The sequence below is a fragment of the Chlorocebus sabaeus genome, chromosome 10 (genome assembly GCF_047675955.1).
Source record: "Chlorocebus sabaeus isolate Y175 chromosome 10, mChlSab1.0.hap1, whole genome shotgun sequence".
In the NCBI taxonomy this organism is placed as follows: Eukaryota; Metazoa; Chordata; class Mammalia; order Primates; family Cercopithecidae; genus Chlorocebus; species Chlorocebus sabaeus.
Window position 1 is genome coordinate 104,041,644 of NC_132913.1, and position 142,491 is coordinate 104,184,134.

Genomic DNA, 142,491 nt, shown 5'->3' on the forward strand with positions numbered 1-142,491 from the left:
CACATGGGGAACCTTCTGCTCTTAGGGATGATCACACTATGTCAGGCGCATGGCAGACTTCCAGAGAATGTTAGTTTCCGCTTTCCTTTGCAAGCAAATACTATAAACAGGATAATGGGAAACACATTTTAACAACGAGAGGCAGAGACAGAGAGAGAGAAATGTTTTCTGGGACTTTAGGGCAACTTAGGCAACCACTGTTCCTAATTACCAGCCCTGTCTTGTTATTAGTGTTTGTGCTTCTCTCCTGCACTAACCTACGAGCACCCCCAGGGTGGAGTCATGGCTATTTATCTTTGCTTTCCCAGCAAGCAAAGATCAAGTATCATATATGTAGTGGGCGATCAAAAATGTTTGCCGAATCACTGTCATAATTGGCTTTTTAGGAAAAGTAATGGAAGCATGACATGAAAAAGGAAATGCAAAGTAACATGAATATGTACTTGGTGGAATATAAATATAAAATAGTAACATCCTAGAGAGCTTTCTGTTTGTCAGGGACTGGGACAACTATTTATGGTTGATGTGTTCAGTCCTGGCCCCAAATCCTACAAGGTGTGTACTATTATTATCCCCATTATATGAACGAAGAAATTGGGGCACAGGGAGGTTAAGAAGCTTGTTGGAGGTTATATAATAGTGAGCAGTAGACTGGATTGGAATCCAGGTGGCTTGGCTGCAGAGCCTGGTCTTCTAACCAGTATTCTGTACTCCCCTCCTTCTTGCGATTAAGCACTAAATTAGCCTCGGGCAGTTGTGAGGGTTAAATGAATGTAAACCACAGTGCCCATCACATAATAGATACCCAGTAACCATTAGCTCCTTACCAAAAAAGTCCCACCTACCCACATAGCTCAGGCCACCAGAGATCTGGCAAGCTTGTAAGGCCAGAGGGATTAATTCTGCACAAGTGTTTGCAATAGTAACAGGGATTCCTTTAAAAAGCAGTTTTGCTGACTAATTGATTAACTGAACTCCCCTTGCACCTTCTACTTCCGTCTCTGCGTCTGTAATCCACACCATCTGGCAGTACGGTTCTTTGTGTGGATATCTGTCTCCCCAACAGGACAGAAGAGATCCGATCATGTCTCATTAATTTTTCCATTTCCTGCCGTGCCTAGGACAGTGCTTGGCACAAAATAAGCGTTCCATAAATAGTTGTGGAATTTTTGAGCTAAATTAAAACTTCACAGTGGAAAAACAGAAATGAAATAGTCCGTGAAAAGGCAGAAAGTAATCTGTAGCATCACAGTGCCAATGATTTATAAGATCTGATGCCTCCTCCTTTTCATCAGGCAAATAATGTATGTCCATGGTAGGAAAATGAGAAAATACAGATAAGCAAAGAAGAAAATGTCGAAATTGCCAATGATTCCATTGTTAATACCTTAGTTTATTTCTTTCTAGTTCTCTTTAATGATAGGCAAACTCTGACAGGCTCAGGGTTCAAAGAACGATTCCCTTATAGGCAAATGCTTTTTCTTTTTAGAATAACTTTATGGAGGTGGACTTACATACCATTATGTTCACCCTTAAGGAGTATCCAGTTTGATGACTTTTATTATTTACTTATGTATTTATTTTTGAGATAGCGTCTCACTCTGTCGCCCAGGCTGGAGTGCAGTGATACAATCATAGCTCACTGCAGCATCAGGCTCCTGGACTCAAGTGATCCTTCCATCTCAGCCTCCTGAGTAGCTGGGACTATAGGCTCATACCTCCATGCCTGGATGATTTAAAAAATTTTTTTGGTAGACAGCATCTCACTATGTTGCCAAGGCTGGTCTCAAACTCCTGGCCTCAAGTGACTCCAAAGTGCTGGGATTGGCTGGGCGCCATGGCTCACACCTGTAATTCCAGGGCTTTGGGAAGCCAAGGCGGGCGGATCATGAGGTCAGGAGTTTGAGACCATCCTGGCCAACATGACAAAACCCTGTCTCTACTAAAAATACAAGAATTAGCTGGGGGTAGTGGCACGTGCCTCCAGTCCCAGCTACTCAGGAGGCTGAGGAAGGACAATGGCTTGCCCTGGGAGGTAGAGCTTGCAGTGAGCCGAGATCATACCACTGCACTCTAGCCTGAGCAACAGAATGAGACTCCATTTCAAACAAACAAACAAAAAACAAAGTGCTAGGATTACAGATGTGAGCCCCGTGCCTGGCTGACTTTTCAATAATAAATTGATACATTTGTGCAACCATCAACACGATTTGATTTTCAAATATTTCCATGCCTCCTAATGGGAAAATTTTAAAATTTAAGCATTTTAGATAAGCTTAATAGAAGAGCGCCCTGTAAGCTGAAACCGTCTTTCCGCAGATACATATCTGACTGTCCTAGCAAGGTGGAGCACTGTGTGCCAAGACTGGGAGCCAGGAAACCTGGGCGGCTGCGTGTTCTGAACTTCTCCGTGTCCGTAGAATGTGGCTTTACTTCTCTTCGTACATCTTCCTGGGTCCCCATTAGGGAGGCAGAACTTCCCATGTCCTGACTTATCAGGTCATTTTAATTTTTGCATTACATATTCTTTTCTGTCTACTCTTTTTTTTTTTTTTTTTCCTTTCTCCACTTTCCTCTCCCATCCCCCATGGCTGAGACAGGTTGCAGCAGCTCATCTATTGGGCATCTTTGGGCATCTGCGGGCATGCTGTCACTGAGACACCAGCTCCATTTTCTTCCACTCTGATCTTCCTCGATTCTGGTCTCTACCCTGCAATCAGAAGGAGCCTGGTCCAAACCTAATCAGAGCCTGTCACTCCCCTGCTCAAAGCCCTCCCATGGCTTCCCACCCCACCAGGCATAAAATGCAGACTCGTTGGCATGACCTTCAAGATACCTGCCCAGTTCTCCAACCTCAGCTGCTAGCACTCTCTTCTCTGTTCACTTTCCCTGTCACGCTGGTCTACTTGCAGGTCCTAGAACACGCCACACTTGTTTTCACCCACGGCCTTTGCACTTGCTGCTCTCCCTCATTTCCTTACTTTCTCATTTCACTGGTCTCTGCTCAAATGTCAGCTCCTTGGTGGAGGCCTTCCTTGGCTACTGATGGAGTGCAGGACATGCTACCCTTGCAGGAAATGCGGGGTAGCTACAAATGCTACATCTTGTACACCTACACCCCCATGCTACAAATGCAGAACCTTGGAGGTCACTCTCTGACCTTCTACCCGCCCCCCCCCCCACTTTTTTTTTTTTTCTGAGATGGAGTCTCACTCTGTCACCCAGGCTGGAGTGCAGTGGTGTGATCTCGGCTCACTGCAACCTCCACCTCCTCCCAGGTTCAAGTGATTATCCTGCCTCAGCCTTCCGAGTAGCTGGGACTACAGGCGCCCACGACCACGCCTGGCTAATTTTTGTATTTTCAGTAGAGATGGGGTTTCATCATGTTGGCCAGGCTGGTCTTGAACTCCTGACCTCATGATCTGCCCGCCTTGGCCTCACAAAGTACTGGGATTATAGGCACGAGCCACCGTGACCAGCTTCTCCCACCTTTCTGCGTGAGAACTGGCCATTAAATAATTCCCTGACGTACCTCCCCTGAAAGTAGGTCATAAGACCCTCATGTGATAGGTGTCCTGCCCTATACCCAGAGAAAAGGAATGAAGACAGAGAGATGCCAAGAAGAATCTGAACAAACAGGCCTTGCTAAGTCTCCCCGACTTTCTCATCATTAGACCGCACCATCTTTGTCCAATCATAATTTACACAACTGTTCATTCTTCATCAAACGTAAGCATAAAAATACAGAGTTTTTTATGTCTTTGGGTCTTCACTTCTGAAGACTCCTGTGTCACATAAATTTATATTAAATTGGTACAGTTTTCCCCTTGTTAATTGTTCTTCTGTTATAGGGGAGTCAGCCATGAACCTTGCAGAGGGTGAGGAAAAGCTCTTACTTTTCCTCCTCACACTACTCTGTCTTAGCATGGCCTAGTCCTCCTCCACCATCACTCCCTACCCATTTGCCTTGCTTGCTATGTTCCTTTTTGTAGCAGGATCTGCAGTTATATCATAAGCTCAACATTTGTTGAGTGAATGAATAATTGGTTAATACACAATTCGCTTTGACTTATGAAGATACACGCATTAAAATTGTGACCCAGCTGGGTGAGGTGGCTCACGCCTATAATCCTAGTACTTTGGGAGGCCGATGTGGGTGGATCACCTGAGGTCAAGAGTTCGAGACCAGCCTGGCTAACATGGTGAGCCCTCGTCTCTACCAAAAATACAAAAATTAGCTGGGCATGGTGGTGGGTGCCTGTAATCCCATCCCAGGTACTCAGGAGGTAGAGGCAGGAGAATTGCTTGAACCCTGGAGGCAGAGGTTGCAGTGAGCCAAGATCATGCTATTGCACTCCAGCCTGGGCAACAGAGCAAAAAAACTCCATCTTAAAAGGAAAAAAAAAAAAGCATTACCTGAAGGATCTGAATATGTGACAGTGCTATACTTAGAATGTTTGTGTCAATGTTCATGTCCCTTCCAACACTCATGTTGAAACTTCATCCCCAACACAACAGTATTAAGTGGTGAGGCCTTCTGGAGATGGTTAGGCCCTGAGGGCTCTGACATTTGTATCTTGTAAAAGGGCTTGATGGGGCAAGTTTGTCCCTTTCACCATGTGAGGACCTTGCGTTTGTCCCCTTGGAAGATGCAGCAACAAGGTACCACCTTGGAAGCACAAACTTGGCCCTCACCAGGCACTGAATCTGCCAGCGCCTTGATCTTGGACTTCCCAGCTTCCAGAACTGCAGGAAATATATTTCTATTCTGTAAAAGTTATCCATCCTCAGATATTTTGTTAAAGTAGCACAAATGGACTAAGACAGATATAGGGTGTAAGAAGGCGGCTTGCACTGGGGAGGTGGTTTCTGGGGTCTGCCTGGCTGGCTTCAGATCCACCACATAATAGCTATTTCCATCTAAAATAAGGTGCTATTTACAGTGCCTACTTCATTCACCATCATCACCATCATCACTCTGTCAAAATAGGGGCCTAGAATCTCAACGATGCCTCACGACAAGTAGCTTTGGCAGCATGTAAGGAATAACATGGCGGTGGTGTTGGTATTCCTATAGTATAGGGCAGTGGTTCTGAAAGTATGTTTCCTAGGTCAGCTCCAGCAGAAGCTGAGGCTCCATCAAGCAGAAACTCTGGGTGGGCCCAGCAATCTGGTTTTGTTCGTTTGTCTGTCTGTTTGTTTTTAGACAGAGTTTCACTAACACCCAGGCTGGAGTGCAATGGTGTGATCTTGGCTCACCGCAACCTCTACCTCCTGGGTTCAAGCGATTCTCCTGTCTCAGCCTCTCAAATAGCTGGAATAACAGGCACGTGCCATCATGCCTGGCTAATTTTGTATTTTGAGTAGAGACGGGGTTTCACCTTGTTGGCCAGGCTAGTCACGAACTCCTGACCTCAAGTGATCCATCTGCCTCGACCTCCCAAAGTGCTGGGATTACAGGCATGAGTCATGGCGCCCGGCCACCAGCAATCTGTTTTAACAAGCTGTTTTGGCTGATTCTGATGCACACTCATGTTTGAGAACCACTTGGATAAGGTAGAAAAATGGTACCTACAGGTCAAGTCAGACTCACAGACATTTTTGCTTGCCCTGCATGATGGCTGGACAGTTTGAAATTACGTGTCCACGTTTACAATTTTGGAGATTTCACATAAAATCACAGATTTTCAGCTTGTCTGGAATGGAATAGTAGCTGCCCCTTGAGACACAGCAAGGATTCTCCAGTTTGCCATATCCCTGCTACGGCCTGTTGTTACACCTAGCAAGGTTTACTTGTTCCCTTTACCTGTCTGCCCCCTGCACCTGTTACAGAAGTCTTTATCATCAAGGTTAATGCCATTCCGTAGAAGCCCTTCTTTGCACAGATGAGGAAGCAGAATCCCCACTAGGGAGGTGGCTTGGTTGCCCGTCATGGCCAATTCCAGACAGAACTCAAAGCCAAGTGACTCCCAGATCTGCTTTCTTGAGGGAACTGAGGCCAAGATGGGCCAAGGCATTAGAGCCTCTCAGGGACCCGGTCCTGCCAACCCTGCCCAGGACTTCAGTGTGAAGCCACTGAGATACTTTCATGGATAAGACTCTGGAGGATGCAGAAAATGTCCCTTTTGTCTTGGAGTTTGGGTGTGAGGAGAGGGCCGGTGAGCTGGTGGAGCGGTCTGTTCATTTTCTCAGCTCTCAACCTGACAGAAGGGCAGAGGAGGTGCTGTGTACCGAGGGTCCTGGCTGTCTGCAAGGCCCCGCCCAGACATTGGGCTTTCTCCTGCAAAGCAAGCATCCCCCAGACACTGCCCAGACACTGCCAGGGCAGAAGCTGCAAAGTATGAAGCCAAGGGGTCCCCTGGCTACAGTGATGGTGGCCACAGCCAGGTTGGCTTAATCCTGAGCAAGCCATTTCTGATTTTGTGAGGTTCCAGAGAGTTCCCTCAGTGAGGAGAAGGAGGGCCTTGCGGGGTGAGATGGCCCTCCAGGAAAAACTCTTCCGCAGACTGAGCCAGTGGTATTGCTGGGCTGAGCACCTGCCTACCCGAGACATCACTTTCAGCCTTTCCCAGCCTTTCCTTCACCTGCACCCAGGCTGCTTCTCTTCCCCAGCTGGCTCCTGAAGAACATTCCTTGCCTCCTGTTTCGGGGACTCCTCTCCAGGTAGTCTTTCAGTTCTTTCTCTCCTCTTCATCCTCCCTCCAGCTTAATCCCTCTCTCCCCTCAGGAACGTCTTTCCCTCACAATTGACCCCAGGCCTCTGATTTTGCTTTGTACCTAACCCAGAGCATGCTCTGATGATAAAACCGCATCCCTTGGCCGCCGGCTGTTTTCCTGCCAGCCCCAGCCACCACCAGCATCTGTGGCAGCTTCCGGGCTCCCACCTTGTCTGGCACCCAAAGCACCTTTCTGGCACCCTACAGTGGGAGGGTTGGGGAGGAGAAGCTGGGCTTCCAGGGAGAGAAAGGCCGAGCAGTTCTGATTCTCAGAGGCAGGGAGGGTGAAGGAAGGGGTGAATACAGTGCGAGGAAGGGGAGGAGAGGAAGGGGAGGGGAGGAGGAGGAGGTGGAGGAGGGGGAAGTGGTGTTTGCTTGAAGGTCAGAGGGGAACTGGAGTGTTGAAAAGCATGAAGGGCAGAATTATGGGGAATGGTGATTTAACCTAAAGCAGTGGTTTCAAATTTCTTGGACTATGACACCCGGTAAGAAACACATTTTACATCACAACTATACTATGTGTGTGCACACATGTGTACACACATACACCATACATCCTGAAAAATCAAGTTTCACATGAAGATACTTACGCTTACTACATGTGATACACTAATATTTCTATTATATTCTTTTTTCCATATGCTTATCTTTTGTACATAATTATAATAAGTAGTCATTAAACACGAATATGATTATACCTATTAAAGTGATTTCATAATCCACTAATGATTCATAAACCACAGATTGAAAAACGGTAAATATAGGCAGTGAGAGTGAATTTATTATTGGCTTCTAAATCTATGAAGGGTGATTAATAAATAATGATATTTATAAATAATGAAAGCAAACAGACATAGTTCTCAGCAGTTTTACATGCATGATTTTATTCGGTCTTATAAATCTATTAGGTACTATTATTATTCCCATTTTACAAATGAAGGAACACACACGCCGGAGAGTTCATATAACTTTGCTCAAGACGGTAAGTGGCAGAACCAGGATTCAACCCTCCCAGCCTGATGCAACAGCCACGGTCCAATATTTGGACATTCCTGCTGTTAAAGAAAGACATTATTCAATGATATTTGCTAAATCAGAGTAAGGAAGACTTTACTCAGGACTATCCCTATACGTTTAGGGACCACTGCAATAAGGTCTCACAGCAGGGACGAGAGACCAGGCTCACCTGGGCAAGTGGGAATTTGTAGCTAAGGAGCAGGGTGGGGGTCAGTGGATGGAAAATTACTGAGAGTAAACATTAGGGGTAAGGGGGATTCTGGCCAAACAGAGCTAACAGCATTCTTGCTGAAGACAGGCCAGGGTGATCAGACAGCACCTGGGGGATGGTGGAGGATGAGGAACCTGATCAGCTAGAAACAGTGTCCAGATCACAAGGATCGGGGACCTTCTTGCTAAACTGATTTAGCAGGGCTGTTTGCTAAAACTGGATTTTACAAGGAAGAATCTCCGAGGAGATTCAGAAGTTGAACTGAAGTTTGTCCCAGCAAAGAATCTTTGTCACTGCACAAGGTGACCTGTACACGTTCATCGAGTCATTCATTCAGAGCTTTGAGCTTGGTGCTCCAGAGTGACAAATGACTGACTGTAGCTCCTGCCACTTGGAGAGCTGTCAGCAGTAAGAGGGAAGCAGATTTGGAACACAGAAGTGCTGACATCACAGAACGCGAGGAATCACAGAGCAGGCGCAGAGATCATCAAAGCCACCCCTCACTTCACAGATGGGAAACTGAGGCCCCAGGACCCGCAGAGCTAGAGGCCGAGCCTGGCGTGAACCCAAGAGCTCTAGACAACCAAATCTGTTCTCTTCCCTCCAAGGCCCTCCCTGCAGGGTTGTGAGAAGCCGAGAGAGTAAAGAGATATTTGTAGTTGCCATCTGGAGATTCTTGTGGGCAACATCATGAGTTCCTGGAAAGAGAGGTGAGCAAATGCCCAGTTCTGCCCTGCTGTTCCCCAGCACCTGGCCCCATGCCAGGCACTCGCTACCTTCTTTGAGCATCACTTATGCTGTCCATTTTCTCTTGGTCGTGTGCACCCTCCTCATTGCTCTGTTAGACTCTTCTTGAATTTACCATTTACATCTTATATTTTAGTTAATTCTCATTGCATTTGATATCTTCCCAACAGAGTAGATTCATAAGTACCTTGAGAATGTGGAATGTGTCTGCCTTCTATACTACCATCTACTCAATTGCCAAGGACCATGCCTATCTCATAAGCAGATGCTGAATAAATAAATGAATGAATGAATGGGCATTGGGGAACCATATCCTGAACTTCCCAACTGAAGCACTTCTCCTGGATTCTTAGTGGGGAGCTTTGTGCACAGAAGTTGCTCCACACATGCATTCATGTCTGTGTCCTTGGCAGCAAGCAGTAACTACTTATCCACGGATCAGGGTAGGGAGAGTAAGAACCTCAGGGATAACACCACTGAACCTGCAGCTTCATTTCAGCCTGCAGAGAAAATACAACTGCGGCTATTGGGCCAGGCAGGTCCAGCCTTCCTGGGTCATTTAAAATGACTGCATGCTTGCTCTTCAGTCCTTTCCTTGCACCTGCATTTCTGAGGTGCCTTTGCCCTCTGGCTTCTAGGTAGCCGTGGCTGATTGGAGGAACTGGTAGATCACTGGAAGGCCACCAGAAGGAGGGGAGAAGCTGGCCATTCCTCCTCCTCTGGTCCCTCCACTTCCTGCCTTGTTGGGCAGCAGCTGTGTCTCCTTTGTGGCTCCAGCTCCCTTGGGGGCAGCCCCCACCATTATTCTAGTGCCTGCTAGAATGTACAGTGGCTAAATTTTTAAAATAAAATACAGGCCACCAGTTAAATGTGAATTGCAGATAAACTGGATACTTTTTTTTTTTTTTGGAGATGGAGTCTCACTCTGTCGCCCAGGCTGGAGTGCAGTAGAGTGATCTTGGCTCACTGCAACCTCTGCTTCCCAGGTTCAAGCGATTCTCCTGTCTCAGCCTCCCTAGTAGCTGGGACAACAGGAGTGTGCCATCACACGTGGCTAATTTTTTTGTATTTTTAGTAGAGACAGTGTTTCACGATGTTGGCCAGGCTAGTCTCGAACTCCTGACCTCAGGCGATCCACCCGTCTCTGCCTCCCAAAGTGTTGGGATTACAGGCGGGAGCCACCACGCCCGGCCCAACCAGATACATTTTTATACTACATTTTTGATTATGATAAAGTACACATAACATAAATCTTACTATTTTAACCTTTTTAAATTATACAATTCTGTGGCATTTAATGCATTCTATACTGGCTTTTAAAATACTAGCAATTATTTGTTATTTATTTGAAATTCAGATTTAACCGGTGTCCTGTATTTTATACGGTGACTGTTGCTCCTGGGCTCTGAAAAAGCACCTCTTCTTGTCACCCCTCCAGTCCAAGGAAGTTTTTCTAGTACCTCTGTAACCAATTCCCTCCATTAAAGTCTCTGAATAAGACTTAGTGAGCAAACTGCCTCCCTCCTGCTTCCCTGGCTGGACCCTGACTGTACAGACAATAAGAAGTACCCACCCTCCAATCACCAAGAGCCCAGATATCACAATAAGGTCCTGGAGTAAGCTCCCATGTGCTTCCATCCCGCCCAGCCTGCTCCATCATCAACCCCCTTCCTCAGCAGCTCTCAATCCTCCCCTCCTCCAGAAAGCAAGCCAGGTGTTTCTGTAATTCTCAGGTGCACCCCCACCCCCTGCCTGGGGCGATTGGTTCCATGTGTTTGTCTGCGGGGCCACCCGGCCCCCTCCTGGCCCCCCTACCCGCCTTCCGCCCACCTGCCTTCCTTCCTCACAGCTCGGCTCTCGCCTCGCTGAGCCCTTCCTGTCGCACGTCTGACACGTCCCCTGCGTCTGCAGGCTCTCCTGCTCCCTCCCTGCCCCCTTTCAGACAAGACAAAGGAAAGAAAAGGGTGGCTCTTGTTGCATTCACTACTTTTATTAATGAATGCAAGAACAAAAACAGCTGGCCCTGCAAACGTCCTGCTGAACTGGGGTGCTGTAAAAGGAGATGGAATCCTAGCATTTTGGTTTTGAAAGGGACTTGAGGGGCTAATTAATCTCATTCTTGTACAATATGGGGTGCTTCTCCCAAAATCACAAAAACCAGAAACAAGGCGCGAGAGTCATGAACCCATGGAGGTGAACAGTTCAGCCGCTGGAATATAGACAAGAGGTTCCCAAAAGTACTTTACATCCTGAGAGCCTGAGTGTGTCGTGAGATGGACTGGCACAGCGCTACCCCGGGTGCATGTGGCTTGTGCTGCTGGGGTACTGTGTTGCTGCACCACAATGTGATAAGGATAGAGACAGAGAACACTCAGAAACTTCGGGAATAATTTGACATTGCTGCACCTTCCAATGCCTAATTGTTTTGCTAGTCATTCACTTTATGATTGTATTTTACAAAAGTGTCAGTCTGTGATGAACTAGGGTGCAAAAACGGGTTCTTTGCCAGAGGTGATTTGAAAGGCACTCTTTCAGAGCAGCACTCAGGAGTTGAGTCCAGTTTTGGAAAGAGGATAAATGTCTGGAGGCAAGTGACTTAACCTCTATGGATCTGAGTTTCTCCTCTGTAATATGGGGACAATCTTGACTCCTACCTCATGGGACTGTTGCAAGAATTCTACAAGTTCATGACATAAGCACCGTGGGGCACCAGACACACAGTAGGGGGTGTGTGTGATTATTTGTAGATGCTTCTTGACTTGAGTCGACCAAACCAAGATCACTGTCCACTGATACTCTTTCTGGGAATCTCTGAGGACACAGCTTCTATTCCCACTCTTTGTTGGCTGTTATAATAATTACTGACCTTAAAGTTTGCTTCTTTCCATGGTGACATTTCCATCTTCTTCTCTGTCTTGACTCACGGGACCTACAAGGTGAAACCTGGAATGTCTGCATTGGACCCGAGCACTGGGTCCACCCTGGGGCCAGGTTGGAGTTGATAAGGGAAGCCAAGGGCAGTTATGGGGTTCTGAAGAGAAGGTATTAAGCCATGAGAGGGAAGGGCCACAAAACCAGTCACAAAATAGGCACTAAAATGGGGACTCCACAAGGGCAGCAGAAGGCAGACCATGAGAGAGAAATGTGGGACACTGGGGTGTCATTATGTTACTGGTAAAGGAGTCCCAGTCCAGACCTCAAGAGAGGGTTCTTGGATTTCATGCAAGAAAGAATTCAGGGTGAGTTCACAGAGTAAAATGAAAGCAAGTTTATTCTAGAGAGGTAAAGAAACAAAGGAATGGCTACTCCATAGGCAGAGTAGCCCCAAGGGCTGCTGGTTGGCTATTTTTTTTTTTTGAGACGGAGTCTTGCTCTGTCGCCCAGGCTGGAGTGCAGTGGCCGGATCTCAGCTCACTGCAAGCTCCGCCTCCCGGGTTTACGCCATTCTCCTGCCTCAGCCTCCCGAGTAGCTGGGACTACAGGCGCCCGCCATCTCACCCGGCTAGTTTTTTTTGTATTTTTTAGTAGAGACGGGGTTTCACCGTGTTAGCCAGGATGGTCTCGATCTCCTGACCTCGTGATCCGCCCGTCTCGGCCTCCCAAAGTGCTGGGATTACAGGCTTGAGCCACCGCGCCCGGCCTGGTTGGCTATTTTTATGATTATTTATTGATCATATGCTAAACAAAGGGTGGATTGTTCATGAGTTTTCTGGGAAAACAGGGCAATTCCTGAAACTGAGGATTCCTCCCCTTTTTAGACCAAATAGAGTAACTTCCACATATAATGAGCAGTGAGGACAACCAGAGGTCACTTTCCTTGCCATCTTGGATTCGGTGGGTTACGGCTGGCTTCTTTACTGCATCCTGTTTTATCAGCGGGGTCTTTATGACCTGTATCTTGACAGGAGTCCTGTCAACCTCCTGTCTCATCCTGTGACTAAGAATGCCTAACCTCCTGGGAATGCAGCTCAGTAGGTCTCAACCTTATTTTACCCAGCCCCTACTCAAGATGGAGTCACTCTGGTTCGAACGCCTCTGACAACTGCAGCAAGCTGTTGGCTAAGTCATAGCATCTTTTAAAAAAAAAAAAATTTATGTTTGTTTATTTTTTTGATGGAATATTGCTCTGTCACCCAGGCTAGAGTGCAGTGGTGCAATCTTGGCTCACTGCAACCTCCACCTCCCGGGTTCAAACGATTCTCCTGCCGCACCCTCCCGAGTAGCTGGGATTATAGGCATGTGCCACCAAGCCATGCTAAGTTTTGTATTTTTAGTAGAGATGGGGTTTCGCCATGTTGGCCAGGCTGGTTTCAAACTCCTGACCTTAGGTCATCTGCCTGCCTTGGCCTCCCAAAGTGCTAGTATTACAGGCTTCAGCCACCACACCTGGGCTACCACATCCTTTAAAGTGTAGGACATGCTCCTTCCTGATATGCATCTGGAAAGCTGAAGATATTCTCTGATGTCTGATAACCACTACTCATACCTTAACACATCTCCCTCACTCTAGGAGAGAATGTTGTTGCAGACCCTGTCATGTGGTGGACAGGAGACACCACCACACTTTGTCAGCAGGTAGGCAGCTGTGGTCCTGGTTGCACTGGTGTGCTCTGCCTGTGTCTCCCTTTCCTTCGTATACCTCTACTGTTAATAAAAAAGTCTACGCAGAGGACTCAGTACCAATCCTATACACACGTCTAGCTCATCAGCATGCTGGGTGTGCTTTGTACTATGTTTTTCTTTTCTTTTCTTTTTTGAATTTTGAATTACTCGCCAATACTTTCAATTTGAGAGAATTCATGGAAAAGTCAGGAGAACGGATTTTGCTTTGAAATGAGCCCCTTTAGCTACCTTGGACCTTCATTCCTGCCAGGCCACAATCAGCTGGAGCTGAGCAGAAGCTGACCCCTTCAGATGTATATGGGCTCTTCCCTTGGCACAGTCCCCACCATTCCCGATGGTCAAGAAGCATCTATGTACGAATCATCACAGCTCTCTGCTTATCTAACTGATTAATACACGCTTTCTGATACATATAGACATCTGAGTTTGCAAACCCTTGTCTAAACTTTGGACTCTTAAGAAGTCCCTACGGCTAGGCACAGTGGCTCACACCTGTAAGCATTGTGAGACCACAGTCCTGATTGGAGGTTTAGGTGCCGTGGTTACCTTGCCCACAGCTCTGGATCCCCTGCCCCTTTGATTCTTTGGAAAAGGGAGATTTGCACAGATCAGATGAGAAGACCATGGGCAGTATGGGGTGGAGAGAATGATGGTGTGTCAGGCATTTATTCAGCACATTGTGTTGTACCAGGCCCTGGTGAGGTTCTGGACACACGGTGGGGAGTGCAGCAGACTCATTCCTTATGTGCAGGGAACTTACCATTCAGTACAGAAGACACACATTCATCAGAAATTCGCACAAATCAACGTGAAGCTGTAACTATGAGAAGTGTAACAGATCCATGGAGTTGGTAGGGAGAGTTTGATGCAGGGAGGACAGGTCTTCCATGAGAAGATAGCTGAAGGAGGAGTTGAACAGTAAAAGGGGAGGGACTGGAAGAGCTTATGATGGGGGAACTGGCTGTGGAATGAGGCTTGCCAGGGGCAGAGATCCTGTGCAAGACCTTGAAGGCAGGTCTAAGGTGTGGGAGCTTTATCTTAAGAGCCATGGGAAGTCACTGAGGGTTTTGAGCAGGGGTATGAGTTGATCACATTTATATTGGGAAAAGAATCTTCTCTGGCGACTATCTGGAAAGCAGATTGGGGCAAAGTTTTGCTTTCTCAGTAAGAAGGCAGTGAGCAGAAACCTCTTAAGAGTGTTTGCTAGTCATTTCTGCTGCTCCCCTACCCCTGTAAGCTACACCAGAGCATAGGGAATTGTCCGTTTGGTTCACTGATGTATCCCAAGCAACTAAAATTGTGTCTGGCATGTAGCAATTGCTTCCAAAATTCCCAAGAGCTTCAGGGCAGGTTTACATCAATCTCACATCCTTGATTGACAGACTAAGGCATCAGTCATCTTGATTCATTTGACCAACTTGTACTGGGAGCTAGCATGTGCTCAAGAGCAGGATACAAAGGATCCCATTGCCTTAAAGTGACGAGACAACAATCAAGGAAGTGGCAAATGCAGGATAACAATAAGGGCTCAACTGTCCACAGTGCATGATAATGAGTTCATCAAAAATGGATTTGTTGGACGTTCCTTGATCAAGGTCAGGAGAATCTCACTCAGTATCTGTATTAGTTCGTTTTCACGCTGCTGATAAAGACATACCCGAGACTGGGAAGAAAAAGAGGGTTAATTGGACTTACAGTTCCACATGGCTGGGGAAGTCCTCAGAATCACAGCGGGAGACAAAAGCTACTTCTAACATGGCGGCAGCAAGAGAAAATGACGAAGACGCAAAAGCGGAAACCCCTGATAAAGCCATCAGATCTCGTGAGACTTACTCACTATCACGAGAATAGCACGGGCAAGAGCAGGCCCCCATGATTCAATCACCTCCCCCTGGGTACCTCCCACAACACGTGGGAATTCTAGGAGATTCAATTGAAGTTGAGATTTGAATGGAGACACAGGCAAACCATATCAGTATCTGCTTTTGGTAAGCTGCATGACCTTGGGCAAGTAGCTTTAACTTCCCAGAGCATCACTTTCCTCACCTGAAAAGTGGAGATAATAAGAGCTGCTTTGTAGGGGTTTTGTGAAGATTAAATGAAGTAATTAAATGAGATCACTTTTGGAAATCACTTTGCTAAGAGGCTGGCACATAGTGGACTACCCAGCCATGCCACTATTCCCTTCCTCCTCCTCCGTTCTCCTTCTCCTTCCTATTCCTCCTCCACTTCCTCTCTTGTTGTTGTTGTTGTTGTTGTTATTATTATTATTATTATTATTATTATTGTTAGCTAGCCAGGTTGCCTGTATTTCTCCAGAAAACCATTCCCCATGGTAAAAAAAATCCACCCTTGGCCAGGCACAGTGGCTCACGCCTGTAATCCCAGCACTTTCAGAGGCTGAGGCGGGCGGATCACAAGGTCAGGAGACCCAGACCATCCTGGCTAACATGGTGAAATCCCGTCTCTGCTAAAAATACAAAAACATTAGCTGGGCGTGGTGCTGTGCTCCTGTAGTCCCAGCTATTCGAGGTTGGAGAATGGCCTGAACCCAGCAGGTGGAGCTTGCAGTGAGCCGAGATCAGGCCACTGCATTCCAGCCTGAGTGACAGAGAGAGACTCTGTCTAAAAAAAAAAAAAAAAAGAAAAGAAAAGAAAAAAGAAAGAAGGAAAAGAAAAGAAAAAAGAAAAAAAAATCCACCCTTGCTTCTACTCTCTCAGTGGTATATAGAGTTGCCCACATGAGAAGCAGCTCAATTACGATTGTTGACTGCACGGCCTCATCACTTTTGGTTTTGAGCTCACAGTTGAAACCATGTTTGTCATCTCTGTCCTCCATGGATTAATATGTGCAGCCTCTCTCTCCTAATCAGATGTCACTGTGGCCTCTCGTGGTATCCCCTGAGTAGTCACTCTTTCCAGAGAATGGCCACCCCTCCAGCCTTATGGCTACCCTCCTATGGGCCACTTCAAAGGGAGTTTTGCCCACTCCTCATAGCCTATATTTTAAGTCAAATCATTTGAAATAAGCCCTCCAAACTGTGTGGAAAATCTCTCTAGGCATTTTTATGTGAAGTGGAAACAGAAAATCTTACTTTTATAGAAAGATTCCTCTGGGATCTCACTATCTAGTAGAGAAGACTGGGGCAGCCCTGAGGTTTGTGTTACAGGAAAGGCTTAGGAGGGAAAGGCGTCCGCCAGCCTCCTGGGAAGGTCACCTAAATCCCTGCTTAGCATTCAGCATAGGCTGAGGGCACACCTTCAGGAGACAGGAGCAAACAGACTCCAGCTCCTCTTCCATATTCTTCCAAAGCACTTTTGGTGAGTACCAGGACCAACTGCTGTTGAAATGCACACCTGCTCACCTCGCAATGTGGCCCAGAAGGAACCAGAACCCAATAGGATAGGGGCAGAGTTATAAACAACTCCACTGGCTACATCACACTGTGCTTATCGCTGCAAATATTGACTCTGGAGGATCAAACAAGTGGCCAAAAAAACAATAATATTTTCCCCAGAGAGAAGGTCTTGTTCCAGACAGCCAGGATCAAGTCGGATGGGCAGGCAGTGGCAGATGGCACAATGCAAGGTGAAGGTCTCCATGCAAGGGTGCTGCTGTCACGTGGTGGGTCCTCTTGGAACTGCTATGCTCAGGGAAGGAGAGACCAGACTCAGGGTGCCATCAGATGGTCTTAAAGAACACAGGGCATCCCATATCGTGGATCAGAGTTTTCAAAGTCAAGAGATTGCTCCAAGAGGCAAATGTCCACGGCAAAGACTCGACTCCAGGTTTGGCAAACATTGACCTGAATCTCTTCTTTGGGTCAGACATTCTGCCAGAAACCTCCAAGAATGATTCTACATAATCCTTACAAAAGCCTCATGAACTAGGTGTTCTTACCCCATTTTGCAGATGCAGAAACTGAGGCTCCTAAAGGTGTGATGACTTGCAAAATAGGTCACATTGTAGGTTATCTGGCAGAGCCGGGACAAGGACTCCCCAGTAAGTGCCTCTAAAGTGTGCTGTGCTTGCTCTGGTTGTTTTGAGCTCTGAGTTCTTTTGTGTTACAACTCAAATGCCCCTTACACAGGGAAAGTCCAGAGAGCAGGATTCTGGACAAAGAGCAGGAACTGAGGTCATTGATTGGCTAAGCCTTGGGGTTGTTTACTATTTTGTAAAGATGTGGATAGAAATAATTATTGATTCTGCATTCTGGCTCTTGGGCAGAAGGCACAGTTTTGCAAGTATCGGCAAGATGCCCAATGTTGCACCCTAGCCATGCAGTGTGTGTGTGTGTGTGTGTGGGTGTGTGGGTGTGTAGGTGGGTGTGGGTGTGTGTCTATTGCAATTGTGGTAGAGGTTTCATTGTGACCCTCTAAAACCACCTTTCTGCCCAACCCCCAGACAATGATACCTTAGAGCAAGAGCAAGGTTGTCCAACCTGCGGCCCAGGAGGACTCTGAATGCAGTCCAACATAAATTCGTAAACTTTCTTAAAACGTTATGATATTTGTTTGCAATTTTTTTTTTTTATAGCTCACCAGCTATCATTAGTGTTAGTGTATTTTATGTGTGGCTGAAGACAATTCTTCTTCTTCCAATGTGGCCCAGGGAAGCCAAAAGATTGGGCACCCCTGCCTTAGAGTCCCTTGGCCACTGATTATTATTATATTATAGCAGAGTCACCTCAGATCTGCTCTACAGAAGGAAAGGGCTGGGTCATAGAAGGAGGCCTTCAGCGGATCAGGTGTTCAGGGGATTAGGAGGTGATGGGAGGATGAAGATAATACCAATGGAGGAAAAAGAGCCATAGAACACACAGAGAGAGAGAGAGAGAGGGAAAGAAAGAGAGACAGACCAACCCCAAGATAAGCTACAATGTGACAGGGAGAAACAGCAATGTAAGAGATAGAAATAGTTGCACTGTGACAAGTTGCTGAGAGGAGAGAAACGCTTTACAGAAAGTGAGCAAGAGAAGTTTCACTGGAGGCGGCAGTGGGAACGATTTCAAGTGGGAAGTCAGTGCACATGGAGAGCTGTGGATGAGAGGGGGTGACGGATGGCCGTAGAGAGGACTCGGAGAGACTGTGGGTGCTGGGCACTGTGGGGCACTGCAGAGACATGCTGCTGCTGCTCCCCATGGCCCCGAGGCCCTGCCAACCACCAGCAGCCTCCAGAAAAACCATTTCCAGCGGGCACCTGTTGTCCACGGCTGAAACCCAAGGGGAATGTGGAGTTCAGATGTGGGAGACAGAAAAAGGATCCCAGAAACACCTTCACGACCGAGGAGACAGAGCTCTGATTTCTAACACCACCTCCAGGAAGTCCTCCCAGCCCACAATTTAGGCTGCAAGACTGCAGAATTCCCCATGATTCATCTAGAGGCTCATCGTCCCTTTGCGTTGCCTTCATAGCTCTGTAGAATTATAATGAGGGTTATAATTCTCTATAGGCCTTTTTTATTTGTGTTTTTCCCGTGGGTGTGTATTGTTTCTTTTAATAGTCTGTACATTTCTCTACTATTTCTATCTCCTTAGCAGTATCTGGTGCAGGGCTTCTGTTCTTTTGGGTATGTATAACACTCCACTTCTTCCCCTTTAGCAATTTATTCTTTTACAAAATTCCCAGTTTATTACATCTTATGCCATTCTCCTGGCCATGTCCTTTGTTAAAAATCCCCTTCCTACTTGATAGCTCTTTATACTGTCCATTGCCCTCCATGAGGTATTTATTATCTCATGAAGGCAGAGCAGAAGTTATTATTCCTATTTTATAGATGAATGGACTGAGTCTTAGAGACATGTCTATCACTTAACTTGGCCAAAAGATTAAAATATTTTCTACATTGTGTAGCAACATACAGCATACAAGCTGATTTTAGGTGGGATTAGAAGGAAGATCTCTTATTTAAGTTATGTATTTTGTCTTTATGTGTAATAGGAAAACAATATATTAAAGCTGTGTTTTGGGGCATATTATTCCTTGCAGTGTTTTTATTTCAATAAAATAAGTGTGACCTTATGTGGTGGTTCACGCCTGTAATCCCAACACTTTGGGAGTCCCCGGTGGGCAGATCACTTGAGGTCAGAAGTTGGAGACCAGCCTGGTTAACATGGTGAAACCCCGTCTCTACTAAAAATACAAAAAATTAGCAAGGTGTGGTGGTGGGCGCCTGTAATCCCATCTACTCAGTAGGTTGAGGCAGGAGAATCGCTTGAATCTGGGAGGCAGAGGTTGCAGAGAGCCGAGATTGTGCCACTGCACTCCAGCCTGGGTGACAGTGCGAGACGCAGTCTCAGGAAAAAAAAAAAAAAAATTAGCCAGGCTTGGTGGCATGCACCTGTAATCTCATTTACTCGGGAGGCTGAGACAAGAGAATCGCTTGAACACTGGGGGCAGAGGTTGCAGTGAGCCGAGATCACGCCCCTGCACTCCAGCTTGGGTGACAGAGCAAGACTTTGTCTCTAAATAAATAAATGAGTGATTTAAACATAATTATTAGAGAAATAATAATCGAAGTGGTTCAAAGATAACGCACCGAGTAGGAAGAAGTTCTTGAATGGCTGATGTTTGGGAAATACTGCTTGGTGTCAGCCCTGAACACAGTGGTGCTGGATTGTGTTTTCCTGCCTGGCCACAGTCAGGATGAAAAGGCAGGAATGCCAAATAGAATGGCTGTTGCTTTGGGAGTTACAGGATCATCCAATGGCCCTGAGGGGTGAGCTTCTTTTCCTCAGGCTGCGATTCTTCCACCTATGCAAAAGAGAATCACCAAGGCTGCTCACTTGGAGGCATAGCAGGAGAATGAGAATACAGTAACCTCTCTACCATAGGCAAAGCCAGGCAGGGGGGTTGTGGGGAGATGGGTGAGATGGGTGAGAGGACGGATGGGGGCACAGGAATCAGAGAATACCAGTCTCTGCCCTCACTGAGCTTTCAGTGTCATCAGGGAGAGGGAGGTAGGGCACAAAAAGAAACACAAAGCAACCTAAACTCAGATCTTAGGACAGCTTTGAGGGGGGGCTCCACGCCTGGTGTTAGGAGCGAGAAACAGGCTAGATGAAGTTTGCCTCACCTTCAGGAAGGTGCTCTGCAAGGCCTGAATCAGGAATCATTTTAGAAGAGAGTCTTCCTCCTACAAAGAATGTTTCTAATCCCCACACTGCCCTATAAAGAGTCTCCAAATTGAGGGTTCTGCTTTTCCCCTAGGGAGGGATTCCTGGCTACCTCCACCCCTCAATGGCTGTTTCCAAATTGGATTATTTCATCATTTCCTCCTATTCCTTCCCCTATTCTCCCTCTGTCTTGGTAGAGTGGTAACAGCCTCACCACCTGGCTTCTGATTAGAAACGAGAGGCAGCGGTTTAATCACAGAGCAACAGAGAAACAAAGCCTGTCTGTGAAATTGCAGCGTGTAGTCTATACATTCTTCTCCCAGGCGGGAAAGAGTTGGGGAGGCAGAAGGATGCAGTTCAAACTCATTTCTCACCACCATCCAGCAGCAATTTCATCAGAAATCAAATGTGCCTACAGCAGCTTCTTGCTTTCCATGACATGACTCTCTGCTGAGGCAAGAGATTTCCTGGAAAGGGGAGTTAGGACAATGAGTGTCTGCTGCATTGAGGGAAGGGAATGAGGAGACTGGGAAGGGGAGAGGGCTGTGTGCACAGCTGGGCACACAGGGTCTATAGCCTGCATTGCAGTATGTCTCTGCGGGGTGTGTGTGTGTGTGTGTGTGTGTGTGTGTGTGTGTGTGTGTGGTGTGTGTGTAGTGTGTCTATGGGGCAGGCTGGTGTCTGTGGGGCGTAAAGACAAGCTGATCAGTGAGCCTGTAATTTCCCATTGCCAGGCCCTTGGAAATGCTGGCTGGGTGGCTTCCCATCCTTTATTTGTTTAGCTTTGCCTGCTACTCAGTGGCCTCAGGAGGGTGAGGGTGGGGGTAATGGGGAGATGAGATAATTGTGGGGGCCTGGACCAGTTTGCTCAGACAGTATTGTGTGGCTGAGACCATTGAGCTAGTGAAAGAGAGAGAGAAACCACCAAGTACAATAATACCAAAAGTAAACATGAAGGCCGGGCACAGTGGCTCATGCCTGTAATCCCAACACTTTGAGAGGCCGAGGTGGGTGGATCACCTGAGGTCAGGAGTTCGAGACCAGCCTGGCCAACATGGTCAAATCCTGTCTCTACTAAAAATACAAAAATTAGCCGGGCATGGTGGTGTGTGCCTGTAATCCCAGCTACTAGGGGGTCTGAGGTAGGAGGATTGCTTGAACCTGGGAGGCGGAGGTTGCAGTGAGTCCAGATTGTGCCACTGCACTCCAGCCTGGGCAACAGAGCGAGACTCCATTTCAAAAAAAAAATTATATTAAATTAAAAAAAAAAGTAAAAAGGTAGACATGAGGACTCCAAAACAAGGATCTGTTAGCGTTGAGAGGAGCTGAAGGTGGCAAATGTGCCATCTTTCTCCAAGTCGCTGGCTAGGGAATGGGGTGAGCAGGGATTTGCTTGGAGGGGAAGGGGGAGCCAGCAGACAGATTTAGGATTAAGAAGTCTGCTGCGTTTCAGGAGCTCCCCCATTGGAATAAGATGGGCTGTTTTTTGCCAGGCCTGAAAGGTTTATTTAACGATTCCAGATAGAATATCGCCAAACAGATGTAGTTTTGTTCCTCGAAAGAAAAGCTGCAGCAGGAAGCAGGGGGCGGGCCGTCCAGTGGAGGCCGCAGCGCCGCTCACATTGTCCACAGATGCTGCACTCTGCTTGAAGCCTTTCCCAGGCCCGTTCTCGCGGCATCTGCTTTGCTTCCTTCTGCCGCCTGTCTCTCTTCCTTTCTCCAAGAAGTCTCAGGGTGCACGTCTGAATCTTGTCCTGACTGAACAGAGAGGGCCTGCCAGGGCCTGGCCGGGGCTGGGTTGAGATTCTCCTCTGGGGACGCTGGGGACTGGGAACACCTCACCCTGGGATCCTGGGAGGGAGTGGGGACCCTCATAAAAAACTTGACATTTGTGGAGCTGGCCTTTCTCACAGGCATTCTAGGGCTTTCTTGGCGTTACGCGGATGGCTGCTCTAATGGAGGTCAGTTGGATGCAGGCTGGGAAGTGATCCTTCAGGCCCTATGTTATCTCTTGGGCATGGAAGCCTTTGAAAATCTGCTCTCTAAAACTGAGGAAGCCCTTGAGCAGGGGTGGACCAGTTACAGCCTGTAAGCTAATTCTGGCCGCCATCTGTTCTTGTAAATAAAATTTTATTGGAACACAGCCTGCTCATTTGTTTAAATATTGCCCTTGGCTGCTTTTGGGATATAATGGCAGAGCTGAGTCCTTGCGACCCCATGAAGCCTGCAAAGCTTAAAATATTTACCACAGTGCCCTTTACAGCAAAAGTTTGCCAACTTCTCATCTAGAAAATTCTGGCTGAGGGATGCTTTGCTCAACACCCCTTTCTGTCAGATGCAGAAGGCCCCCGTCCTGAACCATCAAGGATTTCCACAACTCCTTGACCCCAATGCAACCTTCCAAAAGGGGAGGGAAAAAACTTCTATTTGTTTGTAATGTGTTTAATGGGAAGCGCCTCTACCCAAGGCTTGGAGCTCTGTCTATAGTGCTCTTTGTAAAACTGTGAGCCCCAGAAGCTGTGCAGGACTCCTGGCCTGGTAGAGGGTTGACTCATTTATCCAAATTGGCCTGCCTCTGGAGAGCAGCAGTTGGTCCTTGCTTCCCAGGGAATGACCAGCAGTCAGAGGAGACAAGGGTGAGTGGAGCTGCCCCTCAACTCCTTGGAACAAGGCCTGGCTTCTATGCAGATGTCCCGTCAGTGAGGAAGTGTGGATGCTGTGCCAATTACGCTGTCCAAAGATGGCCTCCACAATATCTCTGTCCCACTCGTTATTTCTCCACCCCCTTGAACATGGGCTGACCTTCCATGTGTCTAGTAGGATGTAGGGGAAGTGATGCTGTGGGACTTCTCAATGCCAAAAAGACTTGCGACTTCTGGGGCCAAGCATGGTGGCTCACGCCTGTAATCCCAGCAACTTGGGAGACCGAGGAGGGTGGATCACCTGAGGTCAGGTGTTCAAGGCCAGCCTGGTCAATGTGGTGAAACCCTGTCTCTACTAAAAATACAAAAATTAGCTGGGCATGATGGCACACACCTGTAATCCCAGCTACTCGGGAGGCTGAGGCAGGAGAATCGCTTGAATCTGGGAGGTAGAGGTTGCAGTGAGCTGAGATTGTGCCACTGCACTCCAGCCTGGGTGAGACTCCATCTCAAAAAAAAAAAAAAAGACTTGCAACTTCCATCTGGTCTCTCGGAGCACTCACTCTTGGGATACTCCCTCTCAAAACCCAGACCCAACCACCATGCTCTGAGCCGCCTGAGCCACAGGAGAAGCCAGATGCAGGTGCTGTTGTTGACCAGCCAGCTCAGCTCGCAACCAGCAGCCGGCACCCACTGCCCCCAGGGGAGTGCGCAGCCCTCTTGGGTGTCAGCTGAGCTGGGCTTTCAGATAATGACTCCAGTCCCAGACACCGTCTGCTATAACCACATGAAAGAGCCCACATGAGAACAGCCCAGCTGAATCCAGTCAACCCACAGAACCACAAGAAGTAAGATAAATGACTGTTTCAAGACTTGAACTTTGGGATGGTTTGTTATACGGGAAAGGTCATGAGAACAAGGCAATGGCAGTGTGAGCTGTGAGCGGAATAGGGGATGAGGCTGGCCATCTGGTTAGTCTCAGGTAGGGTTCCATTGCTTTGGTCTGGAAAACTTCTTCTAGTAGTAGAATATTTGGAGTTTTCCCTTCTGTGCCTTGGTATCTCCTTTTTAAGGAGAATCATCACAAACTCCCTACCTACAAAATATAAATCAAGAAGGGATTTTTTTTTTGAGCCTACAACATGCCAGGTGCTGAGCTCACAGTATCTTCACAACTACCCTTTGAGGTAGACATTATTGTTCGCATTAAAGATAAGGAAACAGAGGCTCGGAAAAGTCAGATGACTGGCTTGAACTCATCCAACAAGCAAGTGGCAATGTCAGGATGCAAACTCAGATCTATTGTTGCATGTTTGAATATTAATTGAAACTGATCATTTCTATTGTTACTGGAAAAACATCCTACAAAATAAATGTGATAAATAATACTTACATAGTACTTAAATATTTTAGACGTTGTTTTTAAGTCTTAAGTGCTTAAAATATTGTTATTTATATGCTCACAACAACCCTATGAGGTAGGGATTATCAGTGTCTCCATTTTATAGATGAGGAAACTGATACACAGAGAGGTTAAGAACCTTGGCTGGATGGGCCAGGTGGGGTGGCTCACGCCTGTAATCCCAGCACTTTGGGAGGCCAAGGTGGGCAGATCACCTTAGGTCAGGAGTTCAAGACCAGCCTGGCCAACATGGTGAAACCCCGTCTCTACTAGAAACACAAAAATCAGTCAGGCGTGGTGGCACACACTTGTAGTCCCAGCTACTTGGGAGGCTGAGGCAGGAGAATCACTTGAACCCAGGCGGTGAAGGTTGCAGTGAGCCGAGATCACACCACTGTACTCCAGCCTGGGTGACAGAGCAGGACTCCATCTCAAAAAAAAAAAAAAAAAAAAAAAAGAAACTTGCCGGAGTTTACACAGCTAGTAAATGGTTGCATTAGTCAGGATAGACTAGCCTATACTACAATAACAACCTTCTCAAATCTTAATGGCTTAAAACAACAGAGGTTTAATTCACACTCATTAGCTATTCAAGGCAGGAGGCTCTAATCTCTAATCCATACAGTCACTCAGGATCCAGGCTGGTGGAGACCCTGCCATATTGCAGCCTCACCATTTTAAACATGAAGAAGACAGAAACTGAGGAGTCATGTAGGTTTTGTTCCGTTGCCTCAGACTAGGACTGACACGTCACTTCATCTCACTCACAGCTCACTGCCCACAGCTAGTCACTTGTGACTGTGCGAGCTAAGCTTCCGTGTGTGAAGGAAGGAAAAGAGAATGGGATAAAGGTGAACATCAGCAGGCTCCACCGCAGTAGTGTGAACCAAGACTTGAGCTAGGTCATGTGGCTTCAAAATCCTCGCTCTTAATCACACCAAACTGCCTCTGTGAATCATCATTTCCTTCATCCAGTGCCTAAGAACATGCAGTCCAATGCCCTCATCCTTCCGAAGAACTTGAGTAAACTCAGAGAAATTGAGTTGAGTGCCACAGCATGCCCAAGGCCACACACCCTGAGGTTGGCAGTAGGTCCTGAGTTAGAGTTGTCATTTCTTGGCTCCCTTGGAAGTAGTGGAAAGGTAAGGTTTTGACATACTAGTTGGATGACCATGGGCAGGTCACTTAAATTGTCTAAGCATCATTTGACACTTGTAAGAATTAAATGAAATAGCACCTGTAAAATGTCTGCATGGACTTAGCACTGCTAGTTTTGTTCCTTTCTTCCTGTTGTCACTGCACTTCCCTGCCTGTTACCCAGGCCATGCAGACCAGCCAGGCCTTCGACTTAAGAGTGCGGATAAGATTCCAAACCCTGTGGCTGGTTTCCATGCTTTCTTCCAGGCTTCTGAGGACCCCTGTGCTCTGGTTTCTTCTATTTCTTTTCTGTTACTTTTCTGTTACTCTTGAGCACACTTGCTGGAAGCAATATGCATCCAGTTCTCCCTCTCTTTCCTCATTACACTTTGGGAAACAACTCCAATCCCTTCCAACCAGGTAGTCCCTTTGAATTTCTCCTTCCTCTGCAAACATCTTCCCATCTTTACAGAGGGAGGGATGTAGTGCTTTCCTGACCTCACCCTAAGGAACTCTAAACATCATATCCTACTCCTGCAACATGCCAAAAGACATGGGCGCCTCTCATTTGCCTAACGCAATCAAAATGGCAGGACTGTCTCTGGCTGAGGGTTGTATACCAGGCAGTGGGTTAAGGATTTCACCTTGTTTTATTTACTCTTATTTAAAATTTTTGTTATTTTTTAAAATTAGAGGCCGGGCGTGGTGGCTCACTCCTGTAATCCCAGCACTTTAGGAGGCCAAGGCGGGTGGATTACAAGGTCAGGAGATTGAGACTATCCTGGCTAACACAGTGAAACCCCGTCTCTACTAAAGAATACAAAAAATTAGCTGGGTGTAGTGGTGAGCGCCTATAGTCCCAGCTACTCGGGAGGCTGAGGCAGGAGAATGGCGTGAACGCAGGAGGCAGAGGTTGCAGTGAGCCGAGATCATGTCACTGCACTCCAGCCTGGGCGACAGAGCGAGACTCCATCTCAAATAAATAAATAAATAAATAAAATAAAAATAAATAAATAAATAAATAAAATAAAATAAAATTAGAGACAGGGTCTCATTCTGTTACCCAAGATGGAGTGCAGTGCTGCAATCCTAGCTCACTGTAACCTTGAATCCCCCGGCTCAAGCATCCTCCTACCTCGGCCTCCCGGGTGGCTAGGACTACAGGCACCCTCCACAATCCCTGGACAATTTTTTAATTTTAATTTTGTGTAGAGATGGGGTCTCGCTGTGTTGCCCAGGCTGATTTTGAACTCCTGGCCTCAAGCAATTCTGCCTTGGCCTCCAGGATTGTTGAGATTATTGGGATGAGCCACTGTGCCAAGCCTAATTTACTCTGTTTTGTTGTTGTTGTTGTTGTTTCGAGACGGAGTTTTGCTCTTATTTCCCAGGCTGGAGTGTAGTGGCACAATCTTGGCTCACTGCAACCTCTGCCTCCAGGGTTCACGTGATTCTCCTGCCTCAGCCTCCCCAGTAGCTGGGATTACAGGCCTGTACCACCACGCCTGGCTAATTTTGTATTTTTAGTAGAGATGGGGTCTTACCATGTTGGTCAGGCCAGTCTTGAACTCATGACCTCAAGTGATCCACCTATCTCAACCTCCCAAACTGCTGGGATTACAGGCATGAACCACAGTGCCCAGCCTAATTTACTCTTTGCAACAAGTCTCTGAAACAGGTACTATTATCACCCCTTATTACAGATGAGGAAACTGGGGCTGAGAGAGGTTAAATAACTGGCCCCAAATTACATAGCCAGTAAGCAGAGGAGGTGGACATGAATCTAGGCAGCTTGGTCCCAAGGCCCTTTTTCTGCTTAACTCCTACCTGCCTCCAGGGCCTACATTCTATTCTGTTTCTTTTCTTTTGTGTCCTTTCCATTTGGTCACTGTGGAGTCATCCAACCTGATCAGCAACTTCTAGATGGCAGGGCTATACAAAGCCTAACCTATCATCTGGGAGGAGGCACTTGGTTAAGATTTTCTGACGACAAAGATGATGACAGTGATCGATTGAGTGGTTGACCTGCCACCTGATGCTTGTTCAGAAAATCACCACAAAGCACATTTTCCATTCTTCATCTTTTCCGTAATGATGTTCCCCAGATTTCCATTAGGGAGTTTCTTTCCAAGGATCTGGGTCAGAAAAGCCAGAGGTCCTCACCCCTGTTCATTTTGTTTCAGGGTTCACCAAGGAGGAGGCTATGCTGGTCTTTGGCAAATCCCACGGGAATGTATAAAAACTAGAGGACATTTCCTCTGCTCAAGCAATGCTCTTATGCTTTTGTGCTTCTTCCCTTCCTCTTGAAACAACAACTAAAACTCAAACTCAAAACTCCCCCATGAACAAAAAAGTATATGAGCCATCCATGGTGGCATGTGCCTGCAATCCTAGGTACTTGGGAGGCTGAGGCAGGGGGATCACTTGAGCCTAGGAGGTTGAGGCTACAAAGCGCTATGACTGTGCCTGTGAATAACCACTGCACTCCAGCCAGAGTGACATATAATAACCCCATCTTTAAAAACAAGTATGATGGCTGGGCATGGTGGCTCACACCTGTAATCGTACCTAGATATGGAATTTCTGGGTCATAGGGTACACATGTGATCAGCTTTAGCAGACAGAGCCAAAAAGTTTTGCCAAGTAAATGTATGAACATACACTCCTATCAGCAGTACCTGGGGTTCTACTTGCTTCCTATCCTTGCCAACAATTGGCACTTTCCATCTTTTTTTTTTTTTTTTTTTTTTTTAGACGGAGTCTCGCTCTGTCCCCCAGGCTGGAGTGCAGTGGTGCAATCTCGGCTCACTGCAAGCTCCACCTCCCAGGTTCACGCCATTCTCCTGCCTCAGCCTCCCGAGTAACTGGGACTACAGGTGCCCACCACCACGCCTGGCTAATTTTTTGTATTTTTAGTAGAGACGGGGTTTCACTGAGTTAGCCAGGATGGTCTCGATCTCCTGACTTTGGGATCCACCTGCCTCGGCCTCCCAAAGTGCTGGGATTACAGATGTGAGCACTTTCCATCTTTTCTCAATTTACCAGTTCTGGTTGAACACCTTCTTTATTCACAGTGGGCTATTCACAGTGGGGTTTATATATGTATGATAAAATAGGAGGAATTTTTAAAATACAATTTCAACTTTTATTTTAGATTCACGGGGTGCATGTGCAGGTTTATTATATGTGTTGTGGTGTAATGCTCAGGTTTGAGGTATGAATGATTCCAACACCCAGGTAGTGAACCTAGTAGCCAACAGTTAGTTTTTCAACCCTTTTCCCCCTCTGTCCCTCTCCATCTAGTAGCCCCCATTGTCTGTTGTTGCCGTCTTTATGTCTATGAGTACCCAGTGTTTAACTCCCACTTGTAAGTGAGAACATGTGGTATTTTCTGTTCCTGTGTTAATTCGCTTGGGATAATGGCTTCCAGCTGCATCCATGTTGCTGCAAAGGACATGATTTCATCCTTTTTTTTTTAATGGCTGCATAGTATTCCATGGTGCATATATACCACATTTTCTTTATTCAGTCCACCACTGATGGGCACTTAGGTTGACTCTATGTCTTTGCTATGGTGAATAGTGCTGCAGTGACCATATGAGTACATGTGTCTTTTTGGTAAGATAATTTATTTTCTTTTAGCTATATACCCAGTAATGTGATTGCTGGGTCAAATAGTAGTTCTGAGTACCTTGAGAAATCTCCAAACTGCTTTCTACAGTAGCTGACCTAATTTACATTCCCACCAACAGTGTATAAGTGTTCCCTTTCCTCTGCAGCCTTGCCAACATCTGTTGTTTTGTTGACTTTTTAATAATAGCTATTCTGACTGGTGTGAAATGGTAGCTCATTGTGGTTTTGATTTGCATTTCTCTGATGATTAGTGTTGTTAAGCATGTTTTCATATGTTTATTGGCCACTTGTATGTCTTCTTTTGAGAAGTGGCTGATCATGTTCTTTGCCCACTTTTTAATGAGGTTATTTGCTTTTTTGCTTGTTGAATTGTTTCTGGACATTAAACCTTTATCAGATGCATATTTTGGAAATATTTTCTCCCATTCTGTAGGTTGTCTGTTTACTCTGCTGATAGCTTATTTTGCTTTGCACAAGCTTTTCAGTTTAATTAGGTCCCACTTGTCAATTTTTGTTTTTGTTGCTGTTGCTTTTGAGGAGTCATAAATTCTTTCCCAAGGCTGACGTCCAGAATGGTGTTTCCTAGGCTTTCTTCTAGAATTGTTATAGTTCGAGGTCTTACACTTAAATATTTAATCCATCTTGAGTTCAATTTTGTATATGGTGAGAGGTAAGGGTCCAGTTTCATTCTTCTGCATATTGCTAGCTAGCTATCCCAGCACTATTTATTGAATAGGTACTTTTCCCACTGCTTATTTTTCTCAACTTTGTAACATTATGTCTGGGTTTTCTATTCTGTTCTGCTGGTCTATGTGTCTGTTTTTGTATTAGTGTCATGCTGTTTTGGCTCCTGTAGCCTTATAGTATAGTTTGAAGTCAGGTAATGTGATGCCTCTGACTCTATTCTTTTTGCTTTAGGATTGCTTTGTCTGTTTGCACTCTTTTATGGTTCACATGAAAAATACAACAATTAGCCGGCCATGGTGGCGGACACTTGTAATCCTAGCTACTCTGGAGGCTGAGGCAGGAGAAGTGCTTGAGCCTGGGAGGTGGAGGTTACAGTGAGCCGAGATCGCACCATTGCACTCCAGCCTGGGCAACAGAGCGAGACTCTGTCTCAAAAAACAAAACAAAACAAAACAAAAAACCCTGCTTATTGTAAGTTTTCATTTATGTGAAAACTCATCCACACCAGTAGAAGTCAGGACACTGTTTATCCTTGCAGGGCATAGGGATAATAACCAGCAGGGGCATGAAAGGGTTTCCACATGCTGTTGATGTTCTTTTCTTTATTATGAATTTATTTAGACAGCATCTCACTCTGTCATCCAGGCTGGAGTGCAGTGGCATAATTACAGCTCACTGCAGCCTTGACCTCCTGGGCTCAAATGACTTTCCCACCTCAGCCTCCTAAGTAGCTGCAACTACAGGCATGCACCACCAAGCCCAGCTTATTTATTTATTTATTTATTTTTTTGTAGAGACAGGGTTTCACCATGTTGCCTAGGCTGGTCTTGAACTCCTGGGCTCAAGTGATCTGCCTGCATCAGCCACCCAAAATGTTGAGATTACAGGCGTGAGCCACTGCGCCTGCCCAATGTTCTTTTTGATCTGGGAGCTGGTTATATGGTGCCGTCAATTTGTGGATATTTATCTAGTTTATCTACTTTTTTTTTGCATGTGTATTTCAAAACATTTTTTAAAAACATTCCTCTCCTGATGACTTGGACAAAATCTCGGCTTGGGTCGACTTAACTTGAATGCTTCTTTTAGATTGTCTCATCTTTCTTAACTTGGGGAGAGTTTACCAGCCTCAGAAGTTTCAGCAGACAACAGTATCCAGCTCAAATCAAATAACATTGTTTTGTTTTCATTGTGTTTATTTTTATGGTTACCATCTATAGATGACCATCAATACTGCATTTCCATTTATGGTAGTGATACAAAGTTTCTTTTAAAAACAATCGTAAGAAAAAAAAAAAGAGTGTATTGCCTTACTTTTAAAAAATTATGTAAATAATGGTACAGGTGGTACCTAGTTACAGTAAACCATGTAAGGGTGGGGTTTATAAAACATGGTTGAGATGGAAAAAGGCAGGGATTAAGGGGAAGGGAGAAAACCAGTCTTAGCCTGTCCCCATCTCTCAGCCAGTCCTCACTGCTGGGCACAGACAGGCTCTGAAGCCTGAGGACATAACTTTGCAGAGGACTCATGAGAAATCTAAAGTGAAGAATGCTCCAGGACCAATGGGATGGGCAAAGCAAGAGACACGGAGCAGAGAACCTGGATTCACTCAACAAATATTCTTTGAGCATCTCTGTGCAGGCACTGTTCTAGCCTTGGGCCCACAGTAATAAGCAAAATGGTTAAGTTGTAGGCCAGCCAGTAACCAGCTCTGGGTCCTGGGCTGAGTCCCGCTACTTCTTTCGGCTTCAATGGATTGAGGATGCTCTGTGATTCAAGCCTCTGTAGCAGCTGGCCTGGCTCAGGAGAGGTTAAGAAAAGCCTTAAAAAGATGGGATTATTTTGTTATGTGTTTGTGTGTATTTAGGGTGGGGAAGGGTAAAATTGGCCACTAATCTGGGAACTAGGAGAAAAGAATTGGGTGTGGCCTTCAGGCTCATTAGAAAGTGAAATCTCATTGAGTACTTTGCATTTGTCAAGTCAGCATCACTTTGCCTGCTCATCTCCACTGCTCTTGGCTAAAAGATCAAGAACTTTAAAGGAGGTGGAAAGAGAATGAATCTCAAAAGGTCAGTGAGCAGCTGCATGTGAATGAATGAATGAATGAATGAATGAATGAATGAATGAATGCCAGCCACTCTTAGCCTCTTAATAGACTCATCACAGCCTTTCATCCCCAGCTCCTGGGCATTGCAATTAAGACAGAAAGAGAATGAGGGGCCCTGCCAGGAATATTTTGAGAGATTGTACTTTTCATTCACTCAACAAATATTTATTGAGTGCCTATCTGGTGCCAGGCAGTATTTAGAACTGTGGGCTGTCCAATTTGCTAGCTACCTGGCCACACACAGCTATCAATCATTTGAACTTTGGCTATTTCAAACTGAAATGTGCTGTATAGCATACACATCGGAACTTGAGGATTTAGTATAAGAAAAGGAATGTTAACTCTCATTAATTTTAGTGTTGATTACACACTGAAATGATAGTATTTTGGATATACCGCCAAATTAAGAATATTATTAAATATCACCTATTTCTTTTTACTATATTTTAATATGGCTACTAGAAATTTACAATTGCACATGTGCTCAAGTTTGCGGTTTGCAGTAGATTTCTATTGGACAGTGCTGTTCTAGACCCTGTCCCTACTCTGCAGGGACAGGGACAGCTCAGTGGGTGGGGCCAACAGAAACATCTTACAAAGCAGGCAGGAGATACCAGGGAGAATGAAGCTGGCATGATCACGATCCTTCCTGTGTCTTTTTCATTTTTATTTTTTTTCAGATTGGTACTGTACATAGTGCTTTTTACTTTTTTACTTTTTTTTTTTTTTTCTCAGATCGGCACTCTACATAGTGCTAATGATTTCCAGAAGTCCAGCTCTGTCCATGTCTTCCTCTGCTCAAACATGGATGCTGTATCCTTACTGCCTAGCATATTAAGCCAAACCTCCATACAGTCAACTGGATTTTCCTGCCTTCCTGCTGCTCTCTGCAAGCATCCTGCACTCTGGCTGAAGTGGACTGACTTTCTGATCCCCAGCCTCATTTTCCCATTTCTCTCTCTGTGTGCGTGTGCGTGTGCGTGTGCGTGTGCGTGTTTTGAAAATGATTCTCACTCTGTCGCCCAGGCTGGAGTGCAGTGGTGCGATACTGGCTCACTGCAACTTCCAGCTCTCAAGTTCAAGTGATTCTCCTGCCTCAGCCTCCCAAGTTGCTGGGACTACAGGCGTGCATCACCATGCCCAGCTAATTTTTGTATTTTTAGTTGAGATGGGGTTTCACCATGTTGGCCACGGTTGGCTAGCTGGTCTTGAACTCCTGATCTCAAGTGATCCACCCGCCTCGGCCTCCCAAAGTGCTGGAATTACAGGTGTGAGCCACCGTGCCCGGCCCCATTTCTGTGTTTTTGCTTCAGGTGTTCCCTCTGCCTGTGCCCTTGCTAACGGTCCATTTCCTCTGGTAGAATTACAAGCTTCAATTTCAGTTCCCACTCACCCAAGAAACTCCCCTTTCCTCAACCACCACATCACCTCTCTACCAAAATATTTCTTTTATTCAAAGCCTCTGATAAACATTTATTTATTTATTTATTTTATCTTACCAAAGTCTTTCCCCATAACTCTTCCCAGCTTAGTGTCTTAAGACCAGGAACTTGCCTTCCTGGAGGCATCTAGGTCACCTTCAGAGTCAGGTGGCCACTGGGTTAACTAGCTGTTGAATTGAATCAAACAGGCCCTGAGCCTTAAAGTTAGAAAGAGCCAGAGTGGAGGGGTCTGGTTGGGGAAGAGGGGCGCTGAGGTATAGGGAGATTAAACCTGCGGTGGAGGCAGCTTAATGGTCCATCTCTCACCCAGGGAATCTCTCTGACAGGGGTCTTTGTTAGGGTCACAACCCAGGAGATGGTTGATGATTATGGCTGAGTCCAGCCTGGAATGATGGGGGTTGGGGGCGGCTTGGGTAGATGACTCAGTAAATCAAACAGAACAATGAAAGGAGGTCATCCTTGTCCATCTGCATTATTGAAGACAGCCATAAATGGCCTTACCCCAGAGCGGGTCTCTCACACCTGGAGAGCTGATTGACCTCTCCAAGACCCCTGCAAATGGGTGTTCTGGGATCTGTCCTGCAACAAGTGCCTCGAGATTTGTAGGTGGGGGCCCAGGGTGCTAAGGGATTATTTCAGCAGGCGGAGAAGGGAGGGGGTCTGGGGCAGAGGAAGGGGGCAGGTTTTGCGGGGCATTGCACTTAGGGTTCTCATAGGTTGTAGTCACGAGCTCCCAGGTTTGGAAAACTGCAATAGTCACTAAGACCATTTGGGGCTGTTTGGGTCTAGCCTGGTCTAGACGGGTCTGAAACTCCGCAGGAACCACCCAACAAGAAGTCATTGTTCCAAGCCACGTGTCAGTGGCGGGTGATACCAAGGGATGGAAGGAGTTGGTGTGAGCCGACTGAAAATCTACTGGAAGGTCAAAACGGTGCCGTATGCCCTTTGTGTTCACCAGCGGTTAGCCCAGTGCCGGCTACATGGGAAGTGCGCAAACGAAGTCCTCGCGAACTGAACTGAGAGCAGACAAAAGCACGCGCTCTTCTCCACCGCCACGCCGGTCCTACCCAAACCCGCGAGTTATCCGTATTCTCCTCCAGGAGTCAGAGTCAGGGCCAGAAGAGTGTGGAGGGACGTTGCCCGGGAAGAGTAGGCGACCCCCAGAGCCCGCAGCCAACGCTGGGGTGGGCGAGCGGGCGTGCGCGCACCCACTTGCCGGCGCGAGGGAGTGTCGGGGGGAAGGGAGTGGTCTCCAAAAGGGGGAGGGGAGAAGGCAGGGGGCGGGGAGAAGCCGGCCCTTTAGGACCCGGCTGCGGCGGCGAGGGAGGAGGAAGAAAAGGAGGAGGCGGCTCCCGCGCTCGCAGGGCCGTGCCACCTGCCCGCCCGCTCGCTCGCCGCGCCGCACTGCCGACCGCCAGCATGCTGCCGAGAGTGGGCTGCCCTGCGCTGCCGCTGCCGCCGCCGCCGCTGCTGCCGCTGCTCCTGCTTCTGCTGGGCGCGAGTGGCGGCGGCGGCGGGGCGCACGCGGAGGTGCTGTTCCGCTGCCCTCCCTGCACACCCGAGCGCCTGGCCGCCTGCGGGCCCCCGCCGGTCGCGCCGCCCGCCGCGGTGGCCGCGGTGGCCGGAGGAGCCCGCATGCCATGCGCCGAGCTCGTCCGGGAGCCGGGCTGCGGCTGCTGCTCGGTGTGCGCCCGGCTGGAGGGCGAGGCATGCGGCGTCTACACTCCGCGCTGCGGCCAGGGGCTGCGCTGCTATCCCCACCCGGGCTCCGAGCTGCCCCTGCAGGCGCTGGTTATGGGCGAGGGCACTTGTGAGAAGCGCCGGGACGCCGAGTATGGCGCCAGCCCGGAGCAGGTTGCAGGTAACGCGGGCTGGAACAAGTAGTTGGGAGAAACTTGGAGGGCAGCGGGGAAGCCCGACGGGCGGCTGGACCTCACGGACTGTTTTAAGGGCGGCAGAGCGGAGACCTTGGACCAGATCAAGGGGGACTGTTGCGAGCGGGACCCGGAAGTCAGGCCCAGGGAGGGGAACTGGAGTTAGAGCAAGTGGAAGAGCCGTGGCGACTCATTTGGTGGGGATGAATGGGGAGAGGCAAGGCATCCCTGTTGCCATAGTCTTACCCGCGTGGAACGGACCCAGACTTCTATTCTGGAGGAGGGATTTGCTGAGAAGGGGGACGGTGGTCAGATCCATGGGAGTAGGAACTCGAATCTTATTTGGGGCACTACTTGAGGACCCAAGGGTCCTGGTGGGATCGCTGCTGGGAGGCCGAGGCTGCGGGGTGCCAATGACGCCAGGAACCTTGGAAGAGGAGGTAAGCTAGGAGGAGGCACCGGCGTCCCAAGGGACCCTTCCTTCAACTGGGGTTGTGAGTTAGAAAGAAAGGACTTGGTACTTTGTAGGATGGGTCGCTTAGGAGAAAAATGAAAACGAACACTACTGTTTCTCCCTAGGGAACGAGCAGGGCTCTTGCTACCACGTTGAATGGAAAAATAAAAGGGAGGCATTTGGTAGGCGAGGGGTCTCCTAGCAGCTGAATCAATGTAACTTAAGCCGGATCGCCAGCTGCATTCCCGGGACGGGGGCAGCCAGGCTGTGCAGTTTCGCATCTGGGCCCCAGATCGAAAGGCAAGAGAGATGCGTTGCCACCCCCCACCCCCGCCCGTATCCTAAATTGAGGGACCCCTTCCTGTAGGATAGAATGGGGATCGGATATTCTTTGTTCGGGGGCCCTCATCCCTCCCAAAAAGTTATTTGAGGGACACAACCAGTCTTTAAGGAGGTCACTTTTTTTTTTTTTTTTAATTACGAAAGCCTCCTGCCCCAGTGGTCGGGAGGAAGCTGTAATTATTTTCTTTCCTCTTGGAGACAGAGGTGAAAAGTGTCCGCTGCCTGCTGCTGTTGCTGAAAAAGCAAGTGAGGCTAAGTTTATCAAACTTAAAAAGAAAAATTGAAAACAAGAATCTTGCTTTTTAGCTTCTGAGGTCTTCGTAAGCCCCCCACCCCATGCACCAGCCCGCCTCCCTTCTCCTGGTCTGCTATTGTTTTTTCCCCTGTTTTCCTTGAGAATGGAATTAGGGGTCAGAGTTGAAATCTTTCTTCTGTTTCTTTAGCACATTTTGATCTGGAGTACAGATCAAGTTAGGGCTTCCTCTGAGTGGAGCCTCTCAGTCCCTTTCTTCTTCCCCGGCTCGCTTCCTTCCCTAGCCTGCCTGCAAGTTAACCCTTCCCTCCTGCTTCTCTTAGAAAGTAACAATGAAAGGAAAAAGCCCCCACGAAATCCTTTCACTGCGGGATGCCTGTCCCCTAGTCCTGCGTTCCTCCTCATCACCCCTTGCGGTCCACCGGGGAGGTGCTGTGCAGTTTCTGAGCTGAACTCTGACAAACTAAACATCTTCCTCAGCAGGGTGAACTTTTTGAAAGGCCTCTAAGTTCATAGGATGGTTCGGCTGCTGACGGTTTTAATAAAGTGTGTGATGCCTTTCCTTCTTTAACGTTTTACTTTTTTTTTTTTCTTCTACTCTTCGTTCGTTTCACTCTAAGCCTGAAAACCAATTCTACTTCCCAAATCCCTGAAGCCGGTTAGGGTCTTTAGCCAGGAACAGATGCGGCAGATTTTCTCCCATTCAGTTTTCCCAGGAGCCTGAAGGGGGGGGGGGGGGAGTTGTCAGGGGAGGCCAGGGACAATGGGGTGAGTTCATGGGAAGAATGTCACTCTGGATTTTCTGCCTGGTTATGGGACTCCCTTCCGCCAGCTTGCCCCAGCTGCCTTCTCCTCCCCAGTGCCCAGACGCCTTCCGCATTTTTGTGCACCAGCCTGGGAAGAGGGGATGTTAAGCAGGGGTGGAAGGTGGGGGGCGGGGCTGGAAGCTGAGTGGGTGCACTCAAAAGAAGTGACCAATGTCAGGGGTGCCTGAGAAAGAGTAGGGCTGGGGGAGGGGAGCACTTCGGGAAGGAGCCTGAGGGTGCAGGAGGAAAAGGGGTCAAGGTTGGAGGCTTTTGTGCGGGAGAGGGTCTTAGGCTGGGGCAGAGACTTGGGGTCACTGGATGGAGAGTGCTGGGTCCGAGTTGGGTGGGGCCTGGCCCAGACGGAGATCTTAGCACTGAATCCTCTGCCTCCCATTCCATCTCCCGTCCCCTCTTCTCTCCCCTCCGAAGAATGAGCACCCCCCTCCAGCCTGCATTCCTCTTTGAGCAGGTTGCTTTTGAGAATTTTAAACATACCCTCTTATTTCGAGGCAGCGAACCTCAGCAGTTCCGGCTTTGCTGTTAGCTCTTTTGTCTTTGTTCCCGGGACTCAGGGGCTGTGTTGCTGCTGGCTTCCTGGGGATGGCAAGGATGCAGGGGTGGGGGTGGGCACATCAGTGGGTGGAAGGAGTGGGTGGTGGTGATCCTGTGTCCCACGGGGATGGTGGGCTGGGGCTTGTTGGTTCAAAGAAACTGAGAAGTCAGACTTGGGGGAAGGGGTGGGTAGGCCTAGAAGAAAAACCGAAAGGAGACCCTGAGATCTGCTTGAAGTTGGGACTCTAAAAGCATGTGTTTGTGTTTGGTGGTGGAGAGGACAGAAGTGCCTAGAAATGTCAGGGTCGAGGAGGGAACAGGGTTGGGCCAGGCCAGGCCCTTTCAGAATTAAGGCTGGGCTAGACTGATTCCCTCAGTATCTCCCCAGCCTCCTTCCCTACCGTGTACAATGCAGGGGATTATACTGAGGGGCGGGGCCGCCCGAGTGGCCGTCTGGCCCGCTGCACATATAAAGGTGCTATAGAAATGTGTAGTCATTCAAAGTCCCAGGGCGGGCAGGCAGGCAGGCAGGCAGGCAGGCAGGCGGGCGGGCGGGTGGGCCTGGGGAGGCTCTGCATCTGCAGTTGCCTGGGAAGAATAAAGGGGGGAAGAGGCGAGCACTGATTTACAGTGGTTCAGTGCAGCTTCAAAAAAAAGGGGGAAAAAGCAACGGGACTTCTGGCTCAGAGTACTGCTTTGCATCTCGTCTTGCATAAATTTGCATACTGAGTTCAAAGTCGTAAAATAGACTAGGGAAATGAGTGGGATCTACTGTCACTGATTGTTAACACCACTACCTTCCACCTCCCTTCCCCCTATCTGGACAGAACTCCCAGCACTAGTTCTGCTAAGCAGTGCTGCCTGAGTCACCAGTCACCACTGTTCATGAAAGAAGGAGATGGGGAAGCGCCTGTCTAGGAGACCAAGCAGGGTGTGGCAGTGTGCACCCTGGCCTTGGAGGCAGGGCCTCTCTGAAGGGTGTGGCCCGACAGATTCTGGACCAGTGAGGCAAGTGGCGTTCTTTCTGACGCCTGGGGCTGCCATTGCCCATGGTGGACTGCAGTTGGAGGAAGCTGCAGAATCCGGGTCTTTGTTTGAAATTTCCCTACTCGCCTTCCATATACGCCCAAAACATTTACTGCGATAGGTCCCTTTGTGTGGTCATAATGACCCACTTCTTTAGACGAGATATTTGAGGAAGGTTTGAGAACAGAAAAATTCTATGTAACAATGTTAAGGAATCTGAGAAAAATGGGGCACAGGAATCTCTGGGTTAGAATAGGTAGTAGAGGCTGGAAGCAGAGAAAAACCCATCTGTTGTATTCCTGAGGGTCTGTCTACACAATGGCTCTTGGCCAAGTGGACTATTGAGTTTCCTGTCAGGCAGAGGGAAGAGGGAGGCTTAGATAGTACTCACTGTTGGCCTACTTCAGTACTGAGCTTTAAGACTTTCAGGCAAATCATTCCTTCAGGCTCAGGGCTGGAAATTAGTTCTATAAAAATGCCATGGGGCCAGGCGTGGTGACTCACGCCTGTAATCCCAGCATTTTGGGAGGCCGAGGCAGGTGGATCACTAGGTCAGGAGTTCGGAGACCAGCCTGGCCAATATAGTGAAACCCCTTCTCTACTACAAATAGAAAAATTACCTGGGCATGGTGGAGCATGCCTGTAGTCCCAGCTGCTTGGGAGGCTGAGGCAGGAGAATTGCTTGAACCCAGGAGGTGGAGGTTGCAGTGAGCTGGGATTGCACCACTGCTCTCCAGCCTGAGCGACAGAGCAAAAAAACTCCGTCTCAAAAAAAAAAAAAACCCACGGGTTGGCCAGGCGCGGTGGCTCATGCCTGTAATTCCAGCACTTAGGGAGGCTGAGGTGGGCAGATCACCTGAGGTCAGGAGTTCAAGACCAGCCTGGTCAATATGGTGAAACCCTGTCTCTACTAAAAATGCAACAATTAGCTGGGCATGGTGGCACGTGCCTGTAGTCCCAGCTGCTCGGGACTCTGAGGTAGGAGAATCGCTTGAACCCGGGAGATGGCGCTTGTGGTGAGCTGAGATGGCACCACTCCACTCCAGCCTGGGCAACAAGAGTGAAACTCTGTCTCAAAAAAAAAAAAAAAAAAAAAAAAATGCCATGGGTTACCAGAAAGGAGGAGCATATCCATTCACTCATTATCTGACCTTTGAGAGCTGACTTGGAGAGAACTGTTCTGCAGTTATCAGGTGGCTTCCAGTTGGTTCTCGGCTGGGCTGTTCATTCCCATAGAAAATGAGAGGTACAACTGTTCAATTTCTTTCTTTTTTTTTTTTTTTTTGAGATGAGGAGTCTCGCTCTGTTGCCCAGACTGGAGTGCAGTGGCACGATCTCGACTCACTGCAGCCTCCACCTCCTAGGTTCAAGCGATTCTCCTGCCTCAGCCTCCCGAGTAGCTGGGAATTCACGTGTGCACCACCACACACAGCTAACATTTTTGTATTTTTAGTAGAGGCAGGGTTTCACCATGTTGGCCAGGTTGGTCTCAAACTCCTGAACCTCAAGCGATCTGCCCGCCTTGGCCTCCCAAAGTGCTGGGATTACAGGCATGAGCCACCGCACCTGGCCACAACTGTTCGATTTCGATATGAGGAAGTTCTGAAAATTCTGCACCAAAGGGAATGGAGAACAGGTAAATACCTACGATGCCTAGCAGGACAGGACAGGGGGCTGCTGAAAGGAATGAAGGAGGAGCAGAAACAGAAAGGGGCTGTGAGGCCACGTCCACGTCTGTTTTTGTTGTTGGTCCTTCCCATGTACTAAAACACTGTACCCAAAAGGAAAAAGCTTAGTTTTTGTTGTTGTTGTTGTTGTTGTTGTTGTTGCAAAGAGTCTGTATATCTGGGAATTGTTATTTTCTTTTGTATTTTTCTTTTTATTTATTTATTTTGAGATGGAGTTTTGCTTTGTCACCCAGGCTGGAGTGCAATGGCGCCATCTCGGCTTATTGCAACCTCTGCCTCCAGAGAGTTCAAGCAATTCTCCTGCCTCAGCCTCCCAAGTAGCTGGGATTATAGACACCTGCCACCATGCCTGGCTAATTTTTGTATTTTTAGTAGAGATGGGGTTTCACCATGTTGGCCAAGCTGGTCTCGAACTCCGGACCTCAGGTTTTCCTCCCACGTTGGCCTCCCAAAGTGCTGTGAGTATAGGTGTGAGCCACTGCACCTGGTCTATTTTAATTTTTTAAGGAACTTTGTATCCGGGGAGTACATTTTGTCTCAGCCTTTCTCTCTATGTTCCCGACTCCCTCTTCCCTCTCCTGCCTTGTCCATGCTGTCCTCTTGGTCCCTGCAGACCATTCTTTCCTCTCCCACACTTCTCCCTTCCATGCTTTTCCCACTCCAGCTCAGCTGCAACACCTGCTTGCTAGGTAGGTGGGCGGGGCTCAAAAATGGTGTGGAAAATATAGTGGTCTCAACCTCAGAGATCCATCCAATCAGAGGGATATTATGTAGGTGACTAGAGACTATAATGCTTGAAAAAACTGGAATCTTTAAATGAGGAGGGTGGTTGACTGGCCTTTGAGGGAAAGGACTTCTATAGGCCAGGGAATGGGGATTCTCTCCTATAAGGGTTAGCACTAGCGCGGCTTCTGCTGAAACCAAGGCATGGAAGAGGGAGATGCTGCCTTGAATTCGTGAGGGAAGTTGGTGACCTGGTTGGCAGATATTCTAGACCCCTCTGCTTCTCCTGTCCCTGGCCAGCATTTCACTGAGATGGCAGGCAGCTGCCAGGAGATTGGTGGTGCTCGCATTTGTCCTCACCCTATTATGAACTGGCTTCTGTGCCTACTTTGTCTCCTCTCTTCCACCTCCCTGCGAGGGAGGCCGTTCTACCTCCTTTTCACAGGTGTGGACACTGGGTGACTCAGCGATACCAAAGTGCTGAGAGGCTAACCTGGGTACCTTCGCATTGCACCCCTCTACCTCCATGGCTGGGCAAGGAGTTGTGCTGTTGGCGGAGAAAAGCTTTTGGCCGTATTGGCCAGCAGTTTTGTTCCTGGACAGCTGCCATTTGCAGGTGATGTATGGGGTACAAGAAATTTCTGCCAGATTTCAATGATGTAGATTCCCTTGACTCCATGGAGAGTCACAAGTCCTGGAGCTTGGGGACCTCACAGTTGTAAGTAGCCAGCGTACAGAGGTCAGTCAAGAGGGACAAAAAAGTCACAGGGTGGGCCTCTTGAGAGAAGAGCTGCTGGGTAGCAGATGATGGCGCGGGCAGCCTGGCCTTTGCTGTCAAATTGACCTGGGTTCCATTGCAGACCCGTCTCTTAATACTTCAGTAGTTAGTAAGGCTCTTCCTCCAATGCCAGTTCCCTGTTGGTAAAATAACAGTGATTTTACCTCTTTCCCAGGGTGCGTGTTAGGACGGCTGTGATAATGGCAAGTACCTGACACATAGTAGGTTCTTGTACATGTTAGCTGCCTTAACAGTCTTAGCAAGTGATGTCTCCTTGACAGTTAGCTAGCCTTTAAAATGAAAGCCTAACTGGAAAGGTCAGGCAGGCCTCTCCTTTCTGGATGTTCAAATCCCAGGTGGTCTACCATGTACTAATCACCCAAGGTAAGAGATTTCTTCTTGCTAAGCCTCAGTTTTCTTATTTGTAAATCAGAAATTGATAATACTTCATTGGGTCAGCTACGCAGATGTGCGTAAAGCTATAAACTACGTATAAAACCTAAGCTCTTGCATTTTGGTGATGAGTCACTTGATTTCCATCTCTTCACCTAGGAATGGAAATATCCATACCTCTCCAACCTACTTTCACGGGGCTGTAGCGAGGCCGCTTGTGGAAAGGGCAATGAAACTGTGCTTTAAATGCAATATAAATGCAGTTGATAAATACAATATAAATGCAGTGCATAAATGGTTGGAGGCCATCAGGCTTGCTTTTTTTGTTGTTTTGAGATGGAGTCCTGCTCTGTCACCCAGGCTGGAGTGCAGTGGCACCATCTCGGCTCACTGCAAGCTCTGCCTCCCGGGTTCATGCCATTCTCCTGCCTCAGCCTCCCCAGCAGCTGGGATTACAGGCACCCGCCACCACGCCTGGCTACTTTTTTTTGTATTTTTAGTAGAGACGGGGTTTCACTGTGTTAGCCGGGATGGTCTCGATCTCCCAACCTCGTGATCCGCCCGCCTCGGCCTCCCAAAGTGCTGGGGTTACAGGCATGAGCCACCGCACCTGGCTAGGCTTGCATTTTTAATTGATTAGTTGGGCAGTGCTCTTTGGATCCCATGTCCTAAAGTCTAGGACTGACTGTTTCTGGTATGGGAGCTTCTCTCTGCAGTGTCTAGAATGGGGGTTGGAGGGACTATGGGGAACAGAGGTGGCCCCAGAGCTTGGACACCTGGGTTCTCATGCTGGCCTTGCTGTTCATAAGCAGGTAACCCAGGGCTGAGTTCCTCCTTCACCTGGCTAGCCAACCTGGAAGACCTAGGCTTCTGGCTATCAGTGTCCAGAGAGCTCTGGAGAATCCCTGAGACTAAATCTCCTGGTGGGGGAAGGTCCTCTCTGTATAGATGGCTGGCCCTCCAGGGGAAGTCTGCAAGGATCCAGACTTCAGAATAATAGGGTTAAGTATTAGCGAATCCAAGTGGTCCTAGCACATTTAGCACATATGGCATGCTCAAGGGTGTGCAATTGTGCAGTCATCAAAGCCAGTGAGGACCCCCGATGCCACCCATTTCCTGCACCAGGAAAATGGACCTTTCACATCTCCGAACCTGGGATGCCAGAATGCACTGAACTTGATCCTGGCAAAGAAACTGGAAGCTCTTTCCAAAAAAGTGATGTTTTCTTGCTACATTGTCTCCAGAGTTTACTCCTGAGTTGGGGAGCAGCATCTCATTTTGCAAGGGGCTGATGGATTCTCCATAGAAACGCTGGATTGGGGGAGTGTCTTCTGAGTACCGGGGTTCTACCTAATGTCTGATTCCATCTGTGGTACCAAAAAGCCCTCTGAATGGCAGCCTGTCTGTGCACAATGATGCCGAAGACTTTCTTTTCCAGCATCTAACGAGGCAAGGCCCCAGGAAAGCAGAGAAGGCAGATGCTTCAGTCTCGGAGGGTCAGAATACACTTATGGTGAAATCAGGGCTGGGGACAAGGCACAGTACTGCCTCTGGCAATCTGGGATGGATGATCATGTTAGACCAGGGGTGTCCAACCTTTTGGCTTTCCTGGGCCACTTGGAAGAAGACTTATCTTGGGCCACACATAAAATACACTAACACTAACCATAGCTGATGAGCTAAAAAAAATTGCAAAAAAAAATCTCATAATGTTTTAAGAAAGTTTATGAAATTGTGTTGGGCCACATTCAAAGCTCTCCTGGGCTGCAGGTTGGACAAACTTGTCTTAGATTCTTGGAGGGCTTCCATGGTGGAGGCAGGAAAGGAAAAGCCCCTTTTACAGATGGGATAGTAGGTCCAGAGAAATGTGTTGGTTTTCAGTTCCAGAGTAATTTCATCTGCTCCCACCCTCCACACTCACAAAGAGCAGGCTGGATGGGATGTCGATTTTTTTTTCTTCTCCTGAAGAATGGACCATCTCCCTATGCGTCTCCTCCTCCTTTGCTGCTAACCCTTGACTCTTCCCTCCTCCTTCTCTGGCCACTCCTGTTCCTTAACAAAGCCAGGGAAGATCTGGGCTGGCTCAGCCCCTGGGTGTCAGTCAAGACTCAGAGGGAGACTTTGCTCAAAAAGCCAGCTCTCCCGGAAAGAAATACAGAGCGACTGTAGTCAGGAATTTTTCTCTTTCCTTTTTTCTGTGGGTGGGGGGAGGGACACTTGGCAGTCCTTGGGGCCCTTCTGGCTGCCAGCCCCACATCTCTTCCTGGCTGGTGGGAGGCAGGGCAGGAGGGAAGATTCGGGAGAAGGGGGCAGGGGCTGGCAAACCACCAGCTGCTGGGCAGTGGAATTCGCCCATAGGCCCTGGTGGAGTTGGCCTCTAGTGAAGCCTGGGGAGGTTTCTAATTAGTGGAGGACTGTGAAGGTGTGGCAGCCTGTGTTCATTCAAGGAACTGAGCTGTCTGACCCAGGAAGTCAAAGGGAAGACGGGGACTGAGCCCCGGAAGTCCTTGGTAGGTTAGAGGTAGGGAGGAAGTTGTGCCTACTCAGTGTGTTCCATTCTATTAGAAGTTGAGAAGAGGGGGGTGTTTCAGCTGGAGGGATTCAGGTTGGTCTCTGGGGGTGGAGAGAGTCAGTCATTGGCACTAAACAAAGGGTGCCACCTCAAAGAATAAGTGATATAACAATGATAAACAAAATGGCTTTTTTTTCTAGACATTGTGTGCTTCTACCAGAAAGCTCATTTTGGGTTTTTTTGTTTGTTTGTTTTATATTGTTCTCCCCTCCCACTTCCTGCCTCAGCTCTGTTTTAGCCTCAATTCTCTCCACTTAACAAATGAAGAAATCAAGGCTACATTCAGGTTCAACTGCCAAGGCAAGCACAGACCAGATTGTAGTCTGGGTCTCTAGATTCTTCTTCCAGCTCTCCATTTCACCAGACTCACACATGCAGAAAAGCAGTGAATTATATACTGCTTTCTGGAAAAGCTCCTTTTCCCTGGGAAGTAGTAATTAAGGCATATCTTTTCAAAAATGTTCCTTTATGCCACTCTCTAGGAAGTTTCTTTAAGGTCTATTGTCTTTACTTCTGGATGGAGGTGCCAAGTTGCCTCTGGGTGGTGAACTTGTTTTCTAAAATGTCCAAGGCCAAGAAAAAAATGAAAATGGCAATTCCCTTGTGCCCTGTGCCCTGCCCCTGTGACTTCCTGATAATGCTGAGCAGTTGCTGTAGCAACAGTGGCAGGAGGTGTGTCAGGCAGGATAAAGGGGGTGGGGTAGGACGGGTTTACTGGATCAAAGAGGCTTTTGCGGTTGGGCAGGGCTGCTGACTGATAGCCTACTTCTGGGGAAAGATGGGGTCCCATAGAGATGGGGAGGGGAAGAAATTAAGCCCTGGGGCTAAAAGGTCTTGCCTGAGAGTCTTTCCTTAGGTGATGCCAAGTGACCAGGTGCCATCTGGTTGGTTAACAACCTGGGCTTGGTTTTGGCCACTGGCTACATGACTTTGTGCAGTTGGCCTCCAATTCTCTAGCTCATTTATCAAGTGTGAGGGGGATAAGAAATTATCAGCCTCATGTGCCTGCTTGATAATAACGGTAAACATGCAAGCCACGTAGCACAGAAACTCGGATAATCAAATGAGGTAGTGCAGGTTCTGATTCTTGAAACACAGAACAGGAGAATGGCAGAAACCTGTTTTTGGATGTTTTCTGATTGGTCATTTCAAGAATCCTGTTAGCAGGTGTGACTTACCTGGACAGCTGCCACTTTGCTTTGGAAAGCCTTCAGTGAGTCCAGAGAGGAGTCAGTATTTGAGTTTTCCAGGGGGCAGTCATGACCATTGTGCCTGTGGTTCTACCAACAGCTTAATGACCAACCATGTCCCATTTATACCCCAGAAGTTAGGACTCCCACTTGAGGCTCTGCTGGTTGTCTCTGGGTTGATTCACTGCCTCTTAAACCATGAGAGCATAGCCAAGGAAGGTGATTGATATGATATACTATCAGACAAAATTAGTGAACTTTAGTTGAAGACAGAGAAAAGCATGGTGACCTATTTAAAGACACTTATTTATATTCAAGACACTTCTTGTGCTGGTTTGAGAGTGGCCAGCAATCCTGAACATCTTTACAGGTTTTAAATTTCTTTTTGCATCCTGTGGGTTCAATTTGTCAGGCCTGGAATATCTGAGAGCAGAGTTATGGGGATGGAGAAGAGGACAGTGGAAGGGGAGGGTGATGGGAAAGGTTGGTAGGATTCAGCCTTTGTTACACTATGGAAGTGGGGCTGTGGGACTGCATCATCGAAACTGAGTTGTTTGAATGTGGGTCTTGGGAGAAGCATGTGTCCTTCCCATCCCATCTCATGGTTCTGCTTGCTCACTGCCTTTCTTGACTCTTAACCACTCTTGCTGATATGGGCCCTAGATGGTGAGGCAAAGACCAGAAGAATGAGAAAAAGACTTAATGTAACAGGGTACTCCTGGGCAAGTGCTAGATGCTCTTTGATAGTGTATTAGCCTGTTTTCATGTTGCTGGTAAAGACATATCCAAGACTGGGAAATTTACAAAAGAAAGAGGTTTAATAGACTCACAGTTCCATGTGGCTGGGGAGGCTTCACAATCATGGTGGAAGGTGAAAGGCACGTCTCACATGGTGGCAGACAAGAGAGCTTGTGCAGGGAAACTTCCCTTTATAAAACCATCAGCTCTCATGAGACTTGTTCACTATCACGAGAACAGCATGGGAAAGACCTACCCCCATGATTCAATTACCTCCCACTGGGTCCCTCCCACAACATGTAGGAATTGTGGGAGCTACAATTCATGATGAGATTTGGGTGGGGACACAGCCAAACCATATCAGATGGTCACCTTTTCTAATGTGTAAACATTAAGTATATGCTGTGTGTCAGCTGGGAGAACATATGATAAAGCAGTTGTCATACCACCTGTAACACATGCTTCTTCATGCTGGAGGGGGACAAGAAAAGCATTTTAGAAAGGTGAATAAAAAAGAAATCAAGTCAGTAGAGATGTATATACATCCTATGCAAATAAACAGGTAGCTCTTTTAGTCTTTTGACCAAGGCTCTTGGGAAGAGCTTGATGTTAAACAATGAAGTCCCTTCATGGTGAATAAAGTTACGAAAGTAAGAGAATCAAGTTGGACAGGCTTCTCCTTCTTCAGTCTTGGAAGAAAAAAGCACAGTGTCTTCCTTCCAAAAATGTAAATTGAGGACACGGAATGTGTTCTCTCCTGTCCTCTATTCACTAAGTATGGAAGGCTGTATGGAAGCTAAGATCAAGTTTATGTCTTCAGGAAGCTTCCATCCTTAGAAGGACTAAGAGAATGCACAGACCTACAGCTTTTTGGCAATGAACTCAGGCTAGAGTACTGTGAAGAAAGTTGGGTCAAATTACCAGAAGACTTTACCCAGAAGTGCGTTTCTTTTTAAAATTTTTAAAAAATTTTTATTTGTTTTATTTTACTTATTTATTTTTTTTGAGATGGAGTCTCCCTCTCATGCCCAGGCTGGAGTGCAGTGGTGCGATCTCGGCTTACTGCAAGCTCCGCCTCCCGGGTTCTCATCGTTCTCCTGCCTCAGTCTCCCAATTAGCGGGGACTACAGGCGCCTGCCACCATGCCCGGCTAATTTTTGTATTTTTTAGTAGAGACAGGGTTTCACCGTGTTAGCCAGGGTGAGACTCGTTAGCTTTGGCTTCCCAAAGTGCTGGGATTACAGGCGTGAGCCACTGTGCCAGGCCCTTATTTATTTGTTTTTTTGAGACAAGGTCTGACTCTGTCACCTGGGCTGGAATGCAGTTGCACGATCCCAGCTCACTGCAACCTCCACCTCCCAGGCTCAAGCCCGTCCTCCCACCTACAGCAGTGCTTTTCATCAATGCAATCTAGTGGCTTTTGGACACTTGGAAGCCATATTGTTCATCCTTCTTCCTTCTCAAAAGGTTTCTCCTAAGTTATACCAGAGGGAGTCTGTGCAATTTCTTCCCATCTGCAATTTATCACTTGTTTTGTTCTTTCTTATGAAATTCTTGGAAGGCTTCTAACTTGGATCTCTCCTGTTTTAGTTTAAGGCTGTTTTCTCTCTGATCCTTGGGGAGACAGAACAGCTCTTTCCCTTCCCTTGGGTTTTCCTGGTCCTTGGACACCTCCACCACTCAGCACCCTCTGGCAGCACTGGGATGGGCTTGTCCCTTGGCTTTCAGTTGTCAGGCCTGAGTCATCTTGATTACTTCATCTCCCCCTTCTTAATTCTGTGACCCTCTTCTGCTATCTTTGGGTCTTCTTTCTGACTCATTTCCAAGTTCTTCATGGCATAGAGAACTGGCCAGGAGCCCAGGGCTAGGTTCTGACTGGTACACAAGTGACCCTGGTAACATCATTGCCCTGGCCAATGAGAGTGGTGGTGATGTCCACCATGTCACTATTGTTTGGTCCTCTTCCAGTAGGGCTTCAGGAACACTTGAGGTTACTGACAGCTCTGCTTGATGAGGAAGGTGAGGGGTGGTTGGTGTGAGAGGTGACTTTATTTTTTTGAGACGGAGTCTCACTCTCACCCAAGCTGGAGTCAGTGGTGCGATCTCGGCTCACTGCAACCTTCGCCTCCTGGGTTCAAGCGATTCTCCTGCCTCGGCCTCCCGAGTAGCTGGGATTACAGGCGTGCGCCACCATGCCCGTCTAATTTTTGTATTTTTAGTAGAGACAGGGTTTCACCATATTGGCCAGGCTGGTCTTGAACTCCTGACCTCATGATCCACCTGCCTTAGCCTCCCAAAGTGCTGGGATTACAGGCATGAGCCACTGTGCCCGGCCCTGAGAGGTGACTTTTTTAAAAGAAGATTTAAAAAATGCAGAAAAGTACAAAGAACAATGTAATAACACAAGTCTACCACCCAGAACTGTGAGTGGTTGATATTTAGCCCACTAGCATGCAGTACTTAGTGTTTATCTTTCTTAGCTAAGTAGATTTGCATATGTATGATAGATGACTAATATGCCTATGTTTCCATATATTGCATCATATGCATATATGTGATAGAAGACCAATATTGTCCAATATTGTGAAAAAAATTGAAAATGTACATGGAGGTTTTCTTTTCCCTCTTAACATTAGATGTCTGAGATCTAATGTTGACATCCATAGGTCAGAGATATTCTTTTTAACTGCCATATATTGTTCCTTTGTATTACCCTACTGATTTTATTTATCCCTTCAGCCGTTGAAAGACTTTTGGATCTGGTTGCTAATAGTGTTTTTACAACTACAAATAATGCTGTAATGACCATTTTTGTACATGTGTCCCTGTGCACATGTAGAGAGAAGTAGAATTGCTGGGTCAGGCACATTCTTCCCATTCCCATAGTCCCTGGTTCAAGTTTGAATCAAAGCACAGTCTACTCACTTGGGCCTCAGCAACTAGGTCACCTTGCCAGGTTCCTGGATGGCTTTAGTTGAACCCGAGGAGAGATGTCTGGGACCCGTGGAAAGGCGTGAAAGCTGATAGTGCTGTTTGCCATCTTGATACCAATTTCTCTGGCTCTTCAAGGACAGCGTGGCTCCCAGGGCCCCAGAGGACCTTGGCTGAATTTGAGCGTGTTTTTGTTTTCTCTAACTGTCTGCCTCAGCCCTGACCCTCCCCAGGTCTTTGCAATTCCAGGAATGACCCTGATGTTTATAAAGGAGCCCTTTGGAGAGTGCACACGCAGGGAAGCTCTGGAGAGGCTGTGCTGTTTCTGCTCACTCGGGGGGAGCCCGAGATGAGATGGCAGCATGAGAGCATGCTCTAGAAACCTCCATGACACCTGGCCAGGAGAGGCCCCTCTGCAGGTATCCAAGCAAGCATATGTGTATGTTTACAAACCCATGAGTGGATGAGCTCACAAGGCTGTGTCTCTGCAAAGCGTGTACCTGAGACCACCTCTCTTGAAAAGAGGAGGCATTGTTCTCTCCTCACCAAGAAGTTCTTCAGGAAACCCAGACAGAACAGAGAGAATCACAAAGGCATGGGGGCCTGGCAATGCCAGAGCTTGAGAGGAGAGGTATCACTCAACATACAGATTCCTTAGTCCTTGCCTCTGACTTTCTGGGGCTGGGGTCCAGGGCTCTTATTTTTAGCAAGGTCGTCAGATGATTTCTGATGAAGAGCTGTGTTTGGGAACCTCTGACCTGGTCTAATTCCCTGAATTTACACACGAGTACGCTGACACCTGCCCAAGTTCAACACCCTGCTTAGCATCACTCAGAATCCTAGGGGTGGTGGCCAGGTCAGGATCGAACCTCAGTCCTTCCTCCCGCACTAGGATTGCTTGGCCAAGACTTCAGACCCAAAAACTAGTGCCCCAAAGGAAATCCAAAAAGAGTTTGCAGAGCGGTTTGATGTGGAGGGATTCATCAGCCCGGTGGGGCCTCTCTGCCCTCCCTTGGTGCTGCATCATCTCCTGTAGGTGTTCTGTCACCGTGGAAGGGCAGTGGCCAGTGCCTCTTTGGCTTGCCACTCAACACAGAGGTCACTGAGCTCTTCAGCACTCAGCTGGGCGATTGGCCTGTGGTAGCTCCAAGTGGAGGGAGATGATTCTCGGAAGAGAAAGGCCAGTTCTTGCACTCATTTAGTCTTCTAACCTAGGGGACTTGTGGATCTGAAACATCTGAAAAGGCTGTTTGCAGTCATTTACGACCACAAAGGAAACTCGGAGAGGAGGGACCACCTGTTGTTGGAAAACCATGCTCAGGAGTGACTGGTCTGTTGCTGAAGGATGGAAGGATGTCAGGTGTTGCATGGCTGGCTCCCTTGCAGGAAGGAAGGGCTCAGGGGGTGAGAAGGAATAGGAAGGGAGTTTACAGTGAATGAAACTGGGTATCCTCAGGAGATAGAAGGATCAATCAGGAGGATGTCATTAACCAAGCTGGAATGTGTCCTGGGTGCCAGCTTATACCATGACAGACATCTGTGCACACTATTCAGAATTCCAGTGTGAGAGGCCACTGCTCCCTCTGACCTTTAAAAAAAAGTCAGGGGAAGACACATGAACAGTGTTACTCACCCACAAAGTCTCAGGACCTCAGGTTAAACTTTAGCTAAAAAGGTAACAAGTAGAACCCCCATTTTACTCTTCCTTTTTCCTAACTTCTGCCTCCCTCTCTACCTCTAGCATGGCCTGAATTACTAATCCCAGCCGGCTGGTGGGCTGTGCTGTTGAACATAGTGGCCACATGATAGGTGGAGTTTGGTGACCACCATTAGCCATCCAAAGAGGACTGGCTTTGAATTCTCTCCAACAAAAGCTGTTTCCTGTATGTGGTGGTGTGTTTCAACATGCTCAGCTGTCTCAACTGAGCATGCTTGGTGATTATGAGCCACTGCCTGGCCTCCTTCCCTTTGTCCTTCCCCCTAAATTCTGTAAACAAAATTAAAGTAATTTAGGCAAATTCATTCTTGCTTAAGGACTTCCATCAAATGGCAGAGAGCTTTGATATTTAGCAATATATAGAATTTATGCAATCAAAACCAAGCTTTAGAAGAAATATGCAAATAGATCATATGGCAGAACTCTCTCATAACTCATTTTTTCCATGCATTTGGCCATTCTGCAGATCAGACATCACCTAACCTTCTGCTCACATGGCCGATATACCTTTTATTTACCCATTCAAGAAATTGATTGTCCACACATTTCTTTTTTTTTTTTTTTTTTTTTCTTGAGACAGGGTCTTGCTTTGTCGCTCAGGCTGGAGTGCAGTAGTGCAATCTTGGCTCACTGCAAGAAGTAAACTCCGCCTCCTGGGTTCAAGTGATTCTTGTGCCTCAGCCTCTCAAGTAGCTGGGACCTCAGGCATGTGCCACCACGCCCAGCTAATTTTTGTATTTTTGGCAGAGACAGGTTTTTGCTGTGTTGGCCAGGCTGGTCTTGAACTCCTGGTCTCAAATGACCTGCCCACCTCAGCCTCCCAAAGTGCTGGGATTATAGGCATGAGCCACCGTGCCCGGCCACCACACATTTTTTTCTAAAGCTTGGTTTTGCCCAAAATGAGAGTTTGAGGGGTAAAAATATCATGTCCTGTTTAATAGCAGCCATCATTTTAGCAGAATTGTTAATATCATTTTCAGACTTGAGAAATTAGAGCTCAGAGAGGTTAAAGGTTCTGACTCGTGAGTGAATCTCAAGGGGCAGTGCTGGCATTCAGGGTTCTTGACTGCTGGTGTTCACTGCTCATTCCAGTTTGTTAATGAATCATCCACTGTTATGGATCTTAGTGGAGTCGTCTAGAGAGCAGGGGGAGGAGGATGGTGGTTAGTATTTAATTCTATTGCCCAACATATGTCAAGGCTAAGTGCCTTTTGGGAGAAATTAACGAAGACGGAGCCATATGAGTTTTCTGCCCAGCTAGGGTGGAACCAGGAAGCTGCAGCCAGCCTTCATTCCCTTGGCCCATTACTCAGAATTAACTCTTGAAAGGCTTGGAATGCTATATTACCTGTTGCAAGAGGTGAACACCCCTGGAGGAATGATAGGTTCAGGGTTGGCTTAGATCATCTCTGTGGTACTCCTCTTCCCCAACCCTGCTCTTAGATTTCAAGATAATCATGAGATAGGAGGAGAAAGTTATTCTTCAGAATAAAGAAAAGAAGAAAGAAGGGAGACACATTGAACTGTTAGGAAGATGTGATTGTTCTAGGTAGGGAAAAGCTCTCATTTCCTCACCAGGTCTGGATAAGGACCGAGGCCACATACTCTGAGCAGGAAGGACCAGGGAGGTGCTTTTAGATTCTTGGGGCTTAGTTTCCTAAGCAAGCTTTTTCAGGCCTCTCTTAGATCAGGAATCACCAATTTCCAAATACAGCACTGAGGTCAGAACGTTGTGCTAGGAGAAAATGAGATTTTATGGGAGTCAGTTTCTATCGAACACGAGTTTGATGAGTAAGATCACTGATGCAACAAACAGGATTACATTGGAAAAATGGGCTATGCCAAAATTAAGTCTGAAAACCTGGGTATGAATGCATGGAAGTGAACAATAAAGGCTCTTTCTCTTGGGCTGTCAGCTTCCAGCTGTTCTCCTTGGCTAAATTAGTAAGGGTGGGCCAAAAGACAATGTAGGGACCCCATGATAATTGTGAAGCACTGCTGATATGGCAGAGAGGTTGTTGTGTTTGCTCCTGTGAATTCAGATGGTAGTCCATCTGGGCTCAGGTTTGCCATCTGTAAAATGGGACAACGGTCCATTTCTATTCATCCCATCTGCCTTCCTCATCTCCAGCTCTCCTCTAGGGGTCTTAGGTAGAAAGGTGTGGCAGTCTACCCAAGGCAGGGGTGGCAGTTCTCCCCTGCCCTTCAAGCCCCCAACTAATGGCTCTGGGGTTGTCTATCATCTCCCTGACTTCTCTTTGGAAAAGCTTAACCTACTGTATGTGGAATCCCTTGCTTCTGTGTTGATCCGTTTCCCCAGATGCTATGTAGGGGAGAAGAGCTAATGCTTACTAATCTACAGGGAAAGTCTCTTCAGGGGCCTTGTAGGTTTCTATCAACCATTCCTAAGCCCATGAACCTTTTCCATTGATGTCATTTGGGTTGCTAAGAACCATTTCTTATAGTGACCTTTGCACCATAGCCCATGGAGTTGCATACATAAGTGGTTGCTTAATAAATATTATTCTGAACTTAACTCTCTTAGGCAGAAAAAAAAATACAACTTGGTGTTTTTGTTCTGAGGGCAAATTCCATCTCTAGCTGGAGTTCAACATCTGGAATGTTTTCCTGTGGATTGTTCCTGCAGCCTATAAGAGGATATATGGGAAGAACTTGGTAACGTGTGATGATGCCCTTGTCTGACTGGGGCGGGGGGCACTATGTGGGTACTTCCCTGGTAGGCAGGAAATGGAAGTGGCTAAGAGCTAACCCCATGTGTACCTAACTGTGCCAGGCCCTCATGTAGATGTAGGCAGCATCTCTTTGGATCCTCCCAGTGGCCCATAGGAGGTGCATCCTGTTTGTCCTCTTTTTACAGATGAACAATGGAAGCACAGAGAGCTTAAGGAACTCGTCTGGTGCTGCACAGCTCAGTAGTAAAAACTTGAATTCCAACTCAGGCAGTTAGATTTTGGAGTTTGAATCTCTTTGGCTGGGAACAGTAACAAGGAATGAAGGCTTTTCTCAGCCTACAGTGCTTTCTGATCTCTGCCCAGTCAAGTCTTTCATTTCCCTTCCCTGGACTTCTACTTCAAGATGTGGAGTTCAGATCTGGCCACTGAATTTGAGTCCAGAAGCCTGTTTCGGAGAAAGAAACAGATGCTGACGCATGGTCTTGTTAAACCATCAAAGACCTTGCATAAGCAAACCAGGCCTGTGGATTTCTTCATCTTATTGGCATGTTCATTGGCACTGCTGAGATCAATAAAGAAATGGAATGAAACATACCCTTGAATCCAGGTGGCCTCTGTGAGGGTGGACAAACTTGACCTTCACCTCAGAGAGGTTGGGACATCTCAGGACAGGAAATCAACTTTGTCCTCCTGGGGGAACACTGCCAAGTTGACCCCCTGCCTCCTGGGACCTGGAGCCAGGTTTGCATATGACATCTGTGGGTTATTTTTCATTTTAGAGACAGGGTCTTACTCTGTCACCCACGCTGGAGTGCAGTGGCATGATCATGGCTCACTGCAGCCTCTAACTCCTGGGCTTAAGTGATTTCCCACCTCAGCCTCTCAGGTAGCTGGGACCACAGGTGTGCACCACCATGCCTGGCTATTTTTTATTTTTAGCAGAGACAAGGTGATATAGTTAGGCTTTGTGTCCCTACCCAGATGTCATCTTGAATTGTAATCCCCGTAATCCCCACGTGTCAAAGGAGAGATCAGGTGGAGGTAACTGAATCATGGGGGGCGGGTCCCCCATGTTGTTCTCGTGATAGTGAGTGAGTTCTCATGAGATCTGATGGTTTTATAAGGGGCTCTTCCCCCATTCGCTTGGCACTTCTTCCTGCCACCTTGTGAAGAAGGTGCCTTGCTTCTCCTTTGCCTTCTACCATGATTGTAAGTTTCCTGAGGCCTCCCCAGCCATGCTGAACTGTGAGTCAATTAAAGATCTTTCCTTGGCCGGGCGCGGTGGCTCAAGCCTGTAATCCCAGCACTTTGGGAGGCCGAGACGGGTGGATCACGAGGTCAGGAGATCGAGACCATCCTGGCTAACACGGTGAAACCCCGTCTCTACTAAAAAATACAAAAAACTAGCCGGGTGACGTGGCAGGCGCCTGTAGTCCCAGCTACTCGGGAGGCTGAGGCAGGAGAATGGCGTAAACCTGGGAGGTGGAGCTTGCAGTGAGCTGAGATCCGGCCACTGCACTCCAGCCTGGGTGACAGAGCAAGACTCCGTCTCAAAAAAAAAAAAAAAAAAAAAAAGATCTTTCCTTTATAAATTACCCAGTCTCGGGCAGTTCCTTATAGCAGTGTGAAAATGGACTAATACGGTCAGGCGTGGTGGCTCATCCCGGTAATCTCAGCACTTTGGGAGACCGAGGTGGGCCTCCTGTGGCAAGGAGTTCAAGACCAGCCTGGCCAACATGGTGAAATCCCGTCTCTAGTAAAAATACAGAAATTAGCCAGGCATGGTGATGCATGCCTGTAGGTCCAGCTACTTGAGAAGCTGAGGCAGGAGAATTGCTCAAACCCAGAAGGCAGAGGTTGCAGTGAGCCGAGATCATGCCACTGCACTCCAGCCTGGGCGACAGAGCAAGACTCTGTCTCAAAAAACAAAAAACCAACAACAAACCATATTTTATAACTTGTTTAATAAGTGCAAATATATTCATATTATATATTAAGACTTTTTAATCTAAAAGTAATTTTTTTTCTGATGTTAATAGAAATAAAAATATGTCCTAGACACTGTGCCTCCAGAGCCTAATGGACAAGTTGGCCCTGCCTGGCGCCTTCAGGCCCAAATGCACATTTATCTGTGTGTGCCCCTCTCCTTTTTCAAATGTGTTTCCGGAGATTGCAGAGGGCCTTCTTCTGAGGATTAATGTTGGATTGACCTCTGGGATGCAGCCAAGGGATGCTTCTTTGGTCACTGTCTGTGGTACAAGAGGGCTTAGTGAAGGGGGGAGCTGCAGGCTGAAAGTCCTCTGGGAGGCCCAGAGAAGACCCTGTGCCCTGTCCCCAAGAAACTGTGGGCTAGTGTGGCTGCAGATGGAAGGGTAGCGGAGGGGTCTTAGCTGTGGATGCGGAATATAGTGGAGCTAGACTAGCTTTTTATGGGGCCTGGAGCCATTTCAGCAATTGGCTATCAACTTGCAGATGTTGGGCTAAAAGCCTAACTCCAGAACAGTGATTCTCACCCTGGGCGATTTTGCCTCTCTGGGGCCATCTGGCAACGAATGAATACATATTTTTTGTTGTTCCACCCTGGGGAGGGTGCTGCTGGTTTCTGGTGGGCAGAGGCCAGGAATGCTGCCCATCATCTGGAGTAAACAGTTAGCCCCCTGCAGCAAAGGATTATCTGGCCCACTGTTAGTAGTGCTGAGGTGGAGACCCTGATCCCAGAGGATGTTCCAGGCATCGAGTCTGGGTGAGCAGAGCCTTCTCAGAAGCTCCTGGATAGAGCTACACATGAGCTACCTTTTCCTTCTCCAACCAGACAACATGTCGTTCATTATAGCCATAATAGAGACTGGCTGCCTTCACCCAAGCCACTTCCCAGAAGGGTAGAGCCAGGTGAGCCTCTGAGCGTCACAGACTTCGTGTCCACAGAGTGGAGAGTTCCAGAAATGGTGGCAGGGTGCAGTACCGGCAGACTCCCAGAGCCCCTGTCTTCTCTAACACCCTCTGAGTGCGGTATCCAGGTCTCCAGAAATCCTTTCTGCCGCTGTGGGCACGAAGCTGGGTAGGGTGCAGTAAGCAGGGTGACGCCAAGGGTGATCTCAGCTACCAAGGGCTCGGGTGACGGCGAACTGGAAGTTCCCACTTCATTTTATCTTTCTCATTTTGATCCTGACTAGCTGGGATGGAGGCAAAGGGCTCTTCTCTATGTTCCGATGCAGGGGTTGAGTGTGGGGAGACTTTCTAGCTTCTTTGCTCTCCCCCTGTGTTTTTGGTGCCTAAAGAGGGGAGGGGCAGGGAGCCTGAGATGGTCCCACTCAGGTCTGGGGACAGAACCCTGTCTGGGACGGGCAGCGGGACAGAGGCAGGGAGGCTGGGGATGAGTGCGTGCACTGCACGGGCGTCTGTGTGCTGCATTAGAAGTTAGTGTTGAGATGGAAAGTTGGCTGAACCTGACCTCTTCTGTTTGTTGTCCAGGTTTGTCTGATCTCAGACTTTCCCCGGCCTTTTTCTTTCACCTTTTTGTTCCTGACCTCTGGGGTCCATCTGAAGAGGGAAGGGGGGGGTTCTTCTCCATGGTTGCTCCCCCCAACACCACCCGTCTAGGAGGGTGTGGACCTGCTGGCACTGAGAAATCTGTGCTGCACGATGGGGTGACTCAGTGTCCCGATTCTTGGGAACCTGGCAGGCAGCTGAGCAGGGGGACTCACTCAGCCTGCTTCTCTGGGCCCCTGGGTGTCTGCTGCTGTCCATGTGGAGGAGCACAGGGGGCAGGGCAGGATGGATGAGGAAAGCTGTGGGCTGGTGTCTGGGTCTGATCAGACACGGTGAGGCAGGACTCCAACCTAGCCTGGAGGTGCACGCTAAATCGGCCTTTTCCTGCTGGTGGTGCTGGGCTCCCGGGCTGGGAACAATTTAATCTCTGCTGGCTTCATTTATGGTACAACCCAGGCTCCCCAGAGCCCCTGTGGGAATCGCCATTCTAAATAAAAGAATTTTCCAGGTTTCAGAGGTTTTTTATACGTTTAAACGTTTCGGTTTTTTTTTCTGACGTTCAACAATTTTGGATAAAAGTCTCTTAAAATGATGAATAGGTAGACTTTTAATTCCCTCCCCCTTTTGATGTCCCAAGATCATCGTCATCAACGTAATTCTTGTTTTGGGCTATAAGACACGGAAGGGGTCGCTGAGCGGTGTGGCATTCATTGTTTGCCACGCACAAAATGTACCCGGGGTTTGTGTGTTTTGTTTTCTTAGTGTTCTCTTTCCTCTCTGCCATTTGATCCTTCTTGCCACCGTCCACATGCATTCCTTCTTTGTCCCTTCAATTTTGTTGACTTTCTTCCGCGGCAGCCTTGGAAAGCAGACACCCAGAAGCCAGGCTTCCTGGTGCAGCACTGTTGTGAACTGTCAAGGCTCTTCACGGGATGACTCTCCCCTCGTCTTGAGTGGAGAATGCCAACATTTAAACATGCCCAGTCATAAACACGGCTATGAGGATGTTCAGAGCTTACTTTCCTTGGTTTCCCTGTTCTTGGTTGGGTTCCATGCTGCTGAAGTAGTAGATAACTGGGGCATTCGTCATCACCATCTGCGTAATAGCCACTAGCAACCTGCATATAAAATTTCTGTGCTCCAAGTCGTCTTTTATTTATTCATTTATTTATTTTTGAGCAGTGTCTTGCTCTGTTGCCCAGGCTGGAGTACAATGGTGCGATCTCAGCTCACTGCAACCTCCACCTCCTGGGTTCAAGCAATTGTCCTGCCTCACCCTTCCAAGTAGCTGGGATTACAGATGTGCGCCACCATGCCCAGCTAAGTTTTTTGTATTTTTAGCAGAGATGGGGTTTCACCATGTTGGCCAGGCTGGTCTTGAACTCCTGACCTCAAGTGATCCACCTGCCTCAGCCTCCCAAAGTGCTGGGATTACAGGTGTGAACCACCGCACCCGGCCTAAGTTGTCTTTTAACTGCTTTTCTTTCATCATAACTCTAAACAGCTCTTTGAAAAAAGAATTGTTATTATCCAGCAACCTACAGTTAAGAAAGTAGAGGCACAGAGAGCGTCTGTGCAGGGGAGAACATGTGCAGCTGGTATAGAAAATGGCAGAGCTGGGATTTAACCTGACTACACCCCTTTAACCAGTGCTGCTACCCTGGGGACGGCGTGCTGGCTTCTAAAGGATGCTGCCGCACTGCAAGTGAAGCTGATTAGTTATCAGGCTCGGAGGGAGGGGAAGGGACGGGACAAACCTCCATCAAATGCTCCATATGCCAGGGCCTATGCTGGACACTCCTTGACAGCAGGTGCTGCTGGTGTGCCAGCACCCGGTGCCGTCCCTGGCATGGAAGAGGCGCCCCCTCCTTTAGTTAGTGAGTGAGTTAATACCCTCGTATAGAATAGGAGTTATTCATTTGTGTTCTCAGGGCTGTAAGTTTTTGAAGATGCATTAATGGGGAAGAGAAAATGTGCAAGATTGGTTGAAAAACACCCCTCTGCACCCACCCAGATCTTGTTGAGACCTGCAGGAGAGTAGCTCTGGGTGGGATGGTCTGGGGCTGTTTGCTGTGTTCCAAGGGGCAGGGGCTGGGTGGTGTGAGGCCCTGCCCTTCTGGAGCTTGCCTGGGCTTGTCACCTGGTTACAGCTCTGCTGTGCAATTCAGATCCCCTCTGCCTCCCTTGGCTGGACGTGCGTCAGCCAGAGTGAGACGGTGGCAGGCTGGAGCTGCTTTCAAGGCCTCCTTCACCTGGGCTGTGTACACAAAAGGTTGAAGAAAGTCTAAGGGGACTTCATGGATGCTTCTTGGACAGACATCACGAAGCTTCATGCCCTGCAGTAAGCTGAAGCTATGAAGTGGAAGGAGTCATAGTGCTCTCAGTATAATGGGGTTGGGGTGGGCTGCATAGACAGACTTGGGAACGAGGGAACGTCAGTGGGGTAGAGCTGTAGCCGCTTCGGAGCAGCACTATGGGACCTCAGGCGGGGCCAGGTGGGCAAATGCAAAGTGACAGCAGGGAGGGTGGTGGGACCAGGTTCTGGGTGGCGACGTGGCCTTCCACCTTCTCACTTCTTTGCCATACATGCTGCAGCCCAGTGATGTCTGTGGCACAAGTTTAAAAAAAAACTCAACTAATTGGTGCTCCTCCAGACCACAAATGAAGAACTTTAAACTGGGGGTTATGGTGGGAGAATCTGGGGGGTCCCGAAAAGGACTTAAACCCATTCCATGGTCAGGGCCTTTCGAATCCATTCATCCCTCTGTGCACCTCTGTTCTGCCCCAGCCTTGTGAGAGGGTCCCTGTCATTCTAGAGCCAGACAGCCTGAGTTCAAATCCTGAATCCATCACTTTTCAGATTTGTGATCTTGGTCAAGTAACTGACCTCTGTGAGCCTCAAATTCTCTGTCTCTGAAAGTTGGGGAGGGTGCTGGTAGTACCCACCTAAGAGTTAGGGTGAAGCTGAAATTGATCATCTGTGTAAATTGCTCAGCACGGGCCCTGACAGGCTATCAGCACTCATTAGCCGTGCGTTATCTCCACCTTCATCATCGTTACAGTCCAGGTGGCTCCCGGAGGGCACGTCTCTCTGGGAAACTGGACCTGGAGCTCTTCTTCCTTTCCTGTCTCGGCAGACAATGGCGATGACCACTCGGAAGGAGGCCTGGTGGAGAACCACGTGGACAGCACCATGAACATGTTGGGCGGGGGAGGCAGTGCAGGCCGGAAGCCCCTCAAGTCGGGTATGAAGGAGCTGGCTGTGTTCCGGGAGAAGGTCACTGAGCAGCACCGGCAGATGGGCAAGGGTGGCAAACATCACCTCGGCCTGGAGGAGCCCAAGAAGCTGCGACCACCCCCTGCGAGGGTCAGTAAGGGTCAGGCCTGGTGGGAGGGGTGGGAGGACAAGGAAAGTGGGGTCTCAGCTGGAGGAGGGCATCCCAATAGGACCTTCGTCTGGTGTGACCTGTAGGCAAAGCACCTTTCTTTCCACAAACATAGTTGTGGAACATAGTGACCTTTGGGGCAATCAGTATCTCTGGCTGTGAAATAGACTGGACATGTGGTTTCTTGATGTTCTTTCCTTCTAAAACCTCCACATTTCTGTATGGTTTTGGAACATAGACAAAGAAAATGAATCCCAGAGATGAAGACAGAGTCCCTGAAACTTGCTTACTCTTTTTTTTTTTTTCCCCTGAAATGGGGTCTCACTCTCTTGCCCAGGCTGGAGTATAGTGGTGCCATCATGCCTCACTGCTGCCTCCAACTCCTGGGCTCAAGTGATCCTTCTTCCTCAGCCTCCTGAGCAGCTGGGACTATAGGCATGTACCACCACACCTGGCCAATCTTGTATTTTTTTTGTGGGAATGGGGGTCTCACTATGTTGTCCAGGCTGGTCTCAAACTCCTGGACTCAAGCAATCCTCCCACCTCGGCCTCCCAAAGCGCTGGGATTACAGGTGCCTGCCACTGCACCTGGCCTGAAACTCAGTCACTCTTGTTGCCATATGCTTCTCTCACTGAGCTACCTCCTCTCCTCTTTCCTTCCCAGTTCTGCCATCTTGGGTCCTGGCCCTGGTTGGTTTTATGGAAAGAAATGGAGCTTGGGCATGGGGTGGGGGCATAGAGACTCCGGAGACAGCCACGTGGATCGATATTTGGAGGTAGAGCCCATTCTGACACCTGAAAGCCACGGTCACAGAACAAGGAGAGGAGTGAACGTTCCCATCCATACAACTTTCTTTAGGGGCTGGGGTTGGGCACCCAGCATGGTAGGGAGATTCCCGGGCAGGCTGTCAGAAGTCCCTGTGCCCCGGGCTGGCTGTGTGACCATGGGAAAGTCCCCTCCCTGTGCAGCAGCTTCTCCCTGAGCTTGCACCTGGTGCGTGCTTCGTGGGCCTGCCGTCCTCACTCCGGGCGTCTCCTGCTGTCTGTGTGCGCAGACTCCTTGCCAGCAGGAACTGGACCAGGTCCTGGAGCGGATCTCCACCATGCGCCTTCCGGATGAGCGGGGCCCTCTGGAGCACCTCTACTCCCTGCACATCCCCAACTGTGACAAGCATGGCCTGTACAACCTCAAACAGGTGAGTGTGGGGCCAGTCCGGGCCAGAGCGTCTCCTCCTCAGCCCTGGGCCCCAGATGTGCCTTGTTTCTGCCCCACCCGCCTATAATCCTCTGAGGTCCGAGCTGAGTGAGAGACTCAGACTCCCGTCACCATGGGAATTGGAGCTGCCAGGCCGGGGAGGGTGCGGCTTTTCTCCCCTGCCTGCGACGGGTCAGTTGCTGGCTCCACTCGCCCAACCACCCACCGGCCTCACTTGGAGTCTGGGTTAGGAGGAGGCTCTTGGAGAAGGGAAGTGGCTTAAACCAAGCATCTTAGCTTTGATCGGACACTGGCATCACCTGGAGCTCTTCCGGGGCCCGCCCCCAAATTGCCACGTGGTAGGTCAGGTTTGCAGCGCTAACAAGCCTCAGGTGAGGTTGATAATCTGCGAGCCACACGCTCACCATCATTGATTTCAACCATTGGCCGAGTTGCCTTCGTGGTTTCGAAGCATCTCAGGGAGTGAAGAGTCAGGGATGGAGAAATGCTGTTGGAAAGATTTTGAAAAGCCATCTAGAAGAACACTGTAAATACATTGGAGAAAATGAAGTTTCAGTAAACCACTCAGGAGCCCTTCTCCCTCCTCTTTCCACCTTCTGTTCATACACATTTTAATAGTCAAGTGTGCATATGCAATATTTTCCCTGTAACATACTTTTCTTTTTCTTGTTTTTGAGATGGAGTCTTGCTCTTGTCTCCCAGGCTGGAGTACAGTGGCGCGATCTCGGCTCACTGCAACCTCCACCTGCCGTGTTCAAGCAATTCTCCTGCCTCAGCCTCCTGAGTAGCTGGGATTACAGGTGCCCGCCACCACGCCTGGCTAATTTTTGTATTTTTAGTAGAAATGGGGTTTACCATGTTGATCAGGCTGGTCTTGAACTCCTAACCTCAGGTGATCTGCCCACCTTGACCTCCCAAAGTGCTGGGATTACAGGCGTGAGCTGCCACACCTGGCTGGGCTTTGGGATTTAATAAAGCTGCCCTGGTGGTTCTAACGGCAGTCTGGGCTGACCTAAAGTGTGGATGTGTGGAGCCAGAAGGTGGGAACAGGGCTCTGCTGATGGCCCAGGGGTCTCACCTCTCCTCCACCCTCTTCACCATCCCGGCACCTTGACCCGCTAAATATGAGTTAGTATTAGAAGCTATTTGTGTACATGCCCTCTAAATGTAAGCCGCCTAACTCCATTTGGAGCTCAGAAGAAAAAAATCTCGATCACTTCTCATGGAAAACAGGCTGTCTGCTGCGTCTTTGGGTAACTAATGTGATTTGCAGGAGTAGTTAGCTTATGCATAAAACAGAGACCTTGGAGTGGGAATGCCTGGGGAATACCTGGCTTCCATCTCAGCTATGCTTCTTACCAGCTGTGTGACCTTGGGCAAGTTGCTTAGCCCATCTGTGCTTCAGTTTTATCATCTGTAAACCAGGGATAATGATGGCATCTAATTCACAAAGTGGTTGTGAGGATTAAATGACTGTATTTGTTAGAAACTGAACGAGCGGTGTGTCTTTGCTCACTCAGTGCCTGGCACACACTGATTTTGATCGCAACATGAGGGTTTGCACCTTACAGGGTGACTGAGCTTCAGCAGGCTGGGTTCCCTCCACTGGATAGGACCTCCCTTGAGACTGGGGACTGAGTCTTTTCATCTTCGGGCGTCCTGAATGGCCTTGCTAATCAGAGGGGTCCCTGGGCGGGCAGCGTCAGCGTCACGTTGGAGCTCGCTAGCCATGCAGAATTTCCAGCCCTCCAGGGACCTCCTGAATGGGAATCTGCATTTCATCAAGGTTCCCTGGCGCATATTTGAGGTTGCGAAGCTCCACCCAGCAGCGCGTGGGTAGCTGCAAGGGGTGGCTGCTCAGTGGATGCCGGGTTGAGGGAGGGAAGGAAAATTGCTGGCTGCGGGCTCCTCCACGCTCTTCTCCTCTCTCCCCAGTGCAAGATGTCTCTGAACGGGCAGCGTGGGGAGTGCTGGTGTGTGAACCCCAACACCGGGAAGCTGATCCAGGGAGCCCCCACCATCCGGGGGGACCCTGAGTGTCATCTCTTCTACAATGAGCAGCAGGAGGCCCGCGGGGTGCACACCCAGCGGATGCAGTAGATCGCAGCCAGCCGGTGCCTGGCGCCCCCGCCCCCACCCCTCTCCAAACACCGGCAGAAAACGGAGAGTGCTTGGGTGGTGGGTGCTGGAGGATTTTCCAGTTCTGACACACGTATTTATATTTGGAAAGAGACCAGCACCGAGCTCGGCACCTCCCCGGCCTCTCTCTTCCCAGCTGCAGATGCCACACCTGCTCCTTCTTGCTTTCCCCGGGGGAGGAAGGGGGTTGTGGTGGGGGAGCTGGGGTACAGGTTTGGGGAGGGGGAAGAGAAATTTTTATTTTTGAACCCCTGTGTCCCTTTTGCATAAGATTAAAGGAAGGAAAAGTAAAGTGTGTGTCTTTTGCTTGAGTCTTTGGGGTCTTCCATGGAGAGATGCGGAACCTGGCCTAGGTTGGCCTACCCACCAGCGTCCAGCTTTGCCCCTGGCTCCTAGGAAAATGGGAAAGGCCCCATCTCCGTTTCCCATTCATGAAATGGCAATAAGAAATAATGGGAACCTCCTGAATCCAGATCAAACCCTCCAGTGCAGCCTTAGGACTCTTAGGTGAGGCTTCTGCCCCCGTGCAGACCGTGCCTGGCACTTTACAGGGGCAGCATGAGTCATGGGGTGGGGGTCAGGGGAGACGTGGAGCGTGGGTCCAGCTTCCTCCCTCCCACATTCAGATAACACTGCAGTGGGAGATAAGGAACAGGAAACGTTGGAATTGGGGTTGTCTGACCCCTGAAATAAAGGAAGCTCCCTCCTGCCCAGGGTGAGACATTTCTGTTCAACCCCCAAAGAAAGGGAGTTGGGCTGTGGTTAACTGGCTTATTCATAAAGATGACACCACTGAGAATTCAGGCGACCAAATCATTTGGTCTCCAGACCAGCAAATATCAATTGAAACAAAGTGCTGTGATTTGTCAAGGTGTGCAGGCTGAGAGACTGTGGAAGGAGACAGAATGTGTTCTGTTTCCTTAGCAGAGTTCCACATCAGAGCTCACCTACCTCTGCCACTCTGTTCTTCTGGCCTCTCAACTCCAGTGAATTCCAGGGGTCTTATGCACCCCCACCCCTGCCTTTGCGACGGGCCATGGGAGGAGAAAGCTCAGCATTCGAGGCCCACAGTCCCTGCCCCCTAACCTTCCTCAGCACGTGGCCCAGGGCCTGGCCTCTCCTGTCACTCCCCTCTCCTGTGGCTGGAGTCTGATCCCTTCCCACAGAGGAGGGGCTCCCCAGGGGCCTGGCCCAATCCATTACCTTCCAGACCTTCCATCTGGTGAGTGTGGGGAGGCGGAGGGGTGGCGGGCCCTTTACCAGGTGTGACATAAGTGTAGCTGGAATGCAAGACAGCTTTCGGAAATGGCACAAGATGAGCGTTCTTGGAGTGCGGGAAAACCAGATCCCCAAGAATAGATGGAGTCCTGCCAGAAGGGTGTGTTCTAGGCTGCACCGGGCCAAGGCCAGCACTTGGCCACTGCCCCAAAAGTATTCATTCAGTGGATCCTTGTGCATCCATGAAACAGGCACTATTGTTAGTTACACTTTACAGATGAGGAAAGGGTCCCCAGAAGTGCCCAAACTCTCCTGCCCTGGGTCTGGGGACCCCTAACTCCAGTGCGTGGCACCCACCCACCCCTGAATTATACTAGCCCTGTGGGTGGAAGCAGGCGGGATGCTTGGAGAGGGCCTAGAGGGCTCTGGACACTGAATGGACCTGGGGCCTGAAGCTCAGCAGTCCCTGCGTGGGGTCTGACTGGCTTTCATTCAGCGCATGCCTGTTGCAGCTGGCCCTTCCCCCGGTCCTCTCAGTTGCTGCAAAGAGCAGTCAGCACCGAGGCTGCTGTCCCCAGGTGGAGCTGCTATCCCTGGGTGGAGCAGCCCGTGCCTGCTCTCCTGGGAAGCCTGGTGTTTCTCAATCTTGGTGAACATTTGACTCGACGGGGGCACTTAAACAAAAACAAAAACTCATGCCAGTACCTCAGCTTCAGACATTCTGATGTAATGGTCTGCCACGGAGCACAGGGAGGTTCTTTTTCCTTCCTTAGGTTCCATGGTGATTGTGGACCAGGGATAAGGCAAGAAGAATGCCGTAGTCAGGACACCTGGGCTTGGATCCTTTCCCACCACTTCGTTTTCCATCGCCTGGGGCTATGCCATCCACCTTCTCGCATCTGTCTGTTGCGGATGTTATCAGCCTCAAATAACAGGGTGGTATCAGTGTGAGACTAGATGTGAAGGTGCTTTGAAACCTATAGGACTGTATAAAATGGGAGGGGTTACTATGGGACCATTGTTGGGTCAGCTGTTTGCCAGACCTCACGCCCCAGGGTTGCCACCTTGTCCATTCTTTGAACTTTTGCAGAGGGCTTCTGAGGATGCCATAGCCTCCTTGCCCATTTCCCCTCCATTACCGTAAGTGCTTTTGTACCCAACCCTCTGAAGAGGTAGCTTTTATGGGTGAGTGGGTGAGCAGCACCTCTGCTGTGGCTCTAGCTGCAGGAACCACACTAACTGATGTGCAGTGCGAGCTAGAAACCTTTGCCGAGAGGAAGCATCATTGCATCCATGTGGGAAGATGGCTGGCTGGGCAGGGATCTTGCAGATGTCAGGCACATCTGCCTCTTTAAAAGTTAAGCAAACACCGGGGCTATACTGCCACTGTGTGGCAGCTTGTGGAACTGCAGCTGAGCATACATCGGGCCATGGAGAGTCTGTGGCATTGAAAAGGAGTGCTCCAGAAAGAGTCAGCTGGAGACCTTGTTACTACTGGCCCTATCCCAGACCCCCTGAGTTAGAAGCTCGGGGAGGGGCCTGGGAGTCTGCATTGAAACTTGCTTCCTGTGTGGTTCTTATGGAGAACTGGTTGACTTCATTTATAGGATCCAGGGCAAAATAAAAATATGGAGTCTCTTATTCAGAAATTACTAAGAATGTGAAGACAGAAATAGCAGAACATTAAACCAAGCGCCAGCCCTGTGTGACTGCACAGGTCATGCCCATGGGGCTGCCCCTCTTCTTATGCCCTCTATATTTGGACAGTCACCACTGTCGTCCCTGAATCTGTTCGATGTGTCCTGAATACTAGCTACATAATAAGATGTGGTGGTTAAAAGCGTGACCGTGGAGGTGAGGTGGTCTTTGAACAGAATTGGACTCTCTTGAGTTATGTGCTTTTGGACATATTTCTAATCTCTGTGAATCTCATTTACTTCCTCTTTAAATGTTGGGATAGTTTCTATCTCAAAGATTGGCTTTGAGAATATAAAATCATTTCTGTCACATGGCAAGTGCTGCCTAAATATAGCTCTTGGCCTGGCGTGGTGGCTTACACCTGTAATCCCAGCTTTTTGGGAGGCCAAGGCGGGTGCATCACCTGAGGTCAGGACTTCAAGACCATCCTGGCCAACATGATGAAACCCCGTCTCTACTAAACACACACACACACACACACACACACACACACACACACACACTAGCCGGATGCGGTGGCGGGCACCTTTAGTCCCAGCTACTTGGGAGGCTGAGGCAGGAGAATCACTTGAACCTGGGAGGTGGAGGTTGCAGTGAGCTGAGATTGCACCACTGCACTCCAGCCTAGGCAACAGAGTGAGACTGTATCACACACACATACACACACACACACACACACACACACACACAGTAGCTCTCACTGTATCCCGGGCTCAGTGTTAGGATGTCAGGCTATGAAGATGATGGAGATGAAGAAGATTACGGCCTTTGTCCTGAAGGACTGAGATTCCTGTGGAAGGAAACAGCCCTGAAACCCAGAGATGGCCCTCCATGGATGGCGGTACCCCTCCAGCAGGGGATGTCGGGCAGTTAGGAGGAATAGTTAAGTCTGGTGTCAGGGAAGGTGTCTCAGAGAGGGTGAAGGCAGGGTTGGAAGGAAGAAGCTGAGATTGGGGAGAGGAGCGGCAGGACGTGTGTGCATCACATATGCATGTGTGTGCAGGTGTGGGTGTTGGGGGCTGGGGTTCAGACAGAGGGAGCAGCATGTACAGAGACTTTATCTTATTTTCATGTCTGTATTTATTTATTTTTAGAGACTGGGTCTTACTCTGTTGCACAGGCTAGAGTGCAGTGGCATGATCATAGCCCACTGCAGCTTTGAGCTCCTGGGCTTAAGCGATCCTCCTACCTACCTCATCCTCCCAAGTAGCTAGGACTACAGGTATGCACCACCATGCCTGGCTAATTTTTATTTTGTAGAGACAGGGGGTCTCACTATGTTGCCCAGGCTGGTCTCGAACTCCTGGGTTCAAGTGATCCTCCCACTTTGGCCTCCTAAAATGGTGGGATTACGGGAGTGCACCACCGTGCCTGGCCTGCAAAACCTTCAAGTCATGAGCTGAACGATGACCCTGGACACCAGCGCATGGCTGGGGATACGTGTGGTGAAGGGAGGCGGCATGTGGAAGAGGAGCGAGAGGAAGAAGAAGCCAGGGCACATCAGCAACGACTTGGGGTGTGTTGCTGAGGGATTTGAACTCTGGACCAAAAGTTAAATACCAAGAAAGGAAGTTAGGCAGAGGATGGGCATGATTGGATTGGTGTTTAGAAAGTGAACTGGGCTGGGCACAGTGGCTCATGCCTATAATCCCAGCACTTTGGGAGGCCGAGATGGGTGGATCACTTGAGGTCAGGAGCTCAAGACCAGCCCGACCAACATAGTGAAACCCCATCTCTACTAAAAGTACAAAATTAGCTGGGCATGGTGGCACTTGCCTGTAATCCCAGCTACTTGGGAGGCTGAGGCAGGAGAATTGCTTGAAACCGGGAGGCGGAGGTTGCTGTGAACTGAGATTGCGCCATGGCACCCCAGCGCAAAACTCCATCTCAAAAAAAGAAAAAAAAAAAAAAAAAGAAAGAAAGTGAACTGCAACTGTGATGTCCAGCGTGGAGGACAAGACATGGAGTGGGAGTGGGTGGAACATTCCTGCAGGAGGAATTGCAAGGATCCAGGGGAGAAGTGAGCATGATTTGAATGAATCAGGGCCAGGGAGATGGAGAGAAGGGCTGAGGGTGAGGGTGGTCCGTGAGGTCACTGATTCCTGGCGCCTGGTGGCTTATCGGTTGGAAGGGGTAAATGAGGAGGCAGGACTGAGGCCGGGGGTTGGGCTTGGACAGCTGGGTGGATGCAGTGTTGTTCTCTGAGACAGCAAATAGGAGGAGGAGGAAGAACAGGGAAGAAGAGGAGGGGGCTAAATAAGAATTAAGAGAAGGAAGGGGGATGGCTTAGTGGGGAAGATGATGAGTTCAAATTGTGTTGTTATTGAACCTCTACTTTGTAAGGCATATGATAAAATGATAAGAGAGGCCAAGTGCCTGAGCTTACAGGATGAGTTCATGGAAAAACATGGGACAAATTGTATTTGAGTTGCTTGAGGGACACTGGGTGGAGAAGACACCCCTGACTTTCCCTCGTTCTCATCCGATGTCAATTCTTGAGCAGGTTCATCAGTTCTGTCTGCAGGCCATGGTTCATCTCTATTCCCTCCCCCTTTCCTCTGTCACCAACACAGGAGAGATGGGATGGTTGATGGGTGGGGGGCTGACCAGCAGGTGGGTAGTGCACAGGAAGCGGCTGTCTTTGGGAATAGAGGAAGACTGGCAGGGGAGGAGACAAGAGTGTGGTGGGTGGTTTTGTGGGTAGCTTTGTAGGGGTTGGGATGGGGAGACGGGAAGGTTCTCATCTGCTGGCCTTGGTTTTCTCTGATAGGGAGAAGGTAAGGGTGTTTGCTAGGAATGAGGGAAGGTGGTACAATGCATTAGAGAAATGAGGGCAAAGTGGGGGAAATAATCCGATTGGGGCCCCTAATAGGTTTCCCAGGCAGGATGTGGGGCCCTCTGAGCCTGGGGATTCTGGGGGGATGTCAGCTCACCCAATAGTGTTACTCTTCCCTGCAGGGCTCAGCAGTGCCGTGCAGGAGGGACAGTGCTGACCGGACAGGGCTGAGGTGCTGCAGGGCAGGGGAGCCCAAGACAAGCTGACACCAAGCGTGGAGCTGTGGGCTTCGGTCTCCTTAGGCAAAGCAGCAGAGCCAGAGAGAGCTGATGGATTGAAAACTCAAGCAGGGGCGAGCAAAGGCTCTCTGTCTCTCTTAGGTAAAACCGTCTCTGGTCTCTTGCCTCATTCTTCTCAGTCTCATAGTAGACTACGATTAGAATGGGAGAGTGGGGTTTTCAGATTTTAAATGTGGAACCTTGGGGGTCCCAGAGCTTAGAGTGTGGCTTAAGTGGATGGAGGGAAAGGGAGATGGTGTGTGGCAGCGCTGGGACCAGCAGCGTACCACCGGGGAGAGGGAGGGAGACAGAGTTTCTGGGCTGCTGAACCGTGAGGACCCCAGGGGAATGGTGCTGTCGCCAAGGGGCTGTGTGGGTTGTCCCGCTGAGCACGGGTGGTGCAGGGTGATGGGGGGACAGGGGTGGAGTAGTCCGTCCAGAGCCATAATCCTTGATGGCCACGGGCTGTGAGCAGGGATTCACAGATGTGGGTTATATGTGTAGGAGGAGATGAAAGGGGAAGAGAGGACCACAGTGGAGAGGGATAGGGTTGTGCGGGGGGCGGGGTGTGACAGCCTCCGGGGAGGAGCAATGGGGAGAAGGATCCCGGCTGGCACCTGCTCCAGGCAGTGTGCGTGCAATAGTAGGGTGAGCAGCTTCCCCTGGAGAAGCCAGGAGACAGTCTGGGGGCAGGAGGTGCCACATGGGAGGCCTTCCTGTAGTTCCTCTTGCTGTCCCCCTACTCGAGGCACCCCTGGAAAGGAAAGCAGAGAAGGTGCCTGTTCCCTCTGTGCACCTCCTAATGCATCCTCCACCTCCTCCTCCTCTACCTCCACTGCTGGGCCCCAGTAGCCTGAGAGAGCGGCGTGGGAACCTCCCTGGCTTCCCAGGTGACTACAGGGCGGGCTGAGTGACAGGCGTCCAAACGCCGTGCTCTTTGGCTGGATAGACTACTCTGTGAACCTGAGGGACCTGGTGCTGACAGGTGTCAGGCAAGTGGCTCAGCCACCCCAGAAGGAGGTGTGCCTGGTGGCAAATCTGGCCACTGGCAAGGCAGGGACTTCCCGGTGACTCCACTTGTCCTGTGACTAGGACAGGACGGGACACATGGTTTCTAGGCAGCCTCAGCCATTGAGCTGGGCAGAGTGAGGATGCCACCGCCTCCGTCTCCCCTCTGTGCTCCCGGACCTGAGGCTCTGGGGGGGTGCGGTCAGTGGGGTGCCTAATGGGTAGTGTGCTGTGCAGCTCTGTGAACTGGGAGGAGCTGTAGGGGAAGAGCCTCACGACGAAGGGGCCTAGGAGGGAGGAAAGCAACAGGGTGAGGCAGCAGAAGGTCAGAGGGTGCAAGAACTGTGCTCTTCAGTGCCCAAGGGTTGACATCAGGGGTGCCATCTTGGGTTTTCCTCTTCACTGGGCACAGAGAGCAGTGGAGGTTGGGTAGGAACCAGAGGGAGAGTTTATCTTGGCCAGAGGTTCCCAGGAGTTATAAGTTTACAAGGCAGTGGGAGGAGGGATTGAGGAACATTCTGGAAATGCCTTCCTTAAAATCTTCTCCAAGGAGCAGAAACTTCGCATTTGTCTAAGGGTGGATGAAGGCCACTTGACTTCATAGCAAGGACTGAGATGGAAAGATGGTAATAATCGTTAATAGAACAGTAGGGGAACACATGCCGAATGTTTCCAGTTCTCAGGGCTTTGGGGACATTAACTGGCTGAATCCTCACAGCAGCTCCATGAGGTTTTACCCACAAGGAAATGGAGGCCTGAGGAGGTGATGTAGGCTGCCCTGGGTTCCGTGACTGTGGTGGCTTTCCAACAGATGGGGAAGGGGCCGCTGGAGCTCCAGTGAGAGGGCTTGTCTTGGGGGATGGGGGATGGGGGGTTCTCTCTGGACGGAGCAGTCGCTCAGCCCTGATCCTGCCGGGGGCCTTTCTCCATCCCCTCCCGGCTGTGGCCCGAGGAGATTCGGGGGCTCGCCTCCCCTGCTGCCTGCCTTCCCTGAGCCCTCGGAGGAAGCCGACGTAGGCTAACTGAATGCATAACTTTATTAAATAAATGCTTTGTCATGACAAAAGACAAAGATCAAGGAGTAACATAAATTATACGTTGAATAAATAGTATACAGCAATCTTCACTTTTTAAGAAAATGTGAGATCCTTTGTTGGTGTTTTATTTCCTTAAGTACAAAATGCTAAACAGGAGCCGAGCTTAAGCTCTTCCGCATTCAGATGGTTTTTTCATTTTTTTTTTCCTGCTTTTTTTTTTCTTTCTCACAAACTGGTTGTATTTGTTGATTTATTTTTCCATCCTTTTCACCAGTAAAGATTATCATCATTTATTTTTGTTTCTAAAGTTGAAACCAAAAAAGAGGAGAGAACAGAATTATGGTATGAATGTATGTAAAACTACAGAGAACTACAGTAATATGTACTGTGGTTATTGCTGTCTTCAAAAAAAACAAAAACAAAACAAAACAACAACAACAACAACAAACAACCGGTAGGCAACTCGGAATCTGAAGGAATCTTGTCTGACAACTGTGCTATCCATGTGGGCTACTGTGTGACAGTGGCAGTGGAGAGGAGACTCCGGCTGGTGACTGGGGACCGGTGGAGTGGGGTGAGCGGGCACAGGAAGGCTGGGGTCCCCTTCCCCTCGGACCCCCCCACCTTCCCTTTCCCCATCCAAAAGGATTTCAGGAGAGGAGGCCAGAGTCTGTGAAATGACTAAACTATATACTCCATTAGAAAATCAAGAAAATATGTTTTAAAATAGAAACAAAAGCCTAAGAGAAAATAAAAAGTGGAGAAGCAGTGCAACATAATGCTTGCACTTTAGTGGTTTTAAAAACACAGACAGTACAAGGCCCAGGTTGCTGGTTGGTGAAACCCCCGTCCCTTGTCCCTCCTCCACTTTGCAAAACGGAGCCTCCTTTCTCTTGGAAGCCAGACGTGTCCTCTCTGATGCTATGGGATTTCTTCTCCTTAGAGCTCTTCTCTGAGGTTCCCATCCTGGGCCAGAGCCCTCTCAGGGGTGAGTGGATGGGTCCGGGGTACTGTCCCACCTTAAGGGGGGCTTGGCGGTTGCCATGGCAGCCCTGTCTCGCTAAGCGCTGGGTGGTGGGAGCAGGGTGGTTGAGGCCCATCCTCTAGGGGAGGCCAGCCCTGTGGGGGTACCATGGAGGCCACAGACGTGGTGGTGGGGAGATGGGGTGAGAGAGAAGAGGCATGATCAGAAAAGGGCCTCCCTGGACCTCGTGCGCCTGCCTTCCTCCCCGTATGGGGCCAGTGTCCCCAGGCCTGTCTGTCTAGGCCTGGCTGTCAGAGAAAGGTTCCAGTCTCTTCCTCCCCATGTGCCCTGCTTTGCCAGGTGGGTCGGGGCAGGCTGGAGGAAGGAGGGTCAGTCCTGGCTGGGCTTCCCTATCTCCTGGCAGTCGTGGGAAAGACAGAGGATCTTCACCACTGCTGGAGTGAGGCATGAGTCTAAAGCAGATGGGAGAGACCTTCTGTGGGTCTCTTCTGTGGGTGTGAGTGTGGGAGTGGGCAGCACTTAGACCCAGAGCCATGGATAGCCTGGAGTCCAAGGTCTCTGGGTGAGCAGGCAGTCGGCCAAAGGCCAGCCTGGAGTCAAAGAGAGCCCTGCTTAGATTGCCATGCCCACACCATTCCAAACCTGCCTACCTTGCACCCTGCCACAGGGAAGAGGTGCCGTTTTCCTCCAGTGCTTCCCTTCCCAGGGTCTCCCACCCTGGGCCCAGCCAGACCTCCCATTTGGGAGGCTTAGTTCCATGTGTCCATGAAGGCCCAGCTTCTCTAGGGAGTGACCAACTGGCCATAAGAATCCCCTGCATGCAGAAGAGACTCACAGGTTTGGGTTACCAGGCACGAACTTTGGAAACCGGAAGAGTCTGGCACACTCACACCAGGCTCTAATCTCCCACCTGATGGCTGGCAGCAAAAAGCCAATGTGAGGGGCAGAAGCCTGCCCAAAGTCCAGACACAGTGGGCGAAGAGAGAGCCCCTCTCAGGTCCAGGCTGGGAGGAATGTGGGGGGAGATTGTAGTTCCTGGCTCAGTCTTTTCTTAGGGGAGTGGCACCCCAGTATCCACTTGGCAGATCCTAGTTGGATAACTGCTCAGGATGCAAAGGAAGAATGGGTGGAAAGAACAGTGACGTGGAAGAGGTTTGGGATACTGGCCTAAGACACACAGAAACGTGAGTTGGGTTTAGGGCACAGCTGTGCAGAGAGATGGGGCGTGCTGACTCGGCAGGTCAAGTACTTGTGGCTGCTGGCCCTATTGGGCCCCTTTGTCTCATGAAGATTGAGCACTTCTCCTGTCCCCAGTCAACTGTCCTGTCCAGGGGCATAGGAGATAGCCCCCAAGTTCTATAGCTATAGGGTTCCCATCAGTTGAAACAGATTTGCTTTTTCACTATTCCTCTTCGTAGCCCCAAATTTGTCGTTGGAGGCAGTCTCCACTGTGTCATGCCATGAGCAAAGAGTGAAGAGAGCTGTGTCCGCAGCACGAAGGGGTCTCCTTGGCCAGTGTCCAAGCCCCCTTTCCTGGATATCTTCAGCCTTAAAGAACAGTCACAAGGCCACCCACTGGTTGAGGAAGTCATTGGAGAATGGGAGTTTTCTTGGTTTGGAATCTGGCTGCCGAGTGACAGCATCCCTGAATCATGCGTTCCCTGCTTTTTCCGGCCCTCCTTCCACCCTCCACCCCAGGGAGGATGCAGGGACTGGCCAGAATGGAGGAAGAGCCGGAAAGACTCGTGGGCCTCTGTGCCTCCTTGCAGGCTGAAGGTGGGCAGCGGAGCGCATAGTCTTGTCCCTTCCAAAGCATGGCCAGTTTCGCCTGATTCTTCCTATCTGGCTTCTAAAGTCTAGCATCCTCCTAAAGTTACCCACCTTCCCTGGCTCTGTGGCCTGGATTAAGTTCATTTCTATTTTGCAACCCATTCCCCCATTTTCCTCTCTTTCCTCTCGAATCCCAGAAAACATACAGGGTGGGGAAGCTAAAGAGGTTTCTATCGGCTTTTTTCCCTTTCTGCTGCTTTGTGCCAAAGCTAGAATGGAACAGTCCCTTCAGCCCTCTGTTCCTCCCCACATCTACTCTGGCCAGAACCGTCAATCTTACTGTTCTCCTGCATCTAAACCTTTTTGCCACCATCTCCCTCTGCCATCTCTTACTTCAGTCTCCCTCCTGCTCTGCCAGTGTGGAGAGTGAGGGAGGCTTCCAAAAATGCACGTTCTGTTCAGATGAAAGGAAAAGGCTGGGGCGGGACGGGTGGATCCGTCATGGACCTGTTGGGCTCATGTGGTGTGACGTCCGGAGACTGTGATTTCCTGAGGGTTTAAAGACTAAAATGGGATGGACTGAGGCGCATGCTGTTTGCACCACGGAGGACTGGCCTCTGCCTGGCTCGGTGGGTGCAGAAGAATATACGTGGGGAATCACTGTCAAGTCCAGCACTGTGCCCCACAAAAAAGCTGAGTTTATTGCTCACGGGAAACTCTGCCTCGAGGAAGGCGAAAATACTATTACGGGTTATATTAGAAGAATATGGGTTTTCTCAGTTTTCCAGCATGAGGAAGCTCCTCAATGCCCCTATAGGAACTACTTTGAAAAGTTAATGCAAACTTTTGAAAGAAAAGAAGAAAGAAAAAAACAAAGAAAAAATAGATTTATATGCCTATATATGACTATATGGAGTCTTGTAGATAAATACAAGCCCACTTTTTTTTTTCAGCCTATCCTCCCCCACAGAGGCTGCTGTGCTACTTGTAAATTGAATTAAATGAGGGCTGAAACCGCACGCATCGGCATGTACTGTAGTCACCCTGGAAGAACAAGTCTTTCCAATTTTGGGGCATATATTGATTTCTAAAAAAGTCTGCCTGGGGAATGAAATATGCACATGAATTTCATATTCATAGATCTGCTTCCGAAAACCTCTCTATCTAATATCGCTCAATTATGAAGTTGTTTTGCTTTCAGAGGAATGGGATGCATTTTTGTTTTTATAAATCTGGGGAGAGACAACAGTCTGCCCAGGTAAGAGGAGAGGAAGTTCAGGGGTCCAGGTGTCCATACTGCTGGCTAGAGGAGGAGACAGATCCGGGAGAGGCCCTGGCATATTTTGCCTTTTCCTTTCTCCCCCTGACCAATCCGTACTGGGAAACCCCAAGAGTGTCATTGAATGCCACATCCTGGGCTGCATCTTCTAGTGGCCACCTCTCCCGACCCCAGGCCAGGGCTGGACGTGAAAGTTGGGCCCCTCCCTGGTCTCGGTGCCTTTCCTTCCTGCCCACCTGCTTGTCCTCCTTTTCCTAACTCTATTCGTCTTTCTCTCTCCTCTACACAAACACTTCCTTCCCTTCTCTTCCTCTCATTCTTCCTCTCTTCCCTTCTCTGTTCATCCAACTTGCCTCAAAAAGAAAACCATTTTAAAGGGGGGTGGTGTCTTTTTAGCTTTTTGCATCTCTGTTGTTGCCATTTTCGAAGTTGAGCCCTTGCTAGAGATTCCGAGGTCCTCAGTTTCCTCAAATAGATAGATATATATATTTTTCCCTTAAATGAGATGAAATGAGTGGCGTCCTGGGGTGGAGGGAGGCGCTGGCTGGAGTTGGGGCTGGGGGTGGGAGGGGGTGAGGGAAGGGTTTCGGGGGGACGCATCACTCAACGTTGCTGCTGTCGAAGGTGTGGCACTGAAAGTCCCCGTCGACGTACTCCATGCCTGGCAGTTTCATTCCGTACTTGTCCACGCACCAGCAGATGCCACGCTTGCGGCCACGGGAAGGTTTGCACTGGGGTGAGTAGAGCAACAGGCTGTGAGGACGCCGCACCCTGGGGCTCTGCTCCTCCCTCTCCTGCCTCTTCTCTACCCCAAGACAGGACTCTCTCATCTCCAGAGAGTTGAGGGCGCTAGACCCAACCCTTGGGTTTCTAGTGTCCCTGTTTCATGGAAAGACCCAGGGAAAAATGTGAATTTAGGCAGCCTACCCTTGGCTAGCTCCTTCAATCCCTTTCTTTCCTTCTTTTTCAGAGATGGGATCTTGTTATGTTGCCCAGGTTGGTCTAGAACTCCTGAGCCCAAGTGATCTTCCTGCCTCAGCCTCTGGAGTAGCTGGGATTATAGGCGTGAGCCGCTGTGCCTGGCTTACAGTCCCTTTTAAAATATTACCCATTCGAGTCCCCCCCTGCCTGAAACTCTGCAGGGATTCTCAAGAGAGTTATGATCCAATAATAATGACGATGGCAATAGTAATAACAGGAGGAGGCATCATTTGTGGTGTTATCCTGTACCAGACACCACTCAACGTTTGGTATGCAGTAGGTACTGTTCTAAGTGCTTTACAAAGATCAATCACTTACTCCTCATTCTCCATTTTACACAAGGGTGGAGGCACAGAGACATTAAATGATGAGTAAGGGGACACAGCTAGTAAGTGGCAGAGCCACGATTTGCCCCAGTGTGGCCTGGCTCTTACATTTAGATTATTGGTGCCCTTAAAGCAGCATCAGGGTCACCTGTCCACCCCAGAGTCCACCCCAGGTCTACCAATCAGAAACTACAGGGGTGGGGCCCAGCCTTCATCCATGCCCTCCAGGGATCGGATGCCCTTGGAAATCTGAGAACCCTTGCCCAAAGGGGAGCCTGGCTGTGAAGGGACGCGAGCTGATTTCAGGTGGTACACAGAGAAAATACGGCTTAAACTCCTGAGTGTGCGGTACACCAATGATACATGCTGTGCGATAGTGTTACAGAGTTTCCTCTTGCAATGAATTCACCTAGCTAAGGTGACCTGTGGAAAGCATAGTGGATTACGGCATAAGAGGGAATGAGGGAATGGATTGCAGCCTAGTAGGGAATGTGGAAAGTCATGATTGTGGTATATGAATGGATATCTGAGGCCCGGGAAACAGTAAGCGGTTAACGGTGGAAATCTTAGGCACTTGCCCGAGGTGGAGTTTCCTGGCAGGTGCCATTTTCGGAGCCATCTGAGCCTGGGAGCTCAGGGCAGGGGACGTACCTGCTTTCTCTTGTAGAATCCTTTGCGGTCACAGTTGGGCAGGTACACGGCACGGGGCACCATGCGTGGGCTGGCTTTGAGCTCCTGCAGGGAAGCCTCCATGTGTCTGCGGCAGGGGCCCTGTGTGGACAGGAGGGTGAGAGGCATGGCGAGACCAAGGGAAAACCACCCAGCTGCGCTGACGAGTGGCCCAGGGGGTGAGGGCCGAAGGGTCTCGGGAGGAAAGTCACCACCTTTGGTGCTAATCATCTACTGCCAAAGCTCTTTCCTCCCTGTCACCTGTCACGTGCGCTGGGATCACAAAGCCTGCCTTTGGCCAGGTACAGAGCCATACTTTCTCTTTTGTGTTCCAGGTCACCCCCTCCCCTGCAGCTTTTCTCTTCTGCTGAGTAACCATGTCCAGAGGTGCCCGTGTCTAGATGCTCTAGGAGAATATTCAGTCTCTGCCTCGGACTGGACACAGCTGCAGGGCCCAGGTGCATGGCCGCTGAGCTGGTACACACTCTCCTCAAATGAGCACTGCCACTATTCCCACTTACTAGCACAAGCCCTTCGCCCTGACAAGTGTACGCTCTGGAAACTCTCCTCCCACATCCTAAGCTGAGCCCCCATGGTTGCCTGCAGGTCCTCTGCCGGGTCTAGCCTGAGCACCTCCTGCTGCCATGAATGTCCATTTAGATGCAGGAAAAGGTCAAAAGCCGGGAGGGAATGAGGGAACCCCGAGATGTACCTGCTCAGACTCCTGTCTCATCTCAGGTGCAGAGATGACCCGGGGGTGGGCAGTGTTCTCGGCTCCCCCTACAAACTTGGACTGGGTCAGCTTCTTTCTGCGGTCCTTCTTCACTGCTTCAGCCTTCAGCTCAGAGATGCGGGTGTGTTTGGGCCGGAAGATCTTGGGGGAGTAGGTCTCCTCGGCCATCTCAGAGGTGGTGGGCTCCTCGTGCTCACGAGAGTCTCTCTCTGCAGGAGAAGGAACCGGAGGGTCAGCCCCCGTGGGCCAAGGTGCACACAGCCAGAGCCCAGGGCTGGGCAGTTTGGGGTGAGGGGAGTCATAAAGGCTGAAGCAGATGTGTCTCTGCCCTCCTGGGGCACACCCTGAAAGCAGGGGGATAAGAACCAGGAAGCAGAGCGAATGCTCATTTAAGTGGTGGGAAGTTTCTGGCATGCTTGGAGTCACGCAGAGAGTGCAGGCAGAGAGACCTCACAGAGGAGAACTGAGAGACTGACGGACGGATGGGTGAGGACAGAGTGGACCTTCTGGGGGCAGGAAGGAGGAAGGGCAAGGAAAGTGGCCCCTGCAAGGATGAAGGTGGTAGTGAGCGGTTTGCTTGCTGGGGGATGGCCAAGTAGATGGGACATGGCTGGAGGTGGGGCTGAGAAGTAGGAACGCGGGAATCTGGGTCCACGGAGGAAGATGACACAGCCAGGGCGTGGACGAGAAGGGCCAAGTCTGTCCTGTTAGTGAGATCTTTGCACTTTCAGAGCTGCTGGATGTCGAGGTCTCTTTGGACCTGGGGAACCTGGGAGGAGGGGGTCCTGGGGTCTGGAGCAGCAGGGTGGCGAGGACCTTCATACACAGCAGGAAGAGGGGAGGGGAGGGGAGAGCCAGAAATGTGGGCCCAGAGGGGACTGGCGTGGGGTCAAGGAGAAGTCAGAGGCCTCGCTCCCGCTCTGGCTCAGAACTGGTGCCGTGCTCGGGGGCCTGGGAGGCTGAGACGTTACTCAGCTCCGGACTGAGAGAGGCTGACAGCTGGCTGGGACCAGGACAGTTATATATAGGAGTGGCTTGGTGACAGTCTATACTTAGCTGACTTTTGACCTTTAGAGAAGTAAGACTTTGTTCATGTATTTGTTGATCCTTAATTCTACCCGTCTGGCCTTTTCTTGGTGTACAGATTTCCCCTAAATTCTTATCTCATAGGCATCCATCCCTGGGTCCCCTTCTCCTCTCAGCTCCTTGACCTCACCCAGCCTCGGAGGAACCAGAGTGGGGGAACTTTAGATTGTTGTTTCCAGGCGGGCGGGGTGTGGCCACAATGCCCCACAGTGGGACCAGGTGCAGGGGTGAGTGGAGGTGGGGGGCCCTGTCTTCATTGCTTCCCTCTTTTTTCAAATACTGGAAAGAGAAAATAGAGCTTTGAGTGATATTAAATAACCAAAATGAGATGAAAGAAAATTCTGTTCTCCACCCACTCCATGATCGCTGGGATGCCCAGGAACAGTGACCGCCAGACATCTGGGATGGCGAACAGAAGAAGTGGGCAGAATTCAAGGAAGTGGGGGTGGGGAAAAGAGAAGCTTTTTGAGAAGACACTGTTTTATGCCTCTGGGCAGGTGTAGAACCCGACTTCTGAGCTTGCAGCCTTGGGCAAGTTCCAGGTGTGAGTAAGGAAAGGCATTGAACACCTGGCCTAACCTGGTCAGGATGGCAGGTGGCAGGAAGCAGCCAAGCATCTGTTTCTCTCTTGGCTCAGGATTTGTCAAGTCTCATGAAATAGGTATTTGATCTTTAAGGCCTTGGCAGAGAAGGTCCCTGCCCTAAAGAAGCCTCCAAGGGTTTGCAGCATTCCTGGTGGTGAGTTGCTTTGGGCATTTATTCACAGGAAAGGAAGGGAGGTAATTACTGGAGAGGAAGATCATGACTCGGAGAAAACAAATAACAAGGTGGTGGGCGGGCTCTCCCTGAACAAAATTCAACCTGAGTTTCCTGGCACCCCTTCTGGCCTCTCACCCCCTCCTCCCAGTCGTGCCTTGATGTCCCAGTACCCCGATTCTCCTCTATCAAACCCTGATGTGACGACTCATCAATAGGGTGAGACTTTGTTCATGTATTTGCTGGTAGGTGGAAGGCAGGATTTTAGGGATTAGTTAAAAGGGTCATGTTCTGGGGTACTGACTTTTCTTGGTTGTAGAGCAAGTGAGATTGGCAGGAGGGAGGGAGAAGCAAGGCTGGTTTGGGGACTCTGTACAAATTGAAAGGCTGGGGTTCCATTATCTAGTAACACAGGCCTCGCCTGGAGGCTCAGATCTTGGAGAAGAGGGAGTAAGGAGAGGGAGTGCTAACCATCGCACAGAAGGGCTTTCGGACCCGTCTTATTGAGGGACTGGAGCCGCACCCCTCAACCTCAGCATCGCCAAGCATTCTAATCCTCAAAAAGTAGTTGACTACTGTGGGGGGAGGGGCAAGCAGGAAATGGTGGCTACTGAAAGCCTGGGGGCAGGGGTGTTCAGATTGGAGAAGCCTGGACCCCTTCCCCAAACAAGATTGTAACTGGATAAAGTGAGGGCAGGTGGGGGAGTGGGCTGGCTGCTGACCAGCGCACTCACGCGTCTCTGCGTCTCCTTCAGTGGGCTGCCCCAGCCTGGCCCGGAGAGCCAATACATTGTCACCTCTTCAAGGGGAGAGAGCCTGGGAACCTGGCTCCTCTCCTGTGGCTGGTGTAGCAGCTCCTGGAATCCTTTCCGTAGGCCATTTAGCCAATCCCCTGTGTCCAAGCAGAAATAAGCATCTATCTCTCTAGTCCTTAAGGACATCTGAAATGGGGGTGCCATTCCATCCTCCTCCGGCTACCTGTTGGGGGAGGCTCTTCCATTTGGTCAGAGGGTGCCCTTCTCCAGCTGTCATTTCAGCTTACTCTCTCTCTTTGGCCTTGGTGGACACAGAAGCATGGTGGCCCACAGCCTTCCCTCAACAGCTCTTCTCAAGACCCTTCCCATTTTGAGACTTTTTCTAAGTGCTGTGGGCTGTCCTTAACCTTGAGTCACCCTTTCTGGGAGGGGGATGGGGCCGTTGACAATGGCTTGACAAACCTTGGGGTAAATTTATTTTGACCTCTCTTACTCTTTTCTTTGAAAGTGTTCAAGTACTGCCCCGGGGCCAAGCAACCATGATGCTGGCATACAACATGTAGATTCTGGTATCTCTCTTCATTTAAGGAACCAAAAATGCTTTTGCAAACTCTCTCCTTTTCCCAGCCTCCCCAAGGCGAGTCTCCTGAGGGCACACCTTCCCCAGCTTGCAAGCTTTTTGGCTGCTTCTGAAGAGCAGGCTTAACATTTTGATGTGCCTCCCGGTTTCTGGTGCCACTTAACCCCATGGGACCTATTCCTTAGGCAGCAGCAGAGTCCAGGGTCGAAGATACTAATCAGGGTCTTGTGGTCACCTGTAGGCTCCAGAGAGACAGCGGAAACTTGGAGGGGAGCCAGGGCAGAGCCACGGAGATTAAAGGGCTGGAAAGTAAGACCGGAGCTGCGCGCCAGAAGCAGCTAGCCCGACTCAGCTGCTCTGTGGCTGAGTCATAAATAGGCTTTCAATTTTGGAAGGGTTTAAGTTTTAGATAAAACAAGAAGGAACAAGTAGACTGGCTACTCTTGAGCTATGTCATCAAGAGAAAATGAACTGAGGTTGCAGAAGGGATCTAGGCAGGATACCCAGGAGGACTTCCTGGTGAAGATTGTTCTTCACGTGAACAACAAAAAAAACTCAACAGTCAGCCCTGGAACCTGTTTGACAAACAGGTCAATATCTCCATGTGGCCAGCAGAGGGCGTGGGAGACTGACACCCACACAGCATGGGCTCACTTCTAGGGACTGGAAGCGTTTTTAAAATCTGGAATTTGGAATTAAGCACGGTGGCTCATCTCTAATCCCAGCACTTTGGAAGGCCAAGGTGAGTGGATTGCCTGAGCCCAGGAGTTCGAGACCAGCCCGGGCAACATGGTAAAACCCCGTCTCTACGAAAAAAAAAAAAAGTACAAAAATTAGCTGGGCATAGAGGTGTGCACCTGTAGTCTGAGAAACTTAGGAGGCTGAGACCAGAGGATAGCTTGAGCCCGGGAGGTTGGAGGTTGAGGCTGAGGTGAGCCATGCTTGCTCCACTTTGATAGCTCCACTGCACTCTAGCCTGGGTGACACAGTGAGACCCTGTCTTGAAGAAAAAAAAAAAAAATCTGAAATTTGGGTGCCTCCCTCTCCTACTTCTGTAATAATCACTCGAATCCCTTCCTTCATTTGTGTGTCTGTAGCATATATTTAAAGAGTCAGGGAGACAAACAAGCGAGGCCTGGAGAGAACCATGTGTGGGAGAGTGAAGGCAGGTGAGGGAGAGGGGAACAGGGCTTCTTTCTGCATGGCATTCTGCTGTTTCTGTAACCTGCAACTGGAAAACGATCCAGGAAGGAAGAGAGACATATTCCAGGCTTCCCCGCCCATGAGATGCTGTTCTGAGAGGGTTTTGCAGAGGATGGGAAATGTGGAATGCTCAGCATCCATTTCTCCTGCTGGGAGCTATGGAGGCTGGACCTTTACCTTCATAATCCTATTCAATGACTAAGGGAGGGGATGATGATAATATTATCTGGATACAGTATTTACCTTTGGGGTGGGATCTAAATCTCTGGCTTCTATATAATACCTCCAGTCCTTCCCACTGGCTCTCCAATACCTCTAGCCCCTGCCACTTTTGGGTGGCCAACTCAGTTCCTCTTTCATTTGTAAGGCGTTCCCCATTCACCCCAGTGCAGCAGCATACACAGAGGCACGCGCGGTACATCGGCCTCTCCCCACGGTAACATGAACACGTGCTTAAGGACTGCACCATTCTCTATGTCCTGGCAAACACAGAGAGTGTCATGGTGCAAGTCCAGCTGCTACAGACCCAGAGGTGTCTTAGGGTGAGAAATACTACAGTCTACACAATTGCACAATGCATGTACCGTGCCCAAGCTCAACCACTTTCTCCACACCTGCCCTTTTGCCACGACTTTTCCCTTCCAGCAGAGGCAGGCACATTGTCTTCTGAAGGGTTCTGACTCCACCTTGCTTGCTAGTCATAGCAATGGATAGATCCAGGTGGAGACCTGCCTGCCTAAAATCTAAACCCCCCACCCCTGGACCTCTTAGTCACACCCCGGTGCCATTAACAGCCTGCTCCTGGGCTGGTGTTAGTTTATCACTCTATCTTGCTTGACCTAATAATCAATTGTAAGAGAAAACTAGGTGACCCAGATATTGTGCCTTAGCTTACAAAAATCGAAGAAACAGAGGCATCCTTGAAATTCACAGTCCAGGAAGAGTGTCGGGCTTTGCCAGGCCACCCAGACCTGGGGAGATTCTCCCATCTCCTTTTCTAGACAGAAGATAAGATGAGGACGCCTAGAATCTCTCTACAAAGAATGAAAAAGGGATCTGAATTTCTTCTGGGTTTCATTCTAGTCCCCTCTGTGGAATTTAAATAGCCAACTTCTTAAGGGCAGAGCTTTGTCATTTCTCTTTGTCTCACCAGCATATAGTATTCAATAAATAACCTTTAAATGGAGAGATGTGTAAATCTGCCCAAGAGGCAAAGAGAAGTAGGTCTGGAAGTATTTCTGTAATATAAGCTGGGGCTTAGAGCCCAGTTCATGCCTTGGGAGGTTATCTCATCCCTGCCCCTGCCCTGAAGCACAATAACCCTGCCGCAGGGGACAGGGAGGCAGACCTGTCTCCACTTAGAGAGCTCCCCCTGGGAGTCCTTCCTCTGCCTAACCCCATTCCTTCATGCGGCATGAAGGGCACTCAGTCTCCTTCCCTAAAGATATATAGAGAAAAGGCGGCCCACAGCCCTCCACAGTGTAGATGCTATAGGTGGGGAAGGTGACATCTCACAGAGTAAGGGGCTGGGGTCCCACCTACATCTGCCCCACTGTCCAGGGACCAGAGGTAAAGAGAGGCTCCTTGCTTTTTTCCAATGCCAAGCTAGGATTTGGGGTTGTGACTCTGGTTCACATTTCTTGGTCCCTAGGAAGCAGCTGGCAATAACTGTACACATAGGAAATACACGTTTATGCACAAGTCCCTGAGTGAGAATCTCCAGCCAAGCTTTTGGAGTTGGGGAAGGGGAAGCATGCTCAGTAGAAGTGTCTGTTCCCTATACATACCCCAAATGAGAAGGTAATGGTGGGGGGATAGGTGGGGAGCAGCCTCTGGAAGAAACGCTAGGCTGCTTTTCTCCTGGCCACTTTCCTATCAGGACCTATCACAGCCAGTTCAGAACATTGCCATCTGCAGCCACATTCCCCCAAAGTCCTGCATGACCAGAAGGGGGCGGCAGGGAGCAAGCAAGGTTTACTCTTCTCTCCCGAGGCCCCTAAGAAGGTGCCCAGGCTCTGCTAGGGACCAAACAAGGGAACCCTGTCTGTCAACGAAAGCTGAGACTCCTCTTTTTTGATTCTTTGGGAGCAAAAGGAAAGAGTGGGGACAGCAGTTCCCTTCTCAGGTGAGAGAGGGGTTTGCTGGTAGCCACTAGCGACGTGGAGAGATACATACTGAACACGTGAAATGTGGCCTGGGGAACTCAGGGACCACGTTTAAAAATTTACTTTATTTTTATTTAATTTTAATTAGTTTAAATTTAAAAATGGATACTCAACTCAGTTATTGGAAAGATTTTAAAGTATGTTTGGAATGCCTCAGGTATGTGAATCTGCTTTTTCAACTGTAAATTTTATGAAACCTAAATACAGATCAAGTATTTCCAATGAAAACTTAGTGTCCAAATTGAGATGAGCTGTAAGTATAAAAATCATACTGGGTTTCAAAGGCTAAATATGAAGGAAAGAATGTAAAATATCTCAACATAATGGTTTTATTTTGAGCATGTGGTGAAAGGATATTTTGGATATATTCAGTTAAAATGTGTTATTACAATTAATTTCCCTGCTTTTTAAAATCTTTTTAAAAAAGATGTGGCTACCAGAAAGTTAAAAATGACAAATGTGGCTTGTATTATGTTTCAATTGGAAGTGCTATTCTAAACGATCTGGAAGAAGAGTCATCCTGGCTGAGATGACAGAGGGGTGTCACAGTCCCAGTTCAGGATAACTAGAACCCACATAAAACAACTCAGAGAATCAACAGAGGTCATCTGAGGCCTGGCTCTGAGTGCATATTCAGTGGGACCTTATTTTAGGCCAGGGAAAGGGGCCTGATGGTTTAGGTTGAGGGGTCAAACATGAGATAACTGAGTTAGTTTAAAATGTTCCCATAGTTCACCTGGCAGGTCTGACTTACTGGAAAAAGGGGCCTATCTTATCTGCCTCCTTCCTAAGCATCCCAGAGGAGGAGCTGCCACGGCCTCCAGGATGTATTAGAAAGGCTCTCAGCACTTCCTGCAGCAACCGGAAGTCCCCAGCTGCCCTCTGGAAGCGCATCTGTCCTCTCCTGCTGAAAGATCTCAGAGGCACCTGCCCATGAAAGCCGGGGGCCCTCATGCTCTCTTCCTTATCAGCTTTGGTAGTGCATGGTTTTCCTTCTCTCCTTCGGATGCAGAAATTCCCTAGTTACTGCACTCACCCCATCCAACCACACCCTCCCTCGATCTCTGCTTTCTGTTGGCACCACGTGAGGACTGTGCTGTTGGAAGCAGGCCACTTCTGCACCGTGTTCTTCAAGACTACAGGCCGCTGCACAGCCCAGAGGCAGCCAGGGCCTGCCTGCCTCTCCACATCAGGAGAGCTTCCTGTAATGTAGAAAATGAGGTTTGGCGCATGGATCTGAAAGCTGGGCTGAACACCCCTCCTTCACACCCTCCAGGTCCTCTTTCCCTGACAAACCACTAGCCTAAGCCAGGCTTGTATGCAAGACTGTGTAGAAAAAGGGACAGAAGTGAGTATGAAAATAAGAGAGTGTGGCCCTCTCTCCTTTGGGGAGGGCTTTGGGGCCGCTTCACTCCTTTTCCTACTGCCCCTAAAACAGCGCCTTCAGATTGTGGGTTATGATGTCATGGGGTGATAGCATCTGGCAGTGTTTGCCAAAGGCCTCACTGCAGGTTAGCCCAGGCCCAGGCACGAGCCCCAGTGACTAGCGAGAAAGCCAGGAATGGCCTGATGCAGTGCCGGAGCCCCTGCGGGGAAGAGCTGAGTCCCAGCCCCTTTTCTGCATCTAACCCTGCTGCCACATCTTGGGCAAGTGACTCCCCACTCAGGGTCTCAGTATCCTCATCCTAAAACGAGGACCTTGACTGTGATGATGGGTGTGGGTTCCTTCCAGCTTTAACATTCTTTGGCCAATACCCAGACAATTCCTGGAGAGACACTAGGACTGAGCTAAGCTGAGTGGCCAGGCACCAACCAACCTGGTTAGGTGCTCTAAACCAACAGCATAGTGGCCAAGGTGGGAATATAACCTCTCCCCGTCACAGAGATATTCAGTCACTCCTCTGGATTTATATTTTTTAAAAAAAGAGAGAGAGAAATGACATCATAACAGAATTTATGGAAATAAATGAAACTGGAAATAAAAGGGGAGGTTTTGCTGGTATTGCGGAGCGGGGGGTAGAAGCCTACATTGCCTTCCTTGTTTATTTATTTATTTTTGCAAATATGTAATCAATCTTACTGTTTTGAATAACATGTCCAGATTGCAATTTAAGGATGGTGTCTGGGAATTGCAGCTTTTAGACCAACTGTAGAGAAAAAGCAAATGTAAAACTAAACAAACCCCTCCAAATCCCCTGCCTGACTCAGCGCAGCCATTCTCCCGCCCTCCTTCCTTCTGCTCCGGCTCCTGGTTGGTACCTGCTCTTTAAGATCTTCTTCCAGTTTCTGGATGTAGTGGGTCTGGAGTGTGGTGATCTCTTCTCCAGAGTTTTTGTTTTCCACACACTAAATATCTTAAAAGTTGCATAGGCATTGCTTAGGTACAAAGTAGAAACTTTACACAAGTATTACCTCCCCTTCCCGCTGGCTTCTTCTTCGCTCCATTAAGGGGGCCAGGGCTTCTGCAGGGAATTCCTGCTCCCATGCCCTTTGCTGTAACCCTCACGATGACCTCTGGCTCCTAGGGTCAGCCTGGTCCTCCCTCTGCAGCTGCAGGCCCACCTGCCTGCTCAAATCCAGCCCAAGCCCCGGACTAACTCACAGCTGCTCTGACTTAAAACTCAAGCCCTCAGGGGATGCCTTAGAGTTGGGGTGGGGGTTGGGGGGTGGATGGAGAAGGGCGGAGGAAAGAGTAGGAGGGAGGGGCGAGAAGGGGGAAAAAGAGAAATGGAAAGAAAATGAGCTCTCACTAGGGCTAACTCTGCTTGTTCTTCCAGTCTGAGCTGACACAGCAGAAAGGGGTGGTGGTGGGCGGAGGTGGCAAGAAAAGTCCAGTTAAAGCCCCATCTCATCTTCCCAACTCCCGTTTTGGTTGGCTCAGGGTACGGCCATCCTCTCAAAGACTTGTTTCAGAGGGAGGGGGTGCGGGTGGGAAAGGAATTTGGCTCCTTCAGTTTTCCATGATCTTGCTCAACCCAGACATAAATTTGGCCAATAAACCCAACTCTGGAACTTGACTTCAACATGGCATTTTAGACCAAGCTTGGAGTTGAAGCCAGGGTGATGGAGGCCAAACCCCTCAAAGTAGCAAAGACTGAATTCATTTTTATTTAGGTAATGCTTTTGCTTTCTTTTCCAGAAGTCTATTTTTTGTCCCACGGTGTCTCATTTCTTAATGACAGAACAGAAACCCAGAACCCACGGTTCCCTACATCTCAAACTGAATGTCTCACCAGCACAGAGGAGACCTACCTGAACCCCAGTATCTGTGCTGGGGACCAGCCCATCAAACCTCATTCCCCACCAAAAATGCCGGAAAGCAAACCCAGCACTTCCTGGACTCCCTCCACTCACCGCTATTTACTGAGCTTTGCCCAACAAATAACTCCCGTCTTTCATCTCCCTCCAGCCTCACACACATTCTTTTTTCCATATCTATCTCTGCTCCTGAACTGGTCGGAATGAAATGCAGAGCCAGGCTCGCTCTCAGCACACTGCTGTCTGGCCCACTCCCTCTGCAGTTGCTCAGCAACCGCCTAGCAAAACACCGTCTCCTCCGCCCTCTCCTCTCCCTCCCAGAGGCTTTGGCTGCCTGCCACCTCACTCTCCTCTGCTCCCCATTTCTGCTTCCAGAAATGCACCTTTTTTGGGTTCTATATATGTTTGGTTACATATAAATATATATAATATAGTATATAGCATATATATAATATATAATACACATTATATAGATATAATATATCGTGTGTGTGTGTGTGTGTGTGTATGTGTGTCTGTGTATGCTGCAACTGCGGGAGGGAGGGGGAGAATCCATATCTGCAAGCTCAGATTTTGGCGGGGCGGGCGGGGGGAAGACGAGGGAGGTGGGTTGGGAAGCAGGAATTTTGGCTAAAGGACCAAAAGGGCACTCTCCCTCTCTCTGGCCATTTCTCTCTTCTTAAGAACGGTCTGTACACCATCTCCAACTTTTTGGGGACCCGCCCAATGGTTGTCCGGCTAAAACGCCCTTTCCAGGAGCGCCCACTCCTATCCCATCTGTTCCGGACGAAGATGTCGGTACCAGCCGCGGTGGAGCGCCGCCAACCCGCAACAGCAGCCGGCCGGGCACCTGCCTTCGGCGGGGTGGAGTCGGAGAGGAGTGCTGGGGAGGGGGCGGGTAGAAGAGGCTGCTTCGGGTTGGCCCAAAGGCACTCAGAAGGTGGGGGTTGGGCAAGGGGCGGCAGGGAATTCTACAAGGGATCTTGCTTGGGACTGAAGTGTCGTGTGTGTGTGTGTGTGTGTGTGTGTGTGTGAGATGCGCCCTCCGTGCTCGCCTAGCAATTGAGCGCGCGTGCGCCCTGCGTGCACAACCTTCACACTAGCCACATCACACTACACGCTTGGCAAATAATAAGTGGAGCCAGGATGCTGCTGAGTGACACCTTACGTACTTTCGGTGTGACTGGATTGTTACCCAGGGCGGTCGCTTCCCAGCCAGGAAATCAATTAATGTTTCCCCCCTCCGCTAGGCTTTTCCAAATCCACATCCTCCAAGATGAAGGCAGGCAGGACCGCCTTTGAAAAGTGGATCTTAATAAAAATAACCTCACAAGCCGGTCTCTGGGGTTCCCAGGGCCTGCGCGTCCTCCCCTTTTCCTCTTTTTGCAGGCTGCAACCTGGAGATCGACTACCTCTTGCAAAGCTGGAGGGGCTGGCGCCTGCGTCACTCAAACCCTGCAGGGTTTGCGGGGACAGAGGCTGAACACAGGAAGCTCTCCGGCCTCCTGGCAAGGGCGGACGCACTCCTCTCCTGCACTATAGTGACTGAAGTTTGCACTTCAGAAAACTCATGTTAGGGTGCTCGTGAGTAATGGAAAGGGACAGAGAGGGAGAAGGGGATTGCCCCCATAACTAAACTGTCCCCCTAACTAAACTACGCCAATTAAACATTGTTTAGCCAAGTTTTAACCCCTTTTGGAGAGAACCAATAGCCAGTTTGACGTCTTAGAATCCAGACTTTTCTGTAGTTTATTTAACTTTTTTTTTTTAAACTAAAGATCAGGTAACTCTTTCCAAAAAGAAACTCAGTCTAAGGGGGTAGAACTGTTCTGATTGAACAAGTAGCTGTGTCAATCATTTCAACCCTAGACTTCTGGCGCCGAGAATTTGGGGGCGGGGCAACCCGGGGGCGGGGCAAGCGGAGGCGAGGCTCCCAGTGCGTGGCTTTTCTGTCTCCGCCCCCTGAATTTTGCATTCTGCGTTTCCAGGGCCCCTCATGCACTTACTGCACACCCACTTCTGATCTGGTTTAGGAGATTGGGGAGGGCGGGGTGGGGGGGGGGATTGCGGAGGGAGGAATTGCGGGGCGGGGGTGGAGATGATGGTGGTGCCGGGAATCTGCACAGGCGAGGAAGTTGAAAGGTCTGAATCTCACATCCCCTTTTGCCTCCCAGCCCTATGTCCACCTTTCATCCTAGGTAAAATCTGAATTGGAGAGGGGGAAAAAGGAATTAGATTCAGAAACGAACACTAGGCACAGAATCCCAAACCCTTCCTTCCTACTCTTCCCCATCCCCATCCCCACCCCGCACCCCCGCGCTCCTAAAGCATTTTTTCCCTTCCTGGGATAAAATAAAAGTCATTTTGCAGTTAAGTATGTTTTACCATCTACCACAGGCAATCATCTTCAATCAAAAGCAATGGTTATGCACATGGGAGGGGCTTCACGGCTTCCACCCGAAAGGCATTAGTTACCAAGAATGTGGGGTGCTTATGGTGTGTGTGTAGGGGTGGAGGGATAGAAACGCCTGGAGGCACGGGGGTGGAGGGGCCAAAAGGGACAAAGGTGGAATTAGCTCAGAAGATGGGTAACGCCTCTCTCTCCAGGCCGCAATTAAAATAATATTTTAACAAAAGAGATTTTTTTCCAAGTTCAGAAAAAAACGTATGCGGGGCGCGAGGTGGATGGAGGAGGGAGTTGATAATGTAACACACACTCTTTCAGACTGGAGATAGGGTACCAGGGGATTTGGACCTTGTGACCGAATGGGAACTCAGAATCAGTATTCGGACAGAGTGGGGGGGGTGGGAGAGGGGGCGGGCAAGGTGTGGGTAGGAGGAAGGAGGAAGGAGAAAGAGCGAAAGCTGGGATAGACTTGGCTAGACAGTTCCCCAGGGTAGCGGGATCCTCCAGGGCTCCAATTCCGAGGTGCAAGGACCCTCCCCGACTACTCCCGAGCTGCACCCCAGCTCGAAGCCACTTGCTGCGCAAAGCGCGCGGGCCCAGCCGGTCCCGTGTCCCCCGCCCGTGCGCCGCGTAACTGACTGGCACACTGAGCGCGCTCACCGATCTTGACTTGCTCGCGGTAGCTCTTTTCGTTGAGGCAAACCCCGCGGCCGTGCAGCAGGGCGTGCAGCGGCTTCTCCTCGTCCTGCCGGGGGAGGCAGCGCAGCCCCTGGGCGCAGCGCTCGGTGTAGACGCCGCACGACTGCCCCTCGGCCAGGGCGCAGGTCATGCAGCAGCCGCAGCCCGGCTCCTTGACCAGCTCGCAGCCCAGGGGGCTGGGGGGGCACATGGAGAGGGCTTTCTCGTCGCAGGGCTCGCAGTGCACGAAGGAGCCCAGACTCTGGGCCGGCCCCGCATAGGCGGCCAGCAGCAGGAGGACCGCGGTGAGCAACATCATCTTCTCTTAGTCGCCCCCTTTACCTCGGGGTGGGGCAGGAGAGCGAGAGTGCAGGGATAAAGGGGCCAAGAGGGCGCCCGGAGATTTTTTTTGTTTTTGTTTTTGTTTTAAAATTTCTAGCAGGTAGAGCAGGTGCCCTCCCCCAGACACTTGCAAAAATGTAGAGAGAGATGGAGGACTGGGGTGCCCGAGAGCAGGTCCCAGCTGCAAGAATTAAAGCCTTGCAACAGGTTGGGGGAAGCAGGGCAGCGCCAGGTGCACGCAGTGAGCGGAGGCCGGAGAAACCCTCAAGCCTGAGCGGGTCAGAATTATAGGGGGAAAATAGCCACAAAATTGTTCACCCCCAAGCAACCACCGAAATAATGAGCTCGGAGGCAGTGGAGATGGCGTTGGGGTTGGGGGAGAAAAATGGATTTATCTTTAAAATTTTTGCTTAAAATCTAAAACACACCCCGCTCCTTTCTAACCCTCAGCTGCCGGCGGTGCGCGGCGGCGCGGAACAGGTAAGAGGCGTTGGCTGCAGCCGAGAGGGTGGGAGAAAACGTTGAAATCAAGAAATTAAAAAAAAAAAACAAAACCCAAAACAAAAAAACCCCAAACCCTAACACCTCTTTTCTCCCACTTTGCCACCTCCTCTTCGAAATTCGCAGGTTCTACGCGAAGTCCGGAGAAGGGTGAAAACGGAGGAGGGGTAATGGGGTAATGAAAAGGAGCAAAAAAAGGAAAAAGCCCACACTGCTTTGCAGCTCTTTCCTAGCTCTTTTCCCCTGCAGAAGTTTCCAAAAAGACTACAGGCTCCGGGCGAGCAGGCGCTTTTAAATAGCCGGCCCCTGGCTGCCAGCCAGTTTGTAGCTGCAATTTGAGCTTCCCAACACCCAACTCAGGCAAGGATGCCAAGGAGCTTTGCAGTACAAACTCACACGGGGTGGGGGTGGGGAGAGGCCTTCTAGACACAAGGGGGCTCCCCTTCGCTCCCTGAACAGCGCTCTCCTCTCCCCTGAACAGCGCCCTCCTCCCCGCGGAATGTAAGAAAGGGGCAAGGGGGACAGGCTGGGGCTACCGAGTGTGGGGAGGAGGTGGAGGGGCCAGTGGAAGACAGAGTTCTTCGGAGCAGGGTGAACACAATGAGGAGAGTAACTTGGTCTCCCCCTCCCTACTATCCCTTAACTAGTCAAGGCACAGGCTGAAGGGAGACGTATTTTCTTATTAGCCAACCGGATATACCATGCCCAAGAAATCTTCCTAAGCTTCTGCAATTGACTGTATGCTGGTGTCTGTTTCCATGTCCGTGTGTGTGCTTGGGGGACAGGTACTGTAGGATGGCCAGTAATGGCTGGTGAGCTAAATTTTTTTTTAAAAGAAGAAAAACTGAATTTCTCCACTAAAGGTCTGGAGAAGAGGATTTAATCAGGGGGTTTCTGTACTCATGATGAGGAGGCGACCACTTTCCTTCAGCTACGTTGGCCAGGGAGGTTCTCTCTCTCTTTCTCTCTCTCTCTCTCTCTCTCTGTGTGTGTGTGTGTGTGTGTTGTATACCTGCAAGAATGGACATTCATACATTTTAAGAGTAGTGAGTTGCAGAGATGGACACTTTGGAGGAAATCTAAGTCTGAAAACCTTACATGGTGGCCTAAAGTGTCCTTGTGTGTGGGGTTCTTAGAGGGAAGAAAGGTGGATTGGAGTGACACTTCCCTGTCTGTCATTTTGCAGAGGTATTTCTATTGGGCAGGGCCACATCCCGGAGGGAGTGGGTGGCAGAGTAGCAGGAGGAGACCTTGTGATAGGTTAGTTGGTGCTTGTAGGCACATCCCAGGAATATGAGCTGATAGGGCCACAAGACCTGCTGGGAAGAAGTCCTGAGCAGGAACCGAATCATGCCACTAGAACCTCTTTCTTTAGTAAAATGAAAGAAAACTAAGGCCTCGAAAAAACGAAGGTGGTGTTTTTAGCTTTTTTTTTTTGAAATTGACATGAGTGGGCCATGAACTTCATAGGCAAGTCAGAGAGAAATGACCAATGTCACTGCGCCTGCTGGGTGGACTTGGGGTGGGCTGTTACACTTTTCACACTGTGCTTCCTCCCTTGAGAAGGATTCTAACTCTCCTTTGGAGAAGGGGCTGCATTTCATGAAGTTTGCCACTAGACTGCACCCTTATCTATGATAAGAATTCTTTCTGGACGACTGCTTTTAAGAAAATATTTTTCCTTGCTTGTTCAGTTCAGGAGCATCTCACTTTATGCGGTTAACACCCCCAGATCCTGATCTCTCTTCTCACTTATCTATTTGCCGAAAGGCACATTTTAAAACAAGGCTAACGTTTAAAGTTATGTCTTTGCCTGTATTGCCAAAGGGGATTTAGATGGTGGCTGGGAGAGGGAGAATTGTGTGTAATGATTAAAACAAAAAATAGCAGCAAGGCTCATCTTAATTTCTTCTTTTCTCTGTCTGGGGGTTTGGTAAGGTGTAGGAACAAATCAATATTCAAAACTTTGATGGAAATATTTTAGAAGTGAGCCAGGTCATGTGTTATTTTCTCATTTGTGTCAAGTTCAGACTACAAGAGTGGCAGCAGAATGTGTGCAATACGTTCTCTTCCCTGCTCCTATTTCTTTCTGCACACCCTTAGCAGCTCAGCCTGCCCCAGGCACACTGGTAGCTTTTAAGATGATTGGGGGAAATTGTGGTACCCCTTCCAAAGAAACATGAGTTGCCTCATTCTAGCCACCCTGAGTTCTGAGAGAGATGGCCTCTAGTGACACCTCTTTTTGTGTAGCCGACTTCCAATGGCTGGATAATACAATATGTGAAGACAGGTAAAAGGAGTGGGGATCATTCACAGAAAAGATAAAAAGGGTAGAGAGAAGGGAGGAGGAGAATGTGGTGGGAGCTGGACCCTGGGGCAGAGCAGTACAGGGGCCATGGAGAGAAATTACTCTCTGAGACTATAAATGTTAAGCAGCCTTTTTAATTTATTATTATACTTTAAGTTCCGGGGTACATGTGCGCAACGTGCAGGTTTGTTATGTATGTGTACATGTGCCATGTTGGTGTGCTAAGCAGCCATTCTTTATCTCCACTTAGAAATGGGCTTATGTTATGAGGGATTCAGAGACTGGAGCTGTTGTCCAAGAGACCCTGGGATAGGCTTCCCAAGAGGGCATAAGAGAATTCTCAGCCTGGGATTGTCTGTAGTAATTTCATCCAAAGATGGAGGACTGGCCAGATGGGTTTTGCTTCTGAGTCCATAATTAACATATTACAGTGGAGTGGGAAGGTGTTGGTGTTGTTACTGCGGGATATGGGATTATGGAGGATGCCTATGAGCCTTACTTGATTCCATTTTCCCCTCCCCTCCATTCTGGAGGTCTAGATCTGTTCACAATCACCTTTAGAAAATTGCTTCTAGGAAAAAAAAAAGTTTGCATCAACCAGGTTAATTGGGAGGGGATCATTAATTCCTGCCATATACCAATGTTCCCTTCCTAAAGACCCCCTTTGCTGCCAGCTTGCTTTTGCTCTCATGGGCTTCCCAACTCTGGCATAGACTAGCTTCTATACCTGTTAACTGTATCTTTTTCGGGGAAGTAGTATTTAAATATCAACCACTTGTGTCCCGTTTCCCCGGAGATCACCCCTCCTCTTTCCTTTAAAAGATTAACTGCTTATCAAAACCAACTTTCAAGAAATGCGGCCAAGTGAAAGATTCATGCTCTTTTATCTGGATAACTTTTCAAAGTATGGATAGTGTTTTTATTTTATAAAGCTTCGGATTCCTTACCTGTGGTCATTTTCTGTGAGTTTCTAAGTGATTTTCAAGGATGATGCCTGATAACACAGTTTGGGAAAGCTAGACTTTTTAGTAGGACACAAAGTATTATGGATTCTGCGGGTCAGAATGGAAAAACGTTAGCTAAGGATCTTCATTCTCTTTTCTGCGTCACTCCCACCACTCTCAGGCTTATTTGTATAATTTATTCAATTTTTAAAGACCTCATGACATTGACTTCAGTCTCTCCAAGAGGCCAGCATACATCAAGAATACTAATGCTGTGGCCATGTTGTGCTGGTCTCAAACTAAGGCACAGTGATGTTCAATAAAGAAAGTAACCCGTTGTTCAGGTCCTTGCCTAGATCTGGGAGGTTCAGCAAGACAGGTCTGCGTAGAAGAGCAGCATGAGGCAGCTTTGTTGTAGTGATACTGCTGAAGGCTAGGTGGCAGGATAGATACATCGTTAGAAACATGCCTCCTTTCATGAAGGGAAAGAAGCAGATACTGGTAGAAGTGTTTAACAATGGGGATGGGGGAGCGGGGAAAGAAAAAGCATGGATGGAGGGACATGTACGGACACCCTGTGGGTCCACTTACAGGCCAGCCCAGCATCGGCACTGCACTGTTGCCCCAACAGCACCAGGCCAGCCTCAGGTGCAAAACCCTCTGTGTCCCACCGGATGCTATGTTCGTGATTACTTTTCTTTGGAGAAAAGGTATGGCCAGGGTAGGAACTTGATGACTTTGGGTTCATCAAAGGGTGTATGTCCTAAACCTTCTCTGAGGAATAATCAGAAGTGATCTTCAGCCACAATTCATAAAAATTCCCCCTGTTTAAAAAAAGGTAATTATGGCATATTTCAAACATTCAAAGAACAGAAGATAATACAGCATGTGCCCTCTACTCTCTATGCTTATTTAACACATGTTCACTTTTTGCCATTGTTGTTGAAGATTTGTTGTTGTTGTTGTTGAGATGGAGTCTTGCTCTGTCTCCCAGGCTGGAGTGCAGTGGCACGATCTTGGTTCACTGCTACCTCCACCTCCCAGGTTCAGGTATTCTCCTGCCTCAACCTCCCTAGTAGTTGGGACTACAGGTGAGCACCACTGTGCCTGGCTAATTTTTGTAGTTTTAGTAGAGACAGGGTTTCACCATGTTGGCCAGGCTGGTCTTGAAATCCTAACTTTGTGATTCACCCACCTTGGCCTCCCAAAGTGCTGGGATTACAGCCGTGAGCCACCGCGCCTAAGCAAAGATTTTGTTAGGAGTGGGACAGGTCACAGCTCACCTCCCATGCATGCCATCCCTGCATCTTCTTCCCTGGACAGAAGTAGCCACTATCCTGAAATAGTTCTGTATCCTTTCTGCACAACATTTTTCTAGGTTTTATGTGTAGTTTCTCATAGAGCAGAATTACAGTGATTTTTGAGGGTGAAACCACGTGCTACTTTAGAGTTAATTTTGTAGTGGTGCTTGCAGTGGTGGCAATTTAACTAGAGTCTAAATTGACCCTGAGGCTGGCTGTTAAAGGAGCTGGAGCCAGCTGTGACGCAGAGTGATTTATATCCTGATGTGAGCTGCATATAAGTTAATAGCTGCACGAATTGATGTTTAGGAGGCTTCTGGAGCAGTTCCAGACAGATAGGGCAGAGCAGGGCAGGCTCCATAAATACTGTTTCTGGTTGGAGCCCTTCTGTCTTCTTGGATCATGGGATCTGGCATGTTCCTACAATGGACCGCTCAGAAGTTGCTTCAATTTTGGAAAATGAGATTAACCCGGAAAAGTGATCTGTTGTGACTTAGAGACAGTGTTGGTAGCTCCAGATCTAGGTGGGAGAGAGAGAGGGTAGGTAGAAAAAATGGAATCACATGGAAAAAGAAGAGAGGGAGAGTGTTAATTACTTGAAGCAGGTTTAATATGATTCACATGAACCGTGAAAAGGCCAAGTAAAATCACAGTGCATGGTTAGCAGCTGAGATTTCACACAGTTCAGGAGGGAGAAGTGGTAAGAGCTAGCTTACCACTATTAGTGCAGAGGGTAAATTTGTGTGAATTAGGAAAAGACCGTCCTCAAGATACTTTACTTCTATCCATCAGAATATTGTTATAAAATACAGATTCTGTGAGGACAGGAAACTTTGCTGCCTCTTCCAGGAAATTGTCATGATGAATGTACTATGTTTGCTCTATGAATAGCACCACTTAACTGGGGCCCTTGCTGTGCAGTACACAATCTGCACAGCTCTATGCAATGGCCCTGGTTGGAAGAGCTGAACTTCGTACCTAAACTTATCAGGAAACACTGCTTTTCTACTAGTGTGGAAAGCATGGGTCCAGTGACATGATTTGATCCATTACTGGGGCTAAGGGATAGTCCTGAAATGTTTAAAGCAGCTGCCTCTGGCCGTGTTCCCAGCTGGGTCAATCTAAACCCTTCTTTCCTTAGAGAAATCAAGGTTTTCCATGCCCCCACACCTTTGCACAAACTGTTCATTCTGACAGGCACACTTTTCTTCTTCACTGCTAACTGGTGAGCTGCTAATAGTCATTAAAGACCTAGATGAAATTGCATTTACTTTGGAGGATTTTGCTGACTGTCATGTGTGATTTCCTAAGTGCATCTTGCTGGCGCCCCTGGGATCCTCTGTGTCTTCTTCGTAAAATAGTGGGGAATATATTGTCTACTCTACAGGGTTGTTGTGGGCCTTGAGTGAGGCAGTCCCTGTAAATCTTGTTAGTGCTTAATCAGTATTACCTGCTATAGTCCCATCTTCCCTACTAAACTGACAGGCTTGAAGCATCCCAGATTTTATTCATCTTGGTTTTCCTCCTCTCCTTAGTATAGCTCCTAGCACAGAAGGCACTTAATACGTTATTTTTAATTGGAAAACACTGAGTGTGGTGGCTCTCGCCTATTAGCAGTTTGAGAGGCCGAGGTGGGGAGATCACTTGAGGCCATGAGTTCAAGACCAGCCTGGGCAATATGGCAAAACCCTGTTTCTACAAAAAATACAAAAATTAACTGGGCATGGTAGCCTATGTCTGTAGTCCCAACTGCTCAGGAGGCTGAACTGGGAGGATCACCCGAGCCTAGGGAGGCCAAGGCTGCAGTGAGCCATGATTGCACCACTGCACTACATCTTGGGTGACAGAGTTTGATCCTGTCTTAAAAAAACAGAAAGAAAAACATTTAACACCCGTGAATTATTCCAGCATCTTCTAAAATCTTCCTAAACACCTGAGTTTATCTTTGCATCATTATGCCTGACTGTTGGTAATGTCTATGTTGTTGTGTTTCTATTATGTTCTTTTATATACTAGTCTGGTCAATCCTGTATATTGCAAATGTAACTTATAAACATTAACAAAAATTCCAATAGACCCCTATTGTTGGACTTAAAATATGTTAATTGTAATGTAACTTAAATATGTACAAACATTTTAAGGTGTATGCTCTGTATGCTAACCTGTAAAATGCAACTAATATGTAAATAAACCCAACTAAAGTTACAAACTCAACAAAGCGCAAATGACAACGTTAATTTGTGTGTTGATTGGTGTTTGGTTGATGTTTTGCTGAAAATAAATCACTACTCATGTTGTGATTATGGTTTAACTGTGACAGTGCAAGTTTTTTTGAGCTTGGCATACACATATGATATTCTTTCTGGTGATTTAATCCTCCCACTACTCCTTTCTTGTTTTTTTAAACAACAGTGGAGTCACGTCTTGCATAGTGGTTAGTTTTAAAGTCATCTTGAAATACAAAAATTGAATATAATCAAGATTCCCCATGAAAAGTCCTTAAATTACTTACAAAACACAATGGTACTGCCAAACCCTCACTTTTTGTAACATGGCACCGTGTTACCCAGCCTTCACTCAGCTTCCACACATCATCTCAGGAACATGTGTGCTTCTGCTCTTCAGCCCATCAGCAAATGACATTGAAAGTGGTGTTACTTGGCTTCTATGCCTTAGAAAATGAAAAAAGTCTTCTAGAACTGAATTAGGTGGCCATCCAGATGAACTAAAATGTGTTTATTTTCAAGATTATTAGCAAAATGACACATACACACATATATTGCAAAACAACTAGCATAGAATATATCTCTAGATCACTCCAGTTTGAGAAATACTGGTGTACTCCTTCACTGTCTTTTTCACTCTCATCCAAGATGGCTCTGTACTCAAGGAGAGCATAAATGGTATTCAGTGGCTGCTTCTTTGGTCCAGGCCCAAGGAGTTACCTCCTCATCAATACAAGGAACACAGACGCTCGACCATGAACCGAAAGCTGGGTTCACAGTTTCATAGACTCTTGAGCTGACTAGAGCTCCAGGAAGCTGATCTGCAGAGATTCTGTTCCAACTCTTGGTCTGCTGGCAAGACTGTGAAGTCACTCAGTTTAACTAGGCAATTATTGGGTTTAAAATAGACTCAGGACTTATCCTCTGAGAGCTTCTTTCTAAGCCAGACACACTTGACCAGCTGGGACAAAAAATCTACACACAACCAAATGACAAATCTTGGGCAAAACCACACATTAAATATAAACAACATGAACAGTCTCCAATATTACGGCTCGTGTGTGTATGTGTGATGGGGGGTACATTGGAAGCTACATACAGAGATGTCATGGGACCAGGAGAGTTGGCTACCAATTTGTTGCTGAATGAAGAAGGGGGAGATACTGTTTACAGCATAAACATCATGACTTAATAGGTCCTTCTCCTTGTGTAGACTTACAGCAGGTTAATGCACCAATTCGATTACCAAGCAGAGAATGAAAGCATCTTAACCACAAGTCAACCAAGAGAACATCTATTTAAAGCAAGGATTGAAAGACCAGGCTGGGAGCGGTGGCCCACGCCTGTAATCCCAACACTTTGGGAGACTGAGGCGGGTGGAATATCTGAGGTCAGGAGTTCGAGACCAGCCTGGCTAACATGGTGAAACCCTGTTTCTACTAAAAATACAAAAAAGTACCTGGGTGTGGTGGCGCATGCCTAAAATCCCAGCTACTTGGGAAGCTGAGGCAGGAGAATTGCTTGAAACTGGGAGGTGGAGATTGCAGTGAGCCAGGAGCGTGCCATTGCACTAGAGCGAAACTCTGTCTCAAAAAACAAAACAACAACAACAACAACAACACAAACTCAAAAAGACTGAGTGGACAGAGATACAGGATTTACCCAATTGGCATAGATTGAATGTGGAAGGTGCGTTTCTCTGAGGCCCAAATGTTGAATATCACTGTTTTATTTTTATTAAAGTAGCTCATCCTTGACCAAGTTGCATAACTTCTTCTGGTTCAATTTATTCTTCTGTAAAGTCGGTTAGGGTACCTATCAATGAGGTGTTGCGAGGACAAAATAAGATCATCTATGTAAATCACTTAGCACAGCACCTACTACAAAGTATATTAGTTTGCTAAAGCTGCCTTAACAAAGTACTACAAACGGAATGGCTTAAACAACAAAAACTTATTGTCTCACAGTCCTAGAGGCTAGATGTCCAAGATCAAGCTATCAACAGGGCCATGCTCCCTCTGAAGGCATCACTTCTGGAAGGATCTCTTCCAGGCCTCTCTCTCAGCTGCTGGTAGGTCCTTAGTTTGTGGCAGCATAACTTCATCTTCATATGGTGTTCTCCCTGTGTGTGTATCTGTGTCCAAATTTTCCCTTTTGAGAAGGACACTAGCCATTTTGGGTTAAGGGTCCACTCTACTCCAGTATGACCTCATCTTAACTAATTACATGTGCAAGAACCCTATTTCCAAATAAGGGCACATTTGGAGATACTGGAGGTTCAGACTTAACATATGAATTTTGGGGGTACAATTCAATCCATAACACATTCAAGTGGTAATTATTATTCATAATGTCTTTTGAAATTACCTTTCTGTATTTTTTTTTTTTTGAGATAGTCTTGCTCTTGTCACACAGGCTGGAGTGCGATGGCACCATCTTGGCTCACTGCAACCTCTGCCTCCTAGGTTAAAGCGATTCTCCCGCCTCAGAGCCTCCTGAGTAGTTGGGATTACAGGCACCTGCCACCACACCCAGCTAATTTTTGTATTTTAGGAGAGACAGGGTTTCACCATGTTGGCCAGGCTTGTTTCGATCTCCTGACTTCAGGTGATCCACCCGCCTTGGCCTCCCAAAGTGCTGGGATTACAGGCGTGAGCCACCACATCTGGCCTCTGTGAATATTTTTATAGACAAAATTTTCACATCTGCATCTCTCTCCTCATGGTTTCTCTGGGCCTTAATTATGCCTGGAGAGAAAGTGCTATGAGAGCAGGCAATTTGATGGCTGTGTTCACCACTGTGTTGCCCAGGGCCTAGAAGAGCAACCAACATATAGTAGACGCTCAAATATTTGTGAGTAAATGAATGAAGTCTATTTCTTTCCTCCTTTCCTCTTTCCATTTTTTCTTTTGATTACTCAATAGCCAGCTTCTCTTCCTTGTTCTCTTTTTTACATTGCTAAAATATAAAGGCAAAAAACCCTACAAATTTTAATTTTCTTTGTTGATAATTATTAAATCCTCCCTAATCTCTTGCTCTCTGCAGCCCGTTAGAAACCCAACCAGATGCGAAAGGGCCTGGGAGAGTAGGGGGGTATTGGGGGTGGGGAGAGATGCCTGTGTTGGAGAGAGCCAGAGTCCACTTGGGGCATTTCCTAGGGGTTGATATGGGCCAGGGCTGGGAGTCTGGAATGAATGGGACTTGATTCTACTCAATAGTCTGGGAATAAACAAGTGAGGTCAATATTGGCCCTAGAGGTTCAAAGTCAAAGTTTAAATGAGGCACCACCAGTAAAGGCCCCAAAGATTTGGTCACCTGCATCAGATGGTTTCTGGTCCGCAAACACATAGGGAGTTGTGTAAATCTTGGACTCAGGCAGAACCCGGAATATGAAATACAGGGAGAAAATGCTCTGTGTTCTACAAATCCTGAGATAAACGGTCATACACTAAGCTCTGCCGTGGTCTCTGGACCACATCCCCTACTCCCCCGAAACAGAAGTGACTACAAACTGAAGGCACACTAATCATTACTGATTAACTGTCATCATCTGTGTACATATGAATTTATCCACCTACCTACCTATTTCTCACCGCTATAAAACAGAGGTTACATATGCACACAGCCCTGGAAAGAAACAGGAAGGATGCCAGCTGGCTGGGAACTGGGAGACATGGGTTTAAGAGGGACAGTTGCAATTCACTTTTTGCCTAGTGTCACCATGTGGGACTCTGAAAACAGCATTGGCTCACCCTCCCCCACCTTATTTTTTCCCAAAAATTTGACTGGTTATTTGATTATATTAACACAAATTTTTCATTGTAGAAAATTTCAAACAGCCACAAAAGATGGCTCTCCTATCACTCCACGGCCACCCTGCCCTATATACGCAGCTCCATCTACTCCCCTCATTTCCATTGACTAGATGTTAAAATAGAATGAAAACATGGCCCTTCAGTCCAGGCACAGTATTATGTTTATGGGGCATCTTTCTTCTTATACCCTGAACACTCACCTGCATTTCCTGACTAGTAAGTAGGGAGGGGGATGATTCCTCTCTCTATTAGAGAAGAAAATTTGGTGATCTATAAAAGTGAGCGTTTGGGGAAAGTGGGTCAGTGGAGGATGCAGGTGAGGTTCCAGAGTCTGGACATACAGGAGGATGGGCTGGGGGGCAGATGATCTGGGCAGAGGAAGCAGTGAAGCAAGAGGTGGAGAGGGCACATCCAGGTGAAGTGTCTTGAGTATAGGGGAGCCCACAGGACTGGAACAAGTGGGGCTGGTGGTACCTATCTGGGGATCATCCACAAAATCGTGGCAACATGAACATGACCTCCCATGATGAATCACTGTGCAGAAGAGAGCACCTGGTCTGAGCTTAGGAGAAGAGCCCGAGTTATTGCTAGAGAGGAACAGAGGAACAGAGAAAGAACAGTCTGGAAATAAAAGGAGCAACTGAAGCATCAGTCTCTGCCTTCTTGAACTAGGAATGCTCTAAGGGAAAGACAAAAATCACCATAATAACACCATTAGCCAACTTTCATAGAAGGTTTCTTACATGCGAGCCACCTGACACGCATTATTTCACTTAATCTTCACTACAACCTAATAAGGGAAAACACATTTATTAACGTCACTTTATAACTGAGGAACTAGAGGCACTGAATGGCTTAAACAAGCCCAAGACCACACAGCTACTAGGTAGAAGAGCTGGGCTATGAGCTCAGGAACTTTGAGCTGGCAGTCTCTACACTTAACCATGCTAACCTGCCTGCCTGAGCAAGCCATGGTTGGTTTCGCATGGTGAAGAACCACCAATGAAGCCTGAATTAAGGGAAAGGGTGGTGGGTTGCCAAGAGTAGAAGTCAATGAGAGCCACCACATGGAGTCATCAGTACAGACCAACTAGTCTAAGAGATTATTCTTAGAAGAGAGAAGAGAGAGGTGGTGGCTAGATCGATGACTGTGATGGTTAACTTACGTGTCAACTTAACTGGGTTAAGGGACACCCAGACAGCTGGTAAAACATTATTTCTGGGTATGTTTGTGAGGATGTTTCTGGAACAGATTGGCATTTCAGTCAGTGAACTGAGTGAAGTAGATTCACCCTTACCAACATGGGCTGGCATCAGCCAATTCATTGAGGGCCCAAATAGAAAAAAAAAAGGCAAGGAAGATTGGGCGAACTGGCCTGTCTTTTCCTGAGCTGGGACATCCATTTTCTCCTGCCCTTGGACATCAGAGCTCCTGGTTCAAAGTTCCCCTGAGTCTCACCCCCAATCCCCTCCAATTCTCAGGCCTTTGGGCTAGGAGTTACACCAGAGGCTCTGCTTGTTCTTAGGCCTTTGGACTCAAACTGAATTACACTACTGGCTTTCCTAGGCTTCATAATTGCATGAACCAATCCAAGAAAAAATCTCCTTTTGCACCACTGCACTCCAGCCTTGGTGATGAGTGAGACTCCATCTCAAAAAAAAAAAAAAAAAAAAAAAAAAAAAAAAATTCTCCTTTTAGCTATGTTTCTATGTATTTCTGTATGTATCTGTTTATCTATGTATTAGTCATCAATCCATCCACCCATCCATTCATCCATCCATCCATCCATCCATCCATCCATCCATCCATCCATCCATCCAACCATTCAACCATTCATCTATCCTATTGGTTTTGCTTCTCTGGAGAACTCTGACTGATACAATGGCCCTAGGAAAACCCTGGTTTTCTGCAAAATAGAGAGGGAAGTGGAGAAACTGGTGACAAGGGAGACAAGAGACGAAGGCAGGGAGTGGACATAGGAAGAGAGCTGGAACAGATACTTTTTGGTGTGGGTGGAGGGGCTTGGTTTCTGTACAGGCGTGAAGGCAGAGAAGTGATTCCAGAAAGGAAGGAGGGATGAAGGGCACCTGTTTGATTTGATCATGGTGAAGGAAGTCAAGAGCTTGTCATCATGTCAAGGTGAGAAGAGACTGGAACCTATGGAGAGAAATGAGTGTGTGAAACAGCTGGGATAAACTAGGTAGGATGGCAGACTCTTGAGATTGTCAAGAAGTTGCTTAGCCTGAGTCCTAGAGAAGTGTGCATTTATATTTCTCGAGTTTTCTTGGTAGTGGCTCAACTTGACCACAGAGGCCAGCATTGCAGAAATCGGTTAAGGCAGATAGAGGCCTGGAAATCAGATCAAACTTGCTCCTCAGTGCCTTCTCCCTCCCTCTGCCAGCTCTGTGCCTGGCATGGAGGATGGGAAAGAAGAGAGGTGGTTTGGAAGCAGGAGGCAGGGAGCCCACATCCCTGCCTTACCCTACCTCCTGCCACCACCTGGGCAGCACTGCAGTGAGCTCAAGGATGAGGAGGCTGACTCAGGTGACTGAGAGTCTCCTCTCAGAGCAAGTTGCTGTCCAGATCCAGGGCTGGCCAAGCCATCTCTCCAACCAGATTTCAGAGAGAGAGGTGGCTGGCGGGAGCATGCTGATCTCACACGTCTCAGTACACTCCTTTCCCACCAGCTTCTGGGAGGTGTGAGGCATGCTTAGGAGTTCTATGCTTTCAGCCTCACTCTTTACCAGGATGGCCATTTATGCCTAAGGTTCAGATTCTCAGAGTGGTCCCTGTCCCCAGAGTAAGAACTACTTGCCCTACCTCCTGCCACCACCCAGGTAGCACTGCAGTCAGTTTCGGAGTAAGGAGGTCGACTCAGGTGGCCCAATTCAGAGCAGGCACCCAACTACTTTAGAGCGAATTTCCCCCTGAACTCCTGGGGTAGTAGCCAGTGCCCCCAACTCCTAACCCAAGTCCAAATTCCCAGCAGGCCCAGAGAAACATGAGTAAAGCTGCCATCTCCTTTCTAGACATACACGGATGGGGCTCTGCCACAGGCATTGGCTATAAGCAGGTTGGTTTCTCTTAGCCATACAATGTGACAGCAACAGGAAGAGAAAGGCGTGGCCCAGTTAAAGCCCATGGGGGAATGTGAGCAGGATCAATGCTAGTTGAGAAGTCTGGGGTACCTTTTTAGTAACAGCTTTATTGAAGTACAATTATTCACACACCACACAATTCAACCATTTAAAGTGTATAATTCAATGATTTTTAGCATATTCATAGAACTGTACAACTATCACCACAATTAATTTAAAAATATTTTACCACCTTGAAAGAAACCCTGAGCCATTTAGCTATTACCCTATAATCTCCCCAACATCCCCTACCCCTAAGCAACTACTAATCTACTTTCTGTCTATAGATTTGCCTATTCTGGATATTTCATGTAAATGGAATCATATAATATGTGGTCTTCTGTGTCTGGCTTCTTTCAGTTCGTATAATGGTTTCAAGGTTCAACCATGTTGCAGCATGTATCAGTACTTCATTCTTTTTTAGGGCTGAATAATATTCCAGTGTATGGATATACCACAGTTTGTGTATTCATTTATCAGTTGATGGACATTTTAGTCGTTTCTAGTTTTTGACTATTAAGAATAATGTTTCTATGAACACTTGTATACAAGTTTTTTTGTGTGAACATATGTTTTGATTTCTCTTGGGTTATATACCTGGAATTGAGATTGCTGGGTCATATGGTAACTCTATGCTTAACTTTTTGAAGAAATGACCGACTGTTTTCCAAAGTAGCTCATCTTTTTCCATTCTCTGGGGCAGTGTATGAGAGTCCCAATTGTCCACAGTCTTATCAACACTTATTATTATCTGACTCTTTGATTATAATCGTCTTACTGTATATAAAGTGGTATCCATTGTGATTTTGATTTGCCTGATGACTAATGATGTTAAGTATCTTTCTATGTACTAATTGGCCATTTGTCTATCTTTGGAGAGATGTCTGTTCAGATCCATCGCTTTACATTTCATTTTATATTATTTTGTTTTTTTTAAGATGGAGTCTTGCTTTGTCACCCAGGCTGGAGTGCAGCAGCGTGATCTTGGCTCACTGCAACCTATATTTCAAGGGCTCTATAGCCACGTGTGCCTAGAGGCTAGTGTATTGGACAGTGCACATATAGAATATTCCCATAAATGCAAAAAGTTTTACTGGGCATTGTTATAGAGGCTAAGTTACATGTCCAAGATGACATATGGGTCATCCATCATCCTTAAGCTCTGAGTCCTTGGGTCAGTGCTGGATCTCAAGCATGAACCTAATTGACAAGAGAGAAAGGACTTACAAGAAGAAGAAACATTAAGTTGTTTTCATGGTTCTAAAGTTCTGTAGTGTTTTTAAAAAGTCAGAAGAAGCCACCAGCAAATGAACCCAAGTCAGCTGATGTTTCATGAGAGTACTTCAGCACCAGGCACTGTGCTTTGTTTTGTGTTACCAGGAACACAAAGTTGAGTATGTTTCCTGATTGCAGAGATCTTTATGGTTTTCTACGAAAGACTGGACACATATAGTTAGTACAAAGCAGCATACAGGTATTATCTTCAGACAGATGCAGGCAACCAGCCTGGGGGCTGGGGATTAAGACTCACTCCCAGGGGCATCTCTATAGTACACACACCTTAACAGATGTCCTATGCTTCCTAGCCATTTAAACACCCCCTTGTCTTTTTGACTCTCCCAGAGAGCATGACCAGCTTCAGGGAAGAACATACCAATTGTGTTATTACAGGGCTGTGCTTCGACACTGAGTGACGTCTGGTCAACCCTACAATACTAAAACTGCACAGACTCAAAGTGCAGAAGAGGCTGACAGCCCCAGTGAAAAACTGAGTTCTCCAGTTCTGATTTCCAGCGGTTATTCAAAGTGTCAGGGAAGTGGGGCAGGGAGTGGTGGAGGGAAGACATTCTAGAAAATTGATGAGGAGTGTTTGGGCTGGGGCCTTTTGGAAACCGCTCCCATCCCGAGGCTGGCCCAGCCTGCCCCATCTCACCCCAGTGCCTTTGAAGTATGTTACCTGGATGGAGAGCTGAGCCATGCTTGGCAGGAAGGGGAGGAAGGCTGTGTGGTCTGGCACAAGGCAGAGCAGAGGGGCAGCGGGACTAAGCTAGGATCTGGTGCTGACTCACGGCACCTCTGCAGCCAGCATTCCACCAGCCAGTCCAGCTGGAAAATGAGAGAAGGACCCAAGTGGAGACCTTACCGAGAAATCCAGATGTCTTTCACGAGAATAAACAAGGCAGCCCTCCTTTCTTTCTCTGGCCGGTGTTTCTCGCTTTGTGCGTGTGTCTGTTTCTAGGTCTCTGGGAGTGTGTATGTGTGTGTGTCTCTTTTAGCTTTCAGCATTTTTCTCTGTTCTCTGTCCTTTTACTTTCCATATAGATCCACGTCAGGGCTTGATTTCGGTGTCTGCCTCGGTCACTGTCTTCAGGTATCACTGGGCAGAGTCTGTAGTATCCCCCTCCCCCCACCCACCTCCCTATACCTGTCTTTAACTTCCCTTCTAGTTCAAGCAAGGTCTGGGTTTCTGCTGAGTCTTCTGAGTGGTGTGTCTTGGCGGCCTCTGCTCTTCCTCCTTGACAATAGAAATGTTGGGGGTGGGGGAATAGACAAAGCTCTTGACCTGGCAAAGGCCTTGCAGGACTCTGGCTCTGTTCGTTGCTGGAGCAACAGCAGATATTTATTTATTTATTTATTTAATAGGCACTTCTGGTACAGGAACAAAGAACAACAAGAAAAAACCCCACTCCTTTAAAGTATGTACTTTTCTATGGCCTTGGATTTCATTTTTCTTTGCCACCCCGTGCCTTACCCCCAGAGTCCTCAGGCCACACATCCTCCATCTTTCTACCTCTGCATCCTTCCTATTTATCAGAAAGAAAAATCTATTTACCTCCCCCGGCCTTCCTCTCCCATCCCATTCTTCCTCATGTAGGGTGATTTGGAGAGTAGCTTGACTTGAATTGTCTACATTTCATTGACTCAATTTTCAGAGGGAGACCCTTGTTCAGCGTGTGACTCTGTCTGAAAACATACCGGCTGGGAGTCACGCAAAACTGAGTTGGACCACAATGCCTCCCTCAGTTAGCTGAGTGACCCTGGTGTGTTCTGTTTTGAGCTTCGGTGCTCCTTACTTGTAAAACAGAAATAATTTAACCCACAGTGCAAGGTTGGTAGGAATGAGAGACAGGATAACATACATAACATTCTTAAGCATACTGTTCAATAAGTAAACGGACTTTCCACCTGAAGTTCCAACTCTTCACATTCACTGTGGCTAGCAAAGAGTATTCCCTCTTTTTAAGATAGCCTTGGCTTCTCCTCTTAGTGTATTCCCATTTCCTTCTGTACCAGGCATAATGATGATTGTGTGTCCTGCCTCTGTTCATGGGGAGTGAGCTTTAGTGCTTTGAACCTCTCCTGCCCCATCACGGTGACTGCTCAAGGCAGGACACCTGATCCCATCAGGATCCACCCATGGGTGAGTCTGGGACAATTCGATTCTCTCTTTCATAAATGGGAATGAAAGGCACACAGGAGGAAGGATCAGTTAGGGGCAGTCGTGGGAGGTGAGAAGACTTAGGAAGATGGAATACTGGAACAAGGATAAGATGAACACATAGTAGCAGGCGAGGAAGATGGAATCAAGAGACAGTGGCCCTGGATCACAAAGGCTTTAGGTTCTCCTGTTCCAGGGACCCATGACATCTTCCCCATTATCCCACGACATTCCTGTTACCTTTTCAACCACGGCTCTATTCTCTTGAACTAGTTGGAGAAGGTTTCTGTTCCTTGCAACTCAAAGAGGCTTTATGAGAACATTGTCAAGGATTTTCTGATTTTGAGTGCTGCTTGGCTGTCACAGAAGTCCTCTTCTTCTCTCACCTTGAAGGGTTGGGGATTCTGTGTCTTCATGGAATGTCAACTCTGCAAGGTGCTGCATGACAGGAGTTCATTCTTCCATTAGTTTTCATGCTAGGCAACTTTCACGCTTAGGAAACTCCTGCAGCATCCAGCAATGTTCCTCTTGCTGCAGTTTGAACTCTTCTTCTCATTGTTCTTCTTTTTTTTTTTCTTTTTTGAGATGGAGTTTTGATCTTGTTTCCCAGGCTGGAGTGCAATGGTGTAATTTCGGTTCACTACAAACTTGGTCTCCTGGGTTCAAGCGATTCTCCTGCTTCAGCCTCCAGAGTAGCTAGGATTACAGGTGCCTGCCACCACACCCAGCTAATTTTTGTATTTTTAGTAGAGACGGGGTTTTGCCATGTTGGCCAGGCTGGTCTTGAACTCCTGACCTCAGGTGATCCGCCCGCCTTGGCCTCCCAAAGTGCTGGGATTACAGGTGTGAGCCACTGCGCCTGGCCTCATTGTTCCTTTCCCCCCCTCCCGCTTTGGAAGCCTTGTAGCTCATTTTTTTTTTTTTTTTTTTAAATTGATTGGGTTCAAGGAGACCACAGATCAGACTCTGAATTTCTCAAGGGAGAGGTTCTGGAGACATAAAATCTGTTTTGAAAGTTTTAAACTCTATCTTACCTTTGCAAGATGCCTAATGTTTTGGATCTCAGCCCTATTTTTTGAGAATTCACCATACATTCACAGACATCATCTCTTGGTCCTTCCCACAATATCTGGCTGGCTCAGTGAACCCATTCTCCCAACCTGGAAATAGAAGCCTAGAAGAAGGCTGGCTGGGGGCTTGGGTCTCTGAGGCAAGTCAGCTTTGGGAACCTGGGAAGAATGCCTCCTTTCCCCACTATCCCAGGCTCATTGCCAAACTGCCAACTAGAGACCCGAGCCCTGGGCAGAACTCATTTCAGAGTGAGTCAGAAACATGAGAGAGTCTTGTTCTCACATGCCGACCAAGGGAAAAGCCCCAAGGGAGATGTTTCAAGGAGTCCTACCAGATACTTGGGAGATCTTTTCTCTTCTCTATTGGGAGAGACAGCCCACCCACTTGGCGGATGCCCAGCTCTCCAGACTGAGTGCCAGGAAAAGAATTAGAGATGTCCTGAGACCCTGGCTCCAGGGCTGTGGTCTGTCTCTATGGAGTGCAGGGTTGGGACCATTCATAACAGGCACAAAGCACTCCTCTGGCCCTTTAGCAAGACAGCTGCCAAGACAGCACCCCCACTGACCTGGACATCTCTGTGATGTTACCTTAGAAACCAGAAAAAGCAATCTAAGCCACTTCTTTGATTTTCTCTAGCATCTGGAAATTAAACTTTTTACATGAGCCAATACTTTTAGCCTTTTTCTTAACCCAAACTTCCTCTCCCAGGACTGCTGTGGAGGGAGAATTTAGAACGGGTGAGCTAAGAACCTTCCGGGATGCCAAAGGTCTTTGACATTTGGTGAGTTTGAGTACTGCTAGTACTCAAGGGTAAGTGCAGTTTGGTTGGATCTCTCCAGGTAGGGAGCCTTTTAAAATCCTAGAATTTCCAGGCGGGCACCTGCTTCCTTTCAACATTGCAGGGGCCATGGCCATCAATGAGGGCAATTTCCTTACACCACACATCCCAGGAACAGTGTCTCTGCATGGCCTGGTGAGGGGGCAGGGCCTCCAAAATCAGATGGCTAGATTTCGAGTCACAGATGACATTCCTGAGTGAGATCAGGGGTCAGGGAGGTGATAAGAGGAATGGAAAAAATGCACTACTCCCTACTCCCCAGCCCTGGGTAATTTTTAGATGACTACATGCAAATAGGGAGAATTCACAATGGATTGAGGTTCATGTTCATGGATAGAATGTTTATGTGGGCCTAGGTGAGAGTACCTCTGTGGAGAGCCTAGAAGCAGATGCCTTAGGGTTAGGGAAGCCTGATAAAATCTAGGGAGTCCAGTTAAATTTGAATTTCAGATAAACAGCAAATAAATTGCAGTAAAAGTGTCTCCCACTCCATAGTAGACAAACTTATTTTAAAAATTATTATTATTATTTGAGATGGAGTTCTGCTCTTGTTGCCCAGGCTGGAGTGCAGTGCCGCGATCTCGGCTCACTGCAACCTCTGCCTCCTAGGTTCAAGGGATTCTCCTGCTTCAGCCTCCTAAGCAGCTGGGATTACAGGTGCCCACAAAAATTATTTGCCTATAATTCAAATTTAATTGAGTGTGCTATATTTTTATTTGTTAACTCTGGCAACTCCTCTTGGGTGGGCCCAGTCTCTGGCATCTTCAAGTTTTTGTGGAGCTGGTGTGCATGTACATCTGCGTGTAGGACATTTGGGGTACCAAAGCAAATAGGAATATCTAGGCCAGAGGTCATTTCAGTGTTTATTTTGTTTTTTGAATGATTCCATAATTGTTAATTTTCTATTTCGAAACATTTCTCAAGTCCTTGGAGATCCTTGGAGAATTCCAGAGGCCCTCCAGAAACTTGACTGATGGATCTTCTTAATTAAATTTCCCCACTAGGTCGTTAGGAAGAAGGAGCTAGCTGGGAGTCTTAGAGTCGTATGTGATCTTCCCCCTTTCTTTCTGTCATTATTTCGGATCGCTCTCCTGCACTCCTCTTTCTTCTCTCTGACGAGCCACCAAGGAGATAAAATATGAAGCCAGAAGCCCTAAGAGCTTAGGCGTGGTGGTGAAAAATAAATCAAATCTTAGAAAGGTGTGAGTGCATGAGAGAGGGGTATCCAGCAAGGGCTTTGTGGGCGCGGCGAGAAAAAGCTTGGGGCTAGGACTCAGGGAGCTTTGGCAGGAGTTGAATCAGTCCTCCGCCGGTCTAGGAATGGCAGACTCCACACAGCTGGCTCCGGGCTGTGCAAAGGGAGTGGCAGGTGAGGGCTGTTAGCCCCTGGCTGGATCCTGGAGGAGGGAGGGTGGGCACCCCGGCATCACAGGTTGCAACGAACTCCAAAAGATTGCACAGGCCGGGAGCGGTGGCTCATGCCTGTAATCCCAGCACTTTGGGAGGCTGAGGTGGGTGGATCACGAGGTCAAGAGATCAAGATCATCCTAGCCAACATGGTGAAACCACGTCTCTACTAAAAACACAAAAATTAGCTGGGCATGGTGTTGCGTGCCTGCAATCCCAGCTACTTGAGAGGCTGAGGCAGGAGAATCGCTTGAACCCGGGAGGCAGAGGTTGCAGTGAGCCGAGATCGTGCCACTGTACTACAGCCTGGCCACACAGTGAGACTGTCTTAAAAAAAAAAAAAAAAAAGATTCCTCAGAGCACTCTGGTTGCCCTGGAATAGCGGTGTAAGTGCCATCACTAGGCTGGGATGTCTGGATCTTTTTGTTCAGGTTAGATTTGCCACTGTTTGATGCTAGTTTGTCAGAAGACTTGACCAATATTAAGTAGTGTTAAGTGTGGGATGGAGGTGAGGAAGCAAGCTGGTTCCAGGTTTCCAGCTCTGGCAAGCTCTCCTGTTTGCCTGGTAGGACGTGTCCTCTAGAACCAAGTGTTCCTGTGGCATCCAGGGTAAGCATCTGCTCCTTGCCTTCTTGGCTACCTTCTTGGGAGACATTTGGGTCCCAGCTCTATTGCCTGGAAGCCCACACTTCACCACAGTGAGTGAGGGGTCTCCTGGGCCAGGGCAGGCTGTTCAGCCCACCAGTGTCTCATTCTCTAGACCCAGACAATATGCCTGACTCCAGCTCCTGGAAAAGCTGGGTCTGGTCAAATGGGAGGACTCAACGTGTTAGTGCACGTGGGAGGGCAGGATTTCTGCTGTTTTCCCTGTCCCTCCAATTTATTGGCCAACACAGGCACCAGCTAGTTCCCTTTTGACCCTGCCAAGGCATTTTTCTCCTCTTTGCCACACCTTGAACTCTCATTTAGCTCAGGGTCGCAGACAAAACCATACACCCCTTTAGCCTTGGTTTCCTCGTCTGTAAAGTGGGTGGCACTTCATCCATAAGTCAGCTTTAAACTAGGACATCCCTTCCTTAAGCCTTTGCAGATGTAGATCAAGAGTTAAGAACCACTTTCTAAAGGCTCTCGGGGTTGTCTCTGATATTCCCATTTTCTTAAATTTGGGGATTCATGAAGATCTTGAGATATAATTCTTGGGAATGTCGAGAGTTTACTGTACATTAAAATATTGATAGTGTGTTATCTTGTGTTCTGGGACAATGGATGATCTGAAAAGTCTTCTTTGAATCTTTATGTATGGATATGCATTTTTGTTTTTGGTACAGTGAGAAATAAACCGTAAAGACATTAAAGTAAACTTTTAAAGACTGTTATGAGAGGGAGAGGTCATTTGTTCACCTCCTTCTCAAGAGTGCTAAGGGGTGAGCGATGGTCTTGTGTAAGGAGGCAGAGATTCAGTTCCATGACCTCTGGAAGGATTTTGCAGTACACCATTCTGTGCCCAATGCGCATCGTCCTTTCCCGTACTTATCTGGGGGAGCCTGTTGCCAGGATCCAGAAGAGGAGAAGAGAAGGAGAGGGAATGGGAAAGGGAGACTGGAGGAGAGAGAAAGAAGAGCCAAAGAGAAAACTGCACCATCATGAAAAATTTGAAACCTTCCTTTCAACTTTTCCCTTATAATTAGTGGATGCAGCTGGAGGGAAGAACCCTGGGTGAGTTGCAACTTGTTGGGCTCCAGTCCACAGGATGTGTGAGGCTGGCATGGCGTTTGGGGCAAAGACTCCGTTCTCAGATGGCTCTCCCCTCTCTCTGTCTTTTTGTTTTGATTCCCTGCCTGGGAGGGGCTTGTGAGGGGTTTGAGACATTTTAGTGTCCTCAGCCAAGAAGCCTTTCCTACAGGGCTGGTCTGGAGATGCTGGGAAGGAGGTGGTCGAGGCAGGCTTCTTTCCACAGTGACTCAGGAGCCAGCTCCTAAAAGGGCTTGGGGGATGTCATAGGGAAGGTCCTGAAGGAGGAAGGGGGAGGGCCAGGATCCTGCAGGGGCAAGTGCAGTCTGGCTGGATCTCTCCAGGCAGGAAGCCTCTTAAAATCCCAGAATTTCCAGGTGAGCACCTGCTGCCTTTCAGCATGGGAGCAGCCATGGCCATCAATGAGGGTAATTTCCTTGTATTGTGGGTCCCAGGGACAGTGTCCCTGCATGGCCTGGTGGTGAGGGGGCAGGGCCTTCAAAGTCAGATGACTAGATTTGAAACCTGAGTCTCTGCTTACCGTCTGCGTAAGCTGCAGCAAGTTACTCAATTTCTCTCTGTCCCCCAGTTTACTCATCCGGCAAATGGGTATAATGGTAATATACCTCCTTAAGCAGGCTGCTCAGCATAGCCCCTGGTACATGGTGAGCATAGGTATCAGCTTCTGTTATTGCTATAGTGGGAGACCACATGGGTTTTGTTTGTGAACAGGACCCTCCTGCCTTCTTGTCCCATTCAGTTTGCTGCAGCAGGAAGGACTGAGATTCCGCGCCAGTGAGAACTTCCATCTGTAAACAGTTGATATGGCCCCTGGAGGCAGAGGTGTTGCCTTTGCATTGAACCAGAGTGAGTTCACTGGCGAGGATGCCTGGAGGTGGCTGTGCATGCAGCAGAGGGCACTGTGGCTGGTGCAGCTCCCGGCTGGGCGATCACTCCTCTCCTGTCCCTATCCAATCAGCTATGCCTAGAGCTGAGTTCTCACCTTTTGCCATCATTCCTGTACAGTGGCCCCCAGGTGAGCAGCACAGGTCACAGGAGAGCAGAGGGATTCTTTGGTGTCATCCATCTGGTATGAGATACTTCTCCCTGCAGGGAGACTGTGCTTACTCACTTGGCATCTACACTGCCTTATGTGTAGTAAACACTTAACAGTTGCTTTCTAAATGAAATTGGTCACCATAATAATAGCTAACATTAATTGCTTACTGTGTGTCTGTTCTGTAGACTATACCACATGCATTCCCCTATGTAATCCTTGAAACAATCTCATTTGACAGATGAAGAAACTGAGACCTGGAGAGGTGAAATGAACTTTTTTGGTGTCCCTAAGCAGCAAGTCGCAGAGTTGGAGACAAAAGAAAATTTTCTGCCTTTAAATTCTGTGCCTTTTTTCTTTACAGGCATCTACAGTACCCTCCTCACTAGAGCCTCCTTCTTTCCGCTTCCCCATGGTTTCTGGAGATGGCTTTTCCTAGTCTCATTCTGCAAAAGACATTTGCAGAATGCCCATCTTGTAGCAGGGCCACTGAGACCGTCAGGAACTGACCAACACAGCTTTATTTCTTGCAAAGCAAAAAGGCACTTTAAGTCCACAAGCCTGGCCAGTCAACTTCAAAACAGCTGTCACCCTCTGCTTTCTACCTTCATCCATCTTTGGGTTCTGAACCCATTCCTCTCACTTAGGTAGCTCCAGAGCCTTCAGAATTAGGGCTGTAACTCTGCTTTGCAAGAGGGTGATGGATTTCCCTGGAGGCAGTTCAGTAATGTGCACCTACCCCTCCTCCTCTGCCATCCTTTCTCTCCCCATTTGTAGTCCTCCCTAGACTGCAGGTGTCAGTTAGGTACCCTTGAAGGATTGTAGTAACTTCCTCTTGCCGCTGTACCAAGTTACTCCAAAGTTAGTGAATTAAAACAGCACAAATTTATTCTTTTATAGTCCTGAAAGTCACAAGTTAGAAATGAGCCTTAGGAGGCTAAAATCACTGTGTTGCAGGGCTGGTTTCTTCTGGAGGCTCCAGGGGAAAATCTATTCCTTGCCTCCTCCAGTTTCTAGCTGTTGGCACACCTTAGCTTCTTGGCTCATGGCTGCATCACTCCAATCTCTGCCTCTGTTTGTCATCATATCACCCTTTCCTTTCTCTATATCCACTGCCTGCCTCTCTTATCATAAGACCTATGTAATTATATCACTGGGCCCGTTCAGATAATCTGGGACAATCTCCCCATCTCCAAATCCTTTGTTTACTTCTGCACAGTCCCTTTTGCCATATAAGATAATGTATGCACAATTTCTGGGATTAGGGCATGGGTATCTTTGGGAGGCACTTTTCAATTGACCACAGGGATGGTTTGTGCATCTAGAATTGCCTTCTTTCAACCTGCCTGTCCGTTATACCAGTAAACAAGAGCATGGACTCTGTAGCTGGAACTAGACTGGCACTCTATGTGCGGGCATCATCTTGCTGACTTTTTACAACCTTTCCATGATGCTGGCACCATTATATTTGTTCCTGCCTTATAGAGAAGAAGCTCTATAAAGACTGAGGATTTAAGCAACTTGCTTGAGGTCATACAAGGAGTAAGTCAAGGACTTGAGATTTGAGCCCTGGTCTATTTGATTCCAGGATCATTCCGTTCAACATGACACTCTCCCTACCACGGTAGCCAGGCTCCAGTGACCCTGATCACTCTTCTATGGAGACCCTTCCCACACTGTATCAGGATTGGTCAGTGTGATGAATGGGATACCAGGAAAGTGATGGTGTGTGTCTTCTGAGGCTGGGTTGCAAAGACTCTGTAGCTTTTGCCTTGTTCTCTTGGACACTTGCCCTGGGGTCTAGATGCCATGCCATAAGGACTCTCTAACAGCCCTGTGGAGAGGTTCACATGGTGAGTCACTGAAGCCTCCTGCCAACAGCCAGCACCCATGGGCCAATTGTGAGTGAACCATCTTGGAAAGTGGATCCCAGCTTAGTCAGACCCTCAGGTGACTGCAGCCCCAGCTGTTATCTTAACTGAAACTTCATGAGAGACCCAGAGTCCAAACTACCCAACTAGGGCACTCCCAAATTTCTGACCCATGAAATCTGTGAGATAACAAGTGTTGATTTTTCTTTTTAGACACTAATTCTTGAAGCAATTTGTTACACACTCATAGAAGACTAATACAAGGCCTAAGTTCCATAAGTCTGAACAGGTTTTGCTCTGGTTTGGCTATGTCAGGAGGTGCTAGTTAGGCCTCTAAAACCCACATTCCATTCCAGCTTTGCAGCCCTGGAATGGAGAACCTGACAATTCCAGAGCATTCCCCATTCCGGAGCCATTTTCCCCAGAGAACTTTTCATTTGTTACTCCCTTGCTCTAAAACCATCAATGGCTCCTTAATGCCCATGAATGACTCTCTAGGGTGCAAACTCCTTAGTCTGGCATTTGCCCTTGCCCTGTGCCTCCTTCGCAGTCCTTCCAGTCGCATTTCTCATTGCTCCATGGCAGACCCTTCAAGCTTGATCAGACCAAGGTGCTCACTGCTGCTGCATCTCTTCTTTGTCCACTTGCAAGCACAGCTCTCCCTTGGTGGGTTGCCAATGAATGAACAAATACAGACTGAAGATCTGCTAGGTACCAGCAGCTAATGATGGATGCTTCTGCAGGCAGCATCTCAATATTCACCAAAAGGGATTTTTATAGACAAGGAAACTGAGGTTAAATGACTTTCCCAAAGTCCCAACGGAAGCAAATGACACAGTCAGTCCATGGGCCCTGCTCAACCTGTGGTTTTAAGTTCAGTTATTTTTCCACTGCACCATATTGCGTTTCACTTACACTTCTGTGGAATTTTACAATTTGTAAAGTCTCTGATTATTGACAATTTTTATTGAGCCTCACAGCAGCCCAATGAGATAGATAGAGCAAGAGTTCCTCATCCCTTTTCACAGATAATAAACCTGGCATGAGAATGAGGATTTGCTCTCATGGAGACAAGTATCAGAGCTGGAATTTCCAACCTAGATCTCTGTCTGCAGATCCACTGCTCTCCCTTCTGCCTTCTCTTTGTTCCTCTCCCTAAAGCTACCATAGATTCTCGCATATAATTGATACCCAGTACATATTTGTGGAGGACCAATTGATTAATTTTTAAAATGTATTCTTCAATAAACAGTGCAAAAAGGTCCAGGTGTCAAGAGAGTTGTTTAGGATGAATAACTGAAACTAACTTGAAGAAAGAACTTTAAAATAAGTAGCAGGGAGGTATAAAGGCAGACTTCAGAAGGAACTTTACGATGGAAAGGGCCACTGGTCACTGAAAGTTGAAAAAAGGAGGCTATGGAATTAGTGAGGCTGAGGAAGCTCCAAGAATGACCCACACTTGTCTGGGAGAAAGAAAGTATTACTTATTCTTAGGGGCAGGGTGATGGTCAAAATGAGCCATAGAGGGCCCAGGTATCCCAGCGTCCATGACTCAGCTATGGGGGTGTCATTGTTATCCCTTGTTGCTGAAGCAGAGTGGGGAGGTTGTGCCACTTTCTCTGTTGGGCACTTCCTGTCCCTGAGGGCTGGCACTTCACTGATGAACAAGCTGTTCTAGAATGAGGTTCTTTGAGGACCAGGTTACACAGGTTCAGGCTCTTTGGGCTTGTGAGAGGCCCCACAAGTCGTCTGTCACACATCTGACCTTGCACACACCTGACCTTGCACACACCAGAATGCTGTAGTAGTCACTCAATACATATATGCTGAAGGACCAAGAGGAGGTTACATAAATGTATAGCAGTGGCTTTCCTCTGTCTCTGAAGGACTCTCAAAATATTTCACCCTGTCTTGGACACCAACTTCAGACTTGGCTGTCCTATGTTGTCAGGGATGCCTTCTGCTCTCTAACCCCACTCCAGCTAAATCCAGTGGGCTCTTGTCCTATCCTCTGTGGACCTAGTCTGGGACTGGTGACCCCCAGCCCATGATCATCTTGATCTGGTGTCTAAAAGCACCTTTTCATTCAGATTCAGAATGGGTAAGTGATGAGAAGAGACTTAGGCACAGCACAGAAGGAGACCTGGGTGCAAGGTGCCCTCATGTACTGGGCTCTCTATGCTTAAGACCCCCTTGCAGAGTCCACCTTGGGGTCTGTGTAGGTGACTGGTGAGGGTAGGTGGCCCTTCCCAGGTCACAGTCTGTGTGAATGGGCACCAAAACCTCCATCTGGGAGCCAGGGGATGTGGGTGAACTTAGGTCTACACAAAGTGGCAAAGGTGACATTGAACAAGTTCTTCCCACTCTGGGTCCCCAGATTCTCACCAAGAATGACGGGAATGGATTCCTTCGTTCTGTCCTCAACAGTTGTTCCCTGAGTACCTACTATGTGACAGGCACTTCAATGATTCAGCTTCTACAGTCATAGGGTACATTTAGAGCAGAGGCAGGTGAAAACCAAATAAAGCAGTGAACAATAGGTAATGCATGTAATGTCAGATGAGATGAGTGTCACGCAGGTAAACTCGGCAGGTAAGTGGGGTGAGAGTGGTGGGCCCACCTTAGAGAAGATGTGTCCCAAGAGGTGACATTTGGGTAGAGACTGAATGAAAGGAGGGAGCAGGCCACACGTATATCTGGAGGAGTGGATCCTCAGCAAAGGAACTGAAAATGCAAGGCCATTAGAAGGGAGCCTGTTTGGTGTATTTGAGAAACAGCAAGGAGACCAGGTGAGGACAGAGTGCAGAGAAGTAGCCAGGCGCTGGGGCCATGGTAAGGACCTTGGATTGTTTCCTAAGGGACTGAGGACACCATGAGAGCCATGAGAACAAGGGAGCGGCATGGTCTGGCTTGTGTGTTAAAAGGATAAGTTGATTCCCAAGTTCTACAGCTATAGGCTTCTTCCAGCTCAAGGCTAAGCAGATCTGGCTTAGTAGGGAAGGCGGCAGGATAGTCCCAAAGCCAGGTCCTGCCCTCCAGGCAGACTTTGCACACGGTGCCAGGGCGGACTGTTGTAACCTGCCTGCTCACGTCTCATCCTGTCGCTGCAGGCAAGCCTCAGCCCAAGACCTCGCTGGGGTGCAGGAACGCAGAGGTAGCTGACAGATTGGCTGTAGCCCCCAAACCAGAAGCCCAGAGTAGCTGTCGGGTTAGGGTGTGGGATACTCACTTAGGAGTTAGATGTTGGATATCTCAACCACTGCCAAATGATAGATTCTTCCCTCTTTAAAAACTTGTTCCTCTTTTCTTCCCCTGTCCTTCTCATTCTCCCAGCCCCATCTTTATTTATTCTTCTGCTTACTTTCCTTTTTTCCTTATTATCCATCCTCCGAGAATTGCGTAGTATCTCCTAAGAGTCAGAAGTTTGTCAAGCAGAAACGAACAAAATTGGGTCAGGTGCTGTGGCTCATGCCTGTAATCCCAGCACTTTGGGAGGCTGAGGCAGGTGGATCACTTGAGATCAGGAGTTTGAGACCACCCTGGCAACACAGTGAAACCCCGTCTCAAGTCAAAATACAAAAATTAGCTGGGCGTGGTGGTGGGCGCCTGTAGTCCCAACTACTCGGGAGGTTGAGGCAGGAGAATCACTTGAACTCCGTAGGCAGAAGTGGCGCCACTGCACTCCAGCCCGGGGAAACAGAGCAAGACTCCATCTTGGAAAACAAACAAACAACAACAACAAAAACAAACAAAAAAACCAAACTAAGATGGGATCCCTGGTCCAAAGCTAAGACACCTGCTTTGGGTCTCAAAACTAGGGATCTATAGAGCCTGTGTTTGAAACCAAGCAATGTGATTCCAGAGTCCTGCTTGGATACCTCCACCTTCTCGCCTCCCACACCTATGTCATGGAACACACAAAGCACTGCAGGAACACAGAGGGAACAGCAGTGGATCCAGCCTGCAGAGGGTGGAGGGGTCTCTCAAGGAAGGCTCCGCAGAGGAGAGGGTACTTGAAATAGGTTTTGGAAAGTGAGTAGGATTTTGCCAGGCAGAGAAGAGATATGGCAGGGAGGAAGGCCCAGAGCAAGAAGGCTGGAAAAAATCTATGGTGTGTTTGGGGAGCAACTAGTCAGTGACTTAAATCAAATACAGAAATGACGACTTCAGTGGAAAAATCAGACAAACTGGTGTTGTCTGACCCAATCCTGTAGTTTTTGTTTTGTTTTTAAGGAACTGCCAGTAAATAAACAGGATACAGATAATTTTCATGTAACAAATGACATTAAATATTTATGTTATGTTCAGGTCAAAGGGTAAGTAAAATGGGGGTTGGGAAGGGAAGGTTGGGGTCGGGAACAGGGAATTTCCTGTTTAGACAGAATGGTGTCTGGTCACTTGGTGACATTTGATCCCTGAGAGAAGAAAAGCCTGGGAGGCCTGGTGGAAGGGATCCCAAATGTTCCACTCTTTTGGAAAGCCACCTTGCAAGTCTTTTGTTCTCTTTCGTAGAAATGGTCTATTGTTAAGAGAATTAAGGTGTATAAGGGATTTAAAAAGAAGAAATTCTGATTCATAATAATAATACCTGCTATTTACACCACACCTTTCTCCCAAGGAGCTCAGAATACCGTAGGGAGATGATGTCATTCATTCCTCTCAACCTCATCCCTGCCTTCCTTGTCCCCAAACCATTCTCTCCCGTCCCAACCCAGAGACACCCCAGCTTCTGTGGCCAGGATGGACGCTCCGGGGGATCTGCTGGGATGTGAGGTTTTCAGGACTTGGGGCCCAGGGCTCTGGTGTTTTTATTCTGCCTCCATCCCAGGCCTGCAAAAGAACACTAGATGTCTATGCGTGTGCTGTGGGAGGACCTCATGCTAATCATGCTAGAAATAAAGCAGTCTCTGCCTTTTCTAAAAATATCCAGAAAAGAAAACACCATGATCCTTTTTTTAAAAGTTTATCAGAGCCCAATACCATGAGGAAGTTCTTGATACTTAACTCAAATTTCTTCAGCTGTAGTGGAGCCCTCTTGTTTTTGGTCCTGTCTACCTTGGCATGAGGGGCAGGTAACTTATTTCTACCACTTCAAGGAGCCCATGGACTCTTCTCTGAACTGGCCAGTTTTTAAAGTTCATTGGTTGGATCCCCATCTTGCAAAGCTAGGCTTTTCTAAAGCTTATGGGGAGGAAGTTCTTGGATCCCAACTAGTAGAGGAGGAAGAGGTGGGTCAAGTATTATAGGAGAAATAAATCAATTATGGCATGGCCTTTGTCCTGAAGGAGCTTTGGGAGAGGGTAAAGCGCATATGTATGAAAAGATAAACATCAACTTAAGGGTTAAATGTCAATGCAAGACAGCCATGTGCCATATCACTAGGGAGAGTATAATAATAATCATAGTAATAATAGCTAACTTTTACTAAGCACTTACTATGTGCAAGGCCTGCTCTAAGTACTTCATATTCATTAATTTATTTCATCCCTGTTTCTCTCTTTTGAGGTAGGAACTATTATCTCATTTTACAGGGAAGGAAACTGAGTCATAGAGATGCAGAAAAATTTGCCTAGGATCACAGGGTTAGTAAGTGCAAGATTTCAGGAAGTGAACCCAGATAATTTAGTACCAGAAGATGAATAATTAAATTGCAATAGGGGCCAGGTGTGGTGGCTCACTCCTGTAATCCTAGCACTTTGGGAGGGTGAGGTGGGCAGATCATGAGGTCAGGAGATTGAGACTACCTTGGCGAACACGGTGAAACCCTGTCTCTACTAAAAATACAAAAAATTAGCCAGGAATAGTGGCACGCACCTATAGTCCCAGCTACCTGGGAGGCTGAGGCAGGAGAATTGCTTGAACCCGGAAAGCGGAGGTTGCAGTGAGCTGAGATTGAGCCACTACACTCCAGCATGGGCAACAGAGCGAGACCCCGTCTCAAATAAAATAAAATTAAAAATAAATAAATTGCAATAGGGAGAAGAAGCAATTTTTATTATGATCAGATATTGGGAAGATTTTTGACATTTGTAAATGGTGGAGTCTAACTCTTGGAGAAGGTAGAAGGGATTTTGTGAACCAAGCTCTTTATGACTGGCAGAGTTACTGCACCTTCTTCAACTTTAGTGGGACTAAACTCAATCTTTCAACTTATGTGTAGAAATACCTGGACAGTTCCAGAGGCAGAGTGGGGTGGAGAAAGCTGGGCGTAAGGGGTGGAGACTCAGGCCTGGCTCAGCCTCTGACTCACTATGTGCCCTAGAACAAGCCACTTTCTCTGTGGGCTTTCTTCCTTCTGGAAAATGCAGTGGTGTTGGACTTGATCTGATAGATCATGTCCAGCTTTAAATGTCATACTTCTAATGCTTTTTGTATAAATACACACACTATAAGGCACATGAATGACTCAGCCCAGCTTGGTCTTTAGCACGCGTCCTATGCCAAATGATCAAGAAACGTGTGTTGATTTGGTTGAATTGCTTTGGAAATATGGAGGAGTGGGGGCTCCTTTGGGGCCTGGAGTGGGTGGACAGGACAGGTTTTATGGAGCGAGACAGACCCGAGTGCGAATATGTAGAGGAAGTAGCTGAGGCCACTGCATTCTGCCCTGGAGGTGTGATGCTAAGTTACTGCACTGACGGTCATCCTCAGTCATTGTATCAGTTAGGATGTGTTCAGTTGCAAGTAATAGAAAATTTCCCTGAAATTTGCTTAAACCAGGAAGGGGATGTTTTAGTTGGTAATATCGAGAAGTCCGACTCAGTGGCGGCCGCTTTAGGTTGGGCTCCATCAGGACCGCAGCTCACTGTGATTCTCTGAGCTCTGTCCTCCTCTAAATGTTGGCTGCATCCTCAAGCTGACTTGCCCAATGGCTGAAGATGGCAGCCCGCCACGACCATGGATGCATGCTTCTTGTTCTTATCCTCCCTCCGCCAACAGACCAAAGTTCTGTGCAGGACAGTACGTAATTTGTGAGTTTAGTGTGAAAGGAAAATGTGGGACCCCTTGTTCAACAATGATTAAGAATTTCAAGAAGGCAAAACCGAGTATTACACCAACTGTGAGACCCAGTAAGTATGGGGCCTTGACCTTAAAGGTCACGTGCCCATGAGGTTGGGGCTGGTCCTGTGGTTCACTCCCACTGGTCCAACTTGAACCCATCACTGTGATTCCCAGGGGAATGCCATGGGCTGCTTCACTTAAATTTGGATTATTGCTCATTCCTGGATCAACTCTTACGGTAAATTGAAAGGGATTATCTGACTGGTTTAGACCAATTGGGGCCTGTCTTTGGAGTTGGGGTGGGTCACACTCCGCCCAACCTACAAGGGCTACATGGTAAAGGAGGAGGGGCAGCTACCCATATCAGTGGTTCTGCACATAGTTTCAGAATGGATGGATCAGGCAGTATCTCCCTATCAGAGGAGCATTTGCAGTGGGCTCCCATTCCAAGAAACTTTGATGTTATTTTCTACTCCTTTCCTCTTGTCCAGAGTAAATCACACTCCCTTCTGGTAAGCAGTAATGAGCATAGGTTTCAGGCAGTGTGGTGTTACGGAAAGAACTCTGAATTTGCATTAAGAAGAAAGGGATTCACCTCTCTCCACTTTGCTCCTTTCCAGACACATCATCTTGAACACTTGTCTTTAGTTTTCCATTGCTGTTTTCTTTTCTTTTCTTTCTTTTTTTTTTTTTTTTGAGACGGAGTCTTGCTCTGTGGCCCAGGCAGGAGCGCAGTGGCACCATCTCGGCTCACTGCAAGCTCTGCCTCTTGGGCTTATGCCATTCTCCTGCTTCAACCTCCCAAGTAGCTGGGACTACAGGCACCCGCCAACATGCCCAGCTAATTTTTTGTATTTTTGGTAGAGACAGGGTTTCACTGTGTTAGCCAGGAAGGTCTCGACCTCCTGACCTTGTGATCCACCTGCCTCAGCCTCCCAAAGTGCTGGGATTACAGACGTGAGCCACTGCACCCGGCCTCTCCATTACTGTTTTCTTATCTTTCAAGAAAAATAATGACTGCCTTTCTTATTTCAGAGGGCTGATTGACAATCAGATGGGATTGCATACATGGAAATGCTTTTCAATCTGGTAATTACCATACACATGAAAAGGAATGCTGCTATTTCCTTCCCATCCTTCCTTCCTTCCTTCCTTCTTTCCTTCCTTCCTTCCTTCCTTCCTTCCTTCCTTCCTTCCTTCCTTCCTCTCTCTCTCTCTCCCCCCCCCTTCCTTCCTTCCTTCCCTCCCTGCCTCCCTCCCTTCCTACCTCCCTCCCTCCTTCCTTCCTTCCTGACAGAGTCTTGCTCTGTCACTCAGGCTGGAGTACAGTGGCACGATCTTGGCTCACTGCAAACTCTGCCTCCCAGGTTCAAGCGATTCTCCTGCCTCAGCCTCCTGAGTAGCGGAGATTACATGTGCCCACCACCATGCCTGGCTAATTTTTGTATTTTCAGTAGAAATGAGGTTTCACCATGTTGGTCAGGCTTGTCTCGATCTCCCCACCTTCCGTGATCTGCTCATCTCGGCCTCCCAAAGTGCTGGGATTACAGCTGTGAGCCACCATGCCCGGCAGACTGCTGCTATTTTAAAACTTGGTGAAATAGTGCCTGTTGACTTTAACATTTTGACTGCTTATTTTCCAGTCTCCTTTAGATGTGAAGTGGGAAACAAAGGAATGGGAAGTGAAAGGAAAGATAAATTGGGCAGGGAAATTTGGGGAGGCCATCGAGCTTTGAAAATTAGGAGAAAGATACTCAGTATTACAGCTGGAGAATAGGATTTCCTATCCAAAACAGTAGTTTTAAAGGAAAACTATCCCAGTTTTCTTTCCGACATGCAAAATCACCTCTTGGTGTTCCCCATTGGGTCTCTGCCCCATTGCCTCCTCGTCCCATGATCACCCTCCTCCACCGTGCCCCTCTCCCTCAAATAGCTGTTCTTATCACGTTTCCAATCACTTCTCTGGTTTCTAGGCTCCAATGTCCTCTAGGCAAACTAGAAAGAACCACCGATCACTGGTCATTGATAGTCAAGGATGGAGAGAATGGAACTAAGTTCCAACAGGTTCCCAAAGCTCAGGCCTCTTGTTTGTGCCTTCCTCTTCCCTGAGGTTTCAGTATCCATCATTCTTGACAGGTGCTTGCATGGGGAGGCCTTTTCCAAATCTGTACATCCCAGGTGCTCTAACAGGAGGGCAGCTTGCCTGCAGCATACTAACATGTCTAGATGTCTATCTTGACATAGGCACCTGCACACTGAACACACATCTATACATAAATTAGACATCGCCCACTAAACCTGAAGTTGGTTATTCCAGTCACTCACCCCATTGTGCCCTCTGCCCTTACCATCACCACCACACCAAAAACGAAACAGCATGATTTCAGACTATCTCACACAGAAAAACACACTAACAATAATATCAAACCATTCAGGTTCTCCTGGAACGTCAATTCTTGTAGATCTAGAAAGAACAACTAAAGATATTCTGCAGCATATTCTTCTACTTTCAGTCAATGTTCCCTTGAAACAATCTGAGACAAGGGTTACCTAGGAGGAGGGGTTTCCTTAGGAGGAATCTCCTAAGGAAATTACCGTAGGAGACTTTGAGCATCCTTGGGTCCCCTGTTCTAGCACTTTGCATTCTGAGTTTGGTAAAGCTTCATAATTATAAGGGGCACCTGTGTATTGGGATCTAGTGTGTGGCATAGAGAAGTAAACACCCCATTTCAACAAGGGTACTGAGTGCTGTGCCAGCAGAAGTCCAGGAGGTGCTGGGAAAACCAAGAGGGGCACCTAACCCTAGCTAAGGGGTTTAGGAAAGGCTTCCTCAACGACACAATATCCAGAAAGAACCTAAAGGTGAATTAGAATTAACCAGATATGCATGGGAGTGGTGGTCAGTTCTGGTGGTCTCTTTCTGTCATGATCTTGTTTGCTAGTTTATTGTCTGGAATGCCCTCACTTCCTGCTAGAATAAGTGGCACCATAAGAGCAGATCTTGTCTGTCTGTTCACTACTGTAGCCTCAGGAAGAAAGTCCAGCACATGGTGATGCTATAAACGTTCTACACAAACATAGCCTGAACCAGAGTCACCTTGCCCAGACCCTTTCCGAGAGGACCTGCTAGGTGTCCTGCCTCGGCCCTCTCTGCTTCATGCCCTCTGCTCCAGCCACACTGGATGCCAGTGGTTCTCCAAAAACTCCCAGCTATTTCAGAATCTGGGCCTTTGTACATGAGATCTGTAGAGCTCTTCCTTTCCTTTTCTGGCTGAGCAGCCTCTGTCATCTTTCACGGCTTATGCATCGGGTTCCCCATCAACTCCTCTGCACACTTGGTCTGACCTTGCCGCCTGCCCTCCTCTGCCAGGTTGAGTCCAGCTCCCCTCTTCCTGCCCACAGAGGACCCTCTTCAGCCTACTGTAGTGGTACTTCTTGCTAAGGTTGCTAGATGTAGCAAATACAGGATGTCCAGTTAAGTTTGATATTTAGATAACCAACAATTGAAAAATATATATATATATCCTATGCACTATTTGGGACATACTTGTGTTACAAATTATTCCTTATCTGAAATTCGGATTTAATTGGGTGTCCTGCATTTTATCTGACAATTCTACTTTCCACACTGTTTTAGCCAACGCTTTCCCGTTTCTCCCCTTTCAGATCACTGTAAAACATTTCTTTTCCTGTCTTTCCATTGAGTATGTGGTCCCCCGCTGTCCCATAGGCTCCCTGTCTGTCACCTATGGGGTTAGCCTCTCCACCACTCCAGCAGCCCCTGTGGGAGTCCAGATGGCCTGTGGGCCCTCTGCCACTGCTCTCTGCAGACTCCTCGCCAGAAGCTATGAGAGGCATAGCTGGGTCAGGGGATGGGGGTGGGAAGTGGCCTGCAGAGAAGAAAAGGACTCTTTCTTCAGGCTTATCATTGGGGTTGATTTTTCCTTCCTGCCTCCTCCCTTCCATCATCTCCTCCAAACTCTGGAACTTCGAGAATAAGCGGGAGCTTCATTGTTGGCACAGGGCTGGGCGAGGGCTTATCTGTAAGATGACAATGAGTGCTGCTCTGACTGCCACTGCTACTCACGTTAGTGGGTGCATCTTAGGTTTCTGCTTTGGAAAATTATCTCACTTAATCCCCATAAGGACCTTATGAGGTAGATACTATTATTTTCTTTCTTTCTTTCTTTCTTTTTGAGACAGAGTCTCGCTCTGTCACCCAGGCTGGAGTGCAGTGGCCGGATCTCAGCTCACTGCAAGCTCTGCCTCCTGGATTCACACCATTCTCCTGCCTCAGCCTCCCGAGTAGCTGGGACTACAGGTGCCCGCCACCTCGCCTGGCTAGTTTTTTGTATTTTTCAGTAGAGACGGGGTTTCACCGTGTTAGCCAGGATGGTCTTGATCTCCTGACCTCGTGATCCGCCCTTCTCAGCCTCACAAAGTGCTGGGATTACAGGCTTGAGCCACCGTGCCCCGCCGAGGTAGATACTATTATTACGCCCGTAATACAGACGAGGAAATTGAACTTAGAAAGGTTAAGTTTTTGGTCCAAGTTACACAGCTGTGAATCAGAGTGTGGTGGGACTTGAGCTCCATGATCTCTGCTAGAGCCCACCCTGTCCATGGCAGCACTCTTCCTGCCCTGGCACTGCGCTGGAATGGGGCTGAGGAACACAGCAGCGGCATTTTGGCGCCATCCCCATCTCATCCATACCATGGTTGGCATTTTCTGGGCTGTGACCTTGAATGTATAACTTCCTATTTTTGCTTGCACTTCCCTGATGTCTTACTGCTAATGTTCAGTATTAATCCCTCCTCAGTTATAATCTGCCCAGTGGTTTCCCAAGCCTTGTTAAGAACTTTTGGAAACCTCACCTAGAAAAGACCCTGCCAAACCTTCCCCAGATAGTCACCTGCCTCCCTAGTCACCTTGCAGTCCCAGAGCTATACCTGGGAAGGGGGGCACTTTCTGAAGTTCTGGCTTCTGGGTGGAGCTCTGAGCACCCTCCTCTATAGCCCTGACAGCTGTTGGGCAGGTGGGGCCTTCCCTTCAGGTGGGCGTGTCCTCAAGCAGCTTGAGACCCTGGCGTTCTCTGTGCACCTGGAGCCCTGGGCAGCCACTGACTCTCAAGTGCAAATACACCTCCTTTCCATGTTTCCAGCCTTTGCTAATTGCCATGGCTGGTTTATACCTGGAACTCAGGTTTGACTCCCACATAAATCCTGTGTACCTGTTCTCTCCCCACCTGCCAGTTTACCTGAAAGAGTAATCACAGGATTGCAGTGTTAGTCTTAGATTAGATTTCAGTGAGAAGTTGTCTAATCTAATTTTCTCATTTTACAGATGAGGAAATGGAGGGCTAAGAAAGGTTAGAAATTTAATCCACAGAGTTAGCAGAGGTTTTTCTTATTTGAAAAAAACTACTTGGAAAAATGGATCAAGTGTTCTAAAACGGCATCTGCTGAGGTGGGTTTGTTTGTTCTTACTAGAGGTGGTATCTCCCATGGGCAAGAGAAAAGGCAGAGTCAGTCTCATAAACATTCCGGCTAGGATCTCAACGAGCTTCGCCATTCTAGGACAGAAAATGTCATGTCAATGATATTTTCAAAGAGGTTTGCCTCAGATCTTTCCAAGGACCTGTAGCTAAAATGGGCTCTTTGGAGAATAAATCCCCTCATCGTGGATGTGGTCAGATGGGGATTAGAGGTCGAGTTGTAAGATGGTGACAGTGTGGGAGGGATTTGCATGTGTGCTGTGGGAGAAGTGGGGAAGATCCCTGAAGTCCCATAAACCCTCACGTTCTAGAAACCTCTACAAGCTGGGACTCAAACCCAGATGATTTTTTAATGTTTGTTTTTTAACTAGGACATACTGCCTCTGCTCAGGCCCTTAGAGTCGTTACGGGTCACCATTCCTCTGCCTCTGCTCCCATCTGAAACTGACTGAAGTCTATCATGTTGGGAAATATCTCTGGGGAATATGCGCTTTGGTTTTACATGGTTTTGAGTTAGGAAGTCCTCCTAAACTTCCTCTTTGGGGCGGTTTTAATTCCTTCCTTCCTTATATATCATCTGTGAAAATCATATTTATTAGTTGAATATTTATCAAGCACTCGCCATGTAACTGTGCTAAATTAAGGGGTTACTGAGATGAACAAGGTGGGGACTTAATGGGGGTCACCTTTCCTGAAATTCCCTCCTTCTAGCATAGGTACCATGATGATCCACATTTTACACATGAAGCAGCTGAAGTAGAGAGAAGGCCATCACTTGTATAAGGGTATACGGTCACAGAGCTGATAACTGACTTTGCTCCTGGCTCTGAGATTTTGCTTTTAACCTTCACACTGCTTTGCCTCTCAGTAAACCAAGGAATATGTCTGTTAGAAACTAGAACGACGTCTTAATTACAATTGCCTCTGGGTTATGAGAATTTCGGTGACTTTTATTTCCTCCTTTATGCATTTTCTGTATAGCCCAAATTTTAGAATTCTGGAGCTATCTGAGCCCCAAATCTCCATATTCAGTTGTCTGACCTGGCTATCTTCCAGGTCCTTGTCAAGCTCAACATGTCCAAAGTGGAATTCAAGTTTCTACCCCAAACTTGCTTCCTCTCTGTTTCTTTGAGTAAATGTCCTCCTCTGCCACCTTTTCTCACCTCTTCTCAAGCCGGAAACCACCCATCCACTGTCTTCCTCTCTTTCCATTTCCTATCAGTGTAGTAAGTTTTTCATAAAACTTATGGGCATTCAATCAAAACCCTCACCCTTTATCACAAAATTGTGTTCATCCTATGTTTTTGATATCAAATGCTTTATTCATTCCTTCATTCAGATGGAGTTTGCTTTTGTCACCCAGGCTATAGTGCAATGGCGCGATCTCAGCTTACTGCAAACTCTGTCTCCCGGGTTCAAGTGATTCTCCTGCCTGAGCTTCCTGAGTAGCTGGGATTACAGGCATGTGCCACACCACCCAGCTAATTTTGTGTTTTTAGTAGAGACAGGGTTTCACCATGTTGGCCAGGCTGGTCTCAAACTCCTGATCTCAGGTGATCCTCCCGTCTTGGCCTCCCAAAGTTCTAGGATTACAGGCGTGAGCTACCATGCCCAGACTGTGTAGTATGTTTTTCATAAAACTTTATAGGCATTCAATCGATACCCCCACCCTTTATCATGAAATTGTGTTCATCTTATATCTTTGATATCAAAATGCTCTTTTTAAATGAAATGTTGGAGATGGTAGATGGCAGATGTCTGTTTGTGTGTATTTCATATGGTGAAGGGACACTGCTCACTGCTACTCAAACTCAGCACCCCTTTCCACCTCCAACAGGGGCTGTTTTGTTCAAGCGTCCACCCCACCCCCTGATTCAGAGGGCAGGCCTGGTGAGGCTAAGCCAGCAGTCCTCAGAGAGTGGCCATAAGACCCTTTCAGGGGGTCTGGGAGGTCAGAGCTATTTTTATACTAAGCCATTATGTGCCTTTTTCGCTTTCATTCTTTCACAAGTATACACTGAAGTTTTCCAGAGGCGAGCTGTCATGTGATATTGCAACAGATTGAATGCAGAGGCAGATATGAGAGGCCAGCTGTCTTCTATTAAACTGGAAATAAAAGGGATTTGCAAAGATGGGGAACAATGCCACACTTCTTACTGAATTCTTAAAGGCCATAGTTTCAAAAAAAATAACTAATATGTTATTGATGTTAACATGTAATGCGATTGTTATTGTTATTTTTAAATGAATTGATAAATAAATATTTTTTAAAATTTTCAGTATTAATTTCTACTACAACACTTATCTATAGATGTAACTCACCTAAAAAACTCTCTGGAGTCATCAATAATTTTTAGAGTTTTAAAATGGTTTCATGTCAGAAAAGTTTGAGAACTACTGGTTTAAGCTTGTGCGTGACAGCTATTCTTCATGTAAGTGACCCAAATTAGCCCACTCAGATTCGATGGTGGAAAGATTTATATGCCATGCTTGGGGCAGAAGTTTCTCTGCTTTCTCTTGTTGAATGTGAAAGCTTTTAGTTTGCATTGCTCTTGGTAGCTTTGTGTAGCCAGGAGGGACCATATAGGGGCTGTGGATAGCAGTGTGGAGAGAGGGGAAGGTGACATTCTGGGGCCTAGAGAATGTCACTAGACTGCTAACGTGACATTGTATAAAGTCACTCTACCTTTGCTCTTCCAGTGACATGAGAAGATTTGTCTCCTTATTGTTGGATTCAGGTTGAGTTGGAGGCTCCATTACTTGCCTCAGAAGCTCCCCTGGGTGAGCATTTGGAAAATGAGTTGGTATTCCCATGTAGGACTCAAATGTTCGGGGACATTTTACTGTTCTCTATAATCTGTGAACCACCACATTAAATGACCCTTGGAGGTTTCCAATCATGAGGAACCACCAAGAAGGAAGAAAGGGGCCGAGATGGAGACGCAGTAGAAGGAATTGAGGCTATGCAATGCAGACAGAGCGAAAAACTCTTAGAAAATAAGGGTGCCATGGAATTAACAGGCCTGCTAAGTCCTCTGACAGCCACATCTCATTCCCTCCCATGTTTCCAGAGCCCACTCCTCCACTTCTCTAGCTTGCTTCTTTGTAAACCAAACTATCAACATCTGTTTGGACGAGCAGACTCATGGTGACAGCTGGGAGAATTTGACCCACTGCTTGACAAGCGGTGGATTAAACTTGAGGAGAGGCTCCTACACCAGATATTCATGTCACCAAATTGAGAAGGAAGAAGGGCTGGGGTGGGCAGGGAGCCTGAGGCATCTGGGGCTTGTTCCCAGGACCTTCCTTTCCTTCTGATGGTGATTGTGCTTGTCTCTGTTTTGCCACTTTGTTCAGGACTTTCAAAGGATCTTGCATATAAATTTGGGTGCAATGTGGGTGATGCCCATGGTAGAGAAATCACTTTGCACATCTTTTGAAAATAGCATCCTTCCCTTTTTAAGCAGTGCTCTTACCTGTTAAGATAAGTATGGGGCAAAGGAGGAATGACTGGTTCCCTCCCTCCCTCCTTCCCTCCCTCCCTTCCTCCCTCCCTCTCTTTCTCTTTCTTTCTTTCTTTCTCTCTCTTTCTTTCTTTCTTTCTTTCTTTCTTTCTTTCTTTCTTTCTTTCTTTCTTTCTTTCTTTCTCTCTCTCTCTCTCTCTCTCTTTCTCTCTCTCTCTCTTTCTTTCTTTCTTTCTTTCTTTCTTTCTTTCTTTCTTTCTTTCTTTCTTTCTTTCTTTCTTTCTTTTTTTCCCTTTCCTTTCTTTTCCTTTCTTTCTTCTTTCTTTTCTTTCTCTCTCTCTCCTTCTCCCTTTCCTCCCCTTCCTTTTCCTTCCCTTTCCTTTCTTCTCTTTTTTCTTTTCTATTTTGCTCTTTTCTTTTCTTTCTATAAGATAGTCTGTGTCCATGGCAGGCATGTCCTGGGAAGGCTGAAGTGATTGTGTTGGGTTAAAAATCTCAAGAGGGTGGAAAAGTTTTGTCTGATTTTTTATTTTCTTCTTGGTGGGCAGCAAGATGGGGAGGAAGCAGGAAGAGAGCTGGGAACTTGAGAGGACAACTTAGACTTTTCTCTGATAAACATTCAAGGTCTCTCTTGTTAGAGACCAAAGTTGGATAGATGCTCCTTGAACTTTTCTTCTTCTTCTTCTTTTTTTTTTTTGTTAAACAAAAACTGCTACAAAGATACAAAGAACACCAGACTTGGAATAAGCCCTGGGGAGACTTTATGTCCAAGTTAGGATAATCAGAAAGCATTTAATTTGCTCAGTTCTGGAATAAAACCAAGGCTATATTCAGCAATATTCAAAACCAGTTAAGGTCAGCAACTGAGATGCCCAGTTGTATTTCAGTATTTGCATCTATTTATGTTTTACATTGTACTCTAAATCATGTACTTTAATTTCAAAAAACATAATTGTCATATGTACTTATTTTAAATCATGGTTTAAAATTTTGAAAAAGAATAAGGGATGGTAAAAGCATTTTCTAATCTTCATTATTTACTTCACTCTCAGAGGCCTTTAAAGCCAAAGTGTCTGTTAGTGAATTAGAATAAAACCACAGGATAATTACTTTCTGGGCTACCAACGCAACATGAGTTGCTTTCCATTGTGAGAATGCTGAGAAGTTGCCACAAAATTAAACCAATTAGGATAATAAGGGGAGAAGGAGAAGATTAAATTTATTTCCGTCTGATTTAACTTATTAATTTCTCAAGGGAGAAGGTTTTCCCTGCCATTGACCTTTATGTTTTAACCCATGAGCCCCTTCTGTTCTCAAGATGTACTAGGGATTAATTCATACCCTGTCTGCCTGCTGGGTCTTTTTGGTTGACTCGAAAGCCTCTGACCTTAGGAAGTAGGTTTGAAGAATTAGAATCGGTGAACAAGTTAGTCAGTCAACACATTTGTTTTGAGCCCCTACTATTTACCAGGCATATTCTATAGTCTAAGGATTCGGAGTGAACAAATCAGAGCTCCTGATCTCCCAAAGCTTATGTTTTAATGGGGGGAAAACAGATAATAAACACATAAGCAGATAAATCAATAAAATAATTCGTAAGTGCCACAAAGAGGATATTATATAATAGGGAAATGTAATAGAAAGTCACTTCCCAGCAGGCAGGACAGTAAGGGCAAATGCCTTGGGGTGGGGGATACATTTGTGTTTGAGAGAGACCAGCAGTCCTTCATGCCTAAGGGCTAAAGTGGGGCAGAATCTACAATAGTTCATCATGGCCTGTGTAGACATACTTCTTCTCTGCCTGGTAAACAGGAGAAGTTTACTGTTAAGAAAAATGTCAAGCAGGGATTTGTTGAATCTGCTGGCTGGTTGTGCTGTTGGTTCTGGCCAGACAGTAAAGAAATTGGTGACTTCTCCTTCCTAGCACCTTAGGGGATCTGGTTTTTTGATTAGGTTTAGGCCTTTGTTTAACCATAATTACGTTGTTAAGGGTGATCACCTCTTCTTGGGGGATTCTTCCATTTCTAGATGCAGACAATGGAATCCAGTCCAACGAGTACAGGATGAAGGAGATGTATAAAGAGGTATAGATGTATCATGGACCAACTTGGAGGACTAAAGAAAAAGAGTCTAGGCTAAGCTTCCGGGATGGCTCCCAAAACCACACTGCAGAATTGGGCCCCCACAGGAGCTGCTGCCTCTGCCATGATCAGGAAGCTGCCTGTTGAATCGGGAAGCCAGAGCAACAGTGGCTGCTCCATGTACCTGCCTGCACTCTGGTCAGCTCCAGTGAAATGGACATCCCACGTGGGTCCTCTCTTCCCTCATAGCTTGATTCCAAATCGGAGTCTTAGAAGGAATGTATCTGGTTAATAGGTCTCAGATCACATCCAAAAGTTTCACTGCTTGGGCATCTTAGCAATGTAGTTTTTCGGTTTCTAGCCTCTGCAGTAGAGGAAAGCCTGCTAGAACTGGAATGGGGTCTGCGCCAGGCAATCTACAGAACCGGCCACTTCAACTAAGCCAGGGTTTACACCACCTGCATTCTGACACTGGGGCTCATTCAGTGACTCCAGCAGTTTTTTTGCATCTGTAGGCCAAGACTGGGACAGCTGTAAAACCACAACCAACTTTCTTTTTCAAATTCCGCATTCAGGAGTGTGTGCCCCTATGCAAGATTTTATTTAGGTCAGGCTGGTTTCACCGGACAGAGGTCATAGCTACTTGGAGAAGAAGTTAATCAAAAGAGATGCCGTTTAGACTCTGAACCTCAAGAGTGAGCAGACCATGGTTGTTTTTGCTCATTTTTACAGCTGCAGTGCTAACATAGAGCTTGACATACAGAAGGCATTCAATAAATATTTATTGAGTAAATAAATGAATGAATAAAAGAAGAATAGGGTGAGGGGCCCTTTGACATTAAATATAAGGTAAGTTCATTTGAGCCTGTGTTTGTTGAACCAATGCTAATAATGCTTGATGTGTGCCAGGCACTGTCCTAAATGCTTCGCAAATATTAACTCATTTAATTCTCATAGTTTCTCTATGAGATATGTACTATCGTTTATCCCATTTAAAAACTGACATACAGAGAAGTCATGTTACTCGCCCAAAGTTACACAGATATGTGGTAGAGTTAGGAGTCTACTGGCCTGGGTTGCCTCCAATATCTTCTGTTGTTACAGGACGTACCTATTATTGGTTTGGCACATGTGGAGGGGCCTGAGTGCGTGCATGTGATATTATGAAAGTAAATGGGTGCAACAATGTAGGTAGGGTTTGCTAGTGTTGATACATTGCAATCCACCCGTCCTTATTCCCTCTTTATACTGCCTCCCAGTTTCTTCCAGTCTCCTACAGGCTATGCCTGCTCATGTATCTTTTCCCTTGTCCCTTTCCCATTCCTGTGCTGGACTGGGTTTCAGTGCTATTTTTGCAGCCAAGGTGGGCCTCTCTGATGCCCTGCTGAGCCGCCAGGAGGCTGCGCCTGCAGAATGAATCCCAATGCAGGGGTGCGGTTGGAAGCAGCATCCACAGTCCTCTTGGTTCAGTTCAGAGTTGGAGATGTCTGACTGCCCTGGCTACTGTGGGTTCCCAGAGCTCTGTGGTTTCTTCTGGAAACACTGGGGAGACCACAACAGCAGCACCGAGCATCCCATCCCCACAGCCCACCGGGTCCAGTGGCTAACCTTCTCCTAGGCCAGTTTATTTTGGGTCATGGGTGTCAGAGATGAGTGCTGTCAAGGCTTTTCCAGTCCAGGAGAGCGTGGTCTTTGCAAATGCTCTGCAGAGCTGGCTCTTCTCGCAGGAGTGGTGTGGATTATTTGCAAAAACAACAGAGACTCTGCTAGCATTCCCACAGATAACACAGGGCTGCAGAGGAAAACATCCTCTTTGCCAGCACAGGCAACAGAGTAGGGGGATGTAGGGGCAGAAAGAAAGGGTGTGCTGTTTCTTCAGAGTTCACCCCATCCATTCCCTGCCTCCAAATAATTCAGCTTACATAGTTCCTAAGCTTAAATGGACCTCTTGAGGTACCCTCCCTTTGCGAAAGCACCTGGCAGTGGGGCAGTCCTTCTGATATTTAATAGCTGGCCCTGCTGCTTCAGGACTACCCTTTCTGTTTTTCATGGATGTTCAGCCCAGTGTGCTTCAGATATAGAGGAAAAGTCAACCGTGCATGGATCTGCTGCCCCTGACAAAGGATTCCCACACTGGGAAGGGGTGCAGGCTTCCTGTGTGCAGGTTTGGAAGAGCCCCTGTGACTTGATAGCAGGCCCACTAGACTCAGGGCCCTTTGACTCCTGATCTTCCCCTCTTTGAGTCACAAAACTATATACCCTGCTCAGTCCTTTTAAAGCATATTTTTTTTCCCTTGGATTTTTTTTCTTTCTTTGGTGTTTATGTGAACTGGTTGAACCCATCACGTGGTGAGTCCATGTTTATATTTGCAGAAGCACCGCCTGGGGAAGTTTTGTTTGTATAGAGGTCATCTCATCTCTTGGGCTTGGCTGCAGCCCCAGCTGGGCTTTCGGCAGCAGTAGCTGAACACACATCAGGGACTTCTTATTTCTCTCTCTGCCCTGGGTTCCAGGCTCCTGGTTCCAAAGGCTGGTGCTTCCTAGGGCAGGAAGAAGGGGCACACTCAGGAAAGAGCAAGATCATCTTCCTTCCACCCCATGCTCAACCCAACCTAGAGATTTTTCAGGATATGACGGTCTCCTTTCTTACAACCCGACTGCTTTCCATGGTCTAAAAGCTAGACTTAGATTGGTAGAGTAGAGGGTAGGATGTAGGGATGTGCTGTTCTGTTGCTACTCTTCCTTTTATAGTCAGTATTCTAGGATGGCTGAGACCACGAGCTTTGGAGTCAGACAGAATTGGGTTGAAATCATGTCTTTGCCAACTACTAGCTGTGTGACCTTGGACAATACCTCTAAAGCTCAGTTTCAACATCTTAAATGAGAAAATAGTATCTATACCTTTAGATGGTCAGCAGGATTAACTTAGGGCATGGGTATGAAATGTTTCTAATTATGATAATGATGATGGTGGTAATAAATAACAACACTAACTATGATAGCACTAAAAATGACAACTTCCCTCTATCCTTGTTTCCTTCCTCTATTAAAGCAGTGTTTCTCAACTTTTTAAAATTATCACTCCCCTAAGGAGCCTTATAAGACATTGATACCCATATCATTTCCCCTTCTCCCCCATATACTCTATGTCTGTTAATATAGTGTGACCCTTTAGAGACTATGAATCATCGTGATAGCTAAGATTTGTTTTTTAATCGCCCAAGATCCAATTTCCCAACAATATGGCCCCTCAGAGCTCCTACTTGGAGAAGCTCTGCTATCTGGGGATCATGCAGGTTATTACTAAAGTCTTTTGGTTAGACGGAGTAACAAGTAAATCCCAGAGTAGCCCTTTGGTGGGGATGACTGTCTATAAAAGACAGCCCCAAATAAACCAAATCTTTGTCATACTATAATGGATACCCATTGACCATAAGGGTGGGGCGAGAGCTTTCTCCCATTGTGGTTCACGCTGCACCCTTCTCACTCCCACTCCCATTTAACATTTGTCTTTGGGACAGCTATCACTGATAGGAGAATGAAAGGATCCATATTCACTCTTGCTTATGGGACTGGAGGCCATTCTTCTACTGGTATTTCTGAGACTGAGTGAGGCCAACATACCAGTGCTGACCATAGCTGCATGGATAGGTCTACATGAGGCAGTAAAGCATAGGAATGATTTAGGGAATACAGACGTTTTTGTATGGAAAGGAGAAGACGATTCCTGAAGGAGAGTGGTATTTAGGACACAGACTTGAAGAAGCAGGAGCTTCAGGGCGTGTGAATGATCTGAGCGCAAGTGGGTCAACTTAGGGGTGACACAAGACTGCCTTGATAGCTATGGGTAGGTCAGGCCCCACACAGGGCCAGGGGAGCCTTCACACAGACTGTTATGTGAATGACGCTTCCCTGAGTTGTGCAATGTGGCAGCCCCGCACAGATGATGTGTTCCTTGAGAAAGCCTAGGCCTTAGATGCCTTCCCTTGGGAGCTAAGAGAGAGTTTCTATTCACAGTTCACCAGAAGTTTGTCCAGACTAAATGATCATTCTTTTCAGTTTTCCCTAATTCCCCCCCCCCTTTTTTTTTTTGAGACGGAGTTTTGCTCTTGTTGCCCAAGCTGGAATGCAATGGTGCGATCTCGGCTCACTGCAACCTCTGCCTCCCAGATTCAAGCTATTCTCCTGCCTCAGCCTCCCGAGTAGCTGGGATTACAGGCATGCGCCACCTCTCCTGGCTAATTTTTTGTGTTTTTAGTAGAAATGGAGTTTCACCATGTTAGCCAGGCTGGTCTCGAACTCCTGAGCTCAGAAGATCTGCCTGTCTTGGGTTCCCAAAGTGCTGGGATTACAGGCGTGCGCCACGGTGCCTGGCCAGTTTTTCCTAATTCTTCAATGAAGAAATTTGCATATAACTGCAACTTGGTGTGTGAGTCTTGTGGTGGCCAAGGAAAAGGAGGGGGAGGTGTTGTCTCATCTCCGCTTCTCCTGAATTCAAGTAGAGAAAGGATAATGACCTCTTGGAACGAATATGGTTCCAAATACTTGGGGTGACCAGAGGGGAGCCCCCGAGTGAAACCTGTGGCAGAGTACCCTGAAAGGACATATGCAAACAATAGATCACGCCCTGCAAATACCTACTGGGGCCACACTCTCCTGAGGTGGGATGCAGAGTCTAGGAGAAACTCCATAGTTTCAGTCCTTTTTGCTGAGGGCTTGCAATATGCCAGGCAGGCTATTAAGTGTTTAGATTTACATTCTTGGCCTTCAACAAAGATGATGATGATCCCTATTACTGAGGGTCTAGATTAAAAAAAATTTTCCAGGCTGGATTGGCAATGTTATGTCCTGGTCCCTTCTAGTTCTGACATCCTATGTAATCTGCCTGACAGAATTTTCAGAGGTGCTCATTAGATTCTTCTTGGAAGAAAACTTTGCTCCTGAAGAAGAGAAACTCAATGTTAGAGGAAAAGGCAAAGAAAAGGAGGGTTGGGGCACATAACACAAAAGTTTACATTTTATAGCTCTGTCTAAAGCTGAATCTTTCTTAGCTTTTCTTCCAATATTGCTGTAAGCTTTTCAACTTTCCTACTCTGAATGTTTTGAGGTCTTCACTCCTTTTCTATTTCTCAGCCATTCACCCTTCCTCTAAGACTTTCCCCAGAGTCCTCTGTGGTTGACGCCCTGCCCTGTGCATGCTTCTCTCCCTATTGCATGACCTCAGGCTGTACAATAGCATCAAGCATAGCCTTGATGAGAAATAATCCACACTCAAGGCGGGATGTGTGGGAGAGGGGAATATCCCAGTGAGGCTTAGCAGGGGCTTACATGTGGTGAGAATATGAACATGGAACAATGCAAAGAACCCTGGATCTGGATTCAGAATCCTGTGGCCACAGCTCTGGCTCTGGCCCTGACTTGCCATGTTACTTCTGGCAGGCCATCTGGGTGAACTGAAGCTGGGTGTCTTCACTTGCAAAATGGGATTTTCAAGATGACATTTTAGCTCCTTTTCTCAATTGTTGATATGTTATAGCTTTTAAAGAATTAATTGTAATAATCATCAACTCTTTCTCCCCCCAGCATCCATGTCTCACTTTGTAATCTCATCTCCACTTAGGACTTGGAATCACATGTCTTTCCAAATTGGGGCCTTAGTTGTCCTGTGAGCTAGATGACATTGGTTTTCCACTTTAATTTTGTCCAGAGACTTTGTTATAATGATTCTATCATTCTTCATCCCTTTCCCATCACCTGTTCATTCCTAGTTAGGAAGATACTCTTCTATGGACAGTTGGGTGGGGAGCCTGAGAACTCAGATGCTGGAAGCGGAAGCATTTAGGAAGGGCTCTGAAAAGAAGGTAGAGGACGGGCACCAGTTAGTAATGGCATCAGTTGATTCCTCAAACCTCCAATTATAATTGCCATGAAAAAGTTTTCCATTTTCCTCCCAGCATTTCAGGCAAATGACCTCAAAGACAAGAACCTCTTTTCCTTCCAAATTATGACCATTAACTTTTGCCTTTCTGATCCACTCTCATCTTTATTCTTTCCTAACTTCTGTGGGCCGTGACAAAACTGTGCCAAAGCGATTGGTGGGTTGCTCCGTGAAGACCCCATAGAGCTGGGTCTTTAGTCTTTTTAGACTAGCTGAGTGCAGCTGATGTCTCTGTGGGAGCTAGAGAGTGAGGAAGGGTGGATTCTTCTCCTTCTTGTTCTGAATGACTTCTTCCCTGCCCCATGGACCAGAGGAGGGGAGTTGAGTGGCAGGATGTGTTAACTCTCCACACTCAGGTTAGAAGCTTCTCCGCTCCACATAGACTTCTGCCCACACACAGGTCTTTACTTCTCCAAAGGTCATTCCCTCATTAATGCAATAC

The 142,491-nt window shown here is 47.9% G+C and overlaps 2 protein-coding genes and 1 long non-coding RNA gene across 3 annotated transcripts; 2 read left to right on the forward strand and 1 right to left on the reverse strand.

Annotated features, from left to right (window-relative positions):
* Positions 1-34,798: 34,798 nt before the first annotated feature.
* IGFBP2 (insulin like growth factor binding protein 2) lies at positions 34,799-64,727 on the forward strand. Its single transcript, XM_007966218.3, has 4 exons — positions 34,799-35,336; positions 60,832-61,061; positions 62,136-62,276; positions 64,232-64,727. Exons 1-4 carry the CDS (start codon positions 34,895-34,897, stop codon positions 64,394-64,396), a joined length of 978 nt encoding a protein of 325 aa, XP_007964409.1. The 5' UTR covers positions 34,799-34,894; the 3' UTR covers positions 64,397-64,727.
* On the forward strand, positions 37,130-55,797 carry LOC140712602 (uncharacterized). The gene is made up of 2 exons (XR_012094309.1): positions 37,130-40,418; positions 40,843-55,797. It is a non-coding gene; the product is annotated as an uncharacterized lncRNA (long non-coding RNA).
* Positions 64,728-72,432: 7,705 nt separating the features above from the next.
* Positions 72,433-93,197, reverse strand: IGFBP5 (insulin like growth factor binding protein 5). The gene is made up of 4 exons (XM_007966219.3): positions 92,064-93,197; positions 79,173-79,402; positions 78,443-78,562; positions 72,433-77,215 (listed from the first exon to the last, which is right to left on the reverse strand). Exons 1-4 carry the CDS (start codon positions 92,398-92,400, stop codon positions 77,084-77,086), a joined length of 819 nt encoding a protein of 272 aa, XP_007964410.1. The 5' UTR covers positions 92,401-93,197; the 3' UTR covers positions 72,433-77,083.
* Positions 93,198-142,491: the final 49,294 nt, after the last annotated feature.

Bases quoted from the DNA above. Each gene is read 5' to 3' on its own strand.
- IGFBP2 (XM_007966218.3), top strand. From the start codon at position 34,895: ATGCTGCCGAGAGTGGGCTGCCCTGCGCTGCCGCTGCCGCCGCCGCCG. The intron at 61,062-62,135 runs GTCAGTAAGGGT...CTGTGTGCGCAG, and splicing joins TGCGACCACCCCCTGCGAGG to ACTCCTTGCCAGCAGGAACT. The intron at 62,277-64,231 runs GTGAGTGTGGGG...CTCTCTCCCCAG, and splicing joins GCCTGTACAACCTCAAACAG to TGCAAGATGTCTCTGAACGG.
- IGFBP5 (XM_007966219.3), bottom strand. From the start codon at position 92,400: ATGATGTTGCTCACCGCGGTCCTCCTGCTGCTGGCCGCCTATGCGGGG. The intron at 78,563-79,172 runs GTACATCTCGGG...CTGTCCACACAG, and splicing joins TGAGACAGGAGTCTGAGCAG to GGCCCCTGCCGCAGACACAT. The intron at 77,216-78,442 runs GTACGTCCCCTG...TACTCACCCCAG, and splicing joins GATTCTACAAGAGAAAGCAG to TGCAAACCTTCCCGTGGCCG.